This window comes from Strix uralensis, chromosome 14, assembly GCF_047716275.1.
Source record: "Strix uralensis isolate ZFMK-TIS-50842 chromosome 14, bStrUra1, whole genome shotgun sequence".
NCBI lineage: Eukaryota > Metazoa > Chordata > Aves > Strigiformes > Strigidae > Strix > Strix uralensis.
Window position 1 is genome coordinate 19,883,063 of NC_133985.1, and position 138,514 is coordinate 20,021,576.

At 41.6% G+C, this 138,514-nt stretch overlaps 2 protein-coding genes and 1 long non-coding RNA gene across 3 annotated transcripts; 2 read left to right on the forward strand and 1 right to left on the reverse strand.

The window, feature by feature from the left end:
* Positions 1-1,497: 1,497 nt before the first annotated feature.
* On the forward strand, positions 1,498-81,020 carry TRPC7 (transient receptor potential cation channel subfamily C member 7). The gene is made up of 13 exons (XM_074883390.1): positions 1,498-1,628; positions 9,157-9,934; positions 32,052-32,234; positions 48,685-48,849; positions 54,699-54,915; positions 60,384-60,617; positions 62,526-62,790; positions 69,096-69,291; positions 72,167-72,388; positions 75,397-75,477; positions 78,597-78,650; positions 79,966-80,041; positions 80,781-81,020. Coding segments are annotated over exons 1-13 (2,616 nt in total). The 5' UTR covers positions 1,498-1,626; the 3' UTR covers positions 80,924-81,020.
* Positions 81,021-105,278: 24,258 nt separating this feature from the next.
* On the reverse strand, positions 105,279-109,478 carry LOC141949858 (uncharacterized). The gene is made up of 2 exons (XR_012630866.1): positions 109,342-109,478; positions 105,279-106,345 (listed from the first exon to the last, which is right to left on the reverse strand). It is a non-coding gene; the product is annotated as an uncharacterized LOC141949858 (long non-coding RNA).
* Positions 109,479-131,916: 22,438 nt separating this feature from the next.
* Positions 131,917-132,912, forward strand: SMIM32 (small integral membrane protein 32). Its single transcript, XM_074883768.1, has 2 exons — positions 131,917-132,158; positions 132,331-132,912. The coding sequence occupies exons 1-2, from the start codon at positions 132,100-132,102 to the stop codon at positions 132,707-132,709; spliced, it is 438 nt and encodes a 145-aa protein (XP_074739869.1). The 5' UTR covers positions 131,917-132,099; the 3' UTR covers positions 132,710-132,912.
* Positions 132,913-138,514: the final 5,602 nt, after the last annotated feature.

Below are 138,514 nucleotides of genomic sequence, written 5' to 3' on the forward strand. Positions count from 1 at the left end.
CTGCAGGTATGGGTCCCTCCCACAACAGTTAGAGGTTAATGCACTCTCCCCCTTATTTGAGCCATAAAACCTCTTAGTAGGAAAAGGCTCACCTTCCTCACCGTTGTGAGTACAGCTCAGGCTGGTGAAGGTAACAGCTGCCTGAGGATGTGGGATGGAAGCTCTGCACTAGCTGTCGTAAGGGTTTCTGAAAGGCATGGTCTGGATGCTCTTACAGTACCGCTACAGAAGCCTCACCAAGCTCTCAGGAGTCCCTGCTAAAATGATCAGTGCCTGTGCCTAGCATTTCCCTCAGGTGTTTCCATCAATTAACGTCTTAAACCGAGTTGATTGTACAGATTTGAGACTGAAAGTTGGTGAAAAATCTCTTAATCAGTGCCCTCACTTCACCCAGTGCTGTGAGGGGGTGGGAGAGGGAGAACTTGGGGGCAAATCAACATCCTGCCATCCTGTCGCGTGTGCAGCTCAAAGAGCCCTGCACTGCCTCCCACCGCCACCTCTCCAAGCAGAGGGTTTCCTCCAGGCTTAAACTCCCGGAGACACGCCAGGTGAGGCGGGCTGGCGTTATTTGTAATTGTAACGGGGTGCGTGATGAGGTGGGGATCCCCGCGTCCAGGTAAGGAGGAGCGGGTGGGCAGGGGAGTTGCACGGGTGGGGAAGGACAGGGAAGGTCATGGGCTTGGAGAGCCCTGTGTGGTTGGAGCTGTGTGGGAGTATCCTGGGGGGTCCCGGGAAGAACACCTGCTCTTACCGCTCGGGAAAGAGCGCAGAAGGGTGCCCCGGCGTGCCCGGGTGCAGTTTGAAGTTGCTGTCCTGGCGGCTCTCCTCTGCCAAGGAAAAGAGGGGATTGATTGCATTGACTGATTATTTTGCGTGTTGCTTTCCTTTCCCCCCCCCTCTACCCCGCCACACATATGTACACATCCCACCTCGGCCACCCCCTACGAGACAAAATCTCCCAGGGAAGGCAGAAAACGATCTCAGCCTGGGGACGGCAGACGGGGAGAAGCGGCTCTGACCACTCCCAGCGGAGGGGCGGCACAGCCGGATGAGGCGTGCGAGGGGGAGAGCCCCCGACGGAGCCCCCCGCCCCGCTGGGCAGCCTGCAGGCAGCCCTGCCCTCTCCAGGAAGGCTCTCTCGCCACGCCTGCTCTGGGGCAGCCCTTGGGAGGGCGCAGGGGGACTCGCCCAGCTCCGGCCGAGAAGGGGGCGCGCCGAAAAAAAAAACAAACCAAAACCCCCCACAAAAACCCTCAAATCCACACCTACAGGAGGAACAACGGCGTGGGAAGAGGGGGAGGGAAGACGGGGAGGACAACGCAACTCACATGCCAACCTCGCAGCCGGCTCTTCCTCCAGGAAGCGAATCCCCGGCGCTCCCGGGGAGCTCTGCCCCGGCGGCGCCGCGGGGATAAGGATGAGACGCCGCCTCGACCGCGCCGGCGGCGGCTGCAGCACCGCGGACAGCGCCCGCCCCGTCCGGCCGCGCTGAGCGGCGCCTCAGCACCGCGGACAGCGACACTTCAGCACCGCGGACAGCGGCCGCGCCATGGGCTGCCGCACCCGCGCAGCGCCGCGTAGCGCTCCGCGCCTCTAGAGTGAAGCGGACCCGGCCCCGACGCGCACATGTAAGCTGCTGCCCCTGCGGGGAGCGGCGGGCAGGCGCGGGGCGCTGCCTCGTTCAGAGCCAGCTCGCCTTTCCGCCCTGCTGCCAAGTGCCGGGGCTCCGATGCCCGTCCCTAGTTACGCACCGGGAAGTTTTGTTGGGGTTAGATGCGTCTCGGCACGACTCGGTCTCCTACAAGCCTGAGTACGGGCTGGCGTGAGCGAGGTGGGTGGCTGCGTGGGAAATTGGCTTGGCTTTCTGCCCTTGGAATCTGTGCAAACGTGCTCGGGCTCAGCACACCTCGAAGGGCTTGTTGTTTGTTACCGGCCACATGGTTTGGAGCCACACTGTTGTCTTCTCTTGTAGCCGGGTGAATTTTTGAAGGGTTTGTTTTTCTCGGCCAAGGCGAGATGAGGAAAAATGAGAGGTGTAAATACGGGACGCTGTATCATGCCTGTTGCAGCTTGCTGGGTCTAATGGTTATCAGGAGTCTTTCTCTGCACGTTTTTTCTTGTCTTGAGATAACTATGAACTGAGCAATGAAAAGGGTGCAGCAACAGGGGAAAAATTAAATACAGCCAGAACCGAGATTGCTAGTTCTTTTCAGAGCTTTTTCTCTCTCTTTTTAATAGAACTGTCTGTTGAATATCAGCATTACACTGCCCCCTGCTTGTACAGTTAGAAATATTTTTCATTGCTCTCGTCAGTAGTAAAAATTTATGAATGAACAGGTATTCCTCTGTTGTGTTCTCGGTATGATCTGAGCCTGAGTTTTGAAGTGCTTCAGCAGTGGGGATGAATTATTCCTAGTTTCCAAAGCCAGATCAAAACAACAAAAAAAAAAAAGGTAGGACTCATTCTTTTCATGACACTTCATTTGGTGGCCAAACATGTTAATGACAATGGGAGAGAATGTAAAAACAGTCTTCATTTTGGTATATCTGTGTCACGTGTGTTCTGTGATACCTTTGTAATCATCAGTCATCCTCACAACTGTATATTAAGAGGAAGGAAGGAAGGAAGGAAGGAAGGAAGGAAGGAAGGAAGGAAGGAAGGAAGGAAGGAAGGAAACCTCAGTATGTATATTCTAACACAAGAAGAAATTGAATATAAGAACCAAGGTGATTATTTTACAGTCTCTAACGCTGTAAAAGTCTTGTTTTGGTGCATAACGTTGCTTTGGAATGGGAAAGAAAATGCTGATGCTTAGTTTATAAGAAGGGGGAGGGTGAGACAACTGAGAAGCAGTGGATGTATTTTTCTGAAAGACAGCTGATAGAAAGCCAAATTCCATTTCCTTTTTTCAAACCACAAGGCAGAGCTGCCTCTTTTCTAACATAGATCAGGGAGGACATGAAAATTCAGATGCTGGTAAAGATTTGGTGGTCTGTCCTCGATGTTTCTGGGTTATTGGCCTCAGACCTTATGCTGATAACTCAGACTTTATGCTGATAACATGTGAGTGTTAATGTGTATCATTCATCAGCATCCCTTAATGACATGAGAGGCCTACTTTGCCCTCCTGAATGCATCCTGTGCTGCCATTTCTTAAAGGGATTTGAAAAAGTGTGGTTTTGCTGACTGCACCTGTACTTCCACAGGGAGAAAGGCCTCTTTTCAAAGTTTGACCTTGAAATATAATTTTCTTTTATCTATATGAGCAGTGGGAATGTGGGGAGGGGATATTTCTTCATGCAACTGCTCTGTAGGGCTACTCTGCAAGTGAATGAATAGCCTGAATTGAGATAAAAAAGTCTATTAATTGTCCCTAGATATGAACCTAACTTTTCATGTAGGAGAATCTCACCATGTTGCTAACAGTATTGAATTAATGTTTTGGACATCCCAAGATTAAAGGAAATAACACTCAAGCATTTCAAAGCTTAGAAGACTTTAGAATAAGCTGCTGTTAACTAAAAGCAACCACCCCAAACGATACTGAGTCTGTATACATAGTAAGTCAGTAAAATGTGAAAAAGGAGGCTTAAAACTTTTGTCTTAAGGATAAATCTTGATTTAAGGTAAGATTTAGAAAGCTATTTAAGATATTGGAGAAAAAGAGTATCAGAGAGCTCTGGTAATATATGTCTGCACAGCATCTGGAACACCAGAGTAACCTATTGCACATAGGATAATAAATGTGTGCAGTCGTGTTTGGTCTGTGCTCCTGATTTGAATTCTGGAGTCTGCTTCAAAATATGTTGCAATTTTTTTTTACTAAAATATGCAACATCCTACCATTTTTGCTCTGAGCAATTTGACTTACCCTTTTAAATGGATTCATTTCTGTATCAATTTGTGTCTGCTTGTAGAATTTAATTTCCTTAATTTTTGTTCATGTTTATAGCATGTCTTGGATGATCAGGTTTTCTAGGTAGAAGCAAGGGTTAATACGGAAAATGGTCCATTTGATGTATAAGAGCTGTGTCAAATCCAAAGAGGCCTCAGGGAGTCTGCAGCCTTCATGTGCCCTGATCCTTTTTAGAAATATTGATGTAAGTAGAAAGAAAAATAATAAGTAAAGTGTCAATCTGACAGTTTCTGAGGCTCTGCAGGAACCAAGGGTAATGCTTTCAAAATGGCCTTCAGAAACTGAAATTTCCTTTTCAACAAGACAGAGTCAATGTCTCATCAAAGTCTACTCTGATAGTTGCTTTACCCAATGTGGGGCATAGTAACGGTTACATATCCTAAGTTTCTTCTGTAGTTTCTGGTCAAAGGGGTCCCTTGAAAGGGCACAGGGAGACTCCTGCCAACCTCTCTCCACTGAGTGAAAGCAAACCCAAAGTGTAGTCAGAGTTCCTGAAGCTGCCTTTGTAAATGCCCTGCTCAGTTTTTAGGCTTTAAGACAAGTAAAGGTTGACATCACCTGAGAATTCCAGAATTGTCGCAGTACCTAATACTCATTGATTTCAATACCTATTCAGACTTCAGATGTTTTAAAAACTCAAGCAGATACTATTCAGCCTGTCCTACATGCTTCTAAAGTTCTGGTTCAAAGCTGTGTCTAAAGCTGTGTCTAAAAACTCCAGTTTAGCCTCTTAAGGTATTTAGCCTTTGAACATTTTCTCTGAGCCTTAGCTCTAGGTGATAGCCCTGCCCCTCCATAGGTCTTTGTATGGGACTAGTGAGGCAGCAGAAGGTCCTGCGTGGCATAGTCTGGAGCACTGGGGAAAGGAGGATCAAGGAGAAAGGATATTTGCTGGGGTAAGCTCAATATGAAGCGGCCCAGCTTTCTTCCTATATCTACCTTGTTCTCCACATCTGGCACTCAGATCATTAAGAGGGTGGGGTTGCAAAAAAGGAGAGTTTCAGCTTCAGCAGTGTTTTCAGTGACACCACATTAAGAACAAATCTCGTGTTACGCCATGTTCCCTTTTCAGATATTGAGTGTCTCAGCACCCAGTACCACCAGTGCAAGTTGCAAGGACCTACTCTTAGCCACTTTAATTAGAAACTGAGATGGTCCCAGAGGAAGATTTGTTAAGAGCTAAATCACCTTTCAGAAATTGCTGTTCTTCTCCACTCACCACAGGAGTTCAGACATCTCATGGCTCCCTCAGCTGCGTAAAGCTGGATGTGCTTTGCTTCAAACAGTACTTAGGCCCTGAAATTTTTGGTTTTCTTTTCCGAGACCATTTTGTCTCCCAAAACACTGCATACATTGGCATTCTTTCCTAGAAAAATACAATATTTAATTGCAGTGCCTGATGAGTTTGATCATTAGCCGTCTCAATAAAATATGCAAATCCAGAGTAATTTCAATGCAAAGCACCTTTAAACAAAAATGGTAAGATAAATGCAATCAAGTTACAATTACTTTTTTTAAGAGGGCACATTACACACGCTCAGTAAATATGATTAGTTCTAAACCTGCCTGCACATAACTGAAAAGCAGGCTGGAAAAAGGCGCTGAGTACAGTCATGACATTACAGTTCCCAAGATCTCCAGCTACTGCATATATTACTCTTTGTACTACCACTTCTCTATCATGATTCAGTGCTCAGGTCAAACATAATTATAACTTTCTTTTCAGAACAGGAGTTGATAGCTGAGCATTTCTTGTCAAATTATTCAAAGTTAAAAGTATAATTTTTTATTCATTTCTTGTTCTCTATAAAGATGATAAAGTGCGATAGCTGAGATATTGATCTTCTCTGCTCATGAGTAAGACTGGGGGTCATAATTCATCTGAGGTGAAGCCTTCTGAATTATGGTGCTCTTTCCCTTTCCTGCAGGGAGTGGAGATGAGCCCTGTGCTGTAGGGACATCCCTGCAGAACATTTATTGCAAGATAAATGTTGTACAGTAATTATCTTTTTGGAGAGCATGTACGCTTTTCTGTTCCCTCTTTTTCTGATGCAATTTCTGTTGTTAGAAACAGTATGAAACCAGTGCTCTCTCTGAATTGAAGAAAGTGAAATGAAGGTCCTTTTTTTTGGCATGTTATTACGTATGCAATAAACCGGTGTGAATTAGCTCTAGGCCAAACTCTAACCTCCTTTCTCTGGCAAAAATGCTAGAACTGGGCAAATGGTAATTTTTTATGTAGTTTTATGTTCACTTTAGGTGTGATTATAAGGTTATCTGTCCCACCTATCTGGGTTCACCTTTAGAGTTAATAACGTACCAGGAGAAAATCATTTTTCTAAGCAAAAAAGAACAAAGTATCAAGAACTATACTTGGACAAAAGGCAAAATATCTAATACCTTTCTCACTGCTGGAAATGATCCATATTTCTTTGTTGCTTCCAGTACTGACCGTTAAATATAACGACAAATACAAGGTTGCCAAATATCTTACCATACATGGTTTTTGAACATCAGAAAGGCCCGGTGGAATTCCTCCAGATTGAAACAGCTATTGCAATTAACTGCCCTAAAATATTTAGGCATGTGCCATCCTGCAGCACTCATGGGTCATCACTGAGCAGCTACAGAAGTTGGATTGGTTTCCACTTGATCCCAGCAACAGTTGCTTAAGTCATCACCAGCTCATCCTTTCAAGTTGCTTAACATTTTAAGAGATTTAATGTAACATCCAGGAAATCCCAAGCCTGCAAATGTGTAAAGTGATTTCTGATACTATAAGTCCCCATTTAACAAAGTCACAGTTCCGAAGTGTTTCTTTGTATGTATAGTCCTTACTTGAACTCAGTAAGACTTCATGCAGGTTTAAAACTTAAATACTGTCCTGAATAGCCAAGGACATGAGCTCCAGTTTAGATAAGCACTTCTGCATGTGGTTAAATACCTCATTTTAAGCACACGTTAGTCTTCTTGGCATCACTGGGACTGCTTCTGAGATGAAAGCTAATCTCTGGGGACATTGTGTGTGTGCGTGCGCATACTTGTTTGCAAAATTTGGACTCCACTGAAATCATTGGAACTTGTACTGTTGACTTCAAAGGGGCCCCAATTTTACCCCAGGCATTTTGCTGCTTTAGAGACCTCTGTCTCCCTGTCAGTGTTAGATATGATAATGGTATATTTTTTTAGCTGTTATTGTTTTCTCTTCTAGAAAACTTCATGCAATCTTGGGAATTAATTTACTTCACCAAGTCTCCTTCATTATTCTTACGGCCCTCATCTCTGTATACTTCTTCAACTTTCAACCATACTGGAAGGGATTAGTTTTAAGATTCATATAGCACTTTAGCTCTCAGGGGAGCATGGGATGATATGTTCCATTTCTTCCAGCTTTTATTAAGTTGTTATACTGATGCATCAAAGCTTAGGGGGAGAGGTTCTTAATTATGAACCTCTCTTTCAACCGTGTATGGTCACAAAATTACTTTCTTAGGATTTGTTTAAATTTTAATGTAGCTGCTAAAAATTTGCTGTAAAATTTGTTTGAAATTTTTCAGTCCTAGCTTTCTGTTCTGGATCAGTAAAAGAGTGATGAATTAAAAGGATAGACGCATATGTATATGTTAGTTCCATAAGAACAGCTACCTTGAGAATTTCTGTGTCCTGGCACTTTAAGTATTTTGGGTTTCTGATACCCTTTGTTCTCCTGGGTTTTTGCTTGATTCCATTATTATTTTCTTACAAAATATTGAAGGCGATGTATCTACTCCACTTCGTCTCCTGGCACCTTTTCCTCTCACCATTCACGACAGTACTTTCAAACTCCGATCGTATTTTTTCAGAGCAATACATGAACTTTTCATTGACTGAAGGTCAAAACTGACTTGGAGAACAGATGGAGCGTGGAAGGATGAACCTTTGCCACCCACTGAGCATTAACACCTGCTTATTTGTTACATCTGCCCACTGCAGCTTAGAGGCTCCTGAAAATTTTACCCAAGTGGTTTAGGACTTGCTATTGGACTGAGTGCAAATGCCTTTTGTGAAAGAGGTGGGTTTTTTACCTTTTTACTCAGGCTGCATATTCTGTGGGCTTAGGATGGCAATTGACTTCACGTGCTTAGATTCTAAAAGAGAGACTATGATTTTGTTGAGATGCTACTGCAATAAAATTAAAAAAGAAGAGCAACATTGAGATGGCACTTATTGCAAACTGTTAATGTTTTAAAAACACAGATAGGTTTAGGATTTCACTTAATTTCATACAACAGCATGTTTACTTCCCCTTGAGCCCAGCTGCACATACATAGTTTTCTTTGGGGGTTCCAGAGAAGGTAGAATAAGAATAGTTTGTCTTCATCCCACCAACTCCAAGTGAAGGCACTTCAGCCAGATAATTGGTGGGGAAACTAATGACCCTTTCTCATCTGCCCTCTGTTTGTGGTCAGATACTTGCGTTCTTGTCTTTCTGCAGTAGTTCTCTGAAAGATGCTTACTGGGGAGTGATGCGATGCTAAATCAGGAGTTACTCCTGTGTTTTTCAAGACTGGCCCCTGGATTTGGGTACTTGTATTTAGAGCAGCTGCCAACTGTATTTCAGTGAGAAAATTAGACATTCGTTAAACTGCTTTAGATCAGGAAACAGAAAAAAGGTATTATGTAGCGTGAAAAAAGCAGTGAATGAATAGGTGGTTTGCTTGTACCAGCTGAATCTTAGCAGAATATGCAATATATTTATTTTTATTACTGTGTGTTTAAAACTAACAGTGTGTTTTTTAACTTCATGGGACATAGTTTACTGGCTTGATTCAAGGTCTATTGATACAGGGAGTCCTGCTAACTTTCTTTAGGGCTCATGTCCTCAAGGATAAAACCCAAGAAGAGTAATTCAGAGAAATATTATGTGTGGATATCATTCCTAAATACTGTGTAATGAAGTTCTAAGCAATAAGAATGGGAAACAATGTGTTCATATTTTTTTTTTGCTATTTCTCAAATTCAGAATGTGCTGTGTATCCTTGTTGAAATCCAGAAGGGTGTACGAGTCAGAAGAGAACTTGTCTGTTGTTCAGAAAACTAATCTTTATTCCACATGTATCCTAAAAGATTTTTAACTGGCCCAGAACACAAAAAGTTAGCAAGACCTGATCATAATGAGACATTTCCAACCTTATTTCAGGTTATGTGAAATTATGACCCTCCGAGAATATAACCAACCTTCCTTTCCGGTTTTCTGCAGGCTGAGAAACAGCAATTACAAAACCATGCATCGAAGGCACACAACCCTTCGGGAGAAGGGCCGGAGGCAGGCCATCCGGGGCCCAGCCTACATGTTCAACGAGAAAGGCACCAGCCTGACTGCAGAAGAGGAACGCTTTCTTGATTCTGCAGAATATGGCAACATTCCTGTTGTGCGAAAAATGCTGGAGGAATCCAAAACCTTGAACTTTAATTGTGTTGATTATATGGGACAAAACGCCCTTCAGTTAGCTGTAGGGAATGAGCATCTGGAAGTGACAGAGCTCCTCCTCAAAAAGGAGAACCTCGCTCGAGTTGGAGATGCACTTTTATTAGCCATCAGTAAAGGATACGTGCGCATTGTAGAAGCAATATTGAACCATCCAGCCTTTGCACAAGGACAGCGTCTCACACTCAGCCCCCTTGAGCAGGAACTGAGAGATGATGATTTTTATGCTTATGATGAAGATGGAACTCGGTTCTCCCATGACATTACCCCTATCATACTTGCTGCCCACTGCCAGGAGTATGAAATTGTTCACATCTTACTTCTAAAAGGCGCGCGGATTGAAAGGCCACATGACTATTTTTGCAAGTGCAATGAATGTATTGAGAAGCAGAGGAAAGATTCCTTTAGTCACTCTCGATCGAGAATGAATGCCTACAAAGGATTAGCCAGTGCTGCTTATTTGTCTCTTTCCAGTGAAGACCCTGTCCTTACTGCTTTAGAGCTAAGCAATGAATTGGCCAGACTAGCCAACATTGAAACTGAATTTAAGGTAATTTACCAATGTGCATCTTTCCTTGGGCTGAATGTGTTCAGGGCACTGTACGTTTTACATGTTTGATCAAGTCTTGTTTTGCATTTGAGGGGGTGGGGGAGGAAACAGAAGCTACAAAACTGCCAGATGTGTTAACTACACATAGATTCAGATCACTGCTATTGCCAGTTAATAAATATTTGGAACTGAATATTGCATATCATAGTAAAGACATCCTTACTTGGAGTTTTTATGTTGCACACTGTGATTGCTTAGAATCTCTAGTTTGCAGGAGGAATAAAAAATAGATTACCACAAAAATGGAGACTCATTTTTTGTAAGAAAGGTAAGTCTTTTTAACTGAACAATCTATTTTAGAGGCAGAGCTCTAGAGGCTGGTTTAATGGCTTAGGAATCCAGTACATCTAGTTCTGTTACAAAGATAAAAGGTATAAATTAAGCAATTCTGGTTCTCTGTAAAATAATTTAAATTGCATCGCGTCTTAATGGTTTGGTACTGCATCTGTATGTGATGAATTTCATGAAAAAGAAGGAGAGAAATGATCAAGAGATTGTTAAGAAGTTTATCATTATGCCAAACATAACAGTGGAACTTGCAGAACTCTCTTACAAGTTATTCAAGATTTCCATTATCATAATGAGTTTGTAAATGTCCAATGTCATTTGCATTATTTCTCTAAGTCATTTACATGACATAAATAGCATTGTCTCCCTTTCTAAAATAAATTAGTCATGAAAAAACTAATTTTCAGTGGCTCAGTCATCAACATAAGACTGTTTTCTGACTTACGACTATTGTGTAGCTACAATCACGATCAGTAACACTTGGAGTAATAAAATCTATGTTGTGAGTAAACTGGGGTAGGATGCCTGCTAGGAATCCATTATTTTTAATTTGGAAAACTATTCAAGTGTTAAAGCATCCATTTCAGGATTTGTATCTATATGCTCTCCAATTTAAAAGTGAGAAGAAAGCGCGTTCTCAGGCTGCTGCCTTTGAAACTCTGCAGTAAGGCTCTAACAGGAAAAAATACCCAAACCACTGAGCTCTTTTGGCAATAAAATTAGGGTAAAATCTTGCAAACTCTTTTTACCCATGTGAATCAGAATTGCAAGGACACAATAATTTGAAAGGGAGTTTTACCTCCATGGCATTCAGTCCTAGTGAAACAACCTCACAGGGTTCAGTGAACCTGGCTGTTTGAGTGAGGGTTACTCCAGTGTGAAAGTGCTGTGGGCTCACACCCACAGTTAACAACATTAATATGTCATTAATGTTCTAGCCGCTTTTCAGTAGAAAAATATATATTGTGTGGAGCATGAGCAGCCTCAGTATTGCATGCTTGTCAGTTCTGATAAGTGTCTTGCTGCAGGAAACTAAATCTATTTCTACCAGAATCCCTCCTTTTGCTCATAGAGCTGCCAACGTGGTCTAGACTGGCACTGGCAGGTACATGAATCCTCCAGGAGCAAACAAGCAATCAAACGTTAAATAGTCTTGTGGTGGTTATATCTCCCCAGTGTTGGCAAATGGATGTGAGTAAATCAATATCGGAAAAAACATTAGAAACCCTTTGCCAAATTACCATATTTCCAGAAAGGCTTTCCAATTTCACTGCCTTATTGGAAGGTTCTGCGCAACACACATCTACGTCAGTTAGTGAAGTACCTCAGAAGTACCCGTACCACTAGTTTACTTCAGAGTTGTCACATTCCTTTAGTATATGAATGCTTCTAGAAATAAGGAACTTCTCAAGATTATAATGTATTCTCACTGGAGAAAAAAATCAGATGTATGTATTTATGCAAAAATATTTATTCTTATTAACATAATCAGTGTGATGTGGAATAGGGCATTAATAAAACAGTAGGGTTTTTTCACAGAACATGATATTTTGAGAATTCATTTCTAGACAAGAATGTGATTGCTGAAAATGTATTTAAGAAACCCACCAATGATGAAAATTTATGAAATCAGACAAGATCCGGAGGACTTTTTTTTGTGCCTAAAATAATACTTTCCTAGAATTTTTAATTTTTATTGCTAAAATTCTGTAATTACAATTGGTGCTCAACAGATTTATAAAATTATCACTTGGGATTATTTCAGAATAGTTAGTTACATGCAATCTTAGCAATACAGTTTTCAGGAGGTACAAAAAGTCCTTGAAATGGAAGGACATGAGTAAGGTTTTAATAATGTAAGTGAACAAATAGTAATTAAGTTACCTCTGAAGAAACTCCTGGCATAAGCTAATTAAAATATAAATGCAGTGCTTCTCACCTGCTGCTTGCTGCCCTGAATCTCTTATGCAATAGCAGCAGTCAGCACACCAGACTGAGGAGCCAGTACATGCACTATGTTTTTAGAGAACATTAAATTTTTTAGGTGAATTGCCTCTTTGTACAGATATGAAAGGTGAAACAAAACAGCCACGTGAACCACTTTAAAGGACAAAAGTTGCATTAGCTGTGGTTGGCTACAGTTTGAGAGAGACTCCAGTGAAGATTATTAGGTGAAAATAATTTTATCCGTTCTTTTTCACAGTGGCAGAAGCTGAATAGGTTGTTCTCACCCTAAAGTGTTAAGATTCAGTCATACACTGCAGTTCTTACGAAATGTCTTTGCATAACCATTGCACATCACAAAGTAGTAGGGTAGTGTTATTAAGGTGAAAATGGGAGTCTGGACATGTGCTAGATCACACTGCTGGCCTTTAGCAGCCTTTCTGTTGACCGATCAATAGGTGTTTAATAGCGAGAGTAGATGTTCTGGCTATCAGTCTGGAGCGGATATACTGCCCTACTGAACTCCTTTCTTGATGTGTTTGTTTTGGCTCAAAAGCAAGGTCAAGACAGTCAGCTACTGTGTGGCTTCCTTCATGCTGAAAAGAATAATAACCATGGAGACTTGGAGCTGGAAGAAAGAGGGAAGTTGTCAGAGCAATCAATGCCGATGGTTTTACTGAAGCAGATACTCTATTGGGGTAAATCAGTGCTTTTTCACTGAAGCTTAGATGAGGCCACAGAACATGAGGATCTGTCCCAGTATTTAGAACAAATGTACAGTTTGGATCAATGTTGTCATGCCATTATTTCAAACAAATGTCAGTTTTGCAATGCTTATTGAAGAACAGTCAAAAAAAAAGTGGAATAATATTACATTCACATAGAAGTAATTTTGTTTTTTCCCTTAAATTCTCTCATGTCAAAACCTTGCAAAAAGTTTTCTTATTAATGGAAGAAAACAAATTGCTTTGAAAGATGTAGTCCAGGAGTCTAGAAATAAATAATTCCTCTTCCCCAAAACAAGATGAAAAATATTGAATTCTTTGTTTCTATATACTAGCAATATGATCGCATTAAACGTCCTGGCAATTAGCCTATAAATGGGGTGGGTAGGAAACCCCTCAGAGGTGGATTCTTGCAATTTCAGAAAAGAAAGATATAAATGTCAGAGTCACTGCGTATGTTTGCAGGTGTGTATTCAATGATACTCTTCCACAGGGAGGCAGCCCAAGTTGAAAAAACAACCTTGATTCCGTGCTTTGCCATTTTTGTATATCCCATTTGAGAGCTCAAAATGAAGAACAGTTCATGACTTTCTCATTCTTTCCAGTTTTCATTTTGTGTTTAAAAAAGAAAAAAATCAACATCCACTGGAACAAAGGCAATACAGACTGGGGCTTGATTTGGTCTGCTGGATTAGGCCCTTGGTTTTTATTGCCCTTGGAAAGAGAGGGGAGACTTCCTCCCTGTGTGGACTAGAGGGGTCCTAGTGACCATGCTTCTGCATACTGTAAGCACAGTTGGGTGGGAAACTGAGGGGTTTATTTAAATTAAAAATCAAAAGTAAAATTAAAACAGAAATATAAGACAAAGTTAATGTGCTTTGTAGTTTTCCATGAAGGGCGGAAAGCAGACATTAGGCCAGTGATTAAAATATGAAGCTGTTTTGAGGGCAGAAGTATATAATGTCAACTTAACCTTTTGGATCTGTTCTAGTTCACAGAGGGAGGAAGGTTCCCCTCTCTTTCCCTCTCTTTTACTCAAACTGAAAAAAAAACCTGTGTACTCTCCCATTTATTTCAAAATTGGCAGACCCTGGGCCTGAGTCATAAAGCAAATAATCCTTCTCTCATCTATCAGTGCATTCTGTTTGTTTTGCTCGTGTAAGTAAGCTTGATGCCACTTTCAGTATGAATAGCACAGCCAGGATTTGTCCATGTGAGCAAGTCATCACCCATGAGCCAGGCTGATGAGAGTTGCTCTCCTCTTTGGTCCAGAGAAATCGATCTTCCCTGTGTCACCTTGGTGTGAAGCCACATGCAGACATCTTCACAGTTACCAACTGTCCACAGCCGGGTGACTTATTTCTAAGACTGGAATATTAAAAGCAGAGTCAACAGAATAATTTTTATATGCCCATTGAACCCCTTGGGAGATTACATTTCTAGCAAACAGTCTGCAGGAAATGCCCTCACAACTGTCCTTAACAGCAGCATTAGGCTTAATATGACTGTCCACATCCTGGAAACAGTGAGTGAAACACAGAATAATAGCTCTGTTTACTTTTTTTAAAAGCTGTGACTGTGCACTCCTGTTTCTGGTGAGATCCAACTCTACACCCAGGTCTGTTTTACAGCCTTGCATGCTCTCAAGTTAGACTACATGCTTGTGTATGTCAGGAAAAGTCCTTGTGATGAAGACAATCCACCGATTCATTCCATTTTGCAATCCAGACAAATTAAATTATAGAATCGCAAAGGAGGTTATGAAAAGATCTCGCCAACCAGAAGTGGTAAATAACTTCTCTGCTCCTGTTGATAAAAATGTTACTGAAGGTATGATCAAAGCTACCATCTGGAAGACATATGGTCTTTTTTTACTTCTCCTACCAACATCATCAGTTCATTACCTATCTTACCAACATCGTCCGTTCATTTACTACAGCATAACATGTTTTGTTTCTAAATTATATGTCTCTTGCTGTAACTTTTCTTTTAACTGTTGCCATTTCTCTAAAAAAGCTTGGGATGCAGAAGCAGACCCTAGCTGTGAGCCTGCTCTTATCTGCAGGTGAGCATCATGTCCAGGCTCAGCTGGCTGATGGACTGCAGCTGGCTGCTGTGAGGGCTTGTGTGGCAGCAAGTCAAGTGTGTAGGTGCCTACAGAGATGTGCCTGCTAGGAACTGCTTGTTGTTTCATTGGGACTGCAGTAATGTAAAACAGCTGAGGCTCAAATTCCTAAATTCTCATGATGCTGAAAGAGTGGCAAAACAGCCATGGAGACTCGGTGACTTGTCTCTGTTAAGGATGATCTGGCATTCCTGCAGCGCAGCTCTTGCTCCAGTAAGTCAACCCCACCTTTTTTCTGCCTAAATAGAAATTGTTAACTTCGCAGGATGTGCTTGGCCTAAACTTCTTAAGAGAAATGACCTTGTAACTTTTCTCAGTGTTTCTGGCTTTATCTCTACAAATGAGAAATCGGGACCAGATCCTGCACTTTGAGGATGACACTACTGCTGTTGCGAAGTAATAAGCACTGACATACCTGGTTATATCTTGCTCAGTAGCTGCAGCTTTTTAGGGTTTGTGGCTCTGCCACATTGAAGAGGACTTCCTAACCTCTTAATTTCTCAGGCCATGATCTGTAAATCATGGCATTGCTGAGGATAAATATATCAGAGATTGTAAACAGCTTCCTTTCCCCATATTGATTGCTCAACTCAGTGAAATTTGACTTAATGGAAGAAGTCAGAATCTTCAAATATAAAATAAATAGAGGGTGTTATTTTAAAATTTGTAAGAGAATAAGAGCGGATGGTAATAAATATAAAAAGAAATAAGATATAAAAATTATGTGAAGGCCTAAAGAAACTTGGAAAGAAGAGCTGACTGCAAAAGTTGAACTCTGTGGCCCTGATGGGGAAACATTTTGGCATGAAAAATACATGCTGCATGGAGTTAAAAAAATCATTATCAGACTCTTGCTTTTTGAGATGAGTGACTAAAAAGAAAGGGCGGAAAACATTGGGAAGCAAAATAGCAGGAAGGGGAAATATTTTGTGAGAATGGAGGATATCAGTAGACTTGGAAAAAATCTTGAAAACCATCAGGCTGTAAACCAGTAAGCACTTAGAATCTCTGTTTCCTACCCAAACTGAACAAACTCTTGGACTTGTTTGCTCTCAGGACTGACTGATTGGAGATAGCTGCTGAAACTCTTCTCCCATTAAAAAAAAAAGATTTTCATGGGAGCCTTCCTAATTTTCCTCATGAACACTCTTGTATATCAATCGCTTAATTTTTCTGCTCTGACCCATTCTTCCTTGAGTGATCCTTTTATCCCTTCGTAATCTCTCGCCTCAACGTACTCTCTAGCTGACATCTTGCTTCTGATATGTTTGGGAAGACCTTTTGTGACTCATATTTATTATTTCAGCAAGATGTTCTTTGAGGCTTTAGTGGTTTTATCTGGCCTTTCTTTAGGTTTTCATTTAATTTTCCAGAGTTTCTGTTCTATTTTTTTTTTTCTTCCAGGCAAGACTTGCATTTTATAAAGAGATGTCTTTTTTTTTTTTTTTTGGTGCTGTTTCACTTTGTTGGGTGTTAGGAAGAGAAAACAGAAGGGAACTTAAGAAATCTGGCCTGGTAGGCAGAATATATTCACTCCCTTTTATTACTGCTTTATTTTCTCTTGCACAAGTATCATCAATCTTATCTAGTTCCTGTTTTGAAAAGTAAGCATCACCATTATAAACACTTCTGAGCACATGAACGGTTGCTATTCCCAAGTGATTGTCTCTCACACCAGGTCCTGTACACAGCTGTGAAGTAATGGCTATTTCTCCTCCTGTGAGTTTTCTGACAACCACTTCAAAAAGCAGCTGCTTGGGAGTGAAAACCACCTCTTCCCATTGCACCCCTTTCCTCTGCTACCTCTTCTGACTCACTGCTAAATTTCTAATAGAGAGAGCAGGCCCTGGGTTATTTGGCTTTATCCCACATTAAGACCTGATGACACTGGACTTTGTGGCTGGGCCAGAACATCCCTTTCAGATCATTTTTGTGTTGCAGTTTATGTGCAAACCAGCTTGTTCTCTGCTTCTCCTTGTGGCTCTATGATACTTCACGACCCTCAACTTCTCTAAGGGAGATCCCTGCTGCCTTTGAAACCCTCCTGATATTCAAAGTCAAAAGGATGACACTTTCTGATTTATTTTTTTTACCTGAATATACATAATACCTGAGAAAGAACAAAAATGTATACATTGCTAAACGCCACTTACACTGCTAGTGCGCAGTCGAAAGAGTTGTGCACTTCTGTAGAAATGATGACAACTGAGATTTCTCAAGATATGCCAGTAACCTATAACCTTTTTTTCAAGTTTTTTGGCTATGAACTTTTCTAGGTCAGTCTTTAATGAGAAAATTATTTTTTCTTTGGTGGTTTTTACCCTTCAAAAAGAACTGTTTGTCCTTCCTTTTCCTCTCTCACCTGAAAGCCAATTTTCTCTACTGCCTTGCAAACCTTTGTGTTTAGAAGCTATGATTCTTTTTTTCAATTTTCACTTGCGCAAAGCAAATGCATAAGCAGTTACAAGCAATTACCCAACTCATAATGCAGGAAAGAATCAAGTCCCAGTAAAGTAGGAAAACAAATTTCCTATTATTAAAATTTTAACTTATTGTTGGAACAAATTAGGTATTAAAATAAGAGAGAAAATTAAAAATGATCATGGAAACAGCCTGGGAGAAGGAGAATATATTTAAGCCTTGTAGTGAAATTTGTGGCTCACTGAGTGGGGCTCGCTCTGTACATGAGGAACCCATTCTCCCTGCTGTTCTTTTTCAGAGACAAATCCACTAATAATAGATGTTAGGTTGAGTTTGTCCTGAGAGACAAATTAATTAATTGCAGATATATTTTGCATGAATGAATAGCAGAGACTTGGAAAATGGATGTAGAAAACCCTACTGACCTTAAAAAACCACCAAATTTGTGTCTCTTGTATTGTTCTCTTTAAATATTTATAAATTAAGAAACATCCTCTATATTTTGAGAGCTGTTATTGTAAGTGCTCTTTCTATGCCTGTTCTGTGATTAAATAATTTTCTGCCTGGCACATTGCCCAAGCAAAATGGTTTTAAAATGTTGCATGAGAAGAAAATCTCCAAAGCTTTTCAGAGTGGTTTAGAACTGATGCCAAAGCTGTGATGCCTGGAGCTGTCTTGAAAAAAAATACATTTGTATCTGCGAATGTGAAGGTATGTTAGCATCTGTCTGTCTATTCACAGTAAAGCATAGTAGTAGATGTTATGATTCATAGTGAAGGGTATAACTCAGCCATCTACAACCCACACCTGCACCTAGAAAAAATAAGACCATTATTCATGAAAGTTGTAACTCTAGCAACAGTACCAGCCACTGAGCAGTCATATGAAATTGGATCCTGGTCACTGCCTACAAGGTCATTTAACCTACTTTATGGATGATTGAGTGACGCTGTTGTTAAAATCTCCCAGGTAACTTTGGTCAAAAAAGAAAACGAAAACCTATTTAAAAGTTGACAAAATACTTTCTGCAGGGAAATGTTCTCTTTACTCTCCATGAGGAACAAGACCACGTCTCTGTTTTCAAAGAGTGGAGGGGAAAAAAGATCCTTTCAATACATCAAGTAAGAGACAATGAGTCAGTGTAAGGATATTTAACATTTTAATTAATGTCTCAAGAGTTTTGGTCCCCCAAAAAAGTTGTTTGGAGGAAAATTTTGGCATTGGGAGATGACAAGACAGAAGCAACCCTGGAAATATTTGAATCTCCCAGAGAGTACAGCTGGGATACTTTTGTTTCCTGTGATGCTACTGCAAGTGAGACTTTTGGCAGTGCCAATTTGCACACCATCAGTGCAATGTTTATTACCCTTTACAGCTCCTTGGGAAGTAATTTCTAATCCTACTCAGTTAAGGATGAATGGCATTGCAACTGCAGCACTTACAGCTTATTGTTTCCAGTTTGACTGCACATAACAGCCCTAATACTAGAGCAGGGTTTCAGTTTAGGTGAGCAACAAACATGATCGTAAAAAATATAAAATAAAATGGAATCCCCTTATAATCATTAATGGGAGACAACAGATGGATTCACAGGCTGGGTGGGAAGGGGAGAGAAATGGAAACGGTTCACATACCAAAGCAGCACAGCAGCTGCCTCGCCACTGTCAAGCATTTCAGAAGCATTTTCTTGTAGATAAGTTTTAAGCCAAACAGTGTGACATTTTACCAGGTAGAGCATTAAGTGCAAAATCTGGAACCAGTTGGAATTGAACATATTTCAGTTGCTTTAAGGTTATTTTGCTCCTGGGATTTCAGTGTTCCCTTACAAACAAGCAGTCCATCCTCCATCATGAGTGCATTTCTGTCAAGTTGAAAAATCCCTATCAATGGATATGTTTTTAAGGGACCTGAAGGGCAGGAGATGGTAAGAGTGGTGAGCAGAGTTAACTCCCTTACACATAAATAACCCTGGCAGGAATCTGGATCAAAAAAGGGGAAAACCCAGCAATATTAATGTGTTTATTCCTCCCCTACCAGAAATGTCTGACATTAAATTCCTGAATCCAAAGCTTCAACCCTCCAGTAAATGAGTTGCACCGGGGCTGTTGGTGTTCTTTCTCTCTGCATAAATGGCTGGTGAATTTTATTCTTCTTCCTGCTGTAGTGATTATATTGAGTCCAGATTTTCCATGTAGTTCTTGAACCCTGGGTATGATGAGGAATTTAGAAATTAATTTTTGTTATGTAAGGTGACTTTTATAAATCATTCTGAACTGCCAAGACCTAGTGGCAACCAATTTTACTGAGCCATGATTTTCAGTAAATATATTTGTGTGTTTGCCGTCTTGTATAGAGTAACTTGGAGCATATTGAATGTATTCAGAAGAAATGGTTTTAGAGTTGAGAGATCTCCTTTTCATCCTTCTTGAACCTGAACTTTTGATAGTGAATACAAGGTTAGAGTGATTTCCCTTTGATATAGTCAATCTGTGAATATTTTGTCGTCAGGGTGAAGCATAATAAAGCTTGTAACATGTTAATCAGGAATGTAAAGTTTTTTGACTAAATAGAAAGGAATAAACAACTGACATTTTGAGATAATTTGGTGTGTGTGGAGGGGATTTGTATGAAGGCAAGGTTAAATACAGAGTTATATTAAGCTAAAGTTACTGTTATATAAAAGCAAGTGAAATAAGGTTAAATTAAATTAATATAGTGCCCATGCATGCTGTGGAGTCATGTACACCTCACATAGCTGAGTAAAGGACAGTAGGTAGCTGGTGTGAAGATTTAAATGGTATTTAACTGGCTTTTGGGAGCTCTTTTAGCACATGTGATGCTGTGATACTTGTTCCTCACCCTGTTTCTGCTTCTCAGAGACAAGGAGTTAAGAAAATTGTTTGGTTGTAGAGATGACTTTGATTTTAGGAATGAAGATGATTTGCCTGCATTGTGTGAGTCTTTTGTATGCAAGCACTACTCTTCAACAGCTTTTTGAGAACAGATGCTTAGGATGACTCTAACAGATATAATGACTGTCACAAACCCAGCAGACAGGCAACAAATAGTTTTGAAATACTTTCAAAATTTAATTAAACATAAAAAATTCAGCTTGCCATAATGTTATCAATTTCAGATTTTGTATTTTATAACAGCTGTAACATGGGAGAAAAGTCCCAGTAGTTGGCAAAATCATGGTTCATCTGACCATCATATCATCTTCGGTTTTGTTGAAACCATGGTTTCATCCCCACCCTTTGAAAGAAATAAGTACAGTGAAGCTGGTGGACTAACTGGTGGGTCTGGTCCGAGGGAAACCACTGCTCATGGATTCCTCTCTTTATACAAATGAGGAATAATGGATCACATCTTGGATTAAGAGACCCATCACAGCAAACTCATCAAGCAGCAGCTCTATCGGCAGGTAGGGTTTATGCTCTACCACAACCTTTCCCAGCGACCTGCGCTATCCCACAGAAATTTACCTTTGTTTCTTCCATCGCTAAGCAATAAAGGGGAGACAAACTCCTCCGTGCCACCTCCCGCTGCTCCGCCGGCTGCCCAGCCCAAGTGCCAGGGGACTTTCTGGCCGCGCAGGCAGATGGAGGCTGCAGCGGCAGAGCTGAACCGCCCGGGACTGTGCTCAGCTGCGGCCCTCGCTGCCGCTCCAGAGAGGAGCAGCTCGTGTTTCTCTGCCAGGTTTGTGCCAGCTGCTAGTAGCACTGTGATAAATAGGGGGAATGATTTGGCCACTTGCCTGTGTTTAGTTAACAGTGGCAGAGTGTTTTCCTTTCTTACCCGCTGAGTGTGCAAGACAAAATGAATCCTGGTATTCAGAACTGGTGCACCTACTCCATGGTAGCGCAGAGAGGGCTCCTGCCACCTGCAGCCAGATGGTTTGAAAGGAAAGACATGTTGGCCCTTTCCATCCCAGTCACTGGATCCTCTGTAGAGAGTACGAAGCTTGTGTGACTTTGAGCTTGCCCTTACTAGCACACTCACCACGCACCTTAGAGAGTTTTTTCAGAGCACTTACTGATATAAAATTGCAGAGTAATAAAATTACCCTTCCTCTTCCCCTCGGCAATAAATGGTGCCAAGAGAGGGTATACTCTAGGGCGCCAAAGATGAAAACCTTTTTCAGAAAGATGAAATCAAATTATTGGTGAGGAAAACAGACAGAAAGTGATGCTATCCCTATTGCAATATCACTCCAACACGATATTGGTAAGCTTTGTGTTTAATTAGTAACACCAAATGCCCAAGCATTCAGCTAATACCAGTACTGGGTTTTAGGGAATAGTTAGGAGCCGAGCAGTTTATTATGAGCAAGATGACTGGTTTCCAAAGACTGCTGCTCATTATTCATGTTGGGCAAGGATATCTACTGGAACTACAAATGAGCATAATTAAGACTATTGCTCTGAATAGAATAATAATACTAGATCAGCAGATGGGAGAATGGAGTCAGGTACGTTTATCCAAGGCACCGTAGGGAATTAATATCGTATTAATGAGTGTAAATGAAGTAACACATTCTGAGGATCTCAAGTCCAACATTAAAGAGGATGCAGATGAAAGTGATTTACTTTATCCCTCATTGTGTTGTTAATTGTTGTTATTGTAGATAATTATAATGAACACATCCTCACTGCATCTAGGCAGAATATCCACTGGATTGTGGGTAAACAGGAATGGTATACAAACAATGTTACATTGCCACGAAATGGTGCTAGGTACTTTAGTGTCTATGGTTTTTTGGCATTTACGTGATCAAAAATGGCAAATTCATGGAATATAATCTGTTGCAGGGAACTTTACACCACTGCAGTGTGGAAACTGCTCATTGCCAAGTGTGTTATTTCATTGTCACTATCCAAGCCCCAGGATTTGGACAGAGAAATGTAATTATACACTTATATTCATATTTTTGCTTAAGAAAGTGCTGCAACATCACTTCTAAGTCTGCTCTTCTTAGAGAGAGGACGATGTCCATATGGTCAAGAGTGCTCTGTGCCAGGACTCTGCAGCTGGGATCATATTTTTACGAAGTGCTCGGTTGCTGCTTAGGTGCTGTGGGGACCAGAATTTCATCCACTCTGATGCTTGTGACTAGTTTTCCAAGGAGCTGTTGTTGCTGGACATTGGGAACTGTGGTAGTTGGCTGTTTGAGATCTAGAAGACATATGGTTATTTTAGTTATCGATAATAAGTTGCATATGGCTCTCAATTAAGCCAGCATTCAATTGCAGGCTGAATTTGGAAGGAGTCTTTCTCCTGATATGCAGGTGTAGTTTGTAGCCAAAATTTCCAGGAGAGATGGGACTCATAGCACCTTTGAGCATATAAATGTGTTCCTTAAGCAAGCTTAAAGTGCCAAATTTAGCTCAGCTTAGAGGATAAACGTAGCTGTGTTAAGCAAATAATTGCTTTAAATTTAAATCCATTATTTTCTCCCTGTTTTTCCTATCTGGTTTTCAGGAAATCTAAGGGTTTCAAGCAGCTGAGCTGAAAAGAGCCACACAATTGAAGGAGAGCGGCTAATGCATTTAACACAAGGAAACTATCTATTCAGTCTCATATTGTATAGGAAATGTGGATTCTTCCTCAGGAGCTTGTAACAGATGGGTCAGGAATGTAATAAACATGGGAAAATGCCAGAGAGAAAAAGTATGGATGGCATGTGAAATGAGGAGCTTGGCCCAGAGGTAACTTCTGTGCTTTGATACGTCGATCACATCAGAGCTGCAGATTTGCTGCCCACCATCTCATGTGTAAGTGCTCTGTTGGAAACAGAATAGGTAGCAAGAAGAAGTGAACCCCAACACTGCGTTGGACTCTTGCCCTTGTGAAATGCATCCGGGGCTACAAGAGGAATTTTTTTCTGCATGACAATAAAAGCAAGGTTGAGATAAATGTTCCTCTAATGCAAGGGGTATTTGCATTTTTGAAAATAAAAAAAGCTGTTTGTCAATGCTCTGTTCCCACACAAGGAGCAAGCAAATATTTGAAAATGATGGAGAGGGATTTGCAGTCTTGCACTGCATCATCATGAGCTTGATTTTACTGCTGACATTAGCAGATCCTAAACTCTTCTTCACCAAGAGAACTAGCAGAGTATTCTTTAGAAATGGGTAGTTGGTGTTTAGAAAAGAGAAGCTGTTGACAGAACACAGGGAGACAGACCCTCTCCTTCACTGAAAGTGTGCATTTTGCATGCCAAAGCATTTAGTTAATACCTCTGTATAGTCTGTCCTCTTTATGTGACATCCAGGGACTTGATATTTTATCTTCCCAAAACAGGTGTTTCAGCATAAAAATTCAAATGAGCTTGGGAAAATCTTCAAGAAGGTAAAAAAACCCCACCTTTTAATTAGTTGAGGAATGAAAAGCATGTGGCTTATTTGTGACATGGGTTTGAAAACCAGCTGAGATGATATGAAAGAGAAGTACATCAAACACCAAATGCCATCTTATGCTGAAAAGCTGCTATGCTAACCTTGAGATTTTAAATGCTCTAATTTTAAAAAATTATTGTCAACCGACATAATTTCTGTTCTAAGTATATTTAAATATCTTCAGAGACTTGGAATAGGGTGTTAGTTCTCCACTGAATAGCACTGATGTTTCTGCACACATGCGTGCTACGGAGATACTCAGTAATGGTACTTGTCAGGAAGAAGGTGACATTGTGGGAGATGGAGGTGTTCTTACAGCAACTTCTTAGACACGTATTAAAAAAAAAGACTGTACTCTATTCAGGGTGAGAACTTTAAATAAGTCAAGTGATCCACTAATTTCAGTGTAGAGAGAGTTCACATGTACAGGAAACTTATTTTAAGTTTCAAATAGAAAAAATTCAATATAAGTAATAAAAGTTGAGAGTGGACTGATCCTGAAATTTCTTACGCTAAGGAATCTAAAACTTTGGCTAAAGAGTCAGGAACTGTGTTCAACCTCAGTCCTTAGCTTTCTTCTAGGATTATGTGAATGGATTCCCCAAATAATCCATCCATTAATTTTAGATTAAAAAAGAAACAAATACATTTTAAAGAATTGTTTCAAGGGGATATCAAAGTGAAGTATTTTGCATTTTCCAATGTTTTTATTGACGGAAAGTGCTTGCAAAATTTATTCATTGGTTTTGGTCCTGCAGAAGCTCTGTTTATCACAAAGCCAAACAAATTCCCAGAAACAATTATCAGTAGAGTTAGTAGATACATAACAGCTAGAGCCCAAGAGTAGAAACAAAACAGGGAGGTGCAAACTTATCCCTTCTGCTGCTTTTGCCAGTTCCCACTTTAAAGCTCTTGGAAGGTTATTGTTGAAGGTTACACATATGCCTGAACCTGTGAAGGATGCTGTAAAAGCACAGTAACAAATTTTAAGGGAATTTTTAACTCCACCACAGAAATCATTAACAGCATTTTGGCTAGCTTCTTTAAGGATCTGATATATCTGTCAGTCAATAGGTATAAGGTGAAATCCGAAGTCAGTGGTTTGATTGATTTCTTACTGCCCTATCCCCTTGTTGAAGGAATATGCTGTCTCAGAGATCAGCTTCTGCAGTGCATATGAACACATGAATTGCAGCTAGAAAGCCTAACCTATTGAGGAGAAAAAAAGAGCCACAAAAACAAATTTCTTATGGTAAATCAGTCATTGCAACTGCCATTTAAATCCTTGTAATGATGCAAGGGATGTTATTTTCATGGCTCATTGGAAGCCACACAATTTTTTGTCCTCAGTCAAAACATACTGTTATTTTCTGGGCTTCTTCGGCCAAAAATAATGCCAACACAGACAGCACTGTCTGTTTTGTCCTTGGGCTCTTTTATTGGACATGTCTATTCGTGTCTCCTGACGCTCCCTCACGGGATTTAAAATCACCCTTTGCCTGGCGGTGCTGCCCCTCTGCTGCGCCATGCTGCAGCCTGGCACTCCTCAGAGAGCAAACAGTTGCCGTGTTTCTCTTGGCTTCATTCAGAAAGGTCCAAATTGCTTGGAAAGCAACAGAGATACACTTTTGAAATGTCAAACTCTTGTATTTGAACAGATTGCTTATTATATTATGCTCACTGGGGGTGAAGAAGTCAAGGTCTGGATCATTGAAAAAATGAACCAGTGGCGTCTGTTGCTACTTCCAGATATACTGAGCAACGTGCACCTGAGTACTGAAATCTTTTAAATGAGCATTTGTCTTTATTTTCAGAGACATGCCCGCTGAATATGACACAGTACACCCCAAGCTCCAAAAAATCATTGATGTGATGTGCTGCCACTTAAGAAGCGAGAACATAAAAATACTTGATGTTGTACTTTCTGGAAAATTAACTGTACAGCCTTTGCAGAGTCTGTGCATGTAGGCATTTAGTCTGGAAACAATAGAAATGCACTCAGCTGTGTCAGCAGTTATGTGCACAGTCAACAGGGCTCTTTGGAAGGGATGCTCAGTGCACTTCAGAAGATAACGTGGTTACATGAGCAGGATCAGTGCAGGGCCCTTTCTTAGCATCTCCTCTCATCGCCTTCTCTCCCACAGGCCTTCTTCATTCCTAAACATATGGCCAGTCACAGACAGTGTAAATACCCAGAAGGAAATTTGTCCAACAGCTTCTAAACTGGCTTGTACATATTTCATGTGATATCTAATTGGTAAATATTTATAAGCATTTTGAATATTTGACAAGATGGTTTATTTAAAAATTTTGTTTCAAATCTAGCATGTAATATTACTGGCTTTCTCTCCCCCTCCTTTCTCTCATCTTTGTTTTCCTTCTAGAAGTGTTTTTATTTGAGGGAATTTTGTATTCATGTTTACAGAATTCTTTTATTTTCTGATGTTTCTTCTCAAAATGTTAATCTAAGCAATGCAATATTTCTTTTTGTGATGTATGTGTATGTATGTATGATGTGTATTAAATACAAAGAGCCAAGAGCTTCAAGGAAACATAGGAGGCTCTGTGCAACGTGCCTACAGCTCTCATTTACACAGCAAATGTAATGCTACCCAGAAATGCCAGCTTTACTGCCGAGTACACAGCTCCTGCGTTGCTCACAGACGGGGGGTTGGATTCAGTGGATATGTGCCTTGCAGTTAATCTGTGAACACACTGAGGGTGCGTGGAGCTTTCTGGTGCTATGATACCCCAGTCACAGGTGGTGGGCGTTCACGTCCATTAGATCTGGAAGTCTTGGATTTGTGTGGAAACCCTCAAATTCCAGTGGAGCAGGTTTATAAGACAAACAATACACAATGGACAGATCCCTTGAGAAGTGGTGGTTTTAATATATAGGCATCATCCTGCATCTGCTCCCCTTTTCCTCATTTTATTTGGAAAAAAACCCAACCCTGTATTTTTAAGCATTAGGTTGCAGTTTTTTCTAGAAAAAGGTGTGTAGACTAAATCATTATGAGCCAGATATGTGGTTATATATTCAAAGGGAAAGTCATCTATGATCAGAAGTCTCAACCTGAAGTTTTAGTATAGGCTAACAGAGCAATTAGTTGTATACAGGATATCAGTAAAGACTGTGCAACTTGGAATTATGTCCGCTTAGAATATCTATTGATGGGTTGTTGTTCCCGTCCTGCTCTTTATGGATGTTATTTGGAAGCAATTATTAGAGTGAATTTAATTAAATTTCCTAACTGGTGACATATGGAGTGGTTTTCATGAATGGTGCAATTGTACAGGTTGTTCTGTATTTGCGTGCCGTGCGCTGCCCTGTGGCTCTGTGGCTCCATTTCCAGTAACAACTCTGCAGTGACTAACCTACAACGATTACAACCAAAAAAACCTGCAGGTTGTCTGACAAACTCATCCCACTTCAAAATTCCTGAAGCCTGAAAGAAGATTGCTTCAGTGCTTCCCTGAAACAATGCTTGCAAGGATTTCATCAGCATCAGCAGGACTTAAACATAAACCCAAGTGTGTTCCTGAATCTGGGACTGGGAAGGTAGTTTGTAATTGCATATAAAACTGTTGGATCCTCTGAGTTTCTGAACCACCGGCCCCACTCCAGTTTCTGGTGAAAGCTCATCTGCACTGAGGGGTTCAGCAAATCTCAGACCTACTCACTATATGTTGCAGCATCGAGGCCAGACATCTCTATGTGCTGTCCAAGATGCACCTGCAGTGCTGGCATCTCAGAGGTGGGCTCCCAGGGATGAGGTTCCTTTTCAATCCTTGACTGTGATTGCTTTTCAAATAGCTTTATTTTTTTCATTAACTAGCCAAGATAGGTTGCTGGTCTTACTTTTTCTCATTTCACTTAACTTTTTACTCAGACTGCATCCCGCTGACCTGAAACAGCTCTTTTCTGAAGAAATCTGGGTGGTTTTGAACAGATGTGGAGACATGACAGAGTTCATTTAGAACATAATCAACAGATAATAATAGGGTACTCAGAGAAATTGCAGTGAATGACAAGTACCATCAGCCTTTTCAAAACAGCTAAATTAGACATTTTTAACTCCACATGCACAACAGTGTTAGAAGAAGCAGGAAATGACTAATTTGGAATCCTTTTATTATGTTCTAGTTTTTAAAAAATTATATTGTAACATTCTCAAGCATTATCCTGATCCTTCTCTGCTCTCGCTGTCTCTATAGGAAATAAAATACTGTTCCATGTGTTATTTGAAGAAGACTGGCTGTCTTGTGTACTTAGTTGTATCCTTCATCTTCCTCCCTGAAGCTCGACAGCATTCATCTTGTCAGGATGAGGCCCCAGCTTCCCTCATGTACTATTTGCAGTTTTCATTACTGTAAAGATCCATCTGGTTTATGAAACTCATAATCCTCAGACCTCTATAGTGTGGTAGCTAATAGGAGTAGGAAGGTTTGGGTCATTGTCTTTGCCTATGTCTGTTTTCACAATGCTGCCGAGAGGACTGAGATGGATTTTGTGTCTCCAGCTGTAAGTTTCTTGTTGCGGTGGGAGGGAGGACACCCACTTGCAGCCCACTGCCTGGCCAGGCTTGCAACCACCACGGTTCCCCCCAGAAATGTGTTTAGACTGGGAGGGCTGTGAAGTGCCAAGTTTGGGGGTCAAACCTGGCTGGCAGAGGCAGCGGTGAAATGGGGACTGGCCCTTTGCACCCCAAGACACAGCGGCCGCCTGTCACTCTGTCTCCTGGCAGAGTCACCGGGAGCCCTCAGGGCTCCAATCTTCAAAAACCTTGGTGCAACAAAAAGTAACTAGAAATGCATCCTGGTTCCATCTTCCCCTCTTCTTCCTGACTCTTCCACCCTTCACTAACCCTTGCCCTGGGGCTGCAGCCTTCTGTCTTACACAAAAGCGAGCCCCACCGCTGTCACAGCACCCCTTTGTGGAGGGGGTGCAGGATCTCAGATGCTTCCAAATGGGTGAAATACAGGCAATTTATACAGCACTGGCACATGCACCAATATAGCTTGCACGCAGCTTGTAAACCTTCTTGGCTTCCTTGAGTTTTTTTACCGTGCGTCATGACTTGCAATTCAGTATTTTATATGTAGGTAGGTAATTTCTGCTTGCATCATCAAAGCTACACTATGCAAGCCAGGATCAGGAGAAGCTTGGCTGTCAGTCTCCAGTTAATCTCAGTTTCTAGTAAAGATACAGCCAATAACCTGTGCTTGCAAAGGGAAAAGCACTGACACGAGGAGAGTCACTGAGTGGCTGTGTTCTCACAGACAGACTGAACAGGATCTTCTGTGCTGACCCTGAGCATTAAAGAAGCCAGAACAAAGGTGACAAATGCTTTTGTAAAAGGGATCATCAGAAGACACAGCAGGTTCAGCGATCATTGAGGCTTGTCTTAACACCTGAGCAAAGTCTCCTGAGAGCAGTAAACTGCTCTTCTGCCTGGCTGAAAGGGACTTGTTTTATTTTATTTTATTTATTTTATTCTTTATATAGCCTGTATCTTGGGTAGACTCTGTTGCTGTTTGTGTCTACTTAAAATTTAGAGTAAATAATTTTGAACAGAAAAATCATTCATAATCTCTGCAAATGTACAGAACCAGTAAAAACATTAGGCTTGGAGATGTGAATAAAGTTGGGTCTTGATGGAGTTTGCCAGCTGGGAGCCATCCATTTACAGTTGCTTTAGAAGCACTTTCCTAGTTGCTAACTGAACTGCTTTCCTTAAAGAAAGCAGAAGAGGAAAAATAATCTGAGCTAATACAGACTAGTTGTTCAGATGATGTGGAATGGTGATGAGAATTACCTAAAATGTGCTGGCTAAGAGACAAGCTTGTGAACTTTCCAAACAGTATGTAGAGAATGGTATTAAAGCTTAGCAGAGTTCTTACCCTTGTTTGTTTTTTTTTTTTTTTTTAATTATGTGTCTTCATTACCTGTGGGAGCTAGGTATTTCATTCTCAGCCTACATCTATTTTCAGATCTATCTATATTTGCTGTCCTTCACAATTCCTGTAGTTACTTCCAGACTGATATTTTTGTTTGGGCATCTATTCTCTCGATGAACACAGAAGAACAAGCTTTTTATTTATTGAAATTCATCTTTGTATGGTGAAGATTAAAGCACAGAATTGATTAGAGAAGCACAAAATTGATTAGAGAGAAGTGCTTTGAACCCATAAAGTACAATCTGTCTTTCATTTACATTTCAGGCCTTACTTCACCCCATATTTGATAACATTCACTCTACAAACCCTGTCTCCCCAAAATACTGAGATACTAGATTTAGATGCAAATGTACAATCATTTTCTGCCTGAACCTTGAGGACATCTTAAATCTTAATGCACTAAATTAGCACATTTATGGACATCTTGATGCCCCAGTTTCTGCAATGGGGCATGCACCTGCCCTACCAGAGATAAACACCTGCTTGTTGTTATATTATGTCTCCTTTTAATGAAGATTTGAAGTTCTTGCTGATCTCCGTTTATGAACACCCCAATTAGAATATGTGGTCTGATTACAGCACTCAAGGAGGAAAAGGAAAGCCCAGATTTCAACCTTTTTGATAGATAAGAGGATGTAAACATACAAGTTCCACCTTGCAGAAGGTCTCACCACTAAAATACAGGCTATTCCCCAGCTCTCCTCCTCAGCCCCTTCTCCTAAACACCTATCAGAAATGGCATCTTCCCGTTTCTGCGAGAATGCTTTAATTCCAGCCCTGAAGGGCTTTCTGGTTCCCTGAGACTATTGAATTTTTCTGTGCTGAGTGAAACATCTCTTCAGAGCCTTCAGCATACAGGACAGGATAGTAAGAAAAGTTGGGACACACACACACACATTAGAAGAAACCTCAAACCTATTACAAAGTCATTAAACCAACTTTTAAAAAAAATATTCATTATCAAGAGCATCTCAGTTCTGAAGGGGAAAAATTGTCCAAGGAATTTTTGCCATCCCTAGCATCATATTTTAGACAGTGCTGTTCTATCTAATTAATGAATGTTTGCATAGTGCTTTGAGATTTTTGCCTAAGAAGGATGGCTAATATAGTGCTATGTGTAATGGTTAGAATTAATAATTTAGAAAACATAGGAATACAAAGCCAGGTTACTCTTATCATTTCATCAAAGACAGGTTTAACTATGTTCTTTTTTTAGCTGCTGGCTTAATTAGATAAGCTGCTGAATTTAATTAACTCATCAAACCCAATTTGAAAAGATCTCTCAAGTCAGTAAGAGCTTGTCTTATGCTTATTATTTCTATTTGTTGCATTGAGTCTTTAATATCACCATTTTATTAGGATATTAATGATAGCCTTAATTGTGTTCTAATTTACTGCATTTACTCAGATGATGGCATTTTCTTCATCTTTTAAGTGTCAGCATGTGAAAATCAATCACAATTTAAGGCATTGAAATTGCTCTTCTAGCCCTCTATCAAGTCAGCTACATACTATCTCTTGTCCCAAAAGCGTAATTTGGGTTTGCAAGGTGAAATTATTTCATAGGAAATCATGTTGAGTTTCTGAAGTCCCATTTCCTGGAGAAGTGTTATGACAAAAATGATCCTCTAGATGATCTTTCGAGACTGTTTAACTAAATTGTTAGGTAATAAATTTGAAAGTAGTATTACAGCTATATTAATTTATTTGAACACATGTGTATATGATGCTCCAGCTTGTTGTACCAGGCTGAAACTCCTTGAAAGTTACTAAAGAAAGAATTACTAGCAAATAATCTAAATTGTAAAATTTGCTGTAAATTCTAACCCATTAGCAGGACCTTTGTTTGGCCGTCTTTTCATATTTGTAGAAGATATGCCACACGGAGAAGAGAGATAAGGCGATTGCTTAAAATCAAAATTTCCCTATAAATTATTTACTTGTTGTTCTGTAAAGCATGCTGTATTGTAATGTAAACTATGCTGCTGATAGAAACATTACTAATTAAGTCTGGAGGAGTTCATGTATATTTGTGGAAAGCTAGAGACGCTACATCTGGGGTGAAAACAAGTGCTTTCTTACTATTCCAGCCAGTAGTTTTGCAGAAGTAACCTTGCTCACAATTGCGCTCTCTTGCTTTTGTTCATTTGAGGCATGCACAATTAAATAACTAGTTTTTCCCTGTTTTCCCTTAGAACGACTATAGGAAGCTATCTATGCAATGCAAGGACTTTGTTGTGGGGGTGCTGGACCTGTGCAGAGACACCGAAGAAGTAGAGGCTATTCTGAATGGAGATGTGAACGTACATTTGTGCCCTGAGCACCACCGGCCAAGTCTGAGCAGGATTAAACTTGCTATTAAATACGAGGTCAAAAAGGTAAGTTATTTCTTTGGGTCCCTGGTGAATGTGTCTTCATGTCTAAATTATGCTTCCTTGATGTCACCTGAAAAATAATAAATGAAAGATAGATTTCAGTGGGACCATGACTGTCCCTAAACATGTATTGGTTTATGGTTTGATTTACATTTTCTCAGATGCTTTAATATGGAGAAGGCTATTTGCAAAGGGCATATTACAGCAGCTATGGCATTTATTTTAAAGTGATAGAGATGGATGTATAGACTGCCCAAGGGCCTGATCATAGCGCACAGCGCTTCTTGGGCAGGTCATGACTATGAATCTCTGAAGACTTCAGCAGGGACCAAAAGTTGTTACCATACCAAACTGAGGGTCTTCCTTCCTTCACTGTGATTTACATGAAGGTGAGGGATGAACCCAGCAGATGCTGTGGCATCTTTGGCCACAGATTATAAAATTAGAGAATTTAGTCCATATCCTCCCCATTCCCAAACCATCTGTCTTTCCTTCAAACTAGATCTTCTGCTTTGACTGAGGTAACAGCTGGATGCTGCAGCCTGATTGAGGTCAGCAGACCAAGCTTCATGTCTCACCTGTCTGCTCTCTAATGCTCCCTGACCACCTAGCTCTGATCCACATCTCGTGTTAGTTAGCCTCCAAAGCCTCTTGCACCCATCAAAAATATTACCTTTTCTGTTATGTCACAGTAAGAACATATATGAAAAGTAACAATTTTATCATAGTCAAGACCCTTTACTGCAGTGTGATGGAAAGTGGAATTTAAATTTTTAAAAAAGAAGTTTTGCAATTTTTATTCAGAATTAAGTCAAAACCTCAAAAAATAAGTTCTGATTAACTTGGAATATTGGGGTTATTTAAAAGCATGTGAAAGATAAACATTGATAAACAGTGATAGATTCCCAGCTTCCACTCTCCTAAAGCTCCAGATGTGTATTCTAAGAGTTCAGATTTCCCCAAATCTACAAAACAGAGGGAAGATATATATTTTAGGGAAAAACATGAAGACTGAATGACTTTTAGAAGTACTTTAAACAAACATTCAGCTTTACGGAAGTATGTTGTGTGAATGGAAAATTTGATTCTGGCAAATCCTAGGCCTGGGTGGTCCCGATTAATTGCTCCTACAATATGCATTGATGGAAACTGGGCTCCTGCTACGGGACTTGAAGAGCGTTCCAAATTTTCAGGCTAACATCTGCTCTCTCTTTCCCCTCCCAAACCCACCACCTGCTTCAGTTTGCCTCTTAACTGTGCTGCTGTGCTGGCTAGAGAAGGTCTTTTCCTGTCATGAAAGCCATTAATTAAAGAGAATCTTAAAACTCTTATTTGAAATGAATTGCTTTCATGCAGGAGCACATAATATGGAGCCAAATATTTCCTCCTAGGATGTTGTGTTTCTGCATTGTTCCATCACCAAAACTGAGCATAACATCTCAGTTCACTCTTAGATGCCTTTCAACAAGATGGGTCAGGTTTAGTTATTGAAGCTGTTGTTTAGGTAACAGGAGGCCAAACTTGCTCTGGTGCTCTTTCAGAAAATGGACTCATCTACAAGACACTGATAGCACCTCATCAAGGAATAGTCCCCTGTGACCTATGGTCTGAGAATTATCATGAAGTTGGTCCGAACCTCAAGCCTTTTCAATGTAGGAAGTCTTCTGCACTATTTTGCTTGTTTAGTCTTCTAAATATTTGTGTCATCCTTTAGATACTAAGACCATTAGCTGGAGCTAAATTGCTGTTAGTTATTGTGCTGCTTGGAGCACATTCATCCTAGCTTAGTCAGAGGAAAATTTCCTCCATTTCTTACATTGTATATACGTGTGCCTTTTCATAATGCATGAACACTGACCTAAAGCATCTGTGGTGGGTCATATACAGTTGATCTTCTTCTGTATAAATATCTGCCTACGCCCAGGAAAGCTGAGCATCTTTTCTGGATCACAGTAACTTGTTGCTCACTGATAATAACTGTTAAACTAATTACAGAACATAAACATGAGCATTTGTCAACCTCATGTTGACTCTCAGGTTAGCACTTTTCAGAATATTTTTTTCAGTAGGCAGTACATGTCTATGTGTAAGATGAGCATTTAACTGTTAACTTGAAAGTGAGATAGTTCCATTTGTGGGAGGCAGAGACACATTCAGATAAATGGCTTTGGTTATTGGCAGTGACTTATGATAATAGACCAATATTTATCACACTTGCTGAACAAAGAGATTATGTGGTGGTAAGAGAGTAATGATTTCCTTAAGAGGCAATACATTTCAGGTACAAGTTTTTTATCCAGCTGAGAAATATTTAGGCTTGTGTATACAAAACCTGTGCTTTGAAATCTATTTTCATTTTAAGAAAATCCTGTAAGAGAGAGGGGTGAGATGGAGGGTAAATTATTCTACATATTTAATAAATCAATTCTGGGACAGATTCTCTAAATCTGAAGTCCCTTTTTCAAACCTAATGCAATGACTCATAGGTGTGAGATTGCATGTGGCCCTGCAAGTGTGAAAGGCAGATGGAGGCAGGCGCACCCAGTGACTTCCCACCCACAGCACCCAAAGCCCTGGTGCTGCCTGACCAGGCCAAGCCCGGGTGCTGAGACGTGGGTGGCTGTAACTCGCCCAGACACAGTCCCGGGGACATGGAGACTGTTCCAGTTTTTTAACTGCACTCTGGGACTGGAATGACACAGAAATAGTTGTGTTTGCCATTTTTTTTTGTTCTGGAACTTTAGTTGACATGGTAGGAATAATGAAGGGACTGCAACTCTGCCTGACACCCCTGCTCCCCACCTCTATCATTAACATCAACATTCAGATGATCGGTTTTGTATTCTTCAGCTCAACAAGCTCTAGGTGAGCCAGAGAAATAAGATGTTCTTACTTAAAGGAGTATAGAGCTCCTGAAATATTTTATATTTGTTCTTTCCCATAAACAGCATGAAAAATCTTAGACAAGACAACTTTAGAGACTTCAGAAAGGGCTGAGAAAATAAAATAAAATAAAAGAGGTGTTAGCTGTTATGGGTTTTTTTTTAAATTAATTTAGTATCCAGACTAAATATTTGCATCCACATCTGAAATGATAAGACATATTTGATGTTTAAAAAAGTCAATTTCTTCCATTAGCTTCTTAATTCACATTTCCATATTAGTACTCTAAGTGCCTACAGTAGGCTTTCGTTGATGAAAATTTGCAGAGAATAATTTATATTGAAAATTATTCTTTAATACCCATGATTTTACTTTTACAGCTGCTGATGCAGTCTGCATTTTATCACACTTTTATTTCCAGAGTCTGGGAAAGATGTCAAGGGCACCCATCCTCAGGCAGGAGAGCAATTGTATCTGTAGAGCTTCATCAGGCCTTTGCACAAACAAAGTCTTCCTTGTTCTTTTAAATTCTTTGTTCCTTCATCACCCTCATGCAGTGCAGTCACCACAGCCAGAATAGTATTTTTCTTTAACAGTTGCAGCTGGTCTACCGGCTTGTCCCACCCCCTGCCCAGCTCACAGCCCTCACGGAGTTGTCCTCCCCCCTCAAAATGGCCACGGAGGCCAGAAGGAGGCAGAGAGAGCAGAATTTTGAAACCGAGAGCCATCACATTGCATTTTATGGATTTAAATTGACTCTGCCACCTTTTGTATTTTTCTTCCTATGTGCCCATCTGAAAATTTTAGGGATGCAGTTGATGCTACATATACAGTTTAAATTTGAAGTCCTACTTTTGTTTCCAACACACTATCTTCCTGATCTTGAATTCAGCAATTGGTTTCAGTTGGTTGGAGGCAGAGGCTGCACCTCCCTTGTGTGTAGAGTGCACATCATGCCTGCACAGCAGGGAGCTCAGCCATCAGCCTTGTAGTAGCTTTTAGCCCAAAACACTGTGCTTCTTGTGCCTCTTTTTGAAGGGCAAATCCCTACTTGAAAACCCCCAAGTCTGGGGGCAACCTGTCCTTGAGCTGAATGTTCACAGACCTGTTACTGATCGTGTTCTATCGGTGCAGGAAAACCTTGTATGTACATTAGAGTTAAAAAGGAGACTGAAGCCTTCTAACATCCTCTATTCAGTAAACCTGCAGCTGGAACCTACAACAGGTTTTTGTCCAGGCCCTAAATGGTCTTTCTCTGCACCTTTTCCTTTGTGCTTCCCATTAGAGTTCCCTGTTACCTCGCCCCTTTGTTACTCAAAAAACTCAGTTCTTTGCTCAACTGAAAGGACACACTTTTTTTGATCATTATCTTTTTTTCCTAATTTACAAAATTTGAGATGAATCTTGGAAAATTGTTCAAGACAGCATCAAAAGTTCCAGTCTTCACTTGTCTGTCTCTTTTTTTCCCTTTTTTCTGCAAAGCATGCTACTAGCACATTTGAGACGCTGGCAAGAAAACAAGTTTAAGGCTCTAATATAATTGAAGGGTTTATATAGAAGTTTATTGAAGAATTAAGAAACTCTGCTTGAACATGTTTCACAGCAAGGAGAAAGCTAAAATTACAGTGATTTACGAAGTGGTCTTTAAAAATGCTGTATTACTCTAATTCTCTACGCTTCCTGAAAGAACTAAATAATCACTCCGTACTGCAGGATTCTTGGAAAACTGCACTCAAATGTCCTCTCTTCAAGTTTTCCAGAGCAATTTCTCCCTTCAAATTAGCTGTCTTAATGATTCATGATTTCTCGAAAATTATTAAATGGGAACAGTTTGTCAAGAGCAAACCAAACAATTTGCAAACATTTGAGCATTTGCCGAGTCTTGGATTCTTTCCAAGAAATGGACTTTTAGCCCATGTTATAGGATTGTTGCAAATTTATTATTATCTCCCCTAGTATTATTATCTATGCTTCACATTTGCATACTCCAGTCAAGAACGGATTTCTTTCCTCTCCAGCAAAGGGAGGAGAAAGGTTGAGTGCATGAAGAGAACCAGAGCGCCCTGCTGATGCTGTACCAAGGCTGTTCAGGTGGTTTCTTTGGATATTGTAGAAGAGGGCTGGGGAACCGTCACAGTGTGAGAGCAAACACTGTGGCAGAGAGCAGCAGCTACTCATGGAAATGACAAAATTAAAAGCAGCATTAAGGTGAAACAGGAATTATTCAGGCTAGGTGTTTCTGGTGGATTATAGCCAAAAGTGGCTTGAGTTGCTAAACTGGAGTTCTGTTCCCAAGGAAAGAAAATAAAACTGAGCTTCTTGAGCTAAGGATGCTCTCAGCTGTTCTTCATGCAGGCTTACAGTATCTAAGTGAGGGGTTTACTTCATGTTCTTTACTAAAAAATGCAGAATAATGTTTTTTCTCTTCTCAAAACAATTAAACAATTTTGTTTTCAATCAGATACTCAAAATATAAGGGTAGCACAGGTTTTCCCTGTGTGTGAACTTATTTCTGATTAAGCCAGGATATGATTTCTACCTGTGAGAGGCATAGGTACAGAGGCTGGGCCAACTCTGTCTTGGACTCTTCCCTTGGACAACCCCCAATGAGAAAATGCAGTTTTTGATGTACCACAACAAAAGCATTTTACTGGTGTATATCAGCTTTACAGAGCCCTTCATATTTTCTGTTCTCATTTTTGTCTGTTCTGTAATGCTCCTTTCTTGTCATGCTTTAATGTTGACAGGGGGCTTATATGTCAACATTTACCTTTAGGTCTAAAGCTCTTGCTTCTCTGTAGGAGGTGTCATTTGTTCTCCTTCTTTCCCAATGTCAGAATTATTGTTGCTATATTCTTTTAATAGCAAATGTTGAGTGCCCACCTCTGCTTTCTCAACAACCCAGTTCGTAGCCATCACAAAGCCAGAGCACCTTTCTCTTTCACGAGTTTTAATTTAATTAACAGTAAGACACACAAATTGGGTTTGAAAAAAAAAAATAATAAGAATTAAACAGAACACCAGATGGCTGTATAAATCCTATTTAATAGAGAGCTGGAACAGGAACTTTTCTCATAACTGTATTATTAATAATTAACATATGGAGGATGCTCTGAACAGAATACTCATGGCTGCATTAGATTATAATTTTTCACTGCATTGGTCACGCGACTCAGATACTCAAGGGCATGAGAAGTCCCAGCTCTCGTCAACTGCTGCAGCAACCTGTACTCACCGTTCATTGGCTCAGAGGATGAGGTTTTACCCTGCACAATATCTTGTGCACGAAATGCCTTCCAGGGTCCTTCTCACCATTGAATGGGGCCCCACCCGCAGCATTTCCTCCCCCCGAATGGGAGCTAGAAAAGATTAGTCCCTGAATGAGCAAAAGAACCAGCCCTGTTCCTTCTGTGGAGACAGCTCTGACCCTCAAAATGTGCAGTAGTAGACACTGCCCCAAACACACGCTGGGGCAGAGCTGAGCTAGAACATCCTTAAGAAGGTTAACTGGAAAAGCTTGGTGTTTGCAAGAGATGCAAAATGAAATAATCTGGAGAACAGAGGAGAAGTCCAGAGACAACAAGAAGTTCTGAAACTCCTCCCTTTGGAGAGCAAGGAGTATATCTGTGCCACATGCCGTGGCAGGTAGCTATGGCTCTGCAACCTCTCTGTGCTTTCAAATTGCAATTATCCTGCAAATTCCTGCAATGCCCTGCCCTGGGGAGGGACCGCTGCAGGGAAGAGGTGGAGGGGGCACACCAGGACACACCACCCACTGCCTCACACACAGCCTGTGCATTACCCTTAACACAAATGGGAAACTGCATTTCGGTAACCCAGAGGAAATGTTTCAGCTGCACAGCTTTCAGAGCTGCGTAGGTCACAGAAAATCTCTCTTACAACTGTTTGTCCTTTAGAACAAAATTAGGTTTAGGAACTTCTCACGGACAAACATTGATATTTCTGTACCCCAATGGTTGTAACATGCACAGATATGGCTTGAAGCAGGACAGGATTATGCTTTGTCATCTCAATGTGAAGCGTCAATGAGGAGACCTCAAGAAAAAAGGCTTTCAGGAAGTTGGCTTTCTGCTTTTGTTTCTGTAACCTCTGGTTAATTTTTCCCCACTCTTTAGTTTCAGGAATATTTAACTGAGGTCTTGTGGAGTTATTGAGGGTTTGGATTGTGGTGGTGAGAAGAAAAGTGTCTCTTGTTTCCATCACTGGAGAACCAATTGATAATGTACAAATGTAATTTATTATCTACGTGAACATTAGAACATTAGACCCTGGTCACTCTAGACTCTTAAGCTTATCCATGTAATTTTTCTTTTTACAGTTCTAATTGCATATTACAGATGTTTTGTCAGAGATTGGAAAGAGAAGGACTTACTTCCCCTCCTCACAGAAAGTGTTTCTATGTCTCTGAGTATTTCATTAGCAAGGTTCCTTCCTCCCACTAAAATCTGTGGTTCTGATTATTTCTTTTTGCCCAGATGTTTTAATTTCTTTTCTTTTCCAAGATGAATCTCATTTTGTTATTTCCTGCCCATACATCTATCCTCTCAAGGCTTGAATGAATCATTTCTCCATCCTGAGTGGTGTTTGCAATATTGCCAATTTACTGTAATATGCAGACTTAATTATTTTCATTTGTAAAGTGCCACAGGGTCTTAGATGTCCATAAAGACACTGACAAGAGAGCACAGGACCACATCAAACCCATTGTATGGATGTCTATCACAGATCAAAGGACTTAAAATTACCTTTATTAATAATAAAATTCTCTTAGAAAACAGCAACTAATGTGGTCTGCTATAAACCTGACATTAGTTGCCTGCAGTTTTGGCTTCATCTATCTCTCAATAGGCAGTAGACGTGTTAATGTGCATTTTGGATGGAAAGTCAGATGGGGATGAGTACAACCCCTCAAAAAAATAAAGCTCAGCATTTTAAGTTCTTGAGGGTATTTTCCTAAGTAGTGTTCAAATTCAGATGTCTTCATGGGTACTGACCCAGCCTGTGGCTCTCCTACATGAGATTCTTGTCACATACCTGTAGATGTCTACATCTTTCTGGGACTCTATACCTCATGGTGAGAGGAGTCTCGTCCTATCAGTGAGTCTTTCTCTCCATCAGCTGTGCTGGGAGTGAAGCCATCTGCACTGGAGGCATCTGAGTTTGAGCACCAGCCTAGCCTTTCCTCACCACATAGCCAAGGGAAAATAGTTTACTGACTCCCATGGGGGAGGAAGAGGCTATAGCATTTTAAATTTCTCCTGTGCCCACTGTGGTTGTATTTTTAGATACCAAAGGGAGCTTGTTGTTTGGTGGCTTTTTATTGTGGCATGTTTTCAGATGAATAATTAAATAATAAGGATTTCCTAGTGGTCTTGATTCTGCACAGATATAAAAACCCTGGAATGTTAAAGGCTGGGACTTCCAATTCATTTTCTTGTTTTCAGATAAATAATTCAGTGATAAGATTTATTCGTACATGTAAAAACAGGAGAAACCAGACATTAGCAATAAATCTCTTCAGAAAACATGCAGTCCACTAGATTATGAAACAGAACTTTTCTCAAGAGCCAACCACCTTATTCTCTACCTTATAGAATAATGTTTAGCACAAAAAGAACCTCTCTCCTTGTCTCAGGGAAGAAAAATTATAAAGAAACTTTAGGCAGAACAAGGTTTAAACTGAGCCAATTAAAGAATTTGTGTAAACTCTACATTTTCTTCTTATACACCTCAAATATATGAGAAAATTTTATATCACATGAATTGAAATGTAACGGAACGACAGAAAAATCCCCCTCTATTCCTTCCATTACTAAGAGGATTATTAATTTTGTGTTTTCACTCAGCACTGGAGAGCATTTCTGTCAGTGGACGAATTGCATTTGAAATGGTCCTGGCAGTTTTATTTACCCCATTATTTTTGTTTTCTATTAGACTAATTTGTTTTTATTGGGTTTTATTTTGTGCGTGTTTAACAATCTGGTGCCTGGTCAAATCCTGTTTTCATCCACGTTGCTCATTCTAGCAGGGCCACACCATCTCCTTTGCAGAGCTGCACCACACGGGTGTTTTTGGGCAGTTACACAAACATTGGGATGCTGGGATGACCTTCGCTGCCTTGGTTCTGTCTTCTGGTCACCTTTGCAAAGTGAGATCCCGGTCCTGTTAATGTACTCACTGATTTAGCAGAGAGCAGAAGATCTATCCCAAACAACACACTTTTATAGAACAGACTGAGACACAGGAAAGAGATGTGGCTGTAAACAGTAGCTATGCTAAGGTTTTAAGTGTTTTAAATCAGAATTTTGGATTAAATAACTCACATCAACCCACAAGTGGATCCAGATATTGGATTTCCATAAAACTGGGGAATATGTGAGTATCCTGGGATTTGATGCAGCCAGGTAGTTCCCCACTGCCAAATGGCTCTAATAAGAAAGATATTTTGGTTCAGAAAGGTGCATGTGAAAGGTTTTATAAAAGGTGTAATTTACTACTAAAACCATAATAATACTTCTAGCTTTATGCCTTAAAAGTAACTCAGAGACTGAGGTTGCACAATTTGTTGGGTTTTTTTTCCTGATAATTCCAGCTCATCTGGGCTCTGTCTACAAATGTAAACCTTTTCCCTTTGCTATCAGGTTTATAAATACTGAAGTTAGACTCCAGATATCAGGTCTAAATATTCACCAAGACTGTCATGAAGCTCCTCCACGGGATGAGCAAGAACCTCATGAATATTTGTGTGATGCCATTAGACAGTCAAATGAACCCCAGGGACAGAGGGAAAGCTGCAGAAATCCTCAGGAGAGGGACGTTTCCTTGCTTCATGTTCTCTGTGTGTGTCTGCAGCAACTGCAGTATCTCAGAGGACCTTTTCTCATGTAGTGTTTATTTTTATGCAATGGTCAGATCCTGTCGAAATGAGTCTTGATCAGCTGAACTTTCTTTCATCCAAGTTGAACAGGACTTCATGAAATTATTTTTTGCATCTGGATGAAGGAAATTGGACCTGCTGATTTACTCTCCCTTGTAAGGTTACTGTGGTGCAAAGTGTTTTAAAAACTGGGCCTGTGACCATGGATAGAGTTTAACTATAATTAGAGCAGGTCTCTTTTGTGAAAATGTCACAGTCTCACAGCATGGGTACTTGGACTGGAACTTTACTTATTGTTTTTAATTCATAAATAATAGAGCAAGTAGTTTTCTATTTCTTTCTTAAACTTTCTACAGTTTTACTTGTACCTCTTATCGGGCACAACAGCAAACAGTGAGCCAAGTTCCAGACGTATTTACCCTCTGACAACCTCATTTGTCATAGTTTAATAGCACAAGCACTTGCTAAAGGCAGATTTTTTCCGCACTCCGGATCATGAAATAAATATATCCCAACTGCTTCTGTTAAGGTATCTCAGAATAGTTTCTTCAAAACAAAGGGCTCTTTGTTCACTTAGAGGTTCACAGAGCAGAGTACAAGGTGAAGATAAGAAAAGGCATATGCATATGTTGGCCTTTTCCTGTACTCTGTATTTCCTAGTAAGCTTCAGTAATTTCCACTCAGCTCTGTCATCTCCTGTTCTGCATCAGGTGAAACGACTCTGCAAGTAGGTGGGTTTTTTAGAAGATCAAAAAACTGTTCCAACACATTTTCCATTTTTTTTTTTTTCAAGTTTTCTTTTTTTCAAAAATGCTATGTTTCAGTTCAAGAAAAAGATTTTATTCAGTATAATTCCAGACTCTTTATTTAGGCTTTGAGTCTTAAAAATGCTTAAAATATCAAAGGAACCTTCAAAAGTGAAAAGTGGTTTAAAAGCAAGGAACTTATATTTTGTTTTAATGTTTTCATTGCCTTTTTTTGTCTGTTGTGTGCATGTGGACATATGTTTACTCTTTAATTCATCTGATCCTCTTTGGTGAAATGGCAGTATACTTTTTACCCTTCAGGGGAAGAGCAGTAATATCCTGCTTCGACCTTTCCCTGAGTTTCTTCCACCCCTGCTAATGTTTGCTGATACTCCCACAGCATCTTCAGCAACCAACTGAAAAAGGATGATTTCATATCCCCTTTGAGGCAGGTTTCGCTGGGAGAAACACAACATTGCCTACACAGAAGCGGAGATGGGCAGGCCCAGCTTTCCCTCCCTCCCTGCCTCTGGTTTTGCTCAGGCACAGCACCGGTGCCAAGCAAATGACAACGCACCTTCCAGTCCAGGGCTGGCTTCAGTCCTACTGGGAACACCAGCACGGCAAGCTCAGCTCAGGCTGTGTTTGTCTGTGACGTGTGTCATGAAGTCTCCTTACTAACACTTACATACTTTCATCTTTTCAGAGCATGGAATGTGTGTGGTTCAGACCCACCTGTTTTTTCCAGCATGTGGATCCCTGTTTAGACTAGATATTAGGAAGTATTTCTTTACAGAACGGGTAGTCAGGTGTTGGAATGGGCTGCCCAGGGAGGTGGTGGAGTCTCCATCCCTGGAGGTGTTCAAGAGGCAGGTTGACATAGCGCTGAGGGATCTGGTGTAGTTGGGATCTGTCAGTGCTGGGTTAACGGTTGGACTAGATGATCTTCAAGGTCCCTTCCAACTTAGATGATTCTGTGATTCTGCAGGAGTACTGCTCCTGTGCTGCCTGGTGACATCCCTGGCAAAATGGGAAAAGCCACATATACAATCCACTTGATGCTCCCCTCATCTTCCCTCATAATTCAGAGGCACAGAGTGATGATTGACTCATTTGAGTCATCAAAACGGTTTTGGCATTTTCGCCAGGATCTTCAGCATTTGAAGCATTACACACCCAACCAGGGGTTCCTGTGAGCAGGTGCTGCAGCCTAGAATGTGTTAATCAATGTAGGCTTGCAGAAGCGACGAGCTACATCAAAAGACAATTCTTTAATAATGAACCCAGAAAGGTTGTCCGAAGGGCATGAACACAGCTATATGATGGAAAGAAGAATGGCTCGTCCCTGCCCCTGACAGTGTCTCTTGACATTACCAATGTTCTCCTGAAAAATCTATTTATGCAGCAAATTTTCCAGCTCTCACTCACTGATTAAACACACCGCTGCTCACCTGAATTGCAGCTTTTGTTTGCTGAGACTCACCAGCATTTGTTATAAGGCTTACAGTGAAGGGACGAGCTGGAGAGGACATGACAGGGGTATCTCTGTGAAAGCAGGACATTAAAGTCACTAGTTTGCGTTGTTAGTTCTGACGTGCAGGATTTTAAAGTGTTTTCACTGGTTCACTGAGTTTTTCGTTCCTACCTCAGCCCCTGGCTGTTTAGTGTAGGGTACATTAGCAAAGCAAGATGATCTTCTCTGAGTGGTTAATTCTTTTGCCTCAGTGGTAGATTCCTGCACTCATAAGGGAAATAGAATTATTTCAGTAATAAAAGAGATACTGGGGTTTTTCTGCACGATTAATTCCAATCATCTGAAGCTGACCTCTGCCTTTTACCTGTCTTGCTATAAGTTTCCTTATTTCCGCTGACAGCATTTTTCTGTCCAAGATAGGTATCTTTTTTTTTTTCTTTTCTGTTTGATGTGTGAGCATTGTCTGACACTCTGAAGAAATTCCTGGGTTTTTGTCATCTGACTGTAGCTTATCTGTTATGTGTCACAGGATGAGAGATGCTCTTCAGGTAGGGACCCTGGGGTGCTTTGGACAGGGAGTTTAAACAGTGCCTAATCCCTGACAGATTAGGTAACTGCAGTGCTAATACTGAACTGCAGCAGTGACTGGGGTCCTCATCACAGACTCTTCCTCTGTCCAATATAATATAAAATAAAAAAATCAAAGTCTCTATTACAGTGTTTTCTATGAGAAGTAACTTCATATACAGTTACAGAGATATAAAGGCACTTTATTGTCTGTGTAGTGAAACTCATGCATTTTTGAACAAGTATGCTGAGAGAAAAAATCTCACTCTGTCATGGGAGCTGTAAAGTGCTTTCCCACAACGCATACACACGATAAGCTACGAGAAAGAGCTGTCACTCATCAAATTAGACAGCAATGTGGAAAAGTTATCTTTCAATGTGGTATCCGCAGTGGTCTCTAAAACATTCTCTTTATTTCTATGTGTAAAACAGTTCCTTTGGACCTTCAGTTCCCACTGAAGGCTTTGAGAGATCTTTTCCATATTCTAGACAAATATTCACCTCGCTCCTTTAATCCCCTGTAGCACAGAACAGTGGCTTTTGGAGATGTCAATACCTTCCTGTGTCTTTCAGTGGCTCTCAAAAATACCACTTTGGCAGCTTCATTATTTGAGCTGGCTCTTTAGATTGATGTGTGATTTTATTTTTTTTAGCCTTTTTTTAACTGAAAAGAATGTGTAACTGATAGGCTGGAGGGAAGTAAAATTTTCTTCCTAAATCGAAGAGGTGTGCATGGTATAAGGAAAAACCACGGCCATTCACTGCTGGCCCTGTGCCATGGGACCAGAAAAGCTCCCACTGCAGTTTCTAAATGCAGAAGCACTGGAAAACATTTTGCTTGAGCTCCCAGATCCTGATGCATTACCTTTATCAGCTTGGAGGGAACTCACTCTGCCCATGAGATAAAGCACTTAATGCTTTTACATGTCTCTTTTTGGACCCACGCAATCCCTTCCATTGCCAGTGTTTCCACTTCAGTCAGCAATAGCTTGCCCTTCTGCACCGCCCAGGCCACACCAATCTTGTTGCAACACTTTCTGCCTTTCTCTTCTCTGGGATGCAATGCAGCAGCAGCCACAGTTTGCCCCTAAAAGCCTCCTAGCCTCTTTTTCCAGTGCTGAAGAAAGGGAAATAGCATTTAATGGGAACTTTGAAAAAGCATTGCAGCATTTAGGCCTCTGAAATTCAATATACTGTATCACCATCTTTCATTACACTTTGAAGCATTCTGCTTTGAAGCTTTTGTCTCAAACTCTGTTCTTTTCTGTGCCTATGACACTAAGCAAAGCATTAGTGTAATCTTTAACTTGGTGTCAGTGCCCATTCTCAGAGAAGAAAGTTAAATGTCTCTGTAACGTCTCTAATGAGACCTAAGATCAATTTCTGAAATTTTGATAGAGAGGGGATTGGCATTGTCCAAGCATCACTGTGTATTTCATTAATATCTGATGGAGCAAACATAATGAAAAACTACTGCTTGCTGTAAGCAAATAACAGATCAAAACTCATTCACGCTCTTATCTTTCTTATCCTGATCTTATTTTTCTCTCATTTTTGTAATAATCAGAGTAAGATGAACACCATCAAGGCTCTATGGCATGCTGCCAATCTTTATTGCCTTGTACAAAATAAATTGTTCCAATGAACTGGGTTTTATGGCAATTCCTTCTCAATTTTCCTGTATTTTTATTTTCATTGTAGCTGTTCCCAGACAGAGTGAAAAAATGAACAGATTAAAATGTCTGATGAATTCTCTGAAATGCCAACCAGCAAAAGTCTTTGACTGTCTCATTGCCAAGGACAACTGAATTTCTTTGTCTGAATCAATTCTCATAATGTGGTGAACAATTACAAGAGCAGGAGGAAGCCTGGCTGTTGCTTTGGCCCTTCATCTCAGAAGTCTGCACATCTACCAGTGTAATTTTCCTTTTCATGAGTTGCTACAATTGTTGTAGAATTCATCATATCTGAAAATAAAATTTACAAAGGGAATCAATTCTCTGTCTAGCATCCTTCCATTTCATCTTTCTGTCCATTTGCCAGAAAGATAATAAGCCCTAGCAGCATTAGCACAGACATAAACACTGGGCATCAGGAAATGCCTCCTTGCGATACTGCTGTCATCACCTTAACCTTAAATGCTCCAAAGGGCTAGGACTGATGATTTATAGATTAACTTTTTTGAAAGCTTTCTCTTTTTGAAAGCAGCTTAAAAGAAAGCATATTAAAATGTTAATATTTCCAGGAAAAAATTCTAAAGACAAAAGAGCTTAAAGCTACCTATCAATTTTCTTCACTCTGATTGATTTAGTCAGTGGAAGGGGTAAAGTCTTATTTTCTGATTTTTTTTCTTTTTGAGAAATGCAGGCTCCAAAGCCTAATTCATCTGAAGAAGCACATTTTAAATAGCTGCTAATGTGCTGTTAAAGAAGAAAACACTCTATTCCACGGCAATCCTAATTACTGTGCAACTGTATTTCATTCTGCGCTAGCAATGAACTGATCATTTAAACTCACAGTTCTGTTACTATGCAAACATCTAGAAAAGAGTACATTAAATTCCCAGTTTGATCATCGTTTCATAGATAGTGAAGATGAACCCACAGCTAGAATTTTCTCTGCTTTTGAATCCCAAGGAAACTACAGACTATGGCTGAAATCCCCCCAGCTGGTTGCAGCTTAAAGGGCTGGAGCAGGGAAATGGGGCAGCTGCCAGATACGGGCCATCTCCACCCTGCCAGGCAGGGGCAACAGTGGCCACAAAGCCCCTAGCAGCCACTGCTTCCCTCCTCTCTTTCTCTCTCTACCTCCATCTTCCCTCTCACCTCCAGAAGGTTCTGCTTTTTGAAATAGTGGAGGGTTTCATCTTTCCCTCCTAAGAACATTTATTCAGCCACAAAACTCATAAATGAAACACTCTGTTCTGCTAATGCAATCAGCTACATTAGCAACATATTTATTTTTCATCTTTCCTTTCTGCTATTTTGCCTTTTAATTATCTTCTTTGTGATTAAAGATAGTCACATTCTAAATTCAATCACCTTGAAGAACAATATGAAATAAAGTAGTTTAATATTTTATTATAAAACTCTTCTGTGGGATCCAGTGATGCTGTAATTTTACCATTAAGAAATTGCCCTTTTCAGTTGTCTGCTGCTCGCCTTTTCTTTTTCCTCTGAACAATAAACTGAAGAAGAGTCTCAGTTACAGGATACAAAACATGTACTTTCTGTACCAGAGCACCACAGCTTTTCCTTCTGCTTTTAAATTTGTCTTTTTGTCCGATCAGTAAAGAATGAGCTGTCATTTTTTGAAAGGTACTCTGAGAGAAAGTATTTAAAGTAGCAAAATACCAGCCAGACCTCTTATAATTTACAGGAGAAGGGGAACCATGGAGAATGGTTCACTTTGGGTCCATATGCAGTGAATAGAACAATATAATATTACTGCTGTCTTGAGCTACTATTTCAATGGCCTACGTCTTTAGCAAGTTATCAGAGGTTTTTTTCAGCTTGACATCAAAGTGCCTCTCAGTTCGTTTTCTGAATCTCAACGCAGAGTGTCTTACCTCAAGAGGTAACTTGCCAACAGAGGCACTTTGTCAGTACTGGCCACTGATGGAGGTTGGACTTTGGCCTAGATGATCTGTTGTCTCACAAAACTTTTATGTAGAGAAGACAAGAAGTGGAACTGAAACACATTCTGCAAGTACTTGGGGATTTTGGGTGACTCATTTGCAGTTTTCTGTTTGTGACACCATAAGCTGTGTTGGACAACAAAGATGTGCCCTGTCTTGTTCCACTGACAAGTTCAGCAGATTATTCACCAAAATCTCAGCCTCTTCAGACAATGCTACTGATACTTCCATTTCTGTTTCTCTTACAGTTTGTTGCTCATCCTAACTGCCAGCAGCAATTGCTCACCATGTGGTATGAAAACCTCTCAGGCTTACGGCAGCAATCTATAGCTGTGAAGTTCTTGGCTGTCTTTGGGGTCTCCATTGGCCTGCCCTTCCTCGCCATAGCCTACTGGATCGCTCCCTGCAGCAAGGTACAAACTCATTAAGGTGCATGGTTTTTATGGGCGTTTCCATCCAGGGCTGGGAATGAAGTCACATATTTTTCTGTAACGTCGATGGGAAGTGATTCATGCTATCCTCTAAGATTGCCCCAGAGGACAGCAAGCTTGAGGTGTTTCTTGATATACACAAATGGAGCTATTAGGCATGGTTTGAGGTTTATCTTTTTGAAGAGGGTGAGACAGTGGGTGACAAGAAAAGGATAGGAACAAGAAATGGATAGGAGATAATAACTTGAGAGTGAGGTGAAGAAAGATGAGAAAAAAAGATACTGCCCAAAATGGGAAATAACTAAAGAAGATCTTTGTTGCCCTTTGTTAACCCTGATGTTTAAACTCTTGTTCTCTTTATGTACTTTTTGCTGCAAGTTCCTGCCTTCTTCAGGGCTCCTTTCTTCCCTTTCCTTCTTTCTGATCTTGTATTTTTAGTTAGTGGAACATTATTACGGCACATGGGCCTGAAATTCTGGCAAGCCCCAGGGGACTGCTTAGTGCTGCAGAGAAGACTAGACTTAATCATACAATCATTATGGTTTTGAGGGAAAAGATGATGAAGCTTGGAAAACTGCCATGTACCTAAATACGGCTGTGCTATGTCTCACAGCATCAGATAGAGCAGGAGAGTTTTGCTGAGACCTAGAGGTCAAAGGACCAGAACCAACCATTAGTTTAGGTAAAAGTTTGATTTGTCTGCAGTACGAAATCCATAGTGAGGTTTCCATCCTAAAAGAGTCTCCTCAAAAAAGTGGAGATAAGTAGGTGTGTGGCAGAGTGATAAAACACCTTTTTCACTACTCTTGCCACAGAAGAAAGGAGTGACGGGGGGAAGATCATTTTGCATTCAGCAATAGCCAACAACACCATCTATTACAAGGCAGAGGTCTTCAGCAGGAGGTTTATCAAAGGTACTTAAATTTGATCAAAATGACCCCTGGCACTGGTAATGTATTCAGTCTTGAAAGCATCTTCTCCCATTTCCTTTAAAAGCCAATGAGGAATCCTTTCTAAATTTGTCAAACCAAAAAAAATTATTGATCCATGGATGAGTATTAAGGAAAGACTATAATTTGAAAAGTTTTATGTTAGTGCAATCAGACAAACCTTTTGAAAACAGTCTTCCAGAACATCTGAGGTAATAAAACATGTTTAAGGCTTGGTGTCCTCCCAAATATCTCCAAGAAAAGTACTTTCTCTGACAGTAATTGAGAATACAACTTCATTTTCTCAAGGTTTGTATCAACACAAAACCCCACAGCTTTTATGAATAGTGGACAGGACTCGGGAGTTTCACACAGAGAAGTGCATGTGAAAGCTGAGCTGTGTTGCGGGTGGTTTTCGTTAGGTCATAGAGAGAATTCATGTGTGGTATTACCAGGTTGATTCCGTTATGTCAGGCCTCAGTCTGGCAGGGATTTACAAAGCTGTTTAATTTCCTTCACCTCTGTTGAATGTGCTGGGAGTTGGCACACCAGCCAACAGCAACATTGGTGGTGTATTCTCAGAATTACAGAGGTTGCATTTGAATATAGCAATAGGTGGGGAGAACAATTAGACTAGAAATAAGTGGAGAATTTAAATGAAAAACATAAAAACTAAAGGGAAAAAACTGAGGCAAAAAAATTCAAAATAAACCAGTTTTACAGCAGAAATAAGAAATGATTGAGAAAGTTATTTGGTTTTAATTTCTTATTAAAATTTTTTTAAAAATGGAGACAGGGGACTTAACTTTTCATTGACTGTGATTTCATTACACTAAACTTTTCGTGCATTCTCATTTTTCAATGTCCTTTTCACCCCACTTCAGACTGTGAAAAACCATACATAACCTTCTATCATAAAGTCAAATTGAAAGTATTTTCAGGCAGGAATTGTCTTTTAATGCATGGGTTTGCATTGATCAGAACAATGTAGTCTTGATTTTTGATTGGGGTCTGTGATAAAAATAACAGAATCATGACTGCATTTTCCCCCCATGAATCGGTACCTCACCCAAAATTGTCATTATTAAGTTTAAGGGCTGAGGGTTGAAGCATGAGCCTTGTATCCTCTCACAGTGTTATTGTAGACAATTTCACATAGGCAGCATATCCACTGAAAGGATGGTGATGGCAACAGAAGATTAGCGTGTGATGCTCTGAGCAGTCCAGTTTTGCCCTGGTCAATTTTGCAAGTGTTTTTTTTTTCTGGTTTCAAGTCATGGAAACAATCTTGATGTTACACAACTGGGTAATGAAATAATTTTTCCATAGTAACAATCAGCTAAGATATTTAACATAGATCAAATCAGGCCTGTCTTAAAAGACACATGGATGCCCAAGCATGTGTCAGGGACTTATTTCTGGACTAAGACAGTGGGAAAAATGAAAGAAATCTCTGTAATGTGAAATACTACTTGTAGGAGCTGTCTTGACCAATACTCCTGTGTATCACATTCTTAAGATGTATTGGTCAAATTCTGCAGTTTCACATAGGATAATAGAGTAATTCGTATCTCAAAATAATTCCTTCACTGTTGTATCTTAGCAAGGAATAGGTTTCCAAGCCTTTATTCCCTAACAGAAAATATTCTTTAATAAAGCTCTGCAGGGTTAGAATATACCATACCAAATACCACCCTCAGAAATGTGGTAGGTAGTATTAACTGAAGTTTGCAACTGAACTCTTAAGTCTTCTTTTGCATTCAGTTGCACAGAGCTGTCTTTATCAAAAACAATTTCAGTGTCAGTCGTTCATTCACCTCTGGATGCACAAACTCTTGACAAGACCCACGGCGTGTAAGCCCATTCTATCCTGAAATATTTGTGTTGACTCATCCATCTCATGGAGGCCATGACTCTGAAATGAACTGTTGCTTTATATGCTGGCATCCAAAACTTGTTTCACTGGTAATCAAAAACGAAGATAAGAGATCAAATGGAAAAATTGCACAGTCTGCTCCCCAGAAACATAATGACAAGAGCAAGCGGGTTTGTTTGGACTGTCTGCAGAACTTCAAGTATTTTCCTTTTTCTCTGGTTGGTTGAAGCACACATTCAGATATTACAACACTAACAGAGATCATCCATACACAGCCCTCATTGCCTGCGTTGTTCTCTGGCTTTCACGTAGCCTTGCTGGGGATATATGGACCATAGCTCCTGCTGCGACAGACTCAGCATTGTTTAAGCACTGAAACGTTAATGGTTCACTCCACCTAAAACTGTACCTGTACTCTGGGTATTTTCCTCCCAAGTTAGGCTACATAAAATTTCCACAGCAATATTCTTCATGCTTCTGCTATGAGCACAGTGCTGAAAATAGTAATGGCTTTTTTCTTTATGTTGCTTCTATATCTATTTGTTCCTGTCTCTTGGAGTAGAGATTAGTTTGCATTTGGAAAACTTTGTTTCAATATCACATTTTATATATTTTCATCCTGACATGTCTGCATGCTTCATTATTTTCCTATAATACAGCTAGGATACTAAGTCATGAAATGAGCTATTCTCTTAAGAATGAACCTTTGTATTCATGCACTGTCAGTGTCTCTGTCTTAACAGTGACAGCCAGGCACTTCCCTGCAATCCGATTTGATGAAAGATGATATTCAGATTTCAAAAAGTAATTGAGAAACTGATACATCCAAGTAGTTACACACCTTGAGTTTAATTGTACCATGTTGCTTGAAAAACATATCTTATTGCCTAGAGGAATTGACACTTCATTGATTTTTTACAGAATATTCTAGTCAACACTTTCACCTCCTCTAGCTCTTGGCTAAAAATCAGATTTCTGAGGAGATATGAAAAGCATCAGCTCAATAAAAAAATTGTAAGCTTTACACAATAATAAAGGGGATAAAATGCTGCTGTAACATTGACTAAATGCACACTTTTGTTAAATCAGTAGAGAACTAAGTGAAATTACCCACAGAATTAATTTGTTTCTGTAATACATGGGATTATGTCTCTGATAACCGAGGCTGTTTTACTTTAATCTCAGGTCTCTTTTTTGAAGTTTCTACAGACAGCAGAAAAAGACTAATTATTTGGAGGGAATTCATGGTTCAATAGACAGTGATTTTTCCTCTTTGAGTGAATTCAGGGTAGAAATGAGTCTTGTACAGATTGCAAATGCACTTTATTAAAACTTTGTGGCCCCATATGCCCATAGTAGTTGTTCCATTTCACTCTTGCAATTTGAGATCTCCCAGACAGGTCATATGAGGAAAACATCTGAGATTATTACTGTATGGGACATCGTTCAAACATAATCCATCACCTCACCAGTTCTGTACTGAAAATATAAGTAAAAAAGCATAAATCTACCCAACACCAGCCATAAAAAGCTGTTGAGAATTAACACCACACCAAGGTTTACAGCAGAGGAGTGAACTAGCATCACAAGTGCTGGGATTAGTTTTAACACACTTCATTTACTCCTACATCTGCCATAATATTCCCAGACAAGATCAAAGAAATGTTGGGTTTGATTCAGTGCAATATCTACCCACTTAAACACATCCTTATTGACCTCATAAAAAAGCAGGTATATTAATAAGGGTGTGGGGATAGAGCAGACTTTTTCATTTTCTTTATTGGAAAATCTTTGTGGTATTTAGAAACATGCAAATTTTCCAATAGGATTTACTATTCTGTCAACTTCATAAAAGATTTACTTGACATTTTAAAAGTGCAGAGAAAAAGAAATAAGACCCACAATCATAAGGCTTCCTTTAAATTTCTGCTAGACATAAAGAGCCCTGCTTTTTACAATATTTCCTGCTCTGCAATGGCCAGAGACCTGGGCTCCTTTGAAAGAAGATAAGTAAGAAAACAAGGAATTTCCTTTTTCAGTCCTTTTTCATATTTCCTATGAAGTTTTATGATCAAGACAGTAGATATTAAGAACACTTTGAGGATACCTTGTCATCAAGGGAAATGAATCCATAAGCAATATACTGCAAAAAAAAATCATTTTCTTTGAGGGGGTTTTGGAAAGGGTACATACAGGATGGCACTTCCATTGCTGTCTGTTGTGTCTAACACCACAGGCATTGGTCCTTGTGCTCCTAAAAATGCTTCTACTCTGACATCCTTCTGCAGTAATGTTTTCTTAGATCTCAGAAAATGTAAAATGAAATGAGTGCTATTTAAATTAATGAACAAAGAAAGCCTTTCAAGAAGAATGGAACAAATATTAGCTATAATGAAGAGGTCTGTTGCTCTGATTCTTGTCTTAATGTCTTGAAATAAATCCTTGTGTTCTGGGGAGTGAATCTCCAGCTTTTGTAGTAATTATGAAAGAAGACTATCATACCAAAGCATATTAAAAGCATTACTAAAGAATCTTTATAAACAGAAGGCTATTTCCTACACATTGTTAATGAACCAAGAATTCAGCATTAATAAAAGACTCTAATATGCAACAATGTAAGGATGAGAAGTGGGCCCATCATTAGGGTTTATATTGACACACATGATTACATTCATATGACACATATACACACAAACATGTCTCATATAAATGTCCTGTCTCTTCATTTTCCACTTACCATATGGCCAGGACAATTAGATTTTGTATGTGGGTACAAAGGAGCAGCATAAGATACTGCCATGCATAGAAAATTATCCAAGGGGCATAATTTGAACGGCAATGCATCATGTCTAGTAATAGCAAAGAACAACTTGAGCAAATCTAAACTCCATTTAGTTCATGATCTAGAATTTATTTCTGAATCCTTTTCACCTTGGGCAAATGGTTCAACCTTTTATAGGAAAAAAACTTCTAGTAAGTGGATAAAGGAAAAAAAAATATTATGTCTTGTGTATGTTTCATTGCAGTTGGGCCGGACGCTCCGAAGTCCTTTCATGAAGTTTGTGGCACATGCAGTTTCTTTCACAATCTTCCTTGGACTGTTAGTAGTGAATGCTTCAGATCGGTTTGAAGGAGTAAAAAATCTCCCCAATGAGACCATCACGGATCATCCAAAACAAATATTTAGAGTGAAAACAACTCAGTTCTCATGGACAGAATTGCTGATCATGAAGTGGGTATTGGGTAAGCAAAACCAAAATGTCTACAAGTCCTCCATGGAAATTCAACATGACCTAGGAATAGACAGTGACAAGACAAAGGAAAAAAGAAACAAACAAAAAAACCCCCACAGCAACCCACCCCCCCAAAAAACCCCCCAAACCCTCCATGAGGTTAATTAGAGGTTGATGGCAGTATTTGGATTGAAGCAGGATCAAAGACGACTTTGGTCTTGGTCACTGATTTTGAAAATATTGAATGATGCTTAGCAAATTCTCACTTCCCTGATTTTCCACTTTCCATGGTGAACGCTGTACACGCTGTCTGTTTGCCTCTGTTGGTTTAATCATTGCATCTCAAAGAGGGTAATATAGTCATAGGAACTTATAGCTTCACTATACGACACTTCTCTATCTAAAGTGAACAGAAAGAAATGTGTGCACTGGGACATAGGTGACCACCAGCCTATTTTATTACCCTGCCATGAGATCCTATTATAATTCCCTGAACCTCAGTTTCTTTATCTGCAAAATGGGTATATTGTTATTTACTTTTTTGTAATGCACTCTGAGATCTAGTGATGAAAACTGCTAGGCAAATAAGAGCTGGATTTTACGAAACTCATTGTATGAAATTTTTACTGGTGAGAGAAACAGCACAGCACTCAAGTCTTTTAGAAGAAATTAAGTCATTGAACAATATTAAAGTAGGGATTCATGTGGATGAACCCTTCACGTGTACAAGTTAAACCTCCAGGGAGTTTTAGGCAAATTCAGATGCATTACTTTTCCTATAAGCATAACTTATTCCTGGCAGGTCAGCTACCTTGAGTCACTAATCTAAACAAGCTCAGAAGGATTTATTGGGAAATTGAGCTTATCGACTCTGCAGAATCTTTGCCTCTTCTGTATCTATTTTTTCTCACCACCATGATTTTGATTCTTTTCTTGCAGCAAATAATTCCACTGTTCCATAAGTACTGATGGCATTAAACCCCCCTTGAAAAATAGGATAGGGTTGCTCTATCTGATGACTTCCTGGCCACCATTTCTTTGTTCCCTGTCCCCGCAATAATCAGAATCCCATACAGGATATTAGGCTAGAAAATACTGAATAGATGCCAGACTGGATAGAGTAAGTCTGTAAGATACATTTTTTAAATTATATTAAAGCAGTTGGACAAGATGATTAGATTTTAGACTAGGTATTCTTTTCTTATAGGCAGTAGGTATCTGTCTGCCTGGTGGGTTCCTGAGAGATGAAGAAGAAAACATTTCATTTAAAGCAAAGGTTTTCACTTTTCTGGGAGAAGAAAGGTGATTCATTGTACAGACTTCTGAATATAATGAGATTTTCTAATGACTGCCTACATCAGCACTGACAATCTTCTCTGGCCATTTTACCTGTCTGCCTACATAAAGCTTCAAATAATGTTTCAGCAGCACTAAGGTGAAAGTTTGGGGCACGCGGCCTGCAGACAGCTGGCACGGGGGCTTGGACACTTGTTGAGCCCCATATGTGACCCTGAATTTTATGGACTGTAAAAAACACTAAGGGTGGCAGACTGCCCAGATTTTTGGCGCAAAAATCTTACAGGTATTGTATATGTAAGTAGAAATATAATTAAATAAAAATAAACACTGTAGATAAATATCACAGGTAAAATTGCCAAGACATGCTTTTCCAAAGAGGCAAGTGTAAGTAGACAGTAAGTATATGTTAAAGTATAATAAATCTAACTCTTGTATACAAATATAAACAGCTATATTTAATCCTACTTGGCAACACCTGCAGTTGCTGTTTTCAGATTCAACAGTCTAGGTGTGCTACCTGCATTTTGATACGTAGTATAATCAAAAAGTGTCATTTTATTTATTCTCATCTTGTAAATCCCTTCCTTCTGTTTCTGTTCTTTCTTTTTTCCTTCATACTGTGGCAGCAATGATGAATGCTGATGACACATTACTTGTTCCAACCATAGCAGACCATTTTTGAGAAATTAGTTTACAGGTCCCTGATCTTGGTTCTTTTTTGGGGAGAAAATTGGCTGTCTGAGTTATCTGGCTATCAACCATAAAATTATGACGCATGTCCAGAATAGCATTATTCGAGGATAATGTGATACATTAGCATAGCATAGTGTGATCACGAATGAGCACAACCTGTGATAGCAGTCCCTGCAATTAATCTTGCTGGAGATAAGAAATTTGATCCACGGGTATATATTTTAAGAGGAAAACTACCAATAGGAGAATTTCAGACTAGAATTATGCAAAAAGATACTATTGCCATCTCCTGCTCCCAACTATTTCTAATGCAGGCAAGTAATGGAATAAACCTAGCAGAGGCAATGACTTTCAGCCAGGCAAGTACTTCATCCTGCTCCAGAAATCCACATCAGAGGCTTTACTTTCCACGAGTCTGCACCTCTGAAATGGCTGTAGAGCACCATTGGCTCAGCCAGGTAATGTTAGTAGCCCTTTACACATTCCCATGAACGGCCAGGTAGCATTGTAGGTGGGAGAACATCTTTTTGGTCTCACTCCTCTTTGTTATAAATGAGCATCCAAGGGCTGCAGATTATAAACCTGTTAGCGTGGAGAAATATCACAATGCTCTGAGAGAAGAACTTGCCCCTTCACACATGGGGCACGGCAATTTTGGCTCATGCATCTGTGGTTCACTGCATGCCTTGGCCACCTCTCCCCCTGTGGCCACATCTTCCCAGGAGATGGGATTTTCCTCATGAGAGATATGGACAAAAACATGAGCTGAAAGCAGGGAGGTTTCATTTAGAGAGACAAAATCCCCACTGCAAAAGCAGCCAAGGTAGCAGTTAAGCTCTGGGTAGACACAATCTGAGCACAACTCTCTCTCTTAATCCAACAGCCTTTGGCTGATCCAGGAAGGCTCAAAGGCAACTCTGCAACATCAGCTGCTTGTGATTTATGTACCAGGCCAGTGTTTATAAAACATCTGACAAACTGTTCCTTTTTGTGCACAGGTGGTGAACAGCACTTCTTGCACACTTCCATTTTTTGTTCCAGATGGGCTGTACCTGTAGCTTGACTCCCCTTCCCCTGCTGAAACCAGAAATGCCCATCAAGGTGACATTTCTGATTATCCCTGCTGTGGGAGAACAGGCACAAGAGACACGCAGGTCCTGGAGAGCAGAAGCTGCTCATATCCCACCTCTCTGTGTGTCAAACTCAGGGAAACGACCTCTCCCAGAGCCGTTTGGGGCCTCAGAAACACCATAGTGAAACGTAATCACATCCTGGCAAATCTACTTTGCGTAGTTGCCTTCCCTTATTTCTTACATCCTATCTTATGTCCCATCCCCTGAATTTTAGCTGCTTTTTCTCTTCTCACTATTTTTACTTAAGGAGAAGCTTTGAATTACTCTCTCACAATGTATCTACAATTACCCAGCAGTACTGACCGAATAATTACTGTAACTTTTCTACTTGTCCTGAATAGACATTTTTCCATATGTATGGATGAAAAATGATTGCCACACAGTTGGCAAAAAGAATGATGTAAATTATAGGCCAATAGTGTGATACTTTCACTGAGTGATTCTAATTTTAGTCAGCCTACTCAATTTTAGACATTCCTTACTTCATTAGTCTGTGAATTAGGTATATTAGCTGACCAAGATTAGAAATAAATTTGGATGGAAGAGTTAATATTTAAACCAGAAAAGACATTTATGGACATCAATGAACAAGTGTTTTGGTGGGCAATGTTACCACACGTGTGATATTTCCTGAAGTGCTTTAGTACCTTTATATAACATGCATGCGTAATGCGTAGGGCTAATGTCTCCTATCTATCACTTCTGGGATACCTTTTTTTTTAAAGCTAGAAATGTTTCTTTAATATTTCATCCTCGCTCCAGGACAGTTCTCGAGAAACCAATTGTTCCACCTTCTCCCTTAGGCTATTTATTATTAAATCTTACTCATGGTGAATGATGTCTTGAGATGAAGTTCCTGCTTTTACTCAGCCAAGCACCTGTGAACTCGAGGAGAAGAGCTGGGAGGTCCCTCTCCCGCCCTCTCTCTGGCTCTGCACAGCACTCGGCAGACCTCAGGCTCTCTCCCAAGACAGATCTATACGGGGCATAACCTATATCATGTTCATATCCTATATCGGTACATCACATCAGGCATAACCTATATCAGTACATCTCCAAGAACGTGCCTGGAGATTCCAGGGCTATGGAGGTCACAGGCTAGCTGTGCCTTGGCCGACGGTGGTATCCATAGCTTAGATTTCCTTTATCTCTCAAATCCTTCCCTGTGCATGGGGACTGACAGCGGCAGTTCATTCCTCCACCCTCCGGCTAGATTCACACTGATTTGTTTTCTTCCCTGTAACCCAGCCTTCGACTGTGTCTCTTGGCACACCATGTGCTTCCAGGAGTCTCTGAAGTAGCCAAGCAAATGCATTTACATGCCACACCACGAGAGCTTCCAGCAAAGAGGATGAAGAAGGGTTCACAAAAAGGACAAGGTTGCAGGAGGCCACATGGAAATTGGCAAGCACTGCTCCTGCTTGATTAAACGTGAATTTTGCTGCTGCTATGGAAACAGGATTGGGTAGAGTGCAGGAAATATTTATCAGTGGGTTAAATATTCCAATATTTTAGCTATTCAGAAGCAAGATTTTGGTCCTGGAGCCCTGCTGTGATTGAAAGTTGGGCAAGTTAATGAATTTGACCTGAGCTCTTGGCTCTAGTTTGCCCCTTGAATTCACCTGTCCTCCCCAGCACTCCCCAGTAGAATACAGATGTCAAAATGTTTGAATTTTCTGGGTTTGGCATTTAGGTTTATCTAAGTCTACTGTCAGAAAGATCTTAAATTCAGGCTGAACTCAGTGTTTTCAGAGTGGTAAATCAGACTTTAATGTATGGAAATTCATTATTATTTATTATACAAAACTTTATGAAAAGTATTGCAAGGGCAGAACTTCTGTCTTACTTTTTCTCTAATCATACTGGATCAGATTTTCTCTCTCAAAGATCTGTTTCCATTCTCAAAACAGACCCACCACTATTTTAGAGAAGGAGAAAAACATCAGCAGAGCAAGCAATACCATCTTCAGTAGCACAGTTCAGCAAGGACGTTCTGGGAACAAGAGAGGAAATCTACATTTTTTTTTCCAAATAGATCAGCAGTAGGATTTTCTAATGTCTTCAGTATTTCTGAACTGTGCTTTCTCTAACATCACCAGAAATCTACTTTACCATTGACTCATATAGCAAAATTTTGAAATTTCTACCTCATATGCACAAAAGGACTTATAAGCTTAAATTTTTTAATAATTTTTAAGAAAAGATGACACGAACCATTCTCATGAAATTCAGTTTAATTGAAGAGTTATTTGCTTGAGTCTTAGAAGCCACTCTTAGCCAGGAAACAGGTCTGTCTGAACACAAAAAGCACCTTCTGTGTTTGTCAGTTAAATGTGCTCTGTCCTTTCCACAGGCATGATATGGTCAGAGTGCAAGGAGATCTGGGAAGAGGGTCCACGTGAATATGTGGTGCATCTCTGGAACCTGCTGGACTTTGGGATGCTGTCCATCTTTGTGGCATCGTTCACCGCCAGGTTCATGGCTTTTCTCAAAGCGACTGAAGCACAACAGTATGTAGATCAGTACGTTCAAGATGATGACCTCAATAATGTCACCCTTCCCCCTGAAGTTGCTTACTTTACTTATGGTAAGACGCTTTTTGTTATCTAATGCTTCCTGTTCTTTTAGGCTAATGTGTGGCAGTGCTGAAAGCAACTTTATTTTTGTGATATTTATGTAGATTTTTTCTAATTAAACTAATTCTTCTCAGACCTACCCATTTCAGCCATCTTCCTAAACAGTCAGAAAGGAATTGAGATCTGAGCCTCATTCAGTCTCTTATCTTGTGCTAAGGCTGTGTTCAGGTCAATCACATCCTGATAAAATAGCTTGAGCAACAAATAATCAGGAACTGGGATTGAGCAGAATATGATTTAAATTACAGATGAATGAACCTGCTTGGTTTTCCAAATGTAAGAAGGCAGAGATGTGTGAACAAACACAGGATCTGGAGCAACATTTCTGACTGTTGGTGCACTGTGCACCTCTTACGTCCAACACCTGCATCATGAAAACACAAACACCAGTTATAGCCATAAGCTGCTGCTCCTCCAAGACAGAAACTTTATCTTTGGAGAGCCTATATCATGTGTAAGTGCTAGCATTTGGAAATACAAGCAGTAGCATAGCCTTGACAACATTGTTTTTGATGGCTGAAATGGTTTTTCTCTGATATTCACAAATGAATAAAGCTTTGCAGCCCAGTGTGATGACTGGATTCATTACATGCCTCTGCAAGCTTTAGAGGTAAACCTGAGCAAAATCCATGGGAATTTTTGCTCACTGAGGGGCTGCAGAAGCTAGAGGGCTGGGCACAAAGCAACACCATTTGCTCTCTAGGCTTGTAAGGTAGTTATTCTAGTGATGTGCTTGGGCTGGAGAGGAAGATCTGGGGCAGGAGACTTCATCCACTGTAGATGTGCACCATGCAGCACCAGAGACACGTACCCTGACCCCACACCAGGCTGCACAGCCATGGGCTCGCTGGTGGGTCTGTGAGCTGGTCACAGTGGTCCAGCCTCTTGCTTGGTGTGTCCCCCCTGGAGGTAAGCCTCCCCTTCCCTGCCCAGGCAAGCAAGAGACCTCTGAGGTGACGGTGTGGTTTTCCTCTCTCTGGTTTGCCGCTGACCCATTTAAAGTGAGTCCATGATACAAAGGCGCAAAGGGTCTGGAACAGAATGTCACAATCAGATCCTGAGAATTCCTCCATCTGCTGCTTTTCCTTCGGTTCAAATTACTGGAAATAATGCCTACATTTGCTGCTGTGTCCTTAAAGACGTCACATGTTCCAGCTCTGAGTCACAATCTTTTCATCAAGAAGCTCAGTTGATGCAAGGACACTTATAAGCTATATTAATACAAATGTTCAAATTTTCAGTAGATTAAATAAATGATGCATATCTGGTATCAACAAGAAGCTTTTTAAAGTAAAAATATTAGAGTGACTAGATTGCCAGAATTGGTTTTAATTTAAAGATAACATGAAGATGATACACTTGATGGTTATATCTGCTTTATCTGAACAAATCCTAACTTTCTTATCTAATGGTAGGGATAGAGAGCTCAGACTCCCTCATACTTCCTTTCCAAATACTGACCCAGTGCCATGTATCCAAATTTATAGCCAATCTCCGCTGCACTGTAGTTTTGGTTCTCCATCTCAAGGGCTTCAGTTGGAAAAGGCAGAGCATAGCTAATGTTCGACTAGGAAATGGAAAATATCCCATTCGTTTAAAGCCATGCTATTTGTTTGCTGTGTGGCTTTGGTAAATCCCAGCTCATTTCTCATTTTTACCATGTGAAAAATACAACTAATTCTTCTCACCCATATTTGTACAGCACGCTGAGGACTTCATTAACCAGTTGTTCCAAACTTTTTTTTTATTTTAACTCCTGGCCAAACCCAAGATTCATTCTTGAAAAGGGGTCATTTATCATCATAACTTCCATCTAACACTTTTTGTTACTAATACCTAGTGTACATGTATTGTTTTAGCCAGGAACAAGTGGCTTCCCTCGGATCCTCAGATCATTTCAGAAGGACTGTATGCAATAGCTGTGGTACTCAGCTTCTCCCGCATTGCTTACATTCTTCCAGCCAACGAAAGCTTCGGCCCCCTGCAGATCTCTTTGGGGAGGACTGTGAAGGATATCTTCAAGTTCATGGTCATCTTCATCATGGTGTTCCTGGCCTTCATGATTGGAATGTTCAACCTTTACTCTTACTACCTTGGTGCAAAATACAACCCTGCGTTTACAACGTGAGTATCTATGGAAAAGCAACTGCTCTTCAAGGGTTCAATCCGTTTTGGTTCATTGCTGCTTCAAGGTTTGCTCAGATAGTTTCTACTCCAGGCGTGTGGGGAACTCACACCCAGATTTTGCCTTGGAAACTTGTACCACAGCCTCCAGCCCTGGTAGTCAGCTCAAGGCCTGAACGTAGGGAGACATGTAGTGCAGAAATAGTTATTTCTGGAAATCGGCATAACATATCAGGAAAATATTTTGGGAGACATTCAATTTAATAAGTCCAGAGAAGCAGTAGAGAAGAGGTTAGACCTAAGATTATTGGTTTTAAAACTGCAAGCCAAAATGTGTGCAAAATAAGAGAGGATTTTGCTTACATGAGGTCTGTTTTAGGATACGACCTGGGCGCAGCTGTGATTATTAGGTGCCCATCTGCAGACCCAGCTGCTGGTTGTGATGCTCAAAATAGCAAACCAAACCAGCATGCCTAGGCCGTCTTTCTTAAATCCTGGCTGGGTACTTTTTAGTGGAGGTCACATGAAAGCTGCACAGAGCATCATGCCAGATCACTGGCTGCGCAGGATGTAGGGTCTGCCTGGGTCACGCTCACCTGCCAGCGCTCGCTGGGTGGCCCCACAGTCCTGAGGAGGTGGCTGTGCCAGAAGCCCTATCTCCACCTTGTCAGGGACGTCAAGGAGAGAAAAAGGTTGGCAAATGCTTCTGCAATGAGGTTCATACTGAAGTTGCTTTTGAAAAGGGAGAGCCTACAACTCTTTGTAGGTAGCACAAAATGCAACCTTGATTCTCTGGAGCCCTAGGAAACCAAGCTCCGATGCTGGTGGGGATAGCTGAGGTCTTGAAGGAGCTTTCAGAGGAGAGGACATATTGGTGCCCTGCTGTGTATGAGGGACGTGTCCCATGCATCCACAGGAAAGCCTCCTCCCTTGCCCTGTGATGTGGCATCAGCATAGTACTGTGACAGTCAGCTTTGTGTCTCACAAAACCACCACGACTTGCCTTAGGGATATGTTGGGGACTTTCCTTCCCACACACCCATCTGTGAGGGAAGAGGAAAGCTCGGCACAATGTTTTCCCTTTGCTGTGATCCAACTTCCAGGCAACCATGCCATGCTTGTGATGCCTGAGTCCGTGGCGTTTGCCAGATGCAGAGCAGACAACAGCTGACATTTGATGTGTCGTTTCTCCAATGTGTCACACAGTGAGCTGGGGTCTTAGCTCCTAGTTCCTCTAGGATAAATGTCCTTTTCAGCATAATTTCTGTCCTGCAAATGTCTGTTTCCTTCCAAACGCACAGGAGCCAGTTTTACCATGTCACCCTCTTGTGCGACATGTATCTTGTAACATAATATTTACTTTCTCTAATTGAACCAAACATGCCTTCTAGACCTCTCCTGTAACCTCAGGATACATTTTAATGGAAGGATTTATGAAGCCAGATGCAATTACATTTATCTGTGCTCAGTAGTGAGGTAGAAGAAAATTGAGTGTGTGGGATGTGACTTGCTTCTTATTTGAAGAGAAGCAGATGCCCTTGAAGCACAAGACTTAATGAGAAGTTGAGTCGATACCATCCTCGATTGCCTGGTGGCACAGTAACCCTCAGTTATGGTATCCCCTAGGCACATTGCTAGAGCATGCCACTGACAAATTCCAGGCTCTGATGCAATGCTGTCTGGTAACTCCTTCATTAGCACTCATTACCTAAGTAAATCTTCCAGTAGTTACTATCTTTTGAAGGAAATAATGATCAAACATTGACTAAAATGTGACTGCTCACTGGAGCAAAGGTTACTTAAATGCCTGAAGGATGTCTGAGTTGGGGAGAGTCTTGGCCAAAGGCAGTGCTCTTCCTCTTTAACTTTAGCCTAGTGACTACTTATCCTGGAGGGACTTCATGTTGTTAGGAAGCAAATTTTCCACGAGCATAAATTTTTCTTTTAAGAATTTGGAAGAAATTTAAAATAGACTTACTTTCTTCTGATTATTTAAACACACAGGAGTGTCAAATGATGATCAGTAAAAATGAGCCCTTTCATCATATGAAACAAAGAGAATAGATTAAGATTCATGCTGAAAATCCTTCTCAGACATCTTATTCAACAAGCTAGAAACCCTGAGGTATACAGTCTCAAACAGCTTTAATAAGCTAATGGCATATCATATTGGCAGATGGGCAGCTACTGATTCTAGCAACATTTCCTTCTCTATTTTTCGTGAGCTGCCTGTGGGCCTTGCTGAATGTGGTGGGCTCCTGCTGCCATTAACTTATTCATGAATGGAAGGAAAATTTCAATATTAGATCTGAGTAAGTAACTGTTGCGAAAATTCACTGGGGCAAATAAAGATAATGCTTATTTTGGTTCCCTCATAACCATTCTGTGACCTCAGTGACCTCACTGAATGCATTTCCTGGTGGGCATGTTTGTGACTTCTAATGGGGGGGTGTGAAATTTTACAGAAAGCAAGTTTTATACTCAGAAATATGACAATTCAACTATGAGACCTGATTCTTAGAGGTCACTTGGCTAGTCATGACAGAAAAGACCCATTGGATTTGTGCAGTCATTGATTGTGGACAGTTTCAAAGTGGCCAGCTGACCTGACAGCTCACTGGGTAGCCTCAGTGAGAAACCTTAGACAAACCGCTACTCACTGAAATAACTTCAAACTACTCATTTAAGAAAACCACAGCTTCCCAGGACAGTACATAGGCAGAAAAATGAGTGTACATTTGTCTAGATAACACTCAGAGGGAATTGCTTGCTTAGTTCTAACGATGATAATCAATGAATGTTTGGTGTAACTTAGCTTTCACCTTCCCTTGCTACTGCACTTTTGAAATCATGTGCTCTCTTTTGACTGTTTTGCCACCTATAAAGCCAATGCATAGCACCCCAGTGGCCTCTGAACTGAGCTATCATGCAAAGTTTCTGTCAGTTCTTCCACTTTAATGCTCTGGGTACAAAGAAAATAAAGATACAGTGGACTTGACTTCACAAAGTTAAATATAAAGATTGTTTAACTAACCATGGTATAGTTTCAACATTTTTTTGAAGTAGTTCAGTGCTGAAAAGTAGACCATTTTCATGACAGTTGCAACCGACCCCAGCTATGTTTATGTGTATTGTATGCTGTGTACAGAACACAGCTCTTGAAACAGCCTGTAATTAAGAACATGCTATGCAAACAAAATTGAAATGGAGACGAGACTGTGTTCATCTTGCTTTTGCATCACAAATCAGGCTGAAGGCTACAACGTGAGGTTTTCTGTCTCCCTCTCCCCAAAGGGAAATGTGACTCACTGTTCAGTGCCAATGTTATTTCAAGGCTTGAAGGCTTTTTTCTTCTCATTTTGCTTTGTCAAAATATGATATTTTTGTAGATTATATTGACTGCATTGCTTTTTCGTCAGTGTTAAACCTCAACCAATCAATTCAAGGAAATAAGGCTGAAAAGATGCTTTAAGTTTTCTTAAAGCAGAGGACACAAGATTGACATGAAATCATAGCCTTGCCATGATCTTCTTTGATGAACAGCACACTGCTGTTTACAAAAGCAAGGAAAATCTGCATCTAGATGATTGCCTATGTTCTGTTTTCTTCCTTGATGCAAAATCTTTGTTTAACTTTTACAAGACATGTGCACAGAAACAAAAAAAATCTCTCTGCTCTCTTCTCACTGCAACAGTCAGCTCTACCACAGCAGGGAGAGAGTACAGGTACCCGTCTCCACAAGAAGCGTCAGTCAATCTGCCACTGCCAGATCCTCCTGCTGCCGGGAGCTGTCAGTCTGGGCAGGACTCCTGACTTCCTCCATTCCTTCATTTGTCTGCCTTTGAGAAGGATAAACCACCCGCTGACCTTGCAGGAAGGGGGTAAATTGCTTAGCTGGCAACGGTGAGACACATCAGCATCTTGGAATCTTTGAGAATTTGGCTTCAAACATCCTCATCTCGTGTTTTAGTGAGCTATTCTCAAAAAAAAAAAAAACAACCCACCCAACTGATATTCCCTGTGACCTGTGCCAATCTCATGCAATTTGGCATCAATCTAAAAGCAAGAAGGAAAGAGCTATCCTGCCTTTCCAGAGGGCAGGGATGGACTAGTACAAGGTTTCCTTAGAAATGTTTCCTCTACAAGAGGGAGACCTGTGTCTGCCTGGGTGCTACCTCTCACACCACCTTCCCAACATCACCACTATGGGCACTGGTCCCTCACCTGGCCCTGGGAATAAGGACTGTGGACATTTGCGGTGGAGCCTGGCCCCTGGCCCTGGCCTGTCTCTCCTGCAGTGCTCAGGGCTGTCAGGGCCACTCGCAGACCTTAATCAACTTTTGAAGGAGAATCTGACACCACTCCAGAACAAAGGTTAATGCTTAAGCTGTGGAAAAGGAGTGAGTTGACACATTGTATTAAAATCTGCTGGCAGGGTGGAAAACTAAGGGAACCTTTCCAAATTAAAAAAGAAAGGTTAATAGCAGGGTGCAGCTGGGATCAAGGCTGGAGGTTACGGTTTTTATTAGCTTGATAAGTGACTTAGGTGGTGGGTTTCAAAGTCAGAGATTTTTGGGGTTAAATACGTTCTTTAACTGGAAGGTACAACATTTATAGAACAAGCACTGGTCACATTGCTACCGTAAAAGTGAAGGGTATCTGACACATTAATGCCAGCTACCCTTTTCTGCAGACGAGCAAAGTGTTACAGGAGAGGAACCGTCCAGCAAGTGGGAAAGTGATGGCACTTGTTTGCAGCACACTCATAGCTCATCCCACAAGCATATCTCTGCATGGTGTCCCAGCCTCGTGCAAAGCAGCAAGGGAGAGTGAACGTGCTATCAGTGCCTCTGACTGACATGGAGACTCAATAGAAAGCCACATTTTAAACTAAATTCTGTTTGAAACACCGCTCAGGGTTACTCCCCACAAGTTAATGCAGTTATACTGGCTGAAAATAAAACCTAAACATTTACTGCAGTCTTACTACTACATGTAAATGGAATATGGAATACAGTCAATTATGATGGGAGATAAATACCAGTTTGCTGTGGCAGCAAGTAATTGCCCTGTGCTCTGCACTAACCTTTCAAAGGGTTAAAAATAATTTATTTTGCTTTTATGCATGGTGTAATTGATACTGGAGTCAATGTAAATCTTATTTTTCCCTTAGGATACGTCATAGTTTGTGTCTATAATCTGCTTTTATGAACAGATTTAGCAGGATTAGGCTGCCATCCTAGTAAAAAAAATTTAATCAAAATAATTTGTAAGTGGTATTGTTTTCTTAGAAGGCGTTTACCTCCTGGCAGACGGGGGGAGAGGGGAGGTAATTAACTGTTACCATGCTAAGGATTGTTTGGTGAAGGCAAAATTGTTTCTAAATTAAAAATTAAGCAAACTGCTTCCAAAATGTACCAGCGTCCCTCCTTCTCCTTCCTTCCTTCCTATTCAGCTGTGGCTGCTCCCCTTCTGCCTGTTGCAGCTTTAGCTCCTTTGCATCAAATTCTCCTTCTGACTTGTCAGTCCAGCCACATCCTTTCCAGCGCCACTTGTCTTTGTTGTTGGCTTATTCCCCTCTTTTTTTCATGTCTTTCAACCTTTTTATTTTCCTCTGCTTCCTTTTTACCTTTGAGCAAGTGTAATAATCAAATCAAAATGCTTCTCTGCAACATCTACCACTCCGTAATTTCAAATTTTTGCTACAAATGCTCGGGTGTCTGACTTGTTTGCAGTCCCAAAGCAGGATGGGAAGAAAATCAGACTATGGGATGACTGTATTTGCACTGTGTGCTCATTATATTAATGCCACTAATCAGAACTTTTCAGTCACTCCTCTTCGGTAAAAGGTCATGCTTCTCTTCTGCCCTGGAAATGACATATATGGAGGTCAAACCAGGTTCCTTCTTCCCTTTCTCAGATAATCTCTGCCTGTCTTCTCTGGATGAGAAAAGAGTGAGTGAGTAGAATTACAAAGCCCTACACAAAAAGTTTCAAACTGCAAGTTGTCCATGGAGAAGTCGTCCTTAATAGGGACACAAAATCCAAGCGATAAATAATGCACCTGAGAAGAACAGATGGAACAAATAAGGGGACACTGTAACATTATAGTATTAATCACAAATCATATTTCTTTATCAAATCAGGAAATATGATTTGCCACATCCCTGGGTGATGAATAATGGCTTACAATGACTGTGCCAAAGCATCATATTTATACTGGTGGATTGCCACATTTATTATTAGCATTTGGCCTGGCTAACCTGATGTTAACTCCATAAAATGATTGTTTGCTTTATTTTTAGGGTAGAAGAAAGTTTTAAAACCTTATTCTGGTCAATATTTGGCTTATCTGAAGTGATATCTGTGGTGCTGAAGTATGATCATAAATTCATTGAGAATATTGGATATGTACTCTATGGAGTATATAACGTGACTATGGTGGTGGTGCTGCTTAATATGCTAATAGCCATGATCAACAACTCCTATCAGGAAATTGAGGTAAGATGGGAAATTAGATTACAAACTCAATGTACTTAATTATCATTGATAATGAAAATGTTAAAAAAACATGGGAGCTGTTGCTTATTCCATATGCAAGATTAGAGTGCTGTTGAAACACAGATCTTACACTTTGTAAGAGTTAAGGCTGTGTCTGTCCTCCCCAAGTTAGGACTGCATTAATAATTAACAGTGAATCGTTTCTAGTCAACTTCCTTTTTTTTTTTTTTAATGACCATCTGTGAATAAACCAAATTTCCTTTACCTGTGTTTAATGAAAGCAGTTTGTGATATTTTTTACACCCTCTGTCAGTTATGATAATTTATCCATGTGTGTTACCTTAGCTGCATTGTTTGCTTATGAAAGATTGAGTAATATTTCATCTGGCTTTTTGCCCTGTTCTCTACTGGTTAAACGCCCAAGCCCATCTAGGTCTGAAACTCATGTATGCATATTTTAAAAATCCATATTTTCCAAATACCAGGCATACAACCTCGATACAGATTTTTTTTTTTTTTTTTTTTTTTTTTTGGAGTGTCTAAGTCTGCAAGACATAACTGCATGGACATTCACAAAAAGCAACTTTTAAAGGATATTAACACAGCCCTCAAAGATATGAACAGGTTTCTGCAGAAAGGCATTTGCAGGGTTTATCAACCTTGTTCAATAGTATTGCTATTAGCAGACTGGATTTGCTAAATGATTTAGACATAAACAACTCCCTGCTAATGTCAATAAAGGCAGAAAAAAATTTATTTGAATAATAATGCTGACTCACCTCTTCTTTCTGATTTGTTAAATGTCAAGTTTCTGTAGTTGGGTTTGTATTAATTATTTGTTCTAATCTCCCCTCAGAAGCTGACACTGCAAAAGGCCACGGCTGAAAATATTTTCTCACTGTAATGTCTGATTCATCCATGCACTGTATTGCAAATACAACTCTATCTTGTGCATGCTGTAACTACGTCTAAATGTCAGACAGTCCTTACATATGTTCTCTGTCCTAGAAGCTTTCCCACATGCAGAAGGCAGAGTCATTTCCCCAAAGGGTTTAAACCACTTAAGATCAAGAGTCTTCCTGAATCCTCTTTTACTTAAACAAGAATTACTTCTGAAGGGGTCTCAGCCTCTTGCTGCATTTTGTATTTTATTGTGGTAGGTAGAGATGCTCTTGAAAGTTTCTGAAGAAAAATCTCTAAAACTACCTGAATAGGTGGCCTATATTAACTTTCTAGTCTAAACTTTCTGATGACCATCTTCCTGGAAAAATGCTTTATTGTCCTTCTTGATTGCATGGAATTTTTCAAAACTTTGTTAAAGACTACTTGTAACTATCAGCAAGCAAAACAAGTGTGAGTGATTTGGCCAATCCCCTCCCACTTGAGGCATGGGAAAAACTAGTAAATCTCATACTATTTCCTTTCAACCCTCAGTAGCAGGGAGATTAAAGACAGAGTCATCCTACTGACTGCAGAGAAAGTCCCTTTTGCCAATGTGTCCATCTGACAATAGAAATGTCAGTAATGACAGAGGATGGTCATTACTTAGGAATTAAAATCCATTATGGTCAGCGGGGACATGTTTTACTGTTAGCTGGAGTGACAAGACCATAGTCTCATGCTTTCCATTGAACATCCCTCTTCAACTAATTCTGTTTATGCCTCAAGTATTAGTGCTTCCTGCCAACTTTGCATTTATGGAAAGAAAAAATTATTTTGCCACCCAGAAACCAGAATTACTTCTATCAGTGGATTCTTAACTGCTTAAAAGAAAAGCATTAAAACTGTTCACAAGTGATTTCTACTGTAATTCAGCTTAAGGCTTCTGTGAGGTGCAACCCCAAACAATGACAAGACCAAACGGCAGAAGTGAGTGCTGCTCCATTGGTGAAGACATATTGCTGTAACCACGACAGTTCATCTCAGTTGTGTTATGCCAGTTTTTGATGAGGTTTCAGAGGTACAGGGTAATCAAAGGTTATTAATTTCAGCAGCACACAGATGTACATGAGTACAGGGTGTTGGCAGACCCACGCTTCTATTGATGCTGCTGGCCTCCATATAAACCACAATGAGAACAGCTGTCGAGCAGCTGTATCTCATCCTTTCTTTTGCCTGAAATATGGTCCTCATACACGGCCCTGACCATCCTCCTAAATAAATGCCAAACAGATCCATAAAGTATGTGCTAACCTTGCCCTTGTACTTGGAAGTGATCCTGGCCCACCTTGACAGCTCATAAAGGAGATTCACAGGCACTGAGTGATGGACTTTTTCTCCACCTTTATCCACTGACGTGAATAGTAAGAGAATTAAGGTGTATTGATCTAGAGATACATGATGGTGAATGCAAGCAGGATCTGCGAGGAAATCAGCTAATTATAGACGAAATCAGCAACCTAGCCTCTCCTAGCCTCCTCCCTGTATGGGGGATTCCTGGCAAAAGCAGTGATAACAGACAGCTGGCAGTTCGACAGCATCACAGTTAATCAGAGACAGGCTTTGCTGTTGTCGCGCACATAACAGCTTCTTCTGCTTTCCATGACTCTGTATGTGTTCTGACACACTCTTTTATCAGCATAGCACAAGCACCAGATTGTTACTGAAAGACAACCCCTTTGATATCCAAGGAAATAGGAATAGTCTAGTATTTGAAGGACTTACACTCTCAGTTTATCCATTGCTTTGTTCCAATTTTCCTTATTTTAAGATTACCTACAAAGATGTGTGCAGGGGTCTTGTTTTTGGCAAACAGAAATCTGATTCTAGTAAAATCCTACCTGTATGATTGTCCTTCTCACAGCTAAATTCCTTCCTATTTACTAATTATGCATTTGGGTGTTCTTTGTTTTTTTTTTTCTCTTCCGTTCCCAAGGAGGATGCAGATGTGGAGTGGAAGTTTGCACGTGCCAAGCTCTGGCTATCCTACTTTGACGAAGGAAGGACTTTACCTGCTCCTTTTAATCTAGTGCCAAGCCCTAAATCATTTTATTATCTCATACTGAGAATAAAAATGTGCCTCATAAAACTCTGCAAATCTAAGGCCAAAAACTGTGAAAATGATCTTGAGATGGGGATGTTGAATTCCAAACAACGGGTATGTTATATCTTCACTTTTCACCTTCTTTGTAGAAAGGATTTGTGCCAGGAACCTTCTGAAGGGGGTTACATGGTACACAGGTAGATGAGGGACAGCACAGCCTCTTACTCGGCCTCATCATTGCATGTTACTTGTATTACATTGCATCTAGAGGGTCCTCCCAGACTTGTGGCCTCATTATACTAGGCACTGTCTGGACACCAGGAAAAGAGCAACTTTTATAAAAGCAGGCATTTTTATGAGGGAGTTTCCCAAGGTCAAAAAAGCAAGGTCAAATACAAAGGGCAGAAACAGGCACAAATAGGATCCCAACTTGTCTTGACTCCTCATCTTCCCAGCAGGCCTTTATGCCTTTTCAAAACATCCACCTTCTTTTAAGTGATTTCCAAATTAATTTTACCGTCATTACAACATTTACTGCCATTCCAGGTTTGGGAACAACTTTCCAAGGTGCTTAATACCACCTCCTAGATACCTAAAGCTATAATTAACAACCTCTCTACTTACATCTGCCAAGTGATGTGTAGCGACTTACGGGTAGATTCTGCTTCAGCCAACACCCCTTTGGTCATTTGAAATAGAAATTTTCTTTGGAAATACTGGCTACACAGCAGCATGCTTTCCTCAGCACCAGTGAGTGTCTGCCTGACACATCAAGAGATGCAAGAATATGGTTATCATCCAGACCCTTCCCAACAGAATTAGCTTTTCTCCCCCATGGGAAAATGACAGAGAAATTAGAGAAAATAATGTTGCCTGTGGAAATTATTACCTGCAACACAGCACAGAGCGTCACTGGGATGAAGTATTCCTAGCACATAAATTTATAACAATCACAATTCCACTCACAGGGCAAGTCCACCTGCTTTACAGTGGAGAAGAAAACACCCTAAACATTCACAGGAACTCAGCCACAGCTGTTCGGCTGCTGGCATCGAATTTGGTGGATTCAAAGATGCAAGAAGGCAGCTTTGCTTGAAAGTGTCCTGGCCTTTATTTAATTTTCTCAGCTCAAGCTGGGTTTGAAACAAGAGAACAACACAGGAGAACCCATTCCTGGAAGAAAAGAAAAGCCCTCTGAAATGTGTCGTGTCTTATTTCTTACAGTAAGTGCATGTGAGAGGCTGGTGTGGCTCCTTGACAGGCTGGCCAGCCTTTCCAGGGCACAGTGCTATTCCCTCAGCCTGCTCTCAGACCCAGCCAGCCAGGCTGTAAACCCCCAGCTGTGTGGAAATACGCATGAGAAGGAAGAAGTGGGTGACACTGGGACCCTCCAACTGAGATGTGAGCAGCCAACCCCCAGTTTTAAGCTTGCAAAAGGGAAGAGGTGTAATAAGAAAGACGGAGGAGAAAGAAAGGAAGGTTGGAGGAGTCCGAAGAGTTTGCTTTTGTAATGTGCAACCTGCTTTTGGGCTTTGTCTGGATCTCTTGGCTCTCCTTGAAGGAGAAAACAGCTGAGCAAGACAACTCATGGTGAACCATCCAGCTCCAGGCACAGGCCGTGGCCTTGGAGGAGATCATGTTCCCATGAGTTTAAGAGAACTGCTCAGGTCTGATGTTCGTTCAGTCTCTGCCAGAGCCTAAATTGAAGGGAGAAGTATATCCATGGAGTCTACTCCATATTATCAATTAATTTAACTACCCAACACAGTAAGCATTACCAAGGTAGATGAACATTTGGGGGCATTTTACTCTATAAATTCATTTAACATTACTATGATTAGTGAAAGATCCGCTAGAACAGTGGAGTCTGGAAATAAAAGAAATGTTTGTCCTTTAACTATCTCAAATAATGATTAAAAAAGGTAATATTTTTAAAACATTATTTGAATCAGACCACATGAAGCTTGCTTTGTTTTAAATTTAATTTCTGCTTCAAAGCATAAACCAAAGTAATAAAATTTTGTCTAAGCCCTTTCTTCCCCAAGCCACATGAGTGACAATGTCTAGCTTGCCCTTTTTCATGGAACTCATGCAAAATTCATAGTTTCCACAGCTTTGACATAAACAGTTAAGAGTATCAGTCATTCCTTGCTTGCCTGTTGATTTTATTCACAAATCATTTTCAAAACAGTCTCTGTAAGACCATGGAACACCTGATGAGTAAGAAACAAAAAAAAAATAATGACATGATTACATCAGACTTTTAGTTCAATCATTATCAGCATCCTGATTAAAAAAAAAAAAATAACAACAACAAAAAAAAATCACTTATTTCTCAGGATCTCTGGTCCAGTCAGGGAAGAAAAACCCTTAACCAGATCTTTCTCTGCACATACACTTGCATATAGGTTCAGAGACCTATAACATGTATTGGTTCCTTTGGGTCTATGATATGAATTAATTCCTTTGAATAAGTGATTTTTTTTCATTAGCACTAGAACCAAAATGTTCTGAGGTGGATAAGAGAGTCAAAGAAATCTGTTACAAATATTGTGTGCAGTCTTCAGAAAAATCTCCTTGAAAGCTTCTAGAGTACAAAATTAGTAGTTGTGATGTGCTCTGATAAAAACTACTGCTCTATCTAAAAAAAAAAGCATATTTTCATTGAGCTAAAAAAGTAGCAAATGGTACTGCTGTTTTAAAAGGACTGATGAAAATCAATTCTGTTTCAGAATTTATTTTCATACCACATCAATTTGTTCTCTTTAAACAAGAACATTTATTTTTCTTCCTTTCTTAAAATGTGTTCTGAATTAATAATCACCAATCTATATTAGATTAACATATTTTGTGCCTCTTAATACCTTCTTGTCTAAAACTTGTGAGAGAATACCATTTTTCTCTAGACAATTTAGAATCCAAATTTTTCAGTAATTTGTGGGTTTTGACCTTTTTCTGACTTCCAAATGTTTACTTTTTTAGACCTGAATGTGCTAGCTTTTATTCTACTCATACATTGAACCATTTCCTACTGTTTTTATAAAGCTCTGTTTAGTTTGGGGCTGTCTGGATATGAGAAGTTATCATTGATTTAATTATGTCATGATGTTTTATAATTTCAGAAAGTTCGTTTTCACTCTAGCACTCGAAATACAGAAAATTATTCTGGGAAGAATGCTTATAACAAGCCCACAAGATATCAGGTAATCACAGCATGAAAGCAAGAGTCAGGGAAGAGATCTGTCAGTGAACAGCTCTTACCTGCCAGGGTCATGTTTGTTTTCTTCCCGTCAATGCCAGGCTGTGGCTTAGCACGGGCACAGGACTGGGTTGGGGCACTTCAGAGACAAACGCAGCCTATCACCCATGGAAATACAGATGGTGCTAGTGTTTGCCATGCTAATTAATTCCACTCAAGGGTATTTAATTTAATACAAGAAATATCATTCAAGCTTTAATCCTCCAATCTTGCATTGACAGCATTTCATTTGTCATGGCATATAGTCATCTCTCCAGCCTTTGCATTAACATTTGCATGTGCTTTCTCTGGCAGTGACTTGTCCTACCAAGCTAAACCTGCAATGTGGTATGGTTCAAAAATACCTGTGGCTGCAGTGGTGGCACAGGGTGCCGCAGTCATCGCAGCAACTAACACAACTGTCTGTCTTGGCTGGAGTGTTTGTGCCAGCAGATGTATTATTTCTTGTGAAAACATGTGTAGTAGGGTACCACAATAAGCAAAATGTGCCCCACAGGATTTTTTCCTTGTTTTTTAACATAAAGTGAAAAGAAATCTGACGGCACGTGATATGTCTGAAGGAGCCAACATTAAAGACAGTTGAGGAAAGCAATAGTTAAGTCGGATAAAATGTGCAATGACAATTCTAGAAGTGGTTTGTCTTGCGTTGGTACAGCATCCAGCACAGCGGGCTCCTAGGCTCTACAGCAGACCAGTAACAAACTCCTGCTGGTGTTAAAAGTTGTTCAGGTTTTTGTGTCAGGGTAGAAGGAGTATCTAAAAATCTAAGTCAGAAGGGGGATACATTCACTCTGGCATCTGGAGTTATTTGGCTTGATACCATCAAAGGCAAAGAGAAGAGATGATTGTGTCCCGCTCAAAATGGTATTTCAGCATTTCTGACATTTTCCCATCCAGCCAAACCCACAGGTAACGGAAAGATGTGTCAGCCTCTGCTGGACTCATTCTCTGCCTGTAGCTATTCTTTCTCAATGAGACCGCCTAATGTTTGTGGTAAATTAGTCCCTTATTTCCAAGGTTGAAAAAGCCAAAGGCGACCGTGAATAATAGAAAAAGATAACTACCTGTTATTTTGCCTTAATAATGCTCCTACTAGGTTTGTCTTCAAATGATCTTCGGAAGTTTCAGTTGCTGCAGGAAGAGATTGCCCAAATAACATAAGGAGAGTGTAATAGTCTTGATTATCTAAAGAACAGTTTGATAATCTGGCCAGCAAGCTTTCTTCTACAACTGGGGAATCTTTGAAGCAGTAGCTTCTTGCTGAACTCTTTTCTTTAATTGTATTTATCAAGTGATGTGTCTGCAGTCTGTGTACTTGGACTACATACACACAGTACTCTTGAGGGGTAACAAAAATACCCAGAAACTAAACATGCAATAATTTGAAAAGTAGGAAGAACACGTCAACACATAGCCATCGTGATCTTGGAATAAACTACTCCAAGCAAAATAATATCTTGATCAAACCCTCTTGAGCTGAGACTTTAAGATGGAGCACTGCTAAAATGCTGTGCTAAGCTCAGAAGTTTTTCCGTCTTTCAGCACCGCAGTCTGTCACGCTATCAACAACATCTTCATCTACAAAACTCAGGAAAGGATTTGTCAGGAAAAAACAGAGGGAATAGTTTGTACTTTTAAGGGCTCAGAGGTATATTTCTTTGCTGCTTTGACAGACAAAATAGCACACACGTGAGAAATGAGCAAAATCCTTTGCCCGCTTCACTCTCAAACTCTTCTACTGCCTAACGGATAACATGTGCAGTTGAGATCACCAGCTTTGAAATCTGATACCCCAGTGAGTAGCTGCCCCCTCTGATCACTTCTGACTTTTGTTTGATTTTGACCAGGGACATGAAGGTGCAAAGCATTTCCTCCCATTAGCGCTGCCCTGGGACCTCCCACACTCATGCCAAATGACATCTGCAGTGCTCACAAACACAGCATCAGGAAGAAACCTGTGAATTAAATAGCAGTATTAAGGTCTGTAACAATGTGAGCTTCAAAGGTGCATATAAGTGAAGTCCAGAATAAAACACTATAAATAGTGAAGTGGGAAGACAGCATGGCCTCCACATTAAAGACAAGGAACTGAGGTCCAGCAGGACTTATCAGACCTGAAACACCTATGGTTGAACCAGAAATTGAGCCCTAAATCTCATGAGTCCCATTTGTGGCCTTGGCCACAAATCTGTCCTTTTCTTCTCACATCCCTTTGTGCTAGAAGGTATAGAAGGAGTTCAGATAGCCAATGGCAAATGCACAGCTTGAAGGTTGTGCCAATAAATACATAAAAAAAGATGGAATTCAGTACAGAGTTATAATTTACAAATGCCTGACCTGTTCCTAGAACCTATTCTCTTAAGACCAACACTCAGTAGTTGAGTTGTTCCTTAGTATAAAAATCTCTAAGACCTGAAGAATTTCAGTTAACTTTTAGAGAAAGGGGGAATAGTACTTTATAGAAATCAGCTATATTTGAATTGTTTCAGGTTTAGCATTCATTATCAAGAGGCTGTCTGTAAGTTTTGTTCAGCATTTCCCTGCAGTAAGCAGGATAATTTGCCAAGAGGCTACTTCACTCATTGTAGCTAAAAGGGGCAGTACTGGGGAGAAGGGAAGAAGCAAGGCTTAGAAGCCACAGTGCAATATCAAGGTAAAAATTAATGACTTTCCTAAAGCTATTGGCAGAAATATCTACTAAGTGGCTAAGTAGACTCTTGTTAAAAAGTGGTCACATTTTTAATATTTAATTCCTGTAGACAAATCTGTGTACAACAGGTATTTGGTAGACTAGGCAGCCTTAAGCTTGTGATTTCTATCACACAGAGTGGTTAATATAGGGTAGCATTTGAGTAGTGTCCATCAAAAATACAAGCTGTATGGGAACTGGAGCAGATAGATGTTATGTTATCATATTCTTCCAGGTAATAAGCGCATTCCCTGTGTGCTGATTCTTTGTTTTAGTTGACATTTTCTCTGTTGTCTGTTCTGAAACAATAATTTCTTTTTGGATCCAGGATTTCCCTACTTTCCCCAAACATTACTTCATTTATGTTTTCTCAGGTGACAACCCTACCTCCCTCTGGATTCTACTACCTTGGCCATCTTCAACACACCGTACGTGCGCTGTGCCTCATCTCTGTTGCCTTAATGACTCACCCGGTTAGCCAGATGCCTCTTTGATACAAGGACAGGTCTTAGACATCCCATATTCCATGACTGCATGACATATACAAGTGACTGGATCCTTCTTTGATGTTCACATGCCTTTTGCACTGCTATAATTCATATTTGGCTACTAAGAAAAAAGAGCGGGTGTACTGAGCTCTTAATTCATATTTCACACTCCTTGCAGCATTTTTCAGTGATGTTCAAAGCAGAGGCTTGTGATTGCTCTGTGAATAAGTGATCTCATGCCAGGAGAGGCTTCTTCCTTAACAGTGGCCATCTGGTCAGTGAAAGACATTTATGTATCTGTTCTTGGATGCTCAGTGATCTCTCCTCTGTTTACAGAGGATGGACCTAAATCATTGTCTTGGAAAGAGCAATCCTTTTTATGTTCATCATAGATGAGATTTTTTTTCCCCGTTGATGAGTGTGTTTTCTGTAGTGAAGAGCAGGCAATGATGCAGGCCTTCAGCTGTAACCCAGTGTGCAGCCCAAGATTGCCAAAGTTACTTTCCTTCTAGATAAATGTAACATGCATTTTTGGAACAATATCACATTGCAAGCTCATATCCATAGCCATCTTCTACTATTTTCATATACGCTGTTCCTTACTAACAATTATCTCCCAATCTACATGGCTCTATTTTTTCCCCATGCATGTCCCTTAAAATCTGCCATTTCCTTAAGAAACTGCTCTCACTTAAGCCAAGTCCTCCACTTCTGTTCAAACTCTCTCTTCTCTGTCCTTCACTAAAATTATTTTCTCTCCTAAAATCCTGATTGCAAGGCAAACAGAGTCTTTCTTTTAACCTCAGGTCAGATGTTTAGTTCATCATGGTGAGAGAGTTTGCTAAAATCATGAATTAACCATATATTTCTTCCTGTAAAATGTTTTTTTATTGATACCTTAAACAGCAACATGCTAAAGGAAGATTCTGGATCCCATTTCTTAGCTTGTTATTGGATCATCTGTGTTTTCTTTCTGTCTGTGGGACATAGTCTGCATACAAGTGCATCCCACAAAATACCCCAAAGTGCCTGGTACGTGGGCTCATTATGGAATGGCTGTCAATCAACTATTGTACAAAGTTCATAATACAAAGTATAAAATAAATGGGAAGTCAATAAAAAAATTCTCTTTACACCCTGTGAAGCCAGGTTTTATTCATACTGAAATCAGGTGTCTGAACTGCTCATAATGAGTCTAGAATCAAGGCAATGTGGAGAGCTTGTGTTAAGATAAGTGTTTCTGTTCTCTTTTCAGAAAATAATGAAACGTCTGATTAAGCGGTATGTACTGAAGGCTCAGGTTGACCGAGAAAATGATGAGGTCAATGAAGGCAAGTAGATTTTTATAATTGATACAGAATAGAGCATGTAATGGTATTGCTATTGATATGGCCAGTAAAAGAGTTGAGCTTAGATAACATCCTCTGTAGAGAGAGAGCAGACTCATGCTCACACTAAGGTGAGCAGTGGTGACTCTGAGCCACCTTTATGCTCTTGAAATTCTGGGTACTTAATTTTCCTTAGCAGAGCATATATATCATAGGATCTGTCTTTATGTAATCCTGCTCTGCCCTACAGTTCTACTTCTTCTTGCTTTATGACACCCACAATCCTGCCAGCACCCAACCTTGTCTTGGGATCTAAGTAAAGCAATTTTTGACTGTACTGCCCATGCCCAAAGACTTTTTTTGAACTGGATAAGGATTTGTATGGCCATGGTGTCATGTAGCATTTATATGCAGATGGAGAAGAACCTCCTTCTAACACCTCTTAACTGCTACACTCCTGCAAATGGCCTGTGTAGGTGGAGATCAATATGTGGAGAGAGAACAGACTTGAGGAAAAATATGAACTTTCCATACATATTTGCTATTGCTGTCAGTACCACTACTGCCAGTACAGGTTATTTCTTGTAAGTCAAATAGTAAGTGTATAAATGCAGAGACTTCATATGGAGCTCCACACACATTCATTACCAAGGAGACTGAAATTAATGCTTTCTCAGGTAAAAACCATAGAGATTAATTATTTGGTTCAATATTGCTAACAAGAGTATTTTCTTCCGTTTAGGAGAACTTAAAGAGATTAAACAAGATATTTCCAGTCTCCGCTATGAACTCTTAGAGGAAAAGTCACAAGCTACTGGCGAGCTGGCAAGACTTATACAGCAGCTGAGCGACAAATTTGGGAAGAACTTAAATAAGGACATTTGATGGTGAACACAGAGAAAGGCAACTGGTTTTCTAAACATTATTCAATCTCAACCAGCATCTTAGGAGGGCAAAAACCATGCGAAAGATGGGTACTGCACACTCAGCTTTTGCTAACTAGCAAGTCTTGGTAGGAGCACATTGTGTTACTGCTGTGCTTGGTGAGTTACCAGTTAAAGCTTTTATGGTACAAAAGTGACTTACTGGTAAAAATATATGCCCTTTGACATCAGAAATAGATGCACCATAGGGAAGGCACCTCTAGTTAAAGGCAAAAAAGCCAGATCTTCACCATCTGACTCCAGTGAAGACAATGCAACTGGGCTCATTTATACCAACTGAGACTGTACTGATCAGAATTGGGTGAAGTCTGAAGAAAAAATGTGCCAAGTATATTCCTTAAAAAATTTTAAAAATTCCTATCCTTGGGTGTGTATTCTCCTTTTATGTTTACACGGGCATCCATGAAGATAACTTTGAACAGCACTGTGGTTAATGAGTTAATAAGCAAATGAGAAATCATCCGCTGAAATGACTGAGGGGAAGTGTGGCAGGTAGAGGTCATCTACCTTTTAGACTGTATGACAGCGTTGGAAAAAATGAACCAAGCTTGTTGGGTAAAGCATCCATCTGCTAGAACCTAATAAAGGGATTCCCAGCCAAAAACTCCTCTCCGCCTTTTCCAGCTATATTACCTAGTCCACTAACGGATACGGTCTCTTTGTACACACCTAGCCTCTCTTTTGTCCTTAGATGAACCCAGCTTCAACAACGGTGTACTGAAATATTCATAATGATGTAAAACTCACTTCCCAGGAATGCCCAGAAATAACATATATTGTGCTAATGTGCTCAAAGAACATTAATCCAGCGACAGCGATACAACTGAGCTCGGCTTTTGGATTCCAGAGGTAAAACAGCAAGCCATAGGGTGAGATAAATCACAGAGAGCATAGCCCAGTAGTTTCAAACCTTAAAATCAGTACGAAGAGGCTTCAATTCCACTGAGAACATTCTCACAAAAAAAGGAAAAATCATTGTCAAATTTACTGGTTTATATGTTTGGCTCTTACAGAGGACCAGGAAGGGATTAAAATTGTTTTAGCAGTGATACAAGTACTCGGATTGCACTTTTATGACTGGAAAGTGATGAGTCTGCGCGACACAACTACAGACTTGGATTGCTTGGGTTTTTACGTTTGGCTACATGATTTCAACTACTTAAAGCACACCTTACTACTTGGGAACCACTGAACTGTACTGTTTGTTTACAAGAGACACCTGTAAGATGAACATTACATTTAGGTGTCAGCTGAGGAAAACAAGCAGAACCAGAAGGTGACCTGTGATCAGTTCTTAAGTGCCAGATGAGAATACAGATAGCCTAATAGAATAATAGTTATATTTGTACAAAAAACAAAAAAAAGAAAAAAGAAAAAAGTGTACTGTACGTAGATCTGTTTAGAGAAAAAGAAAAATACTGTATTTTTACCTTTAATATGATTATCTTGTATACTGTAATATTTTTACCTAAAAATGGGAAAAGAAATAAAATTACCTCATAATATTTTGTTGTACACTGAGTGAAATATTTGCCTGATCTTTTGACTATCCCATACATGGACATTTTTTTGGTTTTCTGCGATGTCTTAACAGTGAAATCATTATATGAAGCAATTTTGCCATAGGAATTCTGAAGCCTGAAAGAGTCAAAAGGCAAAACTTAAACTAAAATACATTTAAAAGGAATAAAACTAAGAGATCAAAGGTTCTGTGACCAACTGTAGTCTGCAAAAATGACTCCTTATTTGTGGTGCTTAATTTGAAATTATGGATCTTTATCAATGTGTTTGTAAAATTACCTTCTAAGAACAGAAATTCACCACCACAGTGCTGGTACCGAGTGCACAGTCAAAAGAAGTCAAATGAGTAACACTGATGTTTACAGGCTGTAAGGCAACTGAAACAGCACTTGCCCCTGATACCCCGTGTGGGTAAGTGGTACTTTGCAGCACTCCAGCACAGGGTAGCATTTCCTATAACTGTTGTTTGCAAATGGGGGAAATCTGTTTCTTTGCATGATAGTTCTTGCAATGTAGTGCCGTGATGAAACACTTAAACGTTCACGTTCAACAGAGAGTACCAAATGTAAGAAGACAGACCCTGCAGGTAACAGTATTTGCAGGAATGATAGCTCATCGCTTTGGGCTGTCTTCCACTACTTAAACAAGGAAATGCTGCTGATTTAAAATATTCAGTTTTCCTCATAAGAAGAAGGAATATCTCTCATGGTAATACTGCTCTTTCCCCTCCCTTCCCCTTGCCCCTTTCCAGTCACTGTGTAAAACTTTTTTCAATTTGGAAAACCAGCTCTGTTGCCACAGCACTGTCTTAAAAATTTCTTTCATTACAGCTCTGCACCTGGCTCCTGCTTTACCCTTCCCGTTCAGTGTTTTAGCATCCCCTAGGAATTTAAGCAGAATTATTCTAGGTAGAACATACCGTAACCACCATAATTTCCATTTCTTATGATACCACATGCCAAGTCGCATGAGAAAGTTAAGTGGAAATGCTATGATGCACTTCCATTTTGTACATTTAAATACAGCTCAACAAAAGGCCTGTCCTAAAGTCCAGCAGCGCCAACAGGAATGTTCTCCTACTGCTGAATATTGCAGTCAATGCATGTTCTGGTCAGCACAAATAACACCATGCTGTGAATAGCTTTGCTGAATTATCTGGGCCCAGGCAGAGGTATAGCCGTGCCCCATCAGCTACTGCCTGCTATAGCATCTCTATAAGTGAAGTAGTGCAGTCCTGCCACACACAGCTAGTTAGCATGCAGCTCTGCGTTCAGGAATTTGCTATGAAAGAGAATAATAATTTCTAGGACTTCGAAAGTAGACTAAAAGATGTATAAAAAAATAACCCTTAAAAAAAAATCTGCTTCCTCCTCTTTTGCATTTACATTCCAGGAACTATCAAGGCACGGAGACTTCTTATATAAATATTCATGAGAAGCTAAATCCCACTTCATCAGAGCACTTTTCTCATCTGGTCCCAGGAACATACCCAAGGAAGCTGCACACTATGTATTAATGTGCTATCAGCAGAAATGATGCTAAATTCATGGTTTATTCTCCAAACTCTGTTTGTAAGAAATTAAAATCAAGAAGCCTTACTAAAAGATCCAGGAGAGAAGTTAGAGAGTTTGAAGAGGAAAAATCAAAGTAGATGGGTCCCAGACTGGATTAGACCTGAGAGATGCAGGTCCCATCTCCCATCACTGGTGGGACCTCATGGCAGGTCAGTCTCACAGCAACCCACCTGCTGAGTTAGATTGGATCCAGTCTGTAACAGCTCTTTTGGCTTTGAAATACGGGATTTAATATTCCTTGGACAAGTTCATACCACAAAGGAATGGAACTTTGCCCAAACTCATTGCAGGTACAGAATTATAACTTTTATGGGAAATATGTTAGAGAGGGGCCAGACAAAGATGAAACTAACCTGAAGTCATCCACACAAGTGTGAATAGTCTCAAGAGATCATCCTAATTCTGCAAATCCCACAGGCCAATCAAACTAGAATTTAAATAGACACCCTGAAGAAGATCAGAACAAAGCCATTAACTATCCAATCTTCTTTTACTGACTGCTCGAGTCTTCAGACAATTGTTTCAGACCTTGTAAAGACCAAACCAGTCAGCTGCTGCTAACAGAAAGGGAGCAAACAACAGAAAGCATTAACATGACTTGAAATAGCTGAACTGCCAGGTTTTAAGCCAGGAAACCCTGCTGACCAGAGGTGCAAATCCTGAAACAAAGGAGCTGCCCGAGGGCATCTGGCATCATGCCACTCTTTTCAGCAGCATGGGCTGGGCTTTGCAGCCCGCAGGGTGGAGGTGGTGCTTCATACACAGTTTTGCTCTCACAGCTGGACTAATTCTGCCTGTAACTTCAGAGAACGACTAACTACTACTGTTCCCAGTTCCCACAAAACACGGTTTAAAAGTAAATAAGAAGCAAGAATGGTGTCATGAATAATAGTTTGGAAGACTGCCTGCATCCTGACCAGAGCTCACAGCACATTAAATTGTCAGAGCTAGGCTTTATTTTTAATTAATCTACATGAGAAAAGCATTTCCAGCAGGCCAAAAGAAATTGCCCTAATTAAAAGATGTAAGAGATTAAGGATCACTCAGCAAGGACAAGCTGGGACACAGTCCATCACCACAAAGGCCGGAGACCCGAGCAGCGTGGACAGGGTTTCAAATACATCTCCAGGTCTGAGCCGCCGCCCTGGGCTGCAGGTGGGGAGGGAGGAGGCAGCACCCATCCTGCAGCCCAGCAGCACCCTGTCACAGAGCACCTCTGCTGCTTCTCACACCCCGGGCAGGAACCCGGCAAACAGGTCTTTTCATTCCTAATTTGGCTTGTATTTTCTTTCCTGACTAACCAACATGTAGGGCAATGAGAGCCAGGACTTCATAGCCAAGGCTACCCAGACTCTCCTGCAAGATGGCTTTCAGATGGGGAGGATAGATGTTTCCTTTATCCAGACATTATAAATACTTTCCTTATGGCCTAGCCTGACCCCTAAAAGCAGCTCTGCCCTTGTTTTGGCCACAAATCCCTCGCCGCTACAGAGTTAAACACTACAGTCAGCAGGTCCCATTGCTCCCTCCTTCACTCACTTGGTTCATGCCCGTCATCTCACCTTGCCAGTGACTGGGCTGTAAACCCTGCAGGTGGGAGACCTGATGCTGGACAAACTACGGCCTTGAGGAGCTTACATTTTTAGTAAAAAAGGATAGAGAGGGCATAGGAGAAATAGCCCTAGCTTCCAATGAGGGAAGGATGGTGTAGAGAAATTCAGGGATTTGCTTTAATGAGCTGGAAGTCAGGGACCAAAAATGGATCTGTGGCTCTGAATCTTATCTGGGGTTATATATACTCATTAGTTTCACTCTCTCTTGCTCTCTCTGTCCTGCATCTTTGTAGGGTACATCCTCAGGTATGAGGGATAAAATCTGCCAATGCTGACTGCGAGCGGCACAAGAGCAACAATAAGAAAAAAGAATCATTGCCTCTGTTATCATATATCACTTTGGGAAGTGATCCCCTCAATCTCTGGGAGGTTTTAATGGCTCCATATCAATAATCAGATAAGTCTTCACTACAGTTGAATTTAAATAAAGCCTAATAGAAAGGGAGATAATAAGTAAAGGGGCAAAATAACTAGACTGGTTCTGGAATTTGTAATGCCTTTAATAGCAAGTAAAAGGGCACACGCTTAAGGTCATTTGAGACAGATATTTAACACAAACCTGCAGTGTGATAAAGGGGATTTGGAAGGGCTTAAAAGGTTAATGAATAGCTGACGAGCTTGTTAATATATAACTAATGTTTACTATAATACAGACTAATATTTAATTCCCTTACTAATGATTAATTATTCTGCTGCAAGGGTTTAATTAGGGCTTACACAGCAGGAGCAGGGGGGGATCTGGTGCTGAGATGAATTTCCATTGCTGGCCCCGACTCCAGGCTCTCCTCCGGCAGCTGCCCCTGCGGCGGGCACAGCTTTTGGTGTCACAGGAAGCAGGATGCTGGTGGCTGAGATCTTCCTTAGGATGAAGGTCATTCTCTTGTGCATCCAAACGGGTGGCACACAGACTCCGTAGCAAGTCGCTTTTGAAAACAAGCAAACAAATCCCAAAAGGAAACTTGTCCCCGTATGCCAGCGGCTGACAGCATCGTGCACTGCAGCCGTGCTCTTGCCTCAGAGAAGGTCTCCCAGTCTCCTTATACTGGTATCCAGCATCGCTTCTGATCACAAGGATTGTGGAACGGGGGTTGTGATAACTCGCTTCAAGGTTTTCGTTTGAAAATGAGAGCTTCTACAAATTAAAAAGCTGATTTTGTGCAAAAGTGTTTTCTGTATGAAAATGTGCTATGGGCCAAATTTGCATGATGGTTCCCAAGCACAAATAACAGAAGTGCATTCATCCTATAAAGGAAGTTGTTGGGCACGTGCATTTAGAAACAACACTGACAGATTTTAGCAGTCATACCTGCAGCCAGCCAGGACAGACAGACAATCCTTCAGCAAGCTTCTCTGAAGACCACACTCCTCATCCCAACTCTGCATTTGCAGCCAGCCAAGTGAGCTCATAGCTTAGTGATATTTATTTTGGTCATCTTTTCCCCAAAGTCCACAGTAACACCATATCCATGTCACAGCTCTTAGGGTCATCAAACCTGAAGCCTGTTGAAGTAACACTTAGTCAAACCTTCAACTAAAGAGAGGCCACCAACTTCATTCAAGGGGCAGTTACTAAGCACATTTAAGAGCATGACTCCAGCTCATGGGTTTCCGGCAGTTTCTGATTTCTTATAACAAAGCAATGTTATTGAGATTAAAGTCCGACAGTGAACAAACAATAGATATCTCATCAGAAGTACTATTCACTGCAGAGTAAAAAGACACAACTTGAAGGAGACTTTTGTACTTATTAAACACTCTCAAGCATGTGTTGTGTACCTAACAGCACCTACCTTGGTCCCTGCTGCCATCTAGCCATTACACCAGAACACATTTTTCTTGATGCTGCACAGCCACTACCTCTGCTGTGACAGGGATCGGTGCAGGAAATCCAGTGTGGGTGTGTGACAGCAGAGGTAGCCCATCGCAGGCACACGAGCTGCAGAGAGGAGTGGGGTCCTGGAGCAAACCAGCCGCCACTCTGCTGAAGGGAAGGATGGAAGAGATGGTGTTATGGCCCTGAACCACAAACCTCCAGCAGGTTTTGCTTTCAGAGCAGAACAGGGTGGGAGCAGGACTCTGCAGGCAGGAAATTCTGCAGGGGAATGAGGGCAGGAGATTTGCACCCATGGCAGCTGAGCTGCAGCATGGAGACTGTGGTGTACATCACCTGGCTGTGCCTGATCACCCTGTTGCATAAATCATAGCTCAGGAACTCTGGGGTTTATTTTTCTTTTTTTTTTTTAACTTTTAAAAACGCATTTGTGGGGTTCATGTTCCACAGCCTTCCCAAGGGGAAAATAAGGAGGAGGGAAAGGTGCAACTGGAAGTACAATGAAATGAGAGGAAAAAGTGTTACAAATGGATGTCAGCAGGCATAAATTAAAGTAATAGCCCTTCCTCAACTGGAGTTACAGGCACACAGCACCAGCTGCTGTCTCTGAACACCTTTCCCCCATGCTGTGCAGACATCTCAGGGGTTTAAACGTGGCATAGATATACCTGTAGTCTGCTAAAAGCCAGCCCCGGTCTTAAGTGCTGGGTATAGCTCAGAGAGACCATAAGGTAATAGGAATAATTGTGCCTGGTAAAGTCAATTGATGCCACAGCCTGCAATAACCCCACAACTCTTAAGACCTCCAAGTAGCCTGGTAGTCTGAGAGGAGAGGAACTATTTATTTCCCATTGTTTCAGGAGGTTTTTTTCTGGCTTTTATCTGTAAAAGTTCAAACCTCTTGTCCCTGCAGAGAGCTGCAAGGTTTTTCCCTATATATTCTCCATGCTTTGGAGTAAAGGCTGTGGGTATCTCATCGGGATTTCAGTGGGCACGTCCATTTACAAGAGGAAAACACAACCTAAAGCATTCCCAAACTCAAACACAAACTCGCTTGGGTGACGGTCGAGAGAGGAGGACTCGTGCCCGGTGCTGCTGGTTGCGGTGGGAGCCGGCAGGCTGTGCTCCTGAACAAGGAATCCACAGCTCTGCGTCTCTGATGCTCTAAAATAAAACCAAAGCTACAGGATTTAAAAAAAAAAAAAAAAAAAAAAAAAAAAAAATCCTCTTTCTGCAGGTTCTGCAGGGTTTTTCTTCAGCTCATTATAGCAACCTGCCTACATGCTTCAACAATGCATAAAGCCACAAGAATCTGGCTCTTATTAAACTGTATTATTACACCAAAGAAATGTTGAACTGCTGCTTTCTTGTTAGAATGAAAGACAATATTTCTTCAGCTGACTTTAATGCACTCAGATAGGTTTTCTTCTCTGTACCATCTTACCTTTTTTTCTGGTAAATGCCTACCTTGCTCCCAGGGGACCACGTCTTTCAGTATCTTGCACTCATTCACACCTGCACAAAATAGAGATAAAAAGCTACATAAGCAAAATTTTTCCTTCAGCTGAATCTTGTGTTTAGGATCTACCGTAGCCAAATCACTACCCGCTGCTTCCCCCCAAAGTGGAGATTCAGCTATTTATACTTATTTAAAAAAATATGATTAGGTTCTCCTCCAATCCGTATTTACCTAAGCCAAAACCAAACTGCTTTAAACTTGAAAACAAAATCATGTTTCCACTATCATCTCACATAATAATCATGAGTTTCTTCATCCATCCTTCAAATTTTAGTACTATTTCTAACAAAACGTGGAAAATTCCTAGATCTGAGGTACCAAGACACTTGTGATGGCAAAGTGAGTGACAGCTCTTTTCAAATTCTAATAGGGAATCCCTCCAGCATTCATCCTTCTTGGAGCTGGAATTTAGCCTTTGGCCTTTACTCTTTCTAGGCACAAAGCCTGCCTTTGATAAGAGATAACGCTTTAGTTGTAACCTAAACTTCTGTAAGTACAGTAGTTTATTTCTTGCTATTCTTCTTGCAGTGGTGAGTCAGAAATCTTTGCGTTATGACAACTTAAACCAACGAACTTGATGCTCCCAGATGCAATTAAGAGACAGGCAAAAGCAAAAGGGTCAAGTGCACCTCTCCTGTGCCGAAGCCAGTGTAACCTCATTCCTGACATTTAGGTCTCCAGTGATACCAAGACGATCTGGTAATAATAAGGGACTCCTCTGGGTGAAAGACAGGAGTGGTACAGAATTACTGGGATGACACATCCACCACATCTTCAATTTTAATTGGGGTTTCACAGTAAAAAATCTGAGTTGTCCCAGATAAGGAAGTTCAACTGCTTCTTGAAAAAAAGAATAAAGCAAAGACACATAAAACGCAGGCTGTAACTGAATTAGTAAGTATCAGAAAAATCAAAGCTAGTCTATCAACAGCTCTGTGTGTCAGTCCCACTGCTTCACGCGCTCCCCACAGCCCTTCTGCTCTCCCGCGCTAGAATTGCAGGGACCTGGAGCCACCCCCACGCCACGGGCACAACCATGTATCGGGGATGTACACAGCAGAAACCACAGCCTGCATCTTGTTCAGGCAGAGGACTGTGGTTCAGAAACATATTGCTATCATCTAAGTCAATCCTCTAAGCCAACCAATTCCAGCAACTCACTTTGAAAATACCACCCACGTACTATAAAAATTCAGATTTCAGATGCAGCCCACAGAGATTAATGAGCGTTTGAATTTATGCCTCAAGAGCTTCTAATAGTTTTATTTTTCTGCTGTACCACTATAATCTTCCTATACATGAAGGTTGCTCACATACTGCCAGCTAGGGAAAGGGCTTGATTTCACAGCTAATAAAAATTGCATTCAGGAAGGAGGAGAAAAAAAAAAAAAAAAAAAAAGATAAAGTAATTGTTATTACGCAGGCTGTATTTTAGCACAAAGTTTAGTTGTGGAAATTGGCGTGTAGTGGACAAGCCGAGTTTCAGGTGGTATTTTTCTCAGTTGAAGCTCCTGTGATGTGCAGGTGGGCGCCGTGCTGGGCACACGGCAGGGCAGTACAGATGGCACTTGCAGCAGCCTCCATAACACCATGGGGGATGTTCCCTGAGGAAAGCTTTTTGCTGGAGGTTTGAGGAGCAAAGGCAGGAAACAGAAAGCAGTGGAGGTAGCCAGCAAGACCCTTCCAGCATTCCCCAGCTGGACAGACCTTGTGATGATGCCTCGCCACTCAGGCAGCAAATGCTGCTGAAAGCCATCCCACTGAGTGTGCCCATTAAAAGCAATCAAACACACCTCTCTGCACTTACCAGGCACTTCAGTACAAGTACTAAACAAGTGTGTTAGTTTGGGAAGAGCAGACTGGAAGACATCTCTGAGTTTGTATTTTACTCCATTGCACTATGGACACAGGCAGCCCTAGCAGAGCACCTGGGGTTTGGCCTTCCTCTGATAGTGTTGCTTTTCAGATTTCATTTTTTTCCAAGTTTGAATTGGACATCCCGGAGGAAAAAAGGGGAAAGAACCCCAGCATTGGCTGAAAAGCCAAATAATCTTGTTCTCACAGACTGTAAGAAAATCTCTCTGTCCTCTCCATCTCCTTTCAAAATGAAAAGATCTTCACTTAGCACTACCTCCTGTTACATATTTCTGAGTGATTCCAGTACCTATAAAGCTGTAGGAGAGAAACGACATTCTTCTTCTCTACACATTACATGTTAGACACCCTTAAATAACTCTCAGGACTGTCCCATAGACCAGGACTAGACGGACAATGTGAACCACTGCTGTCTGACACTTGTGATATTCCTGCTTCTGCATGTGCATCTGTTTGAGTTGCACTGTGCATAATTCAGCACAATTGTACACATTTTTTGGTTAATGTACTCAAAATAAGCATTACTCAGCTTGATGACTAGGTCTTCGCTTACAGCCATCTGGATGGTTTATTTTAGAAAGTGAATTGGAGGAACGGTGCTTTATTCATAATTATTACGAGGGCTCCGCAAGAACATGAGAGCTGCAGGGATCCAGCTCCTGGATGTGTCTTACCTTTCTCTCATTAGCCTCCAGCTTCAGATTTACCTTAGCAGTCCCAGCATTTTTTGAAGGAGGAAGGTAACATTTATCATTAACCACAACACGCTCTTATCATCAAACTTTGAACAGCAACACCATAAAGGCCACCTGGCTCCAGAGATGACTCAACATAAACCCACCGACTGAGAGTCGCTGCTTACACACCACCAGCTCATGTCAACCTGCGCTGGGCTGCGGCCAGAAAACAGAACTATGCTTGACATTAATGCCAATTAATGTTCAAATGACTCACTCAGACCTTTTCTGGAAGTGGTGCCTTTCAGTGTACCACTTGCTGTGGCTGGAGCCATGCCTGGCAGTGGCAGGCTCAAGATGCCACCGACATAGGTCTGAGAGGCTGCAGGCCTCCTGCAACGCAAAAAGGGAGAGGCACTGTAAATTTAGGAGGGGGTTTTATGTATCTCAGCCAAGCCTCGTGGTACCTAAATGATTTACTGTGCATTTGCTGCATTATTTGCTGTGTCCCTTTTGCCCACACACGGAAGCTAGTGGCTCTGACACATATACCATACATCATCCTAGCTCCAATGGTTTCTTCCTGTTTTCCTCCAAAGGACAGAGTACCATGCTGTTTTCAAGGTAAATACATTTTCCCTTGAGTGCAGAGTTCCTCTTGGGTGAAAAGGTCCCAATCAACCTCTGGAGAGGCAGGAACATGCCCAGCAGCCATGGCAGAATGAGCTGAAATTATCACAAAAACGTCACTGAGACTTTTCATTATAAACATGGTTCTGGTCATTGTGAATAAGCATCCGTCTTGCTAACCCCAGGGTCTTTACATGCCCAGAGGGTAACCACAGGGTATTTATGTGCCCTGGAGAGTAATCACAGGGTATTTACGTGCCCCAGACGCTCCTGCAGTGGCTTTCTCCTTGGAAAAGGCCATGGTGACTGTGGAGCATTTCCCATCTCTGAACCACCAGAGGTTTCAGGATTGGCTTTGCTTTCCCACACCAGCTCCTGCCAAGCGGGGCACAGCCTCTGCACTGCTCGTTTCCCCTGAGCCAAGCCTGCCTGTTTAGAAAACGTTTCCATCTGTAATTACTGCACAATGGGACGAAGAGAGGGTGCTTTGATCACGTATTCATTATTTCTCCCCTGCTTTGAAGATAACTCTGCAGAGTGACAGCAGCTGTTTTAATCCCCAGGTGGTGTCAATAAATACAGGAACTGGTAGTTTAATACAACACTATCTGTGGTTTCATATTCCTTTAATAGCTAATAATAGAACAAAACTACAAAATATAGTAATGATCCCACAGCTGCAAACTACCCATTAAACCAACACAAGACGTGTAAAGGAAGGGTGTTAGCACCCTCAAAGCCAGTGAATCATCTAATGCCCTCCCATCTGCACAAAGGATTGCAGATTTCATTTATTTCTCCAATACCTGTCAGAGCAGAAGTGAATTTTAAAAGGGTATAAAAAATCATCACTGTCAGGACCAGGATGGAAACTTAAATTGTCAGATTTCACAGGAGGGACTGCAAGACACTTCTGCAGGTCTTTCATAACCCTGCTATGTCAGAAAGTTATAGGACTGCTTGCAATTTGATCTGTAAAGGAACTGTTAGTTGGGAAAAATAAGCAAGGCCACCCATTATATTCCACAAAGAACAAAACAAAACAAAAAAATAACAAGATAGAGGATAGATTTGGCTCGCTGAAACAGGCGGATATTCCCTCAACTATATTGCAAGCATCAGGAAGACACATCAGTCTCTTCCCCACTGTGGATTTTTAATAAAAGAAACAGAAGCAAATAAGGAGGGTTGATACCATGAGTCTGCAAGGGCGTCTGTAATCTCAAGCGAGGCAATTTTGCCTATAGTTCTGGCTGTGTGGTCTCCAGGGATGTATTCTTAGCTGGCATTAATTGGCATGGAAAATCAATGCAGCCATGTGTATAAGCTGAGGTTGTTGCCTAGGACTTTCTTTTCCTTCCCCTTCGCTTGCATAGAGGTGTTGTATACTGACAAATTGCTTCTTGGGATGATATGTGCTAACTCCACAGTTGCTCCAGTAAACTCATTTTTCTTTAATCCCCTCTGGTCCAGAGGCTTATGAAGGCAGCTGTGATTCCTGTATCTCTGCCTTTGGCTACACCTGTGATTAATATCATTCCCTGAGTCTTTCAGGCTTAGGATTTTAAGAGTACGGTGGGAGAAAACTTGAATTTGTCAGGCCCCAGGAGTCTAAAGTGTTTTAAGTGCCACATCTTTCCTGTGTGGCATTAGATTGTCCTCACTGATACATTATTTTATCCAGACTTTGCATTTCAAAGAACAATCCTTTAGGGGTCCCTTGTATCCATTTTTTGTTAAACACACACTCACGCTTTTTTGCTGCTCTTTCCCTTGACACTCCATCCTTTTTTGGCTGTACCCTCTTCTCTTACTTAAATCTGAATAGTTTAGGTGTTGGTTTTTTTTTTTTTTATTTTGACTCACTTATTTCTTTCTAGTCTTTGCAATTCTCCGGTGCTGGTGTGAGCATCCCAGAGAGGGCAGGACGGAAGTCATGCAGTCCCAGCTGAGTGGTCCCCTCTTGCAGGACCTGTGAGGTTGAGTACTGTTCCTTGCTCTTTATTGGACATCTATTAACGCCTGAAATAACAAATGTGACCCTCAAACGTGCTCATGTGCAACACACACATTCAGAAAAACAGCTGGAGGAGTGAAGCTGGTAGGAGATGTGGACAGAGGAATGCCAAGTGCAGCTCAGCCAAAGGCCAGACACCCATCAGCTCACCCTGTCCCAGCCATGTGCTCCTCAGCAGCGAGCATCACACCTTTCTCTGGAACCCAGAGGAGTTCAATGAGCACAGGGTTAGAATATTCCTTGCAGAAATCATTTTGCTGTCTGTATTCTGCAGGACCTTATGGGCTGAGAACTGACTGTTACCACTGCAGGATAAAAGGGAAGAAAGACAACTTCCAAGAACAAATGGATGTTCAGCAGCAGACATCGGATAAATCTCCTAGAAGGCACGTTATATGGATCCCAGCAAATCTGCAGCATAAATCAGAATTGTGGCCCTCCTGTATGGGGTTAAGAGAGAGCTAAGCTTACCTCTGTCTTTCCTCACATTGGCTTCTTCTCCCGTCCAGCGTCAGAGGGATTTGCTTGACGGTAGCAGAAACAGATAGAAACCCACCATTCAGATAAACAATATAAACTGGGAAACAATAAAATCATTACATGGATTGCACTTAACCGTGGTGTAGCCAGGATGGTGCAACTTCACAAGCAAGAGTTTGCAAGTGTCCTGAGGAAGGGACTTTCTACCCCAAACCTTGTGCTTTCCCAGATTTATCATCTGGTCTAGCGAAAGGTTCTGCTTTTCCCTACGGATTTGCTGTCAGTCGTACATGACACTTGATGTCGGCTTAAGTGAGTGTTAGTCCTCAACTCTCACTGTGTGAAGAGGTGTCCTCGTTGGACACTGCTGCAGGCATGGGGCAGAGGAGGACCACGTCCAGCCTTGGCTCTCTGACACTGCAAAACAAAGGACAAAACAAACCTGACTTAATGACACTATCCAAAAAGAAAGTGCTCATATCTCTGAGGATTTAAATTATTCTATCAGACATTGCTCCTGGCATGAACTGTTGGCATGGAGACTGATGCGAAATGTAATACAACATAAATAAAATATTAATGACATAGGAGAAGCCAGCAGTGATTTAAAGAGATACTGAACTGCCAACCAAGCTACAGTTTGGAGTTCATCATACAAACAACAGGGAAAACTATGATTAAAGCTATAAAGGGCAATGAGGAACAGTCCCATTCTGCCAAAGTCTTCTGGCCGTCAAAAACACTCAGAGGGCAGATGGATGAACTGAAGAACGTCCTAAAACTGTTTTTCTTTTTTCCCAAACAGAAATGAAAGGAAGGCCTTGTGTCGCCTTCCTTGTGTCACAGGCAGCAAGGCCGGGCCAGCAGGCTGTGGGACATGGCTTCGAACCACACCAGATATATCACAGCATTCACAAAGATCAGAAAAATGCTGTCACAGCTCTTGCCTTACAGTCTTGGGCTGTCTTTGGAAGAAAACCAACACCCAGAGGGAAGGAGAAAGGACATTGTTGAGATGGGGTGCCAGAGCTGGGAAGCATTGATGATTTTATTAGCATGGATGTAAACTGAGAGATTCAGGTTCAACTAAGTGAGAAATTAACCCCAGGTTAGCAAAAGCAGTGTTAGGGTGTTCACTGGAGAGAGAAAAATGCAGTGTGAATAACGTATCCAGGTCTCCCATACCCTGAGCAATCACCTTTCCCAGTAGAAATGTTGCTTTTAGTGGTGCACGCCCAGTTTGAGAAATTTTTTCTTCTGCAAAGCTATTTCCTTGAAAAATTCCCAACAATCCCTAATTCTCACACTAAATTATATTTGCAGTCACACACTTCCAAAACATGCAAAGATAACAATCATTTAGTATAACCTGGAGCATGATGGAAAATACAAAGTGAAATCTGATTCTTATACAAGCTTTTCACAGGCTCAGATAATTGCAAAGCTGTTGATAAACTGTCTGAGAGAGTCAGCAGCAGGGCAGAAATGATCAGAACAGTTCCTGAGCTGGTGGAACCAACACAGAGCTCAGAGTCAGACCAACTTTACTGAAAGAGCTGGCCTCAGTGGGTTTATATCATTGGACACGGAGGCAGAATTTTATCCCAAAACAGCACATTTCTTATTTATTAATGTCTAAAAGAATGGGACTTAGGTCCTCTCTACTCATAACCCTTTTCTCTTTGCAAGGCTTTGTGATCCACACCCTTGGCTCCAGATCCTCTTACTGGTTGTGTGTAAACAATATTAAAAAGTAAATACATTTTCTGAAGTTGATAATTTACCATTTACATAAATCATAAATATTTCTCTTGCGTGAACTGGAAGAGAAAGACTGAGTGGTTTGGGAATAATGTAAGTCTATGTGGACTAAATATCTGAGAGTGAGCTGGAGATGAAAGACTCCCAGATACCATGAAAAATATTAGTCATAATTTAAAAGCCCTGTCTCCAGGAGATAAAATTGTCCCAACTAACTACTATAAATGCTGAATTTCTGATACAGAACTTACATCATTTCTTATTGAATGCTCTGTGCATCACAGAGCAACATCACAAAGTACTACTGGAGGAGGACATTATGTCGGCTGACAATGGAAACCGAAGCTTAATCACTGGCGATTTGTGTACTGTCATTAACTTGCTATTCAAAATGAACCAGACAACTGAGAGACACACATCCTCCAGAGCCACAGGGCAACAAATTCAAGGGCCTTTTTCTGTTTGCAGGTGCAGATTAATCAGCTGTGTATTTGTGCATGTGCAAAATTTGTCACAGTGCCTTTTGCACTAATTTGTATAACTGTATCTAAACTATTCTAAGCATAATCTCATTGTGGAAAGCTTACACAGGCAAATAAATTACTAGGAATGTTATATTGAGACAATATACATGGAAAAAAATAAGTTCACATTTCTATGGGTTATTCAGTGAATGAGAGCTCATGTTCAGGCTAGTCCACAGCTGTATCAGTTTATTATGCACTATCTAGAAAGCTGCATGAGGTGCTTATTGACTCATGGGGATATGGGGAAATACAGGAGAATGGTGTGGAAGTGCTCATTAAAGTATTTAGCACATGCACCTATTGTGCTTGTTTTCCTTCTATTGTCTCTTGGGCAAGCCAGGAGGCCAGGCCGGTCTTGGAGAGAGGATGTCTGAAGTCAACATCAAAAATATTTTCCTGGGAAGTGGATGCTGCATTTATAAACAAAAGCACTCTCAGCCAGAGGCCAAGTGTCCTCATTGCCTAGTTGATGTCACCTCTGCACCTTCCACTGTCCCTCTGAATTCATCCCGCAGAGGATAAAGCCTCCTGCCTTACCTGCTGTGGATGGGCATCCGCAAAGGGCTTTGCAATAGTGATGCTGGATACCTATTCCTCTATACCTTCTCCATATAACTCCCCGATATGGACTCTATATTCCAGACTGAAACTGTCTTTATTCAGAAATAACTACTCTGCAATTCTCACGTCATCACAGAAGACAAAAAAAAACAGGATGTCTTATTCAGAGCACTTGTCACTGTTAAAAAAAAAAAAAAAAACACAAAAAAACCCCCACAAAAAACAAAAAACCAAACCAAAAAAAAAGGAATACAAGAAACCTGTCCAGTGAAAACAAATACCCACTCGTAGTTTCTTTCTGACAGTGCCCATGACCACTAGCCTGACCATGCTTCTAAAAAAGGGTCCTTATCTCCTGGTACCCTGCATTCTCTTCTTTTCTACAACATCCCTACAATATTCCTTCTCCCTGTGCCCGTTGCCTGTTCACACTCTTTAGCACAGTTCCCTGCACTGTAAGCTCCTCTCTGTCCTAACTACCCACCTACAGCTGGGATCGTGAGACACTAATCCCACTCGGATCAGTCTTTTTGGTGTTGTTATCATGATATCACGTTGCATTATATTTTCATTACTATAGCTTCAGATGTTACTTTAGTCCCATTAAGTGTTAGCAAAATCATTTGTGAAGGCACTTGTCATTAGGTAAATAATTATAAACATATTTATAATAATTCACCTAGGATGCAGAGCCTTAGGCTGCTCAGGAAAAGCTCATTTCCAGGCAGGCAGGTTTCAAGAACAGGTCCTTCTCACTGCAGAAGGTGAGGGTGATCAGAGATGGATACCTGGGAGGAATGATCTCTGCTGTACTCGCAAGCCTGACCCATTTTCTTCCAACCTCAGCGGATGTTGAAGACAGCCGGCACAGAGGGCAGCCCCTCCGCTGCCAAGCCTGGGGACTTGTACAGCCCCATGATGTATTTTTCTGGAGCAGGGCCCCACAGGAGTGTGTTTGCCTGTATTGAGTAGAGCATCATCATTATCCATTGGAAGGGCTGTTGATAAAAATCATGTACATGGCAGCACTAAGGCGTAATATTAGCAGTGGAAGAGAAAACCAGCAAATACTCAGTTTTGAAAGCAATGCACAGGCAAAAGTATGTGAGACATGCAATGAGCAGTCTCAGCAGCACTTCCTATTTTTCTCAACTGCTTTGTAACATCACGCAGAGGCAAGATCTTTCAGCAACTACCAGAAACTGTTCCCTGAACGGCCTGCTCACCAAACCTGAGACACACACCAGCACCAGAAAACCCACAGGAGTCAGCTGCCATCCGCTTCCCAAACAGCAGCTCGTACTGCTCTCTTCAGGCAGTGCAGTAGCATGCCATTTTTAAGGGATGGCTCAAACTACCTTAAAAGCACCCATGTTTTGTCAGACTTCTCCACAGGAGACTTTCCTGGAGGAGTTTAAGAAGTTTTTTGCATCCCCTCCTTCCACCCCACCCTAGGGCTATTTGCTGTCACTTGGAGATGCAAACACTGCCAGCACACGCCTCCCCACCCTCCCTGCAGGCTCTGCTCATCGGGCATCAGTCACTAATTGTACCAGTGAAGGTCATTAAAATAAACCAGCTGCTTTCGTGCAGAAATAGTAGCCCTTATGCAGTTTTTGTCAACTTTGGCTATGACAGCGGTTATCCTCAGCTGAGGAGTTGTAGCGAGAAGCAAGTGGAGATGGTTTCTGCAGCTGTTTCAGTAAGATCACAGCAGACCTCCTGGCTATGCCCTTTAAATGTTTCTCTCATTGAACATGCAAAAGCTGAAGGGCTCAGACACATTCTTTGCCCCTCATTTCATCCCAGCTGACCCAACAACACACAAAGGGAGCTGATTTGCCTTTGGAATGCCAGATTTTGCAACCATGGCAATACGCAAATGTGTTTCCTTTCCCCTCTTCTCAGGGAAACAAACCGAAATACAAAACCACAAGAAGAAAAGTTTGTGTGCTCAGTGAATCTGTCGGTGAGCAAGCGATATCAGCTGGGAAGGACTCACCAGAAGTGTCCAAAACTGCCTAATACAAATTCTCTGCAAGGGATTGACAGCTTCGAAGATTCATACATGTTAATCTACTTAGCTGAATTGCTATAAGCTTGGCTCAGCTTTTAAGACTTGATATAAGCTACCAAACAATCCTGCCTGATTAGTTTTAGTCATTCCAATGCAACTTTTTAGGTCAGAAGAATTTAGTTTTTCTATTGCAGAAAGCGATAGCTCCGCTTTGTAGGAGTAATGCTTATATGCAAGGACAAGTCAGAACCTGAGATGAACCTCAATGTATTTTCACCTCATGCACGTTCTGAGCTACATGGGTTTGTTCTCTTTAATGAGAAAACACTAATACTTTATAGATACAAGCTTTAGCACAGCAGAACAAAATGTTCACATCTTTAATTAAACGTGTTCATACAGTCTGTGGCTCACTTTGGATGTTCATCTCACTGGTGATTCCCACCCTAGTCATCTCATACACCATCTCTCCGGGTGATTGCAGCCGATTTTCCAAAGGAAATGTTAAAGTCTCCCTGAGACATGCCACAAAATTTCTCCAGGTGAACAGGAAAAAACTTTCACAACCACTTTGTGGCTGCTCTCCAGTGAAAGCTGTGCCTTTCCATTTTGCTGGGCTGTCTGCACTGTGGACAAAAGCACAGAGCTGCTCTTCTGAAACTGCTCTTGCTTTGCAGCGTTTCTCCCTCCCACATGCAGCCTCTCTTGAGTACATATTTCCCTGCTAGGGATGCAAGGCGGCAGACGTGCGGGTACCCGGGCAGGCAGAGCAGACGCTGTGCTTCATCCCCCAGCCCACCGGAGCGAAGAGCGGCTTGGCTTCAATCCCACTCCAACTCGCCTGCAGATTTTGAGCCCGGCACTTTTGACAGCAAAAGGTAAAGACGGCAGCTCTTCACGCACTGCTTTAGTCATCACGGCAGAAATCATTTCCGTCTCCGTGTACCTACCAGGAATAGCTACCGGAACATACTGGCAGCATCCTGTTGTTTCTGAAAGAGAACTGCCCCACAAGAGCTTTCCCAGGTTACCTCACTCCTTTGCTATCCAAAGCATCCGTCTGTCCTTGCTGCCTGGGAGAAGCTTTCTGGACGTACGGAAGGGCCCTGGGCTTTCCTGGCGGCAGCAGGGCACAGTGCTCAGCCACACTTACTTCTGCTCCTCGCAGACCCCAGGCACATCTCTGGTTTTCAAACCTCCGTGTTTCACAGGAGCTGTGCATGCGGGTTTGGAGAGGATGCCCAGTTCTTACACGGGTGAACACAGGAATCGTGCTCTCCCCTCTCCTGCCTCCCCCACCATCTGTCCCACTGATAGTACCCTGCTCTCCTGTGGCAACCCCTTTCTCACCATGCAGCCCCCAAACTTGCAAAAGCCCACAAACAAATGCAATTCGATAATGAGGAGCTTAAATGCACTAACACACACTTAAATGCAGAAGCTGCTGTTGCTATTAGAAACAGATGCTCCATTTCTATAGAGGCAGTTTCCTCGGTAACTGATGCCAACACAGGGCTTCATCCTGCACGGTGCTGACTGCTCGATGGGGGCAGAGAACCACGTAGGAGGTGCTGAGCATCTTTCCATAAATGCCCTATTAAAAATAGACAGTGTCTGTAGCCATTCTGAAAGCGGATTTTGATTTTCCTATAGTGTGAAATAGGAAGAAAACATTCCCTCATCAACAGGACATTTGAGCAAATGCTCTAATATGAGAATAGTCACTAGTTTGCTGCACACAAGCAGTATCACACCTTTACTCTCACATTTGAATATACCGTCGTGACTCTTTGCTACTGTTGGCCATTAGGTCCAACATCAAAGAGTAGAAATCCCATGGGAGTTAAATAATATTAAGGAATTTAAGCATTTATCAAATGGTATGTGGGCCCCACAGTTTAGGCTCTCCCTGTGTCTGTACTCACCTGGGAATCCCAAGGGATCCCTGAGGACTTTTCTGCAGCAATGGAAAGTTATGGAAACTTACTCAGTTGTGACATGGATGCATTCACACCATGGGGTTCCCTGGGCACGAAGGTCCCAGGGGTTACAGGAACAAGAAGGAGCAGGTGAAAGTTGGAGGGTATGAAGTATCCTGCCGTTTTGGGGTTGTGGGTCCCAAATCCAAACCTGCACCTGGTTAAAGGATCTCCAGCCCTCCACCCACCTGAGCGTGCCGAGCCCCACGCTCTCCCAGCGCATCTCCTCCCCACGCAGCCTCAGGCTGGCAGCCACTGTCTGCACCCAACGAGTCCTGGAACGCGTGGTCAAGCACCCGTCCGATTAACTGGAATATCCTGCTCTGGGTTAGCCTAGCTGTCTGGAGGCAGCTGAGGTTGAGGAAATCAAGGCTCATGCCCAACCAGCAGCAGACACAAAAGTTGCAGGAGACTGAGACACATCCAGGAAAACACATGAGACATGGAGCCTTCAAGGAAGAGGCGTTGTCTCTCTAACTGCTCATGAGTACTATACCTGCTACTTTTCTTGCCATCATGGTCTAAGAGGCACACACCCAATTAAACTCTTAACAACTCTTCTCAACTGCTATTTAGTTTTGAAGGCTGCTATTCCTATTCACAAGCACTTGGATCCTGAAAACCTCTCCTAGTTTTCCAGTAATACCAGTCATCCAAAAAAAAAAAAAAAAAAAAAAGAGATTTATCTCTGCCTAGAGACATTGCACTGCCTTGAATATGGTCTAGTCTTGATGAGACTTGGCAGGTTATTGGACAATATAAAATCCAATATTATTATATCAGCACTTAAGCTGGTTTGAATGGTAGATTCTCTTCTGATTTCTACATCAAGCAATAAGAAAAACTGATTTTACCGAGTTGCTTTTTTTTTTTTTTCCTCTCTCTACAGAGATGGTGTGAAGAACTATTACATTTTCTTCCCTCTGCCCTCAGATCTGCCTGACACCTCCCATGAAAAAGCAGACACTCTTTATCCTGCTGGGAACTAAACAGAGAGCAGGCACTATGGCTAAATGCAGACTTGCCTCTCCTGCAGCCATGGGAGAAGACACAAGGTCTCTGCAGGACAAGCAGTCACCACGAAAGCTCATCTGCTCAGCAGGGGAAGCCCCCGAGGGCCCCGAGTCTGGGGTCAGAGAATCCCCTGCACACACAGATGTGTTATGGACAGCTATTTTGCTGTTAACTGTGTTCGCTGTGGAGATACTGGGGAGCTCCTCCTAGCTCCTAGAGGAAAGATGTGTTTACCTGATAGCTGCTGCCAGACAGCCCCAGCAGGGCAAGAGCAGCACATGTGTTCAGTATCTACATGATGTTGGTCAGTTTGCTGGCCAGCCAGAAGCCTCCAAGCCTGCACCTCAGCTGGCTACCTCCTGTGTTGACTGGCAAGAGACTGGGAGGAGATCTTACCTGTAAAGTCTCTACCCATGGTCCTTCTGGGGCGAGCGCTGCTGCGGGATGCAGGCAGACAGTGGAGGCTGTGGGATGCCTGACCACAGCCAGAGCTGGAGGGGATCTCCAAGGGTCATCTCCCCCATGTCCACCCCAAAGAGCAACAACCACACCAGCGTCACTCCTGGCAAATGGTTGTCCAGCCTACCCTTAGAGACCCCAGCAACACTATCTCCAGACCCACTCCCCCGGGTTCCCATCTATGCCGTTACCCCCACCAGTCACTCAGCTGTCTTTTGCTACCCTCCCTCCCAATCAATCATGTTTTGTCTGTCTTCTTCAGTTCTGTTCTACTGCTTTTTCTGTTCTCTCCCTGCCTGTTCTTTCTCTAATTCCTGACATTGATTTGTTTCTCTTCCAGCTTTGAGACTCAGCGGAGCTTTTCAACACCTTTTGTTCCTCCCCATCCTTCTCTTCCTCTCCCCCTCCCAGATCCTCTTTGTGTTGGTCTCAAATGCAGACCAGTCTGTGGAAGGCAATAGACTCTGAAAGCCTTTCCAAACTGAATTTTCCTTCTTGGAAAGAATCCCAAAACCAAATAATTAATATTTTATTTTAATTAGTGAGAGACCACTGGCCTAGGATTAAAATCACCTTCTGCTGACAGGATGCACTTTAACTGACTGCTGATTTACTCAGTCAATGGGGCTGCTGGATTCCTTCATTAATTCCAGCCAAGAAAAAAAGTCCCACAACAGACTTAGCTCTGCACATAAACAGACCCGTAATTATGGCAGCACATCTGTAGTCAAGGTTAAGCCCGTCTGCTTCTGCAACCTGTGATTCTCCAGGCTTCTAACCTGGCAATAAGGGGACCTGCTGAACCAAGACTTCTACACTTTGCTCCTTGACGAGTCTCCCTCATCTGCAGCAGCACTCCAGGGAGACAGGAATGCACTTTTAAGCCAAATGAATTGGCAGTTAAGGTAAATTCCCACCACTCATGTTAGTCTTCCCATTAGATAACTGCAGTGGATCAGGGAGCTTGACCCCCAGCCCTGTGTGCAGATGCATTGTTGGGACTGATGAAAGTCCTTCTCCAATCTCTGGGTGTCATGTCTATGCCAGGGTCCGTCTCAGACTTCCTCAACAAACAAAAGTCAGCTATGACCCAACCTGAAGTTTCTCTGACTCTATAGGGCAGGACTATTCACTTGTTTAACCTTCACAAGCATCTTTTCGTACCAGTAATTCCTCAGCTTCCCTATAAAGGTTTTTAGATTGTTTGGAAGAGGATTCTTTTTGGCTAAAGATAGAATCAATCTCTCACACTGAGAATACAGTTAATGCCTGTAAATGTCAGCACACTGCATGTTCAGACAGTGGGGAAAAATACACTAATATAGTCTCCCAGTGGTTGTAAGTAGTTGGGGTGTCTCGCTTTTACCATCATCATATAGTACATCCAACGGTGACCTTTGTCATGTCATGGTACCTGCGTCTCTGTGTCTTCTGAGCAGTCGGTAGCTTCCAGGAGATGTGATGAATGATTATTAATGCAAGTTCCTGGCGTTCACCAGGAGATACCCATCCAGCCCTTCAATGCCTCTATCTCCGAGGGGATGAGGGGAACAGTATTCATCGACTGAACCTGATCCAAGAGGAGACACAGCCCTGAATTTGGGAAAGCAGATAGACTCACTTCACTGCAAGGTACCATGTGCTGCAGCTGCCAAAGTCCCCCAGGGGAGGTGACACCTGGAGACTTACCTTCCAGCCTGGCACAGCCCAGACCCGGGGAGGTGCTGGTGCAAGGGCTGGTAACGGGGCCAAGATGCCCCGGGCAGGAGGGGTTCATCTGTTCCTTGCAGCCACCTCCGAGATGAATCCAGCAAACAAGCTGGGTTGCTTTATGATTCATTGCTAAACCTGCACCACATTACCCCAGGTAGTCATCCTGGCCACACCACCTCCAAATGATACCCCTCAGAACAGTTTTTCCAGACTGTGTTTGCAATACACCCACTTGGTAAAACAGGTGATGCTGCTTTTGGGGGAACTGCTGCAAGCTCACATTGTGCTCCAGCAAATCTGCTCAAAGCCGGAAAAGTTTCTAACCGACTAAATTTGTTGAAGGCAGACTTAAAGAAATACCTCTTACTGTTTTCTTTCTGTTTCCCCCTTATTATCTCCCAATTTGAGGTTAATTTTTCTCTTTGTTTAAGAGAAGCAGCTTGCATCTGAGACATCACTAAGCTTTTTGCTGGCTGACATATCTCTATGAACTAATACAAGCTCAATTACTAAAGTCTTACTGCCACACAATAGCAGAAATATTTTGTTTATTGTTCAGAAATTACGTCTGAGGCTACAGAAGGAGAGCAAGGGTCCTTAGTAGAGAAGTTATTTTAAACTACATGCAGGTTTGTCACAATGGGCTGTTCACAAAATCAGTATGATGACATCAAGTACCAAATTTCTGTTAAAAATTGAACCCTTAAAACAAACCTCAATAATGCCCCATCCGTTTGTTGGGGAAACCTAACAGCCAGCTAAGTGCATCAGTAATCTCACATTCAAAAGAAAGAGCCACTGTTTGTCACTCTCAAGCATCAACAGAGAAAAGTTTGTAGCCTACTGCTACACTCCCCCAGAATAAGGAGGAGGGTTTCCAAGGGCTGTGTTTGCAGCTTGCCTTCCTCCCAGTGAGGCACCAGGTAATGTTTTGGAGCCAGCAACCGACAGCTTCTGACAAGCTGCTCGGTAAAGGTCAGCCACTTAGTAATGAAGCCATATAGATCAACAGCACAAAGAGAATACAAATGACAGGCAGTTCTGGGAAACAGCAGTCCCTGCACAGCACATGCCACAGTATCTGTCAGCAATGGCCCCCATTTTTAATTTGCCCCATGTCCCCAGTGAACAGAATTGGAATAAATCAGGGAGTCAGGATGGGAAGTCATCTGTCCACGTTTCTTCAGCTCCATATCAGACTAGAACCATATCTGAGGCTTTCTAGGAAAAGGTGCAGACAGGAATTCACTTGTTTCCTGTGCCACATCAAACACTGAGCACACAGCCTGGCATGCTGCTAATGCCACACCGACACTGCATGGGCTGAGCTGCCACCTTGCCCTGGAAACAGGGACACACAGCCAGGGCTGTCCCCTTCCCTCTCCACGCTGGTGTTTCCGATGTCTCATTTCAGTCACTTTTTGGCCATCACTTGTCAGGAAGAAAGCATCTCTTCGTTTCTTACAAGCTTGGAGAAATCCTCTTAGAAGCAAATACTGTGATGACACATTCCTGAAGATGCCACACACTGTCCCACAGGGATGGTGCCATGTGTCACCTTGCAGCTGTGCTGTCTGTCCTTACCTCTAACAGACCTGTGTGGAGATGTTAGCTGGATCAGGCATCACTCCATGAATTATCTTTCTCCTGATAAACATATATATAAAGTATATATACATATATATTATATGCGTGTGTATACACACACATACATACACACATTACACAAAAATACAGATATATTGTATAAATAAATGATAGCGTTGGACCTGAGGATGTGTTACCTGGAATAATGAAAGAAGGTGGCAATTTATTTTTTCCTAGAGGAGAAGGGTATTTAACAGAATTACAATTTAAACATTATTTATAGGGTAACCCGGTCTCCAAAACTTCTTACAGCGGAAACAAAAGACGGCTCATCCATCATGAGCCAATGCTGCTGTTCCAGTCTCCTCAGGCACAGTTTCATACCAGACTAGGCAATTTCCCAGGATTTCACCAAGCACCTGGAGCCGATCCGATCGTGGCTGCCTTCGGCCACGCTCGGCTGCGTGGTTAATGCACCCTGCCTGCACGAGCAGTCCCGATGAAGTCAGCACAATATTAAGGTAATCTAGAGCTGCCGATTCAGATAATCAAAGCCAGATCCCCAGGGCTTGTCTCCACTGAGAAATCAGTACAAAACATCCAGGATGTGAATTGTCAGTGCCACAAGCATTTGCATGAAGTCCTCCTGCTCCCCACTAAAATTAATTTCTCCCAGTTCAGCCTAACCCAGTTCCCGAACTGAACTGAGCTCAATGACACAAAGGTAATTTCAGAGAGGAGTGAAGGTGTTGTGGAAATTAGTGCAAAAAGCTGCAACTCAGCAGTATTGGCTCTGTCTGCTCTTTCAGACATTCCAGATGGGTCTTTGGACATACTTCCATCTGAAGGTAGGAGAGTCATCTTCCCTCACTTTCTACCCACTATCTTATTTTAAGTGATGAATCACATGTTTTACATTTTCCTCCTTTTCCCTTATGAAGCTGAAATTGCAGATCAAGCTTTTCTAGTCCTTCAAAGCTCCAGACTTCTGCAACATCAGCAGCAAATAACCTCAGCAATGATAAAATAATAGCAGCAAAGTGTCATTTGTCATAGAGGAATGACACTTACCTGATTTCTTAAAATAGTCCCCACGGTGATAGGCCTTGGTTTTTCCCCAATTAGCAAACTCACTTCTGATATTCAGAAATAAAAGAAATAATCCACTCTGAAATTTCAGGATTAACTGGAGGCCACATCCAGGATGCCTGTGAACCTCCTGAACCATGGAGGAGGTGAGAAGACCGTGCATGGTGCTGGGTCTTTTTTCATCAGAGAAAGATGGTTTTATATACTTTCATAACAAAATGTGAGACCCTGGAAATTATCTCTGTGTGAAAAATGACAGGGAAAAATCAAAGCAGCAAACAAAACTGCCCCAGAGCTGATGGCATGTCACCAGTGCAGTGTGCACGATGCCCTTCAGCTGACAGCAGGTTTATTAGCAGCCGAGCATGTTACATTTGCTCCGAGGTGCCTAAAACACACCAGCCTGACAGCTCTCTGGTTGCTTTATTGGGCCTGTTAGAGATAGTAGCAGGGAATCAATTAGCAGTCAGAATATTTAAGTTGTATGTGACTGTGTGGACAAACACCCCAAAGCCACTCTCGGTCAGCTGCAGATGCTCAACCAGCATTTCATCACCCCAAGGCTGCAGGCGTTTTAAGCAAGGAGTTAGAGAACCATAAGCAAGGACAATTTGGGCAAATTGTGTGAGAACTTGCTCTGTCATGCAGATGGAGCCATTAAATCTGGTCTATCCCACAGAGGAGGGATTTGCTGTGGGGCAGCTCTATCCTCATCCAGCTGCCAAGAGCCACGTTACCCCCCCCAAACCCCACATTTGTTAAAGTTCTTCCCTGGTGTGAAAAACCTTTCTGGACTTTCGGGGAGAGAGTTTTCTGATGAATCCTGTCAGTAAAGTGTCTCTTACAGGAGCAAATTAATTTCCAACATAAAAGCAGAAAAATACAAAAACTCCAGAGGAAACAGAAGGTAGGAAATCTAGAAAAATAATTGCCCACTTGGCCAGACTGAAAGCAGCAGATTGCTTTGCAAGTTTATTCAGACTGCATGCAAGTGTCCAAGACTTTTCTCTTGTAACGGGTAAAATAATCAATACCAACCCACTTGTGAAGTTCAGTGAAAATAATGAACTGGTGAATATTTATAGCAAAAGCCATGGCACATTAAGTATTCCAAAGGACTTATGTAAGTGCCACTTTCTTTAATACAGCTTTAGAGGAAACACTTTAAGAAGCTTTATCAGCATAAAACATATTCTGAAATTCATGAAAATTAATAATAGGCACAGCAAAGTCAAAGCCATCTAAGAAGAATGACTTAACTCTGCTGGACACTATTTTTCACTAACTATAATGGTTAATCTGCCAGTTGAGAGAGGAAAACTCTTTTATGGTCAAATGCAATGAAACAAAGGAGGAAGCTTCTCCAGTTGATGAGGACTTTATGGAAATAAATGGAATATGGCAAGTTCTATAGAATAAGGCTCATTCTTCAAAATAAAACCAATTAACCCCGACTAAGTTGAGGAAACTGAGTCAGAGCAGTTTCATTGTGACTGAACTAAACGCTGGGTTTTAGTCTGGTTTCAGCCTCTTGAGTGGGTATTTTCTTTGGACTGGGCCCTATGGGGTTGGCATGATTTTCCCATCAAAGTCCTTTACTCTGAAATATTTGCACTGTTTTCACACCCATTCAGTGGTTGACTCCAACTTTTATTTTAGCATACAAATGGCAGAGTCTGAGGCTTGGATTTTCCTCCAGGAAGTTGCAACAGGGAGTCCCTGCAGGGGCCAGGGCGGCATAGCCCTGTGCTGCTACACATTCCTGAATTTGCTCAATTAAATGAATGAATTAAACATACATTTATGTATGGAGAAGTGTGTCAAGGCTTTGTGCAGTTTAAATTATACCCTGAAATTTGTTGAGCTTCATATCTTACCTTGCCATTCTCACAAAGAGTACCCAAACCCCACTTACCACAGTAGATGAGTTTAGAAGAAGCTTCCTCTCTCTTGGGTCTCAAGATAATTTTGTGCTTTACAGAGTTGTGTGGGGTAGTTAAGGGCACCTCAGGCTTGGGTTGCATCCTTCTGAAGCTATGAGCCAGCTGGTAGCAATCATTCCTTCACGGAGAATTCATTTTCCTGTTATCACCAAATAAATCCCTATTAACAACTAGCAAAGGATGCTCCCTGCCAGCCAAACCAAACAATTTTTGCTTAAACCCGACTACATGTCTTCAGGCTTCTTCCTACCAAGGGCTGTAAACAAAAATCTCTTATTTCTCCTAAATTCAATTAACCTCTCTCTGTCTAGTTTCTTGCACATTCTCTATTCTTTGCTGAGACCAGGGACATTGGCTGTTTACCCTCTTATTACCATTTAACTGTTTACCCTCTTATTACCATTTAATAATGGGTCCTTCTCAGTTCCCTATTTAGAGGGATCCACAAGTGCACGGTGGATACCCCTGGGCTGGGCTGACCGCAGCCTCCTCCAGGCCACTGCTTCTTGCTGATGTCTGCTCCTCCCTGAATCTCAGGCTGCTGTTGTGTTACAAAGACTTCCTGGAGCTGTTAAAAAAGACATCATTTTGAATCACAAGATTTTGCCTGAATCCTTCTCTTTTCTGGCATTTATCACCTGCTAAATTTTTGGATTCTTCATTGGAAGAAGCCACCATGTCAAAGCAAAAGTGGTTACCAAGGCTTGACAGGTTTCAAATTAAAGCCACAAATACTTTAGCAAACCACATCGGATTTGTCCCTGAGTTAGAACGGGTGAAGATTTGTAGCCTGTTAAAATCTAAGATCATATGAAATCTCCAGCATCTCTATACACTAAAATGAATCATTCCCCCTCAACAAATTGAAACTGCTATACCTCCTAAGGTTCTCTTTGCAATCTACTCAGTCAACAGTCATTTCTACTTTATATATATATATAATTTGCTTTTGTTACAGAACTGTGAACTCCGGGAAACATGCTGTCCACCTGTCACTGTCTTCCACAGCCTCCAACACAGAACCGATGATGCAGTTTTTCATAGAAATACTCCTCACACTCCATCATGAACTCCCTGGGGCAAGGAATGACTTTTTTTCCTCTTTTTGTGTGCTGTGCCTGACACAACAGGGGCCAGATTTGTATTAAGAAGAATATAATAGGATCTACAGCATAATGCAGTATAATGAATGATAACAAGCAGAGTGGTAAATTATGTCATTTAGTGCATATTATCCCTGTGGTTCCCTATTATCAGCTTTTTATTGAACAGGCTTGTCCTCACAGTTTCTTACTGATCTAAAAGTTTGTCTCTGTCATTATGCCTGTCTGGGTGTCTATTTAATGCTTTTCTGCTGCAGCTCCTCTCTTGTCCCTCTTTCTCAGCCTGCCCCAGGGAGTTGGGGACTATGTTCCTGTTTATTCCTTGTATTTTTTTTTAAATTTCCTTTGCTGCTTCACTTCCCAACTTTGTAAGCAATGTGGACAGTCAAGTGCTTCTGAAGGCCAACACGTGAGAGGCAGATTGGCCCCAAAACCAGAGATGATCCTTGTAACACCCCTTCTGCTTCTTCCACTGTTTAAGAAACTAAAACCAAACAGTTTTCAGAGAACTTCGTTGCCAAATCTTCCTCAACTCCTGTCAGCACCTACTCAGGCTCCATTTGCAATACTCCTTCCAGACCAAACACAGAAAATGAGAAGGCAGCCTTGCTCTGACCTGCACCCTCCAGCTAATGCCTTTGACACAGACCTGCTTCCCAGACTGGACAGCAAAGGGGCTGAGGACTTTCACATCCTGAGATTGTCATCTCAGGTTTTAGCTGCCATCACTTTCAGTCCTCTTCCCATCTGCACCACCTCCTGCTACTTCCATCTTCAGTCCGCTTCTTTCACAACACACAGCAGGAGCTAATACAAGGCTGCTTGCTTGTATTTCTATTAATCATCTTCCCCTCGTCCCATCTGCCACCTCTCTTTTACAATCTGGCCCACCCAGCTCCAAAATTTATAGCACTCACAATGCAGAAGAGTTAATCAAATCCAATCTCTCAGCAAAATCTCTAGCATCTGCTGTTCCATATTTGGTTCCCATCAAGGGCTGCTCAGTCCCAGCCTCATCTCCCTTGTTTGTACCACAATTCCCATTAGACCAAATGAAGAGGGTAATTAATTAATTGGTACGCGAACTTGAGAGTTCGGTATGTATCATTAGAAATAATCAAAATAGCTGTGCTGTATGTGGAACTATGTTTTGACTACATCTTCTCATTTACTATATTCACGGTAGCAGTAGCCAGAAGCCCCAGCTCGCCTGAGGATCTCATCACTGCAGGTCAGAAGTAGGCGAGAGCTGCAGACAAATAAATGGAGGGAAAGAAGAGCAAAACAGGGAAAGACAGGCAAAACTTCTCCATGGTCTATAACCTGTGTTCACTTGGATAACACTCATATGAGTGTGGTTTTCTAACAGAAGCCATTAAAATTTAAAAAAAAAAAAAATAATCAGAAGCAGTATGTTCACCTCTACCAGGCTTACCTTTTTTTTTTTTTTTTTTAAAACAGAATTTCTCAACAGTTAGTAGATTTCAAAGAAGGGATTTTTAAAATCAACCACAACGTTTGTTTTATCACAGATACTGAGGCCAGGGTGTTTGCTGGCACAATAACAACCAGTGCTAGAGGTCAGAGCAGGTGACAGCAGGGCCTGGGCCAGGCAGCTCTGAGCCCTTTCGGGTGCAGACAGTGAAGCCCCAACAGCCCAGAACTGCCCTTTTATACCAGAGTTTCTTCCCTGCATCCCCCCTTGGGGAATGCTGGCCTCTTTGCATTTGCCATTCCGGGATTTCAGCAGACAGCAGTGCACAGCACATCTCTCAAGGAGAAGTATTATCCCTCTTTGTACCAACACCGTTGGTCTCCAACATCAGCTCAGTGAAGCGGTGGGCTTGGGGACACTAATGGAAAACCCATTATCCACCAGTCCAATCCCACTTCTGCTTTCTTTAGGAGGATGGTACCTCAAGCATTCACTTATTTGACATTCATTAATTTTTCTAGAGCTCAGCTTCTTTACCTCTGCCCCTCATTTCTTTTTTTTGCAGCGCAAATCATTTAGATGCATGCGTAGCTCTGAAACAAAGCAGCCATTTCTTCCTGCACAGCAAAGCCTGGTGCCTTCTGCTGAAGATAATTCATGCGCCTACTGTTCTCAGCAGTGGGGATGTAAAGGGAGAGAGCTGGGATATGTTTAATAAAAATATATCTTATACTGTTTACTGACCAAAGAGCTGTTCGACAGATGTTCCATCCTTAGCTATGTTTAAATTATTCCCTAAGCAAACAACACAAAATGCACGCTTCATCTTACCCAATACAAAAATAAACAAGACATGCAAAATAGATGGTCCTGGTATAAGATCTCATAGAAAGAACACGGATTTCTCCGCTGCTTAAATATTTTCTGCACAATGTTTGCTCAGTAATTTATTCTTCCACTGGCTACAACAAATTAAATGTCAAAATCTGTTTATCTTATGAATTTTCAAGGCTAATAGTAAGTCTCCTATTTCAGCTTAAATAATGTTGCTGGTGAGACACCTCTTGATGGATTGTATAAATAAAGCCAGATACAGAGATTAAAAAAAAAATAATCTATGACACAAGATCTGGGGGTTTTTTTCCTCTTTTTCTTAGTTTACCAAAAAGAGGCATATAAATACTGCAAACAGCTGTATTTTCCCTAAAACTTCTGAGGTGTTTGGGTCCTTTATAGAGGCAAGAAAAATCACTACCTGAAACAGATTACAGAAAAAGCTGCTTTGCAGCTTTCAGGCCCTTCTTACCACATCCCCTCTGCATCCTGCCTCGGACGTGGTCGAGAGGCTGGAGGGGATGGAGTGAGGCTGGGAGCTGGGGGGGGTCCCAGGGCACCAAGCACCCGCCACCCCCCCCCCAAGCTCAGCATGACCCGAGCCCCTGCGGCACTGGGTGAGTCGCGTGCAAGGGGCCCTTGTGAAACCAGACTGGCTGGCTGGAGGCAACGAGGCCAGCCCAAACCGCAGAGCCCCCCTCCCCTCCAGCTGGGGCTACCCCTCAACAGACTCCGATCATCCTTGGACAAGCCAAAACATGCAATTTGTCCATTAGCCCAGCCTTGCAGATCATTCCTGTAGGGCAGTGCAGATGCTGCCATAAAGACTGATAAAAAACACTTTTCACCTTGAGCTTTGAAAACCAGCTCTGTGTCAGACATACCAGACACCAGATTAGGGAGCAGGAGTGAATGTATCCAAGGAAGGATCTGACCCATCACCCACCATGGACCTTCATCCTGTATCAGGCCAAGCTGGGCTCTCCAGAGCTGCCAGAGTCTGAAAAGAGATCCCAGCCAACAGTCTTTGCATGTACTTAGTATAAATTTTTCCCACTAATTAAATTATTTACTCATAAATTGTAAATGGACTAAGCCTGGCAAAGACCTTTCATGTCTCTATAGCCACCTTATGGAAATTCACAAACAAATTATACCAATTGATTTCTCACGAGACTTAAAAGGCAGAGGAAGAATCAATGTAGAAACATCCTGGCGCTGCTGCCAGGAGTTTTCACTACAAAAACAGAAGTTGGGCTGTTCTCTTGCTTTCTTGAAGCTCAAAAACAAAGCAACATGTAATGCAGCTCTCCAAAGCCCAAGAGCCACCATCCACCTGCTTCCAGGAGTTCCTGCTGATTGCCATGTGCTTGGATCCCACCCAGGACAAAAGCATGAATTTTTGTATTGAGACTTTTATAACAGCATCAGGGACAAGTTCCTGCCTTGATTTCACCCTTGGCAGACTTAAAGTTGTCAGCAGCAAGGAGCTGAGGGGCAGACGGGAGCCTGTTTCATAGTGTGTCTGTAATTCACATGCTGCACCAGGGCTTTAGCTGGGGAAGTTTCAATATTGACTTTTTGGATCTGTCTCACCATGTCACTTCCCACCAAATATATTTAAAGAGAAGCTGAACAAAAGAATAAAACATCAGGGAGATAACGGGTCTGATTCATGGTGGTGTTCCTCCAGATTTGGGTAATTCCTCTCAAAACTCCACTTCAGAAATGCGGAAAAACTGAATACAGAGACCAGCAGTAGGAGCAGAGCAATTTCTGTGACTAGTGATGCAGGAATAGTGACGCAGCCCTTGAGGGAAAGGAAGGATGCAGGTGGAAAGGGAAGAAAGGAGATGGCCTCAATTTATCAATGACGAATTCAATGAACAGATTAGCAAAACGAGGAGGGCCCAGGGGTAAATAAATAATGCTTTGGTTGCAGTTTAGCTCTGCTGTTCCTGCTGGAGGAGCCAAGCTGCAGGCACTGCGGGTCAGGCAGGGCTGCTGGGCTGGCAGCAAGGGGCTCAGGTGGGTACGTGGGATGAGATGGCTGAAGAGGAGAAGAGATGCCCTCGAGGAAGGATCAAAAGTGCAGATATTCAGATAACTGGGATGCTTGTCTGCTCTTTCTATCTGAATATAAGCTTTTTATCTGAAGATGAAAATGCATCTTTGAACACTGAAGGGGCAGGAGGGAAGGCACTGACACCTTCCCAAGGAAGAAAAGCACAATATAAAGCAACTTTCTTTTCACATCAAGAGACAGAGAATTATCATATTCAAGGATCCCACTGTACCTGTGTGTATTTCCAAAGGAGCTGAAGAAATATGGCCTGATTTCTCTCCATAGCCAGGGGGTTACTTGTCCTGACTTTGCAGCAGGGATGAAACAGCTGTGCACAGAGGTATTTTTTTTTTCGTTTATTCAAGTGTCCTTGATTAATCACATCTCAGCTGTACCTGGAGGGCTGCATAGTGACACCTCCAGGTACAACCTGCCCAAGTGGGCACTCTCCAAAAGCACCGTAGGTCAGGGGGCTGTTAGAGATGGCAACAAAGCTGGCAGGATCGAGGCTATCATCTCATGAGCCTTACGATAAATGTTTCTAAAAAGGGTTAGATGGAGGCTCTGTTCAACACTGCACTTAGTTTACCTGAAGGAGGAACTGAGAGGGGACAGGAGCGATGGGCAAGATCCTGGAGGGTCCGTGTCTGACACTGGTCAGGGAGAGCTCACATGGATTCTTGTGACAGCAGACATGTGCAGGGAAATATTTGGCTGTAAAAACATCAAACCAAGGCAAAAAAATCAAGAGTGTGTTACCTGAACTGATTTCTCATGAATGTCTTTGATAACAGCTTTGCAGTAAGGAAGCCCTCGGTTTCTTAAGTAGTTGAAGATAAAGAATTTAGCAAGAATGTATGGTAAATAGAAACCAGTAACTTGCTTGGAGTTAAATACATTAGCCACAATCCAAATCACACTGAAAGGAGAGCATGACAGCTCCCACACGACCTCTGGGAGCTGCAGGCATAAATTGGTTCCGTCGTTTAAATAACAGTTTTACTAAAGTTTATTTTTTAGCAGCAGTGCTAAGAGGGAGGAAGCATCTCTTGCAGCTTCTTCTCACTAAGAAGATCCCAGACTCAAGAGAAAATACCTGTAACTGAGAGAAAGAGGACTTACTTCAGTTTTCTTTGCATCCATGTATGTTTGAGTCTCATCCCAGTGAATTACGATAGCTCACTCAGTCCAGGACCTCTTTACAGTCTTCTGGAATTAGCTCCATTCACAAGTCATGGAAATATTCCATTCAGGCAAAGGATTAGGAAAAGATACACACTCTTGGCATGAAAATTAGCAGCACATCCGAGTGAATTTATGAGCTCTCCGCCCTCTGCCCTGACACCAGAGGCTGCAGCCAGCAGTCCCAGCTGGAGTAAGGGCTATTTCATGTTTTATGAGTGCTGAAGGAGACACCTGCTCTGCCTGTCATCTGCTGGGAGCCAGGTCAGCTGTAGGGAAGACATGAAGGCACCTGTAAGGGCTGGGATACTGCTGGAGAGGTGGGTACAGCCCTTGGGAAGGAGCTGGGCAGACCTGGGGTCCAACCTCCTCCATCGGAGCTGCTAGTTCTGCCGTGACTGCCCTGACACCACGCACAGTTAACGTCTAAGAAAATAGTGTGCGCTCACAGCGATGGTCTATAAAACCTGTCAGCTGCTGCAAGGGGAAGGTTGAATACAAATACTGGTCGCTCAATGCACTTTCCTGTTCCTGTGAATTGGTCACGTCATGAGGAATTGCTATGAATCTGCTGTCCGCTGATCTACAGCAGCTACACGATTTCACCTGCCAAAGGCTGCTTGGGAGTTATGAGAGTTTATTGTCGAGGAAACACAATCCTTGAGGTCCCTTCCAACCTGGTATTCTGTGATTAATTCTATGAAACAAGCATATACAGGGCTGGTTCATTAGGACTCAGGAGCTGGAAAATGCTTTCAAAATATACTGACTAGAAATACAGGAGTATAAATACATCATAAAATGCCTCTTTGAACATTACTGTCAATGAACCCACTAGTACAAATACTTTCATGGTATGTTTGCTTGTGAAAAAGACTCTGAAAGTCATTATTCTGCGAATATTGGTATATTTTCTTCTGGAAGATGGTACTGCACAGAGGTATCAATACAGCCCCCAAAGTAGGATCAAGCCAGATTATCCTGAATATCAAAATGTACAGTTGTGCATTGCCTGCAAAGGAAATAAGGATAACTTGGTATTGCATAACTACAGCCTCATTATCATCATGACTCACTTATTTTTACTGCATAGCTTTTTCCAGTGTCAGACCCACAGTTATCTCTAAATAAGAGGTTTATATTCCTCTTCTTGTAAATCAAATTCAGAACAAAGACAATTTCACAAAACACATTTTGCTGACCTTTTGTTGTTGCCTTCATGTTAGTCTGTCCCAGCCAAATCCCTGCGTGTCCTCTTGGATGAACAGTTAAACTCCTTCCACCAAAATTACACGCTGATTTTGCGGACCCCTTGTTTTTCACTATCCCATTAAAGAGCAGAAACAACAGCATAAGGCTTATCTAAACAGTGACCCCAAAACATGAGAAACTTGCAACCTCTGCACAGATAGTCTATGAACTGAAAAAGGGCTCAGTTACTTGGCTAACAGAAATATTTACCCAGCTCTAGGGAAAATACTCAGCCATAGATTTTTATCTGACAGCTTCTCTGGTGACAGTTTAATATGGAATTTGGACTCAAAAGGGTAATTGAACTTCAACAAGTTTTTTATACAAAGAACACAGAAAATTGCGCTTTCTTCTAGCCAATAGATACTTTAATTGTTTATGGTATCATATTCTCTTAGCATATAGGAGATTTCTCATATTTTATGCATTTACGGACATCGGTCCAAACACGGACACAGGTATTATGTGTACCACTGAGATGTTGCAAAGAAAAAATGCTGAGACTTTCGCATCTTGGGAGAGGTTTTAACCAGCTCCCAAATGTCACATGGCAGTTAAAATGGAACTATACTCATGTTTTTATTCAAATAACTACTCTAAAATTACAAAAGATAAGTACCACCTTTCAGCATGCATAAACTTGAATACATACTAAAAATAATTCTGCATTAACTCCTGAAGTTACTGCCTTTTGGAAGGTGTAAATTGATAGAGTTTGCTATTAGATGCTTTACATAACCATATGTCAAAAAATTCAATAGAATGAAAATTGCATATCTGAAAAGTGAATCCGCAGCGTTTTCAGAGGTAGTTTTACAATTTACTTTTTTTAAAAAAAAAAAAAATCAAAACAACAAACCCACCCAAGTCTTTTAGCTAAGCCCAAGATCTTTGACATAATTCACTGTTTCACTCTCCATAGATGGCACCAAAATTTTAGGGGATGGACAAGGTGGTCTGAAACACAGTTTAGGGATTAGGGTATGATTCTCTCACCCTTATTTACAACAGTTTGTACTCAAGAGTGTGAGTAGCCCTGGTGAAATCAATGAACTTGACTGCAGAGTAAGGAACAACCTGAAATGAGGAAGGCAAGCTGTGTCTGACCCACTGTTGTTAAACAAACTCCAGCGGTAGGTTGTGGTTTGAGCTATAACCCAGTGCTCTCCCTTTTTTTTCTTTTTGCATATCACACCAGATTTTTTTAACCCAGCCAACCGGGTGTTGGATGAACTATTTTCTTGAGCATCTCTGGGTCAGGAAGGCCCTGGATGGTACTAGGAAAAAGTTCTTCATCCACCACACACCCTCCTCCTCTTGCACCCTTTCTCACCCCTTCCAGCTGACCCTGGGAAGCCCAGAGTGGTGGGACCAAGAGGGATCTGGTTATCCTCCCTCCATCACGGTGCCGCAGTTACCTCCCGGCCAAGGAGCTCCATGTTATTGCTTGGTGAGAACAGCACAGGACGTCAACATTTGGTTCTGCTGCCATGGAAGATGCTGAGGCTCCTGCAAATTCAGAGAGAAGTTATTTATTACATGTCACTTATTTCTTACAAATAAAGTTCTCTCAATAGAGTGTGTGGCAACGGGTAGAAGTACACCGCAGCAAGAGGAAAAATGCGGCAATGCTTCAGCAATTGTTTGGGGGTTTATTTGAGGAAGGGCAGTGCTGGGTTGTGTTTCTTTCTCATAACTTGGAGGACAATTTTCATCCTTGAATCAGGCATTATTTTCAGAAAGTACAGCTGCTAAGATTCACCAGAAGAATATTTGAAACTGAATAATAATAAAATATTTATTAACCCAAGTACAGCAGATTACAGCCCTTTATTCCTAGAAGATACAGTGCAGACAGCTTCTTTCTATATGCAGCGATGAGTTCTGTAAATCCAAGTAAAGCAATATCATAAGCAGGCAAAGCATAATACAAAATGAATTCGTAAGTACTAAGTAAAGAGTTTGAGAATTATTGCAAAGGGTGACTTTTGATCATTTAAAACAGGGAAGGCTATACCTTACTGTAACAGAATACTCCAGGACTGATCATTTGGGCTGTATTGTTAAACACATGGTCTATAAATACCTTGAAATTCGCTCTGCCAATTCTGTACACATCATATTTAATTACAAAGACACACATTTTAAAAAATAATGTTATATATTATTATACAATAGTTCTACTTCCCAACAATATAGTGGTATCCAAATTTCAAGCTGATAAATGTGCAATAAGACTTCTTTAATGTAACTCAAAGTTCCAATTTCAAGGAGGAAATTACATACTGGACCAGCTCCCAGAGGGAGTTTGTAAATTAATTCAGGGTCCTTAAATCACTGCGCATGCAAGCTGGTTTTCCAGTGTGTTACTAGGTTCAACATTAAGTAGTTTGGGGGAAAAACAATTCCATGTAGAAATCACAGGAGTGGAATCTTTCCACCAACTTCAGCACCAAGGCAGGCACTGAGACTCCCCATATAGCCAGGGAAGAGGTTCCCCACAGCTCTGCTGAGATGTCCTCTTGAGGAGCCCAATTTCCTTGCGGATGACAGTGCTGTGATCAGCACCTTTGGTCTTGAGTTGCAAATGTACAACCTGATGGACACGCTCAAGTCTTTACATGTGAGTGCTGTGACCCTTAACCAAGACAGAAATTTGTGTTGAGGGCTGCAGAGCAGATTTTTCAAGGCAGGTCAGGAACCATCATGTTCTTTAAGAAGAAATTCTGACCAAAACTGTGACAGTGGAAACTGCTACATGTTGGGTCTTCTACAGGCCTGTCCCATCCCATTCACTGTATTGTAGCATCCAACTCAACATCCATTGATGGCAGGACAGAATGTCCTAATTTTTCGTTACTAAGAGACCTATTCTGTACATAACTTTACAGATCTCCCTGCTGTAGGTTTGCTCTACTCTGATGACTTCACCCCTCTGGAAGTATAAGTGCCTGCCTCATTTGGACATAAAATAGCACACATTGAGAGTGGGAGGATTTTTGGAAGTCCACAGCTTCCCCTTCTGTTTTCTGACACACATCAGAAGTTTTCCCCTGACTCCAATGGGAGCAGAGGTAGACCAGCACAGGCTTCCTTTTACAGCCAGTCCCTGCAGTCACATATTTGCAAACCGTTCTTAGCTGTGGATATTTATGCTGCAAACATCTCTTCTTTTATCAATAAACACCTCTCAAAGCCAAGCCTTTGCTACGTAACAAACTTCAATTCAACAAGCGGATTTTAGGCATTTGTTGAAGAGCCAAAAAAATATGAATGTGTAGTTAAGGACCTTTATCTCTGGGAGCAGTCACTTGCCATCATTTTCCTGCTCTCTACTTACATGTTTTAGCAGAGCTGCATGATTTTATGTCTTACATAATATAGACTGGATAGTTACCAAATGTCCCATATGTTGCAGGTCATTCCCATGGCTGTTGATGTTTAATCTCTCTTCTCCTGTTTCTCCATGAGCAGGCATCCTACCAAGTTTTGATGCACTTAACATATTGGGTAGAGGAAAAGGATTCCTCTTCAATAATAAAAATGGAAAGGGGGGAAAAAGGGGGGGGGGGGGGGGGGGAGAGAGAAATGTTTTGAAATAGCAGAACAAAACATTTTAAACATTTGAGCTGATAAAAAAAAAAATTAAAAAAAGAGTCCAAAACAGCATCAAAATCTCTCATGAGATGATAGCAAAATTTATCCAGCTCTTAATTTGAGAGGTGGATGCTGAGGGCAGGCTGGAATCTAGAGCAAAGACAAGAAATTATACAAACAGCAACTGTAGGAGAATCGGGGGTATTTACATGAGACGCGATAAGCAGAGCAGCGCCTGACAGACAGATTCCCAAGGAAACCACTGCAGGACCATTCGTTAGTGATTGACAATTCAGATCCAGAGGTGAAGAATTCCTGAGGCTCCGACAGTCTCGTGTTTGGGGGAAGGTAATGAGAGCATTTTGTGAGCAAAGTAGGTCATTGCTCAGCAGGAGAGGCACGTCACATTAAACTATGAAGATGCATAGCTTCCAAGAGGGTTTCTTTTTTCCTGCAGTTATTTCATTTAGCCAAGTATAATCCATATTTTAAGGAAAACAAGATGGTCATAATTTATGGGTCACCCCATTGTTCTTGCACGGCTTTGTGAAAGAGGAAAGTGATTGCACTGTCTCACTACAAAAGATGGTGATTTGAGTAAGATCAACTGTCTGAACAATATTCTGCAAATGAGTGTAAAAAATTGTATCAGAGAACAAAGCGTGAGTCACACAGAATCACTCAATAAGAAACAGTAAGTCAACTTTCATAGGATTTGGGTAATGTGGATATCTCCTGAAGTTACACTTAGCTGCAGCAGCAGTCATGATGGGAACAAGACACACACAGCAACAAAAATACCCAGTCATTTCAAGAGTAGTAAGTGGAAAATTTCATGTGACAAAAACCAAACCAAAACAAAACTCAGTCACATCGTATTTCTGATAGCTCGCGTAAACTCCACAAAGTAAGCCCAGGAATTATCCAAAGAGGTCTGAGGAACTGTGATGTTTTCCTCGCTATCCCGTCAGGAACAAGAGACTAATGACAGGAATGATTGAGGCTGGATTTTGACACTTGAGAGTACATAGAGTAGGTGTAGAAAAGATTACAGTTATGCACACAGATGGAAGAAGTAGATCACTGGAGAACAGAAGTGTGACAGTATTAAGACAGATAAAGTAATTTATTTTATAGGAAACGATTATACAGTTGAGAATCATGGGGCTTTTTTTTTCTATCAGAGTGAAAAGAAGAGAATATCTGATTTTCTTCCACAAGATCCACAAGATGTGTCATGTGCTTCTGATTGTGTCAGAGAGAAATAAAACGGTTTAGAGAGTGGGCGAACATTTGGATTTCTACCTGATTGACAATGTGCAAGTCAGGGAATTGGCCCAGCATCAATGAGTTTCTAATTAATTTTGGCAGTAAATACCGCCAACACTGCAGGAAAATGGTCATGTAACAGGTTCAGAGTCAATACATTGTCCTATATTTAAAGAGTCATCATTGAAATTAATAATAATTTTACTATTTTCCTGTCCCAAGCTCCCCCCTGTAGAAGCTGGAACAACTTCTAGGTTTAGGAGTGGTTTTTAGCCAGTGTTTCTCAGGGTTCGTTTAATCTAGTGACCAAACATAAACACCAAAATCCTGGGATTTACCCACTGGGATTTACCCAGACCTCAGTGAGAACTTCCTTCCAAAATGTGGCAAAATATGGCGTTTGCTCTGAATTACAGGATCTTATATTGCTTTGCAGCAGTGACCCCGTGCACAGACCAGAAAATATTTTGCATTCAGGTACTAATGCTTCTGTGTTTTGCACCAAGTCAAGGCATGCATAAAGCAGGATTGATTTCTAACATCACAATGGTTTGTATTCTGGCACGCTGAGGCCAAATCCGCTCTTACAGCCAACCCAGGAGTTTCACATAAATTAAAAGACCAAATCTGAAATTCTATTAGAAAAGGATGGAAGAAAACAATCTTTCAGGAGAAGCAGCTTGAGGTAGCTCAAAATTATTTCAGAATTTAATTGACTTTGAAGTAATTGGCAATGCTATTTAGGCACCAGGTAAGCAATTATTTATTTTAAAGTAAGAGCTCTAAGGGATGTTAAAAGTGAAAGACAGAATACTTGTACAAAATATAAGGTTTTTTCCTGATAATCTTCCATAACATTATCTGTAAAACACATGCAGAGAGTACAAAGGTATCAGAGCCTTTCAGAGTCTTTTGTATATTCTTCCTCCGCACATTAGAGATAGAGACATTAAGAGTTGAACAAATCATCAAAAGAAATGTATGTGCCTAAATTCTCTTTGTTTCAGTAGCCTACATATTTTCTGAAGATCCAAGTCCAGAGACACCAGATGGTTGTTTTTCTCAGATATTTGGGCACCTACACATGCAAATAGGTGCCCAGCGGTATTTTCAAGCATGTCCAAACACTTCGCTCTCTAAATAACCATTAAAAATATTGATGCAACATTCTCATCCTACGAGATTTTTCTAAAATATCAGAGGGAAAAATACTTCTACGGAAATTTGTCAGTAATTGAAAGATGTGTAGCTTCAGGCTACCGAGTGGATACTACGTAGATCTGTGATGTTGCAGCTAAACACAACACTAGACAGGGCAAAGCAATGACAGCAGCTCTAGGAATAACCTGGCACTGGAAGAGTTAAAAACTCCAGTTAAAGCTTCAGAAAAAAAGTAAAGCCTAATTTCTTTATATCACCACCATGCCGTTATCACTGGCTGTGCACACAAGGCATCTGTGCTCCCAAGGTTCGACAGCCAAACATCTCCAGCCCTACCTACTCCCCAGGATTCCCCAAAAATGGGTGGGGGCGCAAAAATACACTTGGGAAGGCTGCTTTTAAGAAATTCTGATGAAATTTATTCTATAAACATTCAGCAAAGAGTCTCAAAGCACAAAAAGAGAAGACTGAGGCAGCTCGGAGTGGAAAAGCCCAGAAGTATAAATGCTAAATAAAAATAAAAAGATTTATCCCCCTCTTTCTATGAACGTGGATTTTGTGTACTCCAGTGCCAGCAGAGCTCTCTGCTAAACCAAACAGCCTGTTCTGGGTTTTATTAAGGAGGAATAGGGTGTTACTTTGGTTCTTAAGAAGAATGTACGTTAAGAAGAATATATGACAGGTTTTGTCCTACAGATTTTTTTAGGTTCCTGACACTTCAGCAAATTAACAGCAAAATACAAAGGAAGACTGTCTTGGGGAACAATTAGAATTTTAAAATGCAACAAAAAGTTACAGGGAAAAATCTCTGAGCTGTAATTCATAGTTTTGTCTCAAAGGGAATTAACAGCATTTTATGACTTTGATCTTCTAAAGAATGAGTTTTTTTACTTCATTAGTCACTTTTCTTAATTTTAAATATGGATGCCACGAGAGAGAAAACCCCAGCATTTTAAAAGGGACAGTCCCATCTATATTTGTCAAAATTGCCCTACTGAAGTTCAGTTCTAAAGTTCAGTTAAAGAGATTTTATGGCAGACAATCTGTTATAATTAATGAGCATTCATAATTAAGGGATGGCCTGATGTAGCCTTTGAGAAGGATCACAACCTTTCGCTTTAAAATCTCAACGTAACAATTTCTCGTTATGATCACAACCTTTCTCTACTTAAAAATTTAGCAATGGGTTAAGTGATAGCAAGAGTTAGATAATTCCACCATTAACCAAAGTTAGAAGTCCTCTGGCTTGCTGTTCTCAGAGACCGTACTAACTGTACTGATTGTAAAGCATGAATTTAATAACAACACCATACTCTATTTCTCACCAGCATAGGTTCAGAACTAATTAAAATACAAGTGGAATGTATTTGCCTCTGTCTAGGCAAGGAACGTGACTGAGTAACAACATCTTGCATCATCTCAAAAAGAAACAGCACTTGATAACACTGCTTTCCCCTGCAAAGTTAAAAGTCAGGTGAAATTTTATTTTACTAACAGGGGGCATTAGCTGCAAATACTTCAAGGGGCTGAGATTTGAGGTATTTCTATTTGCTTTATGTTTCACGCAGTTTTCCTTTTATGAGCACTGTTGAAGATGTGTAAAAGATAATATCGTTATCCAAACTGTTTTTCAAGCTTTTCAAATTTATTTCCATGAACTTATGGCAATGAAATTAAAAACAATTTGTTAGCTCCATGAAAGAGCAGATGTTCCAGAAGCAATAAGATTTTAGGTTATTAAAATAACCCTTGTCACATACTGATAGATTTTCTAAGTGTATTCAAGAAGCATAAGCTCCAGACCATCTTTGCTGAGGGCACTTTAGAGCTTCCTTGGGTGGTGGCCAGAGAGCACCAGGATGCTGCATACTCACCAGCCAGCCACCACCCCACGATGGGGCACCTCTCCAAGGTTTCCCAAAGCAAGGGCAGCACAGCACAGTCCCATCCAATTTGGCAACCATGGGCAGCTACCTTGCCTTGCCTAATAATAATTACAGTCTTAGGCACTGAGAGCCAAAGACACCGAACCATCAGAGTTAATGAAGAGGGTGAAGAGGACTTACAAGGTTGAGCTGTGCCAGCAGGAGAACCAAGAGGATGCGTAATGGTTTCCCCTCCAGCAGACGTTGCCGGCCGGGCTTGTCGCTCACAGATCTCTTTTCCCATCTCTGCCTGCCAGCTGGGCTTTCCTCTTTCTTCTGGCTTATACAAACACATAAATAACCTAAAGCAAACCTTGCTTTTCCATAAAGGTCTGACAGCAACCTCCCACAGAAACAAGGAGAGGGTGCTCCTAGGTTTATGGGGAGACTTAGGAATCTGGAATACGAGAAAAAATGACTGATTTCATCTGATTGAAGGCTGGGTATGCTCCAGGCAGGGACATTGCATAGTCACTTATATAATTAAATGGAGCCTAAATATAGAGCACTGATGATATATATCAAGCCCTTCTCTAGGATTCAGACTCCACTATAGAATAAGGAACAAACAGACACAGAAAACTGACTTACAGGTCTATGAGTCTTTTTCCCCCCCTTTTTGGGTGAATACATTCGATGAACAATGCAAATCTTTCAGTTCAGCTCTGCTGTAGGAATTGAAATGACACATTTACCCTTTCCTTGTACGTTTGCAGGTGGTTTGGGAGAGCAGCAAAAAGTGAAAAGGTTGTCTTTCTTAATGAAGGATTTAATAAAAAAAATTAAAACAAATCCTTTTGTTCTGCCATCCTATCAGGTAACTTACTTCAATTTGGGAGACAAGAACTCAGCTGATGGAAACCTTGGCTCTGCTGAGGATTGACCATCCCCTTCCATGTGCAGGCCACCCATTTCCAGGGATGGTCCGTGTGTTTTACAGAAGGTTTCTATCTTAACACCAAAAAGACCATTGTTAAAAACAATGAGCAATGTGATTTGTTGAGTCAGACTGTTATGAATGACAAATTAGAAATTATAAAACTGTTTTTCTTTATCAAGCAGCATACAAACAATTAAACTCCCCAATTCCCTGGCCCACTGAGGAACACTGTGTTCAGTTTTCCTTTAGTTTTTCTGCAGTCATAGACAGAAATATGCCTTAAAGCGGTAGCCAGCCACACTGAGAGTCTAGTACTTCCCAAAATAGTTTCTCTAAAACACTGAAGTTTATGTGCAGACTGAGAAGGGTGATGTGCTGCTCACTCTCTAACCTAATCTGCTGTTCCTGTCACCCAGGGGCACCCACGGACCTGCGAGTCAGCCCCGTTTATATGATCAATGTTTCTCGGAGCTAACGCTGGAAGCAGGCTGAGCTCACGCCGAGTCCAATAATAAATAACCAACCTTGAGCAACACATTTGCTTTATTAACTTACATGAGCAGGGGAGCACACACACAGCAAACCCTCATGCTGCTCGGAGGCGAGGATTGCCTCGCTGGGGCAGAGGTGCTGTGTATAAGCAACGGGACAAGGGTTTAACTTTCCAGAGAGTGTTGGTACCTATTAAGATCTCGGCTCCATCTCTCCCAGGGTTCATCTCTCTCTTCCACCTTGTTTTGGATGGTTCTTTAGTCTTTTTTTACCACATCAGAGCACCTTGTCACCTTCAGTAATTAATCCTCCAGACCCCTGCAGGGTAAGGAAGCATTATGAAGTCCATTTTTCAAATTAGGAAGAGGGTTGCAAAATAGACACCTTGTTGTACAGAACCTGATCAGAGAGATACCCAGGCCTGGCACGCATGCAGGCAGGGGTGCCCCTGGTCTGTAAAAGAAACTTCCCTATCCAGGGGATCACCTAAGTTTAATAACACACCCTCATTACTTGGTGTTGACTCCCCTAAAAATTTACAATCAATATAGACCTTAAAAACACAAAACAAACAAACAAAAAAAATCAATAACCAGAGAAGAAAGAGGAGCCCTGTTTACCCAGCCTGTCATCTGCTGTCTGATAGACACAGCCGCAGCTTCCCACTGACAGACCATGCCCAGACACCTGCAAGAAAGGAGGACAAATTTCTGACATCGAACAGGTGAGTTGTACGAGCAAGAAACCATGAATAGAGACATACACCAAGCAAGCTATTGCAAAGAGAAAATGAGATGGTTTTTTTCAGGACATGGGGAATTCACAGATCTACCACACAGGAACATGAATCTTTTCGCTATGGGTGAAGCTCTCGGAAGTTCTGTCAAGCTGCTGCAGTATGTTGGACCAGTGATAGGAGGGCAGGGAGGCTGGGATGCTGTCACCTCTCACCAAACAGCCAGAGTTATTTCCCTACAGCCACCTGAGCAGCAGCAAAGCTTACCTGGATGGCAGAAGGTGCAGGATGCTTATTTCCCATCCTTTGATGGAACGTGCCTTGGTGAATCATGACGCTCCTCACAGAGTGAGGAGAAGAAGAGAAGAACAAAGGATTCGGATGCAGCTCTGATAAAATGTACACAAGCTCCTTTTCCACAGACTTCCCTGGAAACTTTCTAAATGCTTCTGCTTCAGCTGGTGCAAAGATGCCCAAGAAACCTAATGGTAGAAGGCAGTTTTAAATAGTACACACAAGCTCTTTTGAAACAAAATATTTGAGACATCTCTGCACTTGGGCCAATTTCTTCAGGCATCCAGACCCATATTTAACCACCAAAGATCCCCAGACCAGGTGTCTAGCACTTAGTTTTATGCCCCTGCATTTGAAAATATGATCCTTAATATCCAGTTCTCAGGTACCTGGAAATAAGTATTTTCTTTTGGAGTGATTAAAAAAGGAAATAATCTCTATATATTATTTTTATTTTCTTTCCTCTATATGGCTTTAAGGCTGCTTTTATGCGGCACTGGAAAGTTACAGCCCGTGATTTGTTGCATTCTGGTCTGCTAATAGAAACATCTTCCCGACTGCTGCTCACTCCTAAGAGCAGAAGGATCGTAACGCAGATTGTAAATGCTTGCATTACTGAGAAAGATAATGTTTCTTTCCACTTTCATTTCCCTCGGTTGATATTTATTGTGGTAGGGGTTGCGTAAGCATATAAGACAGAGATCATGCATTATTTACCAATCTGGAAACGGGGAAAGGCTCCAGCCTTTCACAGCGCAGCTGAACCCCGAGCGATTCCCACCCGTTCAGATTTGCATCGTGTTTGGTGGTAGCTTGGCTGAAGGATCGTTAAAGCAAATACGATCGTCCTGCCAGCCCAGAGAGCAGCAGCAGAGTGGTGCTGAGGGTCGCAGTCTCTGTTCTCCCTCCTTTCAGCTCTGCATAGTTTATGTCACTATTTATTTCATGCTACGGCAAGGCTGGACCAAGCTCAGGCCAGAACTGCCACTAAGTCCCCACGACCACCAATAAACTCCTTGGTGTCAGCTGGGGCTTTGGGAGGCTCCAACACCTCTGGGACAAATTTCTTGCTCTTGAATGTATCTGGGGAGAGACATCCCCATAGAGGAGGGTGAGACAGGAGCAGGCAGAGAGCCTCTCCAGCCCTGGGACTTGTCCCCATGCTGCCATTAGGGCCAGCGATGTTGACCCAGCTTCCGAACGCACAGGAAGTTGCAACACTGAAAAGTTTATTATTGTTAAACTCCAGCCCATGTCAGAGGCTCTACATTCATCCTTTTGCAGCACTATTGCCAGTGTACATTAAAAAAACTAACAAAACAAGTCATTAAATGCTGGAAACCTTGGGGAAGAAAAAAGAAGAAAAAAAAGAAAACAAGAAACAATAACAACAAAACTACCCAATAAGAAATAAGTTAATGAGGAAAAATTACAAGGAATTGAAGACTTTAAAAGCACTTCTAAATTAAGGAGAACAAAGGGAAAGGATCAGCTCTTATTTTTGCAATTAAGGTATTATTTATGGCAAATTAGCTTTTTTAAGAATAAGCCTGGGTGCAGTGCTGCAGAAAACACATCTGATTTACTCCCAGGGCTTCTCATCAGTTTCTGAATGAGCTTCAGCCAGCCAAAAAGCAGGAGTCCTGTGCACTCCCGAGCCTGCACGCACACAGAGCGCTTGTAAACCACCCTGGGGATTCATCCCAGCGCCGGGTGGTTGGACCACGACCATTAGCAACAGTCCTCGACCCAAAGCACTCGAGCTGGAGTTGAACTACTGTATATTCAGGGCAGGAAACCAATCTTGCAAGAATGAGTTAACATTTTGTAGGAGTAGAAGGGAAAAAACAAATAATGATTCCGGCTCTGTGTCTCTGTGTGACCCTGCAGGAGAACAGGGGTGGGAAGAGAAGGCTCGGAGGGGGCACCCTGTGTTTGCAGGGAAGAGACACGCAGCCACACGAGGTCGTAGGGAGGCACTGACCTGGCAGAGCAAACAGCCCGTTCGTCCCCTCCTGGCACTGAGGTGACTGTCCCACCGATGTGACCGTCCCACCGACCTCCAGGGACGGGTCCAATGGCTCAGGGAAATGCTCCCCGCAGGCTCGAGGGAGGGAGGGAGGTCAGGGATGAGCACACGGCCACCGAGGAGCCACCCGAGCAGAGCCCTTCTCCACCTCTGCCCAGTTTGACTCCGAGCCATCGAGCAGAGCACCACGGGGCTGCCAAAACCACACTTCTGTGCAGGGAGAAAACACACCCATGACTCAATATTCATGTGCATCCTTTGCTGTATTTTTCTCCCCTCCCATCGAGTTGGTAACATTTGCAGAGAAGCTGTTTATAACAAACTTTTTGCTAAAGTATGCGAAACATTAAGACTGTCCACACTGTTTATAGGTCTCAGCCCCCAGATGCCGTCTTGCTTTTCCGACAGACTAATAAAGTCAATAAAGTAAATAAATAAAAAAGGATGCAAAGTTTGGATAAACTCAAAAACAGTTCAGGGAGGAGAGAGCTGCAGACGGGATGGTCCTGGGAAGACATCCAGCCTTCCAGACATCCATGTCGTGCTGCTGCTCACAAACTCTTCAATTTCAAGGAGACATGGTAGGTAAAACAGTTGCAAACTATATTAGGTTTTTTTATGACTCTGTTGATTTTTCCAACCCCCGTGCTGGCTGCCTGCCTCAGTGTCCTGTTCTTTGAACCCACACAGAGTAAATAGGTGTAACTACTGCAGCTCTGAGGGCAGGAGACACGTCCCCAGGAGGAGCGTTAGGTACAGGCAGGGAGAGACCCTCCAGCCATCCTGGAGAGCAGCATGTGGAAGAGTCAAGCACACTTGGGCTGAAAAAGGAGGGGGAGGAAAGAAAAAGAAAAAACAAAGAGAGAAACAAAAATCAGGAAAGCGTTAAAGGAAGATCTCATGAATTCAAAAGGTCCCTCAAGACTTGGAGGTAAAGACGCAGGCAGCGGCTTTTCTGAGGACAGCTGCAGAAGGATGTGAACAGGGATGTGTCAGCCTTCGACCACCCAGCAGAGCTGCTGGAGGCACCAGGGGTTTAACTGGGGCACCTGGAGCTTGGCAGGAGATGAAGAACACGCTAACCAGGGCCTCAGAGGGTGTTGCTCTCTAGCAGAGACTTTATTTTATTGAAATCTAACTGGCCAGAAGACTTCTCCTCTCTTCATTCCCCCTCTCCCAGCAGAAACATTTATTATGCTAAGTGAAACGTTTAACCACCCGGGACTGTTGGCTGCAATATCTCATCATAAGTAGCTTTAACGTTTGCTTGGATCAGCACCCTGGGACTGGAGACAGTGTTTCATGCTTTCCTCTGCCCAGTTACCAAGTGCTCCTCTCTCTTCCTCTCTCCTCTCGCCCCCAGCTCTGCCCCTTGCCCCTTTTTCAAGTTGCAATGTGTTAAAATAAAAGTATTAACAGCGCTTATCTGATGCATGGGAGCGAGAGATTGCGAGAGGGAGCTGGCAAGCAGCCAGCAGCTAATAGCAGCATAAAAGCAATTTGATAAAAAAAAAAATTAACATGTTAATTGTCAGGCTGGAGAGGGTGCTGGGGATCGTATCGAAGGGAAAAAAAAAAACCCAAAAGACATTTTCTGATTACTCTAGATTTTAACAATAAGGGTCTGAGGAAGAAAGAAAGGGTTTGATGCAATTTTCTTCTTTTTGTCCCATTCTCTGCTACCCTCCCCCAGCTCCAAACCTCTAACCAGAGCCTCAGGCACTCACGGGGATTTATCAGAAGATCTCTTCCTTTTTAGCATCGTGTCACTGCCAGATGCACCATGGGCTGCAGAGCGGTCGGCACCACCACGCAGTTCTCCCCTTCCCACGGTAGCCAGTGATGCTGCGGTGGAGCAGCAAGTGATGCTGCGGTGGAGCTTCTGTCAGGGGGGAAAAAAAGTCATGTTTGACAGGAGCCTGCAACAGTCCCACCTCACAGCTCGGCTGAGCTGAGGTTTCCAAAGAGCTAACCCCCCCTCCCATTTACAGGGAGGTTTTTTCGGTGTTTCTTTTTTAAACAAAGAGACATTGATCAATTTTTTATTTTTTAATTTTTCTCAAAGCAATCGCAAGCAGTGCCTGGACAGCTCAAGCAGAAAGCTCAGCCTCTTAACGCTGGCTCCACAGCGTGCCGTTAACTGGGATTAAGAAAGTCAACTAATGCTTCACAGCACCAGGATTTCAACAGCACGGAGCCTCCCGAGGCAGAGAACCGCGACAGCAAATTCAGCAGGATCTCAAAGCAGCAGCCGCCTCTCCCCGCAGATGCCATTTAACCCCAGATTTGCGTGCATCCCACTTCTGAAAATCAGCTGGAAATCCATCGTGCCTTCCCTTCACGGACTGTGAGTGCTGCCAGCCAAAGCCTTGGCTCCTCTCTGCCCGGCTGCTGGCACCGGAGCCTTTCCCCATGCGGGTGGAGCGGGGCTCCCAGCAGACCCCCGGAGCTCCCAGCCCGTCCCGGCTGACCAGCAGATGATCCAGCACCTTTCCCCAAAAGAGGTGTGCTGGGGGAACGAGGGCCAGGACACGAGGTACCTGTACCATTTTTGATTAATATTTGTGGATGAATGCTGTAAATATGAGCCAAGAAGATTTAAAAGAAAGTCACTGAACCATGCAAGCAAATTAATTTGCTTTTAGACAAAATGCGGCTGGTTTTCAGCCTTTTACAAGCAGGAACATTATTTCTTTCCTATGCCAAAGACTGACTGAGTTTGTTCTCCTGCTTTACTTCTACTGTGGAGGGAATTTAAGCGAGAACATGTATAGTGAATTGCTAAATTCAACCAGTGCCACTGAAGCTCACCTAATCATTCAGACCAACACGCCCTACCTGAGCGGCACACCGAGACCCGTGAGCTCCTCCGCTTTTTACATGTCGACAGCCAGGGTGTTAAAAGAAGGGGAAATAAATAAGCCAGACCTGGTGACTTACATCATTCTGTTTTTCTTTCTGCTCTTGACTGTGACACTCATTGTGCTCTTCATAAACTGCCAGCTGAAAAATTCTTTTTTTGCGACTCTTCCTTACGACAGATCGCTCAGAGAAGCGAGGAGCCCGTGGAGGACACAAGCTGTCTGACACTAGAGAAAAAACTATGTGTTACAACAGTAGCAGGCACCAGAAACCCTGTGCAATAAGGCGTTATTGCCATGTGTCAGTGAGAGGATGCGACCCTCTTTAGAGTAACAGGCTGCATCGCAGGGAAAGATTGCTGAAAAATATGCTGTATGCAAATCAGAATAGCTGTAAATAAAAAGCTCTGTTGTGAACTAAAGAGAAAATGCTTTAGCAAATTTATACAGTTTTGTGCAAAAAAATTGCCCCATGATTCCAGATTAAGCTCTATATGTATGCAAATGTCATCATCCAGCCATTCAGTGTCCATACAAGGATATTTGCATTAACAACGATCTCTGATTTGGGCATCTGGTGGAGCTTGTTACCCACGTTTATGAAACCATAGCATCTAATGTAAAAAACAGAGTATATTTACCTAACGGCTCCACGCTGAGGATATGAGTTTACTTTCCAGACCCATTTCTCTCAACTGCTGCTGAAACTGCGTGGTAATGCAGTGGGAGTCCTGCCAGGCAGGAGGAGAAAACGAAAAATGTTTAAGACTTTTGATTGTGATTCTGTTAAGGGTGTTTTTGATGTTTTACTGCATCGTTGATCAGGTTTTAAGTTACCAGATATGTGAAACACTAAATACCTAAGGAATTTGTTTTCAACTTCAGGCTACAAAGGAAATCATTTACCATGGCATGAAACCAAAATAATCAGGATGGGGAGAAGGAAGGAGAGAAAATAAATATCATTAATAGTATGTAAACTAATGAAAGGGGAGAGCAGAGCGCTCTGAGTTCAGTACACAAAGTAGATAACTCCTGAAAGCCATAAAACACAGTTTTATAGGAATAGTTGCTTTAATGCACAACATTCCCACTCCCTTGCTCTTCATATAAATCTAGAACAATTAGAAGCATGCTTTATTAAGATGGCTTAATTCAACATTGATCACTGGCAAAAACCACCATTTTAAATGACTAGCTATCCGATTTTGTTCTAAAAGCTTCTGCTTAACCTTGTTAGCTGACATGCTATTTTATAGATGCTGGTTTCTAGTAAACTTGCAGTTACAGCACAATTCCAGAACAGTATTTGTATTTCCCACAAACAGTGGGCAAAGGGCTTTTTTTTTTTTTTTTTGTTTGACCCCAGTGTCTCAACATACAACTGAATTGCAGCTATCCAGAAACCCTGAAGTCCTAAACCCTATTTTCGTTCCAGTTTTGGCAAGTGGATCATCTATCAGAAGAATGGGGTCCAGGCGGTGTCAGAAGCTGTGCCCCTAAATCTGTTCTTAACATGCAGAGTACAGCAGAGGTGCTGTGTGTATATACGTACATAACTTATTTAATCCAAATGAGGAGATTTTACAATGCAATTACACACACATACAGGCTTGCACTCAAGCACACAAAACGTGTATATACAGGAGCCTGTCTTCAAGCTTTTTTTATACAGAAATTGCACAGTTGATAACACTTCCATGTCATTGTCTTGGTTACCATGTTTTATTATGCTCAAGTTAAACTACTATATAACAGGCTTAAATATTTTATTTCTCGATAGGCAACCAATTTTTACCTCTTCTGAACCAAATTTAACTGGTGTAACTCCAAGTAATTAATGTAGAAAGCGAGAATAAAGTCAAGTGTGTTTATCATCTGAGCCCTTTTTGAATAAATCAAGTTTTATCAAATCAGGCATTTCTTATTTATTTTTAAGTAACAACAGCTTGTTTTCAGCTACGAGCCACGAGTTTGGTCTAAGAATTCCTGCTGGCAAAAGCCTCAGAACCTGGTAAAGCACATGTTGCATTGCACCCTACTGTATTTTATTTAAGTGTTCAAGAATAACCCCAGAATAATCCTATTTTTCCTCCACAGCCTGACAGTTGGGGTAATACCCCAGGAAAACGCGTCATGCTTAGAGTGCTAGCTGATTTACTGGGAAAGCTTTTATACATGCACTGTGTTGCTCTTATTACCTGAATCACTTCTGTTGCAGAAGAAGGTTCTATTAATGACATTTTAACCAATGTATGAAACACACGTATAGAAAACATCTGATCTATTCTCATTCACCAGGCCCAAAATTCAAGCTGCCCATAAAATCAACTTCCCAACCACAGGCACGCCAGAGAGGGTCCGACGGGCATTTATTCACTTGTTGTAACTGGTTTATTAGGTGCACGACACACGCGGGGTCCCAAATGTCTATATACTGCATCCCTTCCCCTCACCTTCTGCCAGTCACACTCCTGCTCAGCACAAATACACCATTCACTGGGCCTTTACAGCAAACCCCACTTTCTCAATGTGCCTTTCAAAACAGCCTCTCACCACTCGCAGCCCTGCCTGATGGCTCCTCTTCAAGGCAGGCTGGAGGTTGATACGCTAAAACACAAAAAGGACGAGTGCAACACCAGAAATCTGGGACACGATGCTGTGAGAAGCGGGGTGGCCCCAGTTCAGAGCAGCTCTTAATTATAGGCTTTGCTTTTGAAAGATGAGCAGCTCCCAAAGCGCTCCGGAGAGCATCCGTACACTCAAAATACATGGCTATGTGCTCTGCTGAATCAGGACCTGCATGTTAAATAAGGTTTTAACTCTTCTTCCTCTGGGCCAGGGAAACAACTCATCACTTCCACCTGGAAGCAGCGAGACCTTTTGCATCTGATGCCACCCTTCTGACAGATCGTTATTATTGTTCTATTTCAGTCTGGGGACTTTAATCCCTCACTCCACAGATGGTTTTGAACCCAGCTGCCTGCACGGTTGGCACAGACACTGCCTACGGGGAGTTTGCCACAGCACTGGTATGGAGTAACCCTGGAGGAGCTGCCAGTGTGATGCTCCTCTGCAAGAGCACCCCAAAACTGGGAGCTTGCTCATCCCATTGCTCTGCCTAAATAGTGGGTTTATTAACATTTCAGGGACCCGGCAGGACCCATCTTTCTTCTTGCATTTCCTACCTGTAGGTGGGCTGTTGGGGACTTTTCTATGGGCACTCGCCCTCCTGCATTTCCCTTTCCCCCCAGCAAAAACCAGGAGCTGAGCATTTTCTACACCTCATGCCACATGGCCATCACAACTGATGCCTGGAAAGGACTTATCTGTAGAACTCACCAGTCTATCCAGCTACACAGCAAGGCAAAAGGCAAAGAATTAAATCCCAAAAGCTAAATATTTCACATCTATTTGGGATGCCTCAGGCTCGTTAATACCCGGGTGCCGCACAGCAAAGCGGAAAGCAAAGCTACACTGCATGATCACGCTCTCCAAACCAGTGTCAAACCACAAGAGCCACAGCAATTTGTAACTGCACTTGCTCTAATAAGGCTTTTTTCTAGTAGCATCTTCAAAAGAAATGAAAAGCCCTTATCCCAGGACACCACTTCAAAACAGGAATAGCCAAGAAGAAGGCTCCTCCACAACTCAGCTTCCATTAAGAAAGAGAAAAGGCTGAGGACTTATGTAAAGCCGTTAGCGGGTGCTAACAAGAGAGAGGGTTTAGTTACACTCCTGAGTTTTTTCTGTCCTCCAAACTCACAAATTCAGAGAATGGCTGAAGAGGCTGAGTAGGGTCTGGGCCTTGATTTCCTAGTGACAAGCAGCTGCCCCTGACTCATGGCCAGGCCTGATCCCAGCAAATGTGTTGGGCAAGAAGTTTGGTTCTGCTCTGCCGCAGCATGGTGTCCCTCCCTGAACTCTGCTCTGACCATGGTCCTCATTCTCCTAAACCAGAGATCCAGGAGCTTTAACCACCTGGTATTCAGAACATTTAAAACACTGGCAGACACATCAGACTGAGAAGATGAAAGCTGGATTGTGTTCACAGTGCATTTGGCTTTAGGAGGTTGCTCCTTCCGAGCCTTAACTCACAAGACCCTGAGCAAATACAAAAACTACAGGGACAAGCAAAGAAGTCTGGTTTAAATCTATTAATCCATACAGAAAGTCTCCCAGGCAGGAAGTTACACACACAGTCACACCTGTGCAAGTTTTTTTCTTCCTCTCTTCCACATTTTTTCCCCTCCTGACGACATCCAATTCCTCCCTGCAGGGCTGAGCATTTGCCCAGGCAGTGCCTGTAGTACCACTGGTGAATAATCTCCGTGGACACTCCTAAACTTGCAGTTCCAGGTTTAATATACTATATTTACCTCTAATTTCTTAGAGGAAACTTAAGGAGAATATAAAGAACTTTTAGAGTGAGACTGTTCACCTGAAATCTCACAGATCTCAAGAAAACTCTCCGTTTGGTTCTTACAGAAATGAGCCTCTTTTGTCTACTTTGCATTGTCTCCCAAATTCCTCCAATCCAGCTCTAAAGTTGAAGTCACACACACAGCTCAAAGCTTTCCCAAGAGGCTCATTAGTTTGCTGACAACAGTTTCTATATCTAAGAGACTTCAGAAAATGAGACTTTGCAGGACGGACAGGATTATACCACACTTCTTGTTTAGTCCTGGAAACAACCATGCTTGCAATAGCCAGGCAAATTCAAAAAGAGAATGGAAAAAAGGTATTTATAAAGAACAAAAGAAAACTGGCCTTAGAACAAAAGAGCTGTTAATTTTAAAAGCTTTTTTTTTTTTTTCCTCCAAGTGTCTTATGGAAAGGAATCCTGCAAGGACTGAACACAGAATGGCTGGAGATGACCCAACAGCTTCCACCACCCTGAACCTCACCCCTCAAACACCTTCCCTCACATGTCCATAGGAGTGAAGTAGTTTTACAGTTTGTCTTTGTGGGGGGGATTTGATGACTAAGTAGGCTTATTTCTGAACACCAGCTTGAATTTTACTTTCTTTTATAAGAGTTAAGACTGAAAAAAGTGAGATTTCACATTAATCTGCCGATGTGTATAAAAACTACGTTATCATTTTGTCTTTATGAGACTTTTACCCTGCTTTAATTGTCCTACATGGCCTGCAGAGGGTACAGGCACCTAAAGCATTTCCACAACACCGTCACTGTTTCTGCAACCACCCCCCACTCCGGAGCAGCCGAGGCCCTGGTAACATGGAACACCCCTTTGGTGGCAGCTTTGTCCCACGCCAAAACCGACCCATACCTCTGGATGTGCTGCTGCCTTTCTGCTTTCATCCTGCTTCTCTTCCCTCCAGCATCACACCAGCAAGTACCATTCAAACAGCAATACAGAGCTTAATCAATTAAATACAGAACTGACTGACCTGGCACAAACCTACTTGCAGCTATAGTTGGTCTGGCTTCTTCACAGTTTTCCCAGTCACATACATTTAAGGAAAACATTGCGGCTAGCACAGCAAAAATCCTGGATAAAAGAGAATTTAACAACATGCTCCTCTCATATGATTTTTCTATAGATCTGTGTCTTTATTCACTTTGGTGCAAGAAATGCTTTCAGTGTTCTTCTAGAGCAGAGCTCCTTCAACAGAGACGCTCACACAGAGCTGCTCGCTGCGGGACTGCCCAACAGCAACCGCTTGTTCTAGATCAGGTGTGACCACCACGCTCAGAAAACAGGGCACTGCTGTGATGCTGGCTTCTTGCCATCCCTAGAAGAGCAGCTGATTACCAATCCAGCACGAATTTAAGGTAGTAGTGAAAAAGATGTCTTGCCTGGCAAGGTATCTCCGCTGGGATATACTGCCTGCCTCCAGATTTTTGGAATGAACTTTTAGTCTGATTTTTTTTTGTCATTTCAGTGTTATATGTTGTCAGCAGCTGCAACATTTTGCTTTTAACTGGACTCCCACATGCCCTACAACCAGATTTACCAGCCACTGAAACTGCGGCCTCAGACTTACCTTTAGAAGCAGGGAACAGG

Bases quoted from the DNA above. Each gene is read 5' to 3' on its own strand.
- TRPC7 (XM_074883390.1), top strand. The intron at 32,235-48,684 runs GTAAGTTATTTC...TTTCTCTTACAG, and splicing joins TTAAATACGAGGTCAAAAAG to TTTGTTGCTCATCCTAACTG. The intron at 80,042-80,780 runs GCAAGTAGATTT...TCTTCCGTTTAG, and splicing joins AAATGATGAGGTCAATGAAG to GAGAACTTAAAGAGATTAAA.
- SMIM32 (XM_074883768.1), top strand. From the start codon at position 132,100: ATGATCCAGCACCTTTCCCCAAAAGAGGTGTGCTGGGGGAACGAGGGC. The intron at 132,159-132,330 runs GTACCTGTACCA...CCTATGCCAAAG, and splicing joins AACGAGGGCCAGGACACGAG to ACTGACTGAGTTTGTTCTCC.